The sequence below is a fragment of the Cnephaeus nilssonii genome, assembly GCF_951640355.1.
Source record: "Cnephaeus nilssonii genome assembly, chromosome: 12".
Lineage (NCBI taxonomy): Eukaryota > Metazoa > Chordata > Mammalia > Chiroptera > Vespertilionidae > Cnephaeus > Cnephaeus nilssonii.
Genome location: NC_137083.1, coordinates 28999335 through 29121230, shown reverse-complemented (window position 1 = coordinate 29121230; position 121896 = coordinate 28999335). Strand labels below are relative to the sequence as shown.

General features: G+C 40.4%; 2 protein-coding genes across 2 annotated transcripts; both read left to right on the top strand.

The window, feature by feature from the left end:
• The first annotated feature begins 1438 nt into the window (after positions 1-1438).
• Positions 1439-37561, top strand: GTPBP10 (GTP binding protein 10). The gene is made up of 10 exons (XM_079786177.1): positions 1439-1564; positions 4265-4458; positions 8904-8995; positions 9472-9616; positions 23984-24057; positions 24674-24726; positions 29177-29284; positions 30444-30521; positions 33055-33178; positions 35394-37561. Exons 1-10 carry the CDS (start codon positions 1532-1534, stop codon positions 35654-35656), a joined length of 1164 nt encoding a protein of 387 aa, XP_079642303.1. The 5' UTR covers positions 1439-1531; the 3' UTR covers positions 35657-37561.
• A 405-nt stretch (positions 37562-37966) lies between these two features.
• Positions 37967-49135, top strand: CLDN12 (claudin 12). The gene is made up of 3 exons (XM_079785897.1): positions 37967-38061; positions 39788-39877; positions 45711-49135. Exon 3 carries the CDS (start codon positions 45744-45746, stop codon positions 46476-46478), a length of 735 nt encoding a protein of 244 aa, XP_079642023.1. The 5' UTR covers positions 37967-38061; positions 39788-39877; positions 45711-45743; the 3' UTR covers positions 46479-49135.
• Positions 49136-121896: the final 72761 nt, after the last annotated feature.

Sequence of the window (121896 nt, the reverse complement as noted above, 5' to 3'; positions counted from 1 at the left end):
ACATGGATATGATGGCTAGAACTACAGCAGTCATTCTGAGACCATAAGGGGTCTTGAATACAGTGATATGACCAAATTTGTTATTTAAGGAGGGAAACCATCTCTGGAGATCAGTATGGATAAAGGATTACAGTGAAAAAGAGCTTTGGGTTATATTATTTCCTTTGTATACGAAAGCTAGTGAAGCTTGATGACAATTAGGTTATAGAATCAATAAAATAATTAGGTTAGAATGAGTCTTATAGAAGCAAAATCAGCTGTGATATTCTATTATATTAGTGATACCAAGAAGCCTCCTCTGTTTCCACATATTTCCTACACTGAAGGATCTCCTACAATATAGCTTCACATTTTTTTAGTAGATATAAAAAATAAAAAAGTAAATGCTCTGAGAGAATTAACACACTGACTTAAAAATCATGCCAGCTAGTAAAATACAGGTATCAAATCCATGCCTGAGATTCTGTTTCAATGGGCACTATCAGAAGAAGGCAGGGAGGTACTTAGTACCTATAGTAAGAAGAAGTAATTATAAAGAAGAGAAGGGGGACGCATAAAAGGGAGGTTCTGAATACTAAAAAAGACACCTATTTCAACGTTTTGTCTTTGAGGTGGCTCTGGAAGAGGAAATGCAGAGGAAGCATTTTGTTAATAAGTACTAACTAATCCAATTTAATGATTACTGCTTGCTAATCTATAATGTTCATAACAAAAATTATAGTCCTTGCTAATGTCCTCAAAATAAAGTAGGGGCTGGGTAAGTTTTGATATGAGAGTGAAGAAAGAGGAAACTGAAGATGCCAAAGGAAGACCGCAGTAGGGGTTCCCTTGAGGGCCCTGGGAAATGAGTTTTTGGTGTGGAGGGGAAGATCCCGTCACTTCTAGGAAATTAATGGACACCAGAGAGAGGGGTGTGAAATTGATGACAGACTTTACCTTTGCTGTTTCTAACCTAGTCATGGACAAGCTGAACCAAAGCATGATAGACAAAAAGTGGGTACCTAATTGACAGGGTAAGAAGGCACAAAATCAATTTAGATGATCTACAAAGAAGAGAATCAGGTTTGACATTTTTCATATTCGTCTGTTGGCAGTTTAACATCATACAATATATATCTTTCATAAGGAAAAATATCTTTTTAAAAACATATATATTTTTTTAATTTTAGAGAGAGGAAGGGAGAGGGATAGAGAGACAGAAACATCAATGATGAGACTCATTGTTCTACATCCTGCACACCCCTACTGGGAATGGAGCCCATGGGCCGAGTCTCAACCACTGAGCCACACGGCCGGGCTCGACAACAGCTCCGCGCTGCTTTCCCACAAACCATAACACCGCCCACCTTTCCGCAGGGCGCACCACACCGCGCATGCGCCTATCCCTGTGCAGGTGCAGCTGACGGCGCATGCGGCTTTCCCGCGGAGCCTGCGGAGAAACACAGTCTGCGCCGGGCAATGACGTAGAAATGCTGCGCGGTGATTCAGCGCAGACACGTTCTGCGGGAGCGAGTGCTGGCGGGTCGCAGTGATGGTGCACTGCGGTTGCGCCTTGTTCAGGAAGGTGCGTGACAGGTGCCCCTCCGCCTGACGGCCCAGGGCCGGGTGCTTCTAGCCCCCCCTGGGGGCTCTGGCCGTCCTCTTCCAACCCCCTCTTTCTATTTGGGGGTCTCTCTCCTGCTTTTTTCTTCCGTCTTCTTCTCTCGGGGTGGCCTGGGAGCGGGGGTGTGTCTGCCCGGCTCGGTTAGGGCGGTTGTTTGGGGACAGGGTATGAGGTTCTTCTGGGGAATTGTGTGACGTGGGATGAAGAGCTGGGGCATATGCCTGCTTTTAGACATGCAATACCGTATACGTGGAGTGTAGGTTTGGCTTTTGGCTCAAATCGTGTATTTTCCTCTTAAGAAATAGTATTCGTAGTCCTAGGCCGTTTACATATACATTTTGTCTTCAGTGCATTGTTCTTAAGAGCTTTCTAAAGACGACTGTTCATCAGTGCTAGGTACATTCTTATCAGAGAGAAAGGGAGAGAGAGAAATGAAAATATGTAATAATAGGCTTGCCTTCTTGCAAGAAATTTAGGTCAGTTTTTGTGTAGTGTCGGTTTTAAAATCAAACTGTAAAAAATGTAAAGTTGCTTCAAATTTAAAAGCTTCCTTGAGAGCTTTACTGGTAATGTTTTTTGAAACTAGCCAGGATTGTAGTTTAGGCATTACCTTATTACTAACGATGAGATTGAGGCATTTCTTTTAAGTTTGGGTTCTAAGTCTCTGAATATGTTCAATCTAAAGCAGTAAAAATGCACAAACTACTGCATTTTGTTGTGGATCAGTTATTAACTTGTGTAACCTTACTGCCATGAAAAGTCACTTCCAATCAGTGTCGTTTGCAATTGGAATCTAATTCTTCACTTACAGGTGATGCATTTCTGATCTAGCCTCTCCAGAACCACAGCATAAGTTCACGTCCAGAGAAAAATGCTCTGGTTGGCCCTCAAGTTTATCTTTTATATATTTCTCCCACCTTATTCTCTTACAACACTTTGTTTTATGAATACATTTGCATACTTAAATGAGTCCCTGAACTTTGATTCTTTGCTATGACCCATGCACCGCAATCTCAGGTCTGAACTGCATCGGCATCACCAAGAGAGCTTTTGCTAGATGTCCTGGCTTGACGTAGCCTCCCCTCCCCTCCACCAGAGTATATCAGAAAGGTCAGCGGAGTATACGTATTTTGCAAAAGGTTTACAGATGTTTTCGATACTTGCAACTACTCTAGATGACTAAAGATGTGAAGATGATTAATTTAAGAAATTACTCTGTAAGGAATCTTGATAGTCTGAGAGTTAATACATAGGCTCTTTACCTGCAAGAAGGTCTTGATTTAGTCAGGGAAACAGAAGTAAATACTACATGCTGTATAAGATTTCAGAAAGTGTACTAATACCAATAGAGGTATAATCAAATGACTAAGAGGTGGGCAAAGTTGATAAGTGTTGATTAAAGGAATTAAGGAAGACATCAGCAAATGGCATTCAGGTGGGTTTACGGTAGAAAAGAACAAATGACAGAAGTAGAGAAGCATGAGCAGAGTGGCATGGAGATGTGACAGTATAACTAGTAGTACAGAGCAAAAGAGGAAGAACATAGGAGGGGTGAACGAATGGAAATGAACTGAAGGTAGGCTAAGAGTTTTGAATATAGTACTGAGCATTTTATTTTGTTTTTTAATATATTTTTATGGATTTTAATATATTTTTATTGAGAATCATTGATTGGCTGCCTCCTGCACACCCCACACTGGGGATTGAACCCACAACCCCGGCATGTGCCCTTGATCGGAATCAAACCTGGGACCCTTAGTCCACAGGCTGACGCTCTATTCACTGAGCAGAACTGCCTAGGGCAGTACTGAGAATTGTAGACTTTACTTCATAAACAGCAAAACATATACAGACACACAAAAACCCTTGAATAGTTTTTGGATAAGGGAGAAACATGCTTAGAGATCCATTTTTGGAAAAATAGCTTAGTAAGATGCAGGATGGGTTGAGGAAGGAATGACTAAACACTGATAGACCAGTTAGGAGGTAATGTAACGGTTAAGGTACTAGAGCAGTTTGTACCCGGAAGGAAAGAGCTAGGGCTTTAGGAAAAGAAGCAGGTATAATCAAAGATTCTCACATATAATCTCCATGAGTAGTAAACTATGTTTCCATTATTTGAAAACATTGGAGGAACAGACTTCACGTAAGGAAAAGTTTGGTTCTATCATAGTAACATGTATTTGAGATGACTTACCCTTTCAATACCCAGGAACAAGTTACATATTTGAGGGGTCTGTAATATAAGTTAAATACAGATCTTGTTCTCAGTTGCTCTAGACTATTAAGCTTACATCTTGGTGATGTCCAATAGACATAGAGAATGTTTCACCTAGGTAATAGTTACTGGTACAGGCTGAAATCACCCAGGGGAGACAGTCTAGTTTGAAAAGTGGACCAGTGTCAGAGACCTTGAGGATAGGTGGGACAACAGTTGATAATTGGGGGGGGGGGGGTGGTGGAATAAAGGTTTTAAGAGTTAAATGGGAAGAGGAGGTCAGACAGGAGATGAACTGAGAAAAGACTTTAAATTTTGCATCCAGGAAGCCCTTTTTTACTTTTTCAGGCATTTTAGTGGCAACAAAGAACTAGAAAGGAGTTCTTATTGGTAAGCACATTTGGTGTACAAATGTTCTCTTTCTCTCTCCTTCTCTTTTTAAGTATGGAAAATTCATTGATAACCTAAGACTCTTCGCCAAGGGAGGAAGTGGTGGAATGGGTTACCCTCGCTTAGGTGGAGAAGGTGGAAAAGGTGGTGACGTCTGGGTTGTAGCCACCAAAAGAATGACTTTAAAACAACTTAAAGACAAATATCCTCAGAAACGGTTTGTGGCTGGAGAAGGAGCAAACAGTCGGTGAGTATTTATTGAATGACTTTGATTTTATGAAAGTAATCCCTCCCAAAAGGAAAAAAAATTAAAAGATAAAGTTGTAATTAGTGATTTGAAGTAAATTATATCCGGTATTTGTAACTGAGCAAAAATCTTCATTTGTCTCAACTCTAGTAAAGATAAAAGATAGTTACTAAGAAATGTTTTGGAGCATTCAAACTTTTTTTATCCTTTTCTTCTCCCAATGTCTATTTATATTTGTTTGTACTTCCTCTGTAGAAACAGAAAGTGAATTTTCCCACTGTTTTCTTCTTTTAGGAAACCTTTCTCAAATCTCAACCAAGCTTCTCCATCCCATCACCACCAGTAGTTCCACCAGCATCTTACAGGCAGTGCTGAAAATTTAGAGCCCATTTCACTGATATCTCTTATGTTTTCCCTTTTGCTTCTGTTTTGTTCTTTCTGTGACAAAGCCTTTACTTTATTTTTCATTAGTGTTGTTATTTTCTGTGGAACATACAATGTTGACCTCAAAATATGAGAAGAATTTTTTCTTTTGTTATAAAGAAAATGAAGAAAAAAATTCTTAAAGCTTCCATTAAATTGCAGGCTATGATTCCTCAGGCCTATTTATTCTGTTATTCCATAGGAGGTATTGGTATAACAGCTAGATTTTATGTCTGTTTCTTTTTTTTCTTCCCACAGAAGTGTTTTGATATGTTTATTTGTCATAGTTCCCGATGATGAAATGTGACACTTACTTGGGGGCGGATATAAGTAAAGGATAGAGGCTGGGATACTAAACACCCTATACCAGACACTCCCTACAACAAAGACAACCTCAAATTTTCCTGCCCAAAATATGCAGCAGCACCCCCTGCTTGTAAATGAATCTTTGGGGAAATCCTTTAAATTTCTTTTGAGCATTTTGTCTTATGAGACCATTTTATAGGACAAATTTTGAGAGCCTTATCCTATCTAATAATAGACAAATATGCAAATTGACCATACCCCCGACACACCCACAAACCACGCCCACAAGCCACGCCCACCATCCCATCAGAGCGAGCATGCAAATTAACCCAAACCAAGATGGCTACAGCCACAGAGAGCAGGTTTCCTAGGTAACAGAGGAAGCCAAGCTTTCCGCCTGCCCTTGCCAGGCCTAAGCCTCCACTCAAGCTACAAAGTTTCAATTATAGAAGGTAAACAAACTCAAACAAATGGCAGCAGGATGGAGCTTGAGAGAGCAGGCCAGGGTTGCTGCCGGCAACAGGGGAAGCAAAGCTTTTCGCACACCCTGGCCCACCCTGGCCGGGCCCACCTGCTTAAGGCAACAAAGTTTCAATTATAACCCCAACACAAATGGCTACCGGCCTCAGAGGGAGCCCCAGGCTTGGCTCCGCTCCAGGCTACAAAGTTTCAATTGTAGAAGGAAAATAAATTCCAGATACCAGAGCCTCCCCTTGGGTTGCCAGGGGGCGTGGCCGGCCTGCAAACCACCACAGGCCCCTTGCCCAGGCTGCCCCACGCCCCAAGGGAACCCCACCCTGATCAGGGACACCCTTCAGGGCAAACCAGCTGGCCCCACCCCTGTACCAGGCCTCTATCCTATCTAATAAAAGAGTAATATGCAGATTGATCATCACTACAACACACAATATAGCTGCTCCCATGTGGTCAAAGATCCTGCCCCCATGTGGACACAAGATGGCCACCACAAGATGGCCAGCAGGAGAGGGCAGTTGGGAGGCACCCGGCCTGCAAGGGAGGGCAGTTGAGAGGGACCAAGCCTGCAAGGGAGGGCAGTTGGAGGTGATCAGCCCTGCAGGAGAGGGCAGTTAGGGGTGACCAGGCCGGCAGAGGAGGGAAGTTGGGGGCAAACAGGCTGGCAGCAGAGTGGTTAGGGGGTGATCAGGCTGGCAGGCAGAAGCGGTTAGGGGCAATCAGGAAGGAAGGCAGGCAAGCAGTTGGGAGCCAGCAGTCCTGGATTGTGAGAGGGACGTCCAACTGCCCGTTTAGGGATCCGACTGCCCACCGGGATCGGGCCTAAACGGGCAGTCGGACATCCCTCGAGGGGTCCCATATTGAAGAGGGTACAGGCTGGGCTGAGGGACAACCCCCCTCCGTGCACGAATTTCGTGCACCAGGCCTCTAGTATTTGTTAGAATTCAGTAATTAAAGTTTTGAATACAGAATGTTATTTTAAAGTGTTTAGATCAGTGGTATATGTAAAGATGGTATACAATGTTTAAATGTTAAGAGAGATTTAAATAGAACATATTTCTTACTGCATTGTGTGTGTTGAATTTTTAGAACAGAGAGGCTTAAATCTAAAGGATTAATAGGAACCAGCTGGGTGAAGGGGAGAACAAGGCATTGCAGAAAAGGTAACATGAACAAAGGCCCAGTGATAGAAGACAAGTAGCAGTATAAGACACTAAAAGCAGGCCAGTGTGGCTGGAATGCAGAAAACACAGAATGTAGAGGAAGACGAGACTGGAACGATAGGTCCAGGCCAGACTTTAATTCAGACAGTCATTATTTATGAAATATTGCAATATTCTCCAATTTGGTCTCCCGTCTCCAGTCTTAGTCATCACCTTCAGTCCATTCTTTATCCAGTTATTCCTAGAGTGCTTTTTCTAAAACATCATCTTGTTAATGTCACTTGCCTACTTAAAATCCTTCAATGTTCCCTGTCTAAGATAATCTTCAAACTTTCCAACAGAGCATATCTGTCTCTTCATGATCTGGACTACAGTGTCTTTAGTTCATAACACACTACCGTACTTGTACCAGTGTTATGCTAGAAATAACTGTTATTTCTCCAAACAGCTTGTTCCTTCCTAGTCCAGTATGTGTGTGTGTATACACACATATAAATATACATATATACATATATATTTGGTTGGCCAACAGATCCTTTCCTGCCTTGTCTGGCAAAGTCCTATTTCCCTTTCAAGTCTTGGTTTAAACACTACTTCCAAAATATAGATAACTGAGTAAGATTTTAATTTCATATATTTAATAACATGTCTACTAAAAATCAGACTACTTTTGTTCATCGTGAAATCATCTCCCAGTAAACTGGTTTATGCTTGCTCAACTATGAACATTATCAAATACTATTTCAACTATTTAAAAAACTATCCAATGTTATTCTGAAATTTAAGTGTCAGTGTTTTTAATAAGATATTTTAATAGAAAGTTCACCAATGGTACCGAATAAGAATGAAATTAAAGCTTGCCTCTACATTCTAAAAATTGCAACACACACATCCCAATAAGAGGAGTGTTCTATTTAAGTCTTTCTTTACTATATTTCTAATTCATCCATTACTGTCAACCCGATTCATTCATTCAACTAATGTTAATTGAGTATCCACTATGTACCAATCACTGTACTAGATGGATAGGATACAATGATGATCTAAACTAATATGTTCTCTCCCCTTCTGCAAGTTACTGTAGTGTAGTGGGAGAGCAGACATTAATCAAACACCTGAAAAATGAAAAATTATAACTGTGACAAGTCATATGAATGAGAGAGCCTACACATGTGTGTGGGTCTGGGAATTCTGACCTACTCAGGGAGTTCAGGAATAAAAAGGTTTTATAAAAGGTCACCTATAATTTCTGAAATAACTTGTATTAACCTTTTCTTGTCTTTTCTTAGACTTTTCTGTGTGTTTACACAAATGTAATCTTGTGTGTATGTAGATAGTTGGGGGGTACAAAAATGAGAGGACAATATTTTGCAACCTCCTCTTTTCACTTAACTTTTTTTCTGTGCTGTTTTTACTATGGCTCCAGAGTATTATAGTATTGGAAATAATATTATTTTGTCATTCATCTATTTAGGTAATTATTGATTTTTTTACTGTTATACTCAATGTAACACACATTCATGTATATATAATAGTTTACATGTTTGTTCAATTTTCTTTTAGGATAAATTCTCAGAAGTGAATTTACTAGTTAGAAGTTTGTACCAATTTATTCTCTCATGAGCAGCTAGATGAACCCCCTCTAATTAAAGTACTCTCAGTTGAGGTCAGTTTTTTAAAAGCTTTGTTATTCAATTGATTTTTCTTTTTCTAGTTTATTTGTGTATATTTCAGGTGTACAATATATTAATTTATTATGATTTGTAATAACTTTTGGTGGTTAGCTTGGTAACTTAAATTATTACTTAATATTATTTTTATTGGGATATGATAGTCTAAAATGCAAATAAATAATTAGGGATAATTTTATTTTTCCTTTATATTTGGCCATTTAACATCTACATCAGAAGAGTTGGTTGCCAGTCTTCTTTATAGGCCATTATATTCACTTGAAGCATAAGCCATTTAATTTTGTGGGTTTTCCTTATTTTATCTTAGCTTGCTTGCTTGCTTGCTTTATTTATTTATTTATTTATTTATTTATTTATTTATTTATTTATTTATTTATTTATTTTGTAGTGTTAGTGCACTGAAAGGCTCCAAAGGAAAAGATTGTGAAATTCCTGCACCTGTGGGTATTTCAGTAACTGATGAAAATGGTAAAATTATAGGTAAGTGTACTGTAGATTCTGAAGTTGTGTTTGGAAGTTGTGGGGAATAGCACCTCTTGAGTTTCAGAATTTTTTTTTTTAAACATTAACTGCTAATTTATGAAAGAACTTTTTAAAATATATGTAAAGGCTGTTCAAAATTAACTGCTAGATTTCAGATTATTTTAAAGATATAAGAGTATTTAACTTGTTTTTAAAACATAAATAAACTCTTTCAACTGCATACAAAAGTATTTTCCAGGGTCAGGCTTTTTTTTTTTTTTTTTTTTTAATTGATTTCAGAGAGGAAAGGGGAGGGGGAGAGAGATAGAATTGAACCACGACTTCCTAGTTCACAGGTCGATGCTCAACTAGTGAGTCACTCCGGCCAGGCCATGGTCAAGCTTTTAATAGAAATTTCTGAAAGAAAAATGTCATTAGTGGATTAGCTTCACTTACTAATCTTGGTTCTCAGTGTCTTTATCTCTCTTTTTAAGGAGAACTCAATAAAGAACAAGACAGAATTTTGGTAGCTGAAGGAGGACTTGGTGGTAAATTCCTTACAAATTTCTTACCATTGAAAGGCCAGAGACGAATAATTCACCTTGATCTAAAACTTATAGCTGATGTAGGTCTAGTGGGGTAAGTATCAGTCATATCTTTATTTTTATACTTCCAGAGAGATAGTTCATGAATAGGAAATAAACATAAATTGTAATTTGGGGCCAGCATATTTCTCTTTTATGGAATTTGTGCATTGTTGGTATACTTAGAGAATATGCTGTTAAATGTCGTTATTTTCACAATGTCATCAGAGTTTCATATTGACTATTCATATATCAAAGATCATAACAATTAAGTAGGCTAGTGAAATGTTAGACAGTGAATAAAGAAAAAGATCAATCAAAAGCAGTAGTATAAGAAAGCAAAACAATGTAACCAGATATTAAGGAATAAAATGAGAAATCTGAACAACCCACACTTTTTTTTTTTTTAAATATGTTTTATTGATTTTTTACAGAGAGGAAGGGAGAGGGATAGAGAGTTAGAAACATCAATGAGGGAGAAACATCGATCAGCTGCCTCCTGCACACCCCCTACGAATCGAACCTGGGACCCTTGAGTCTGCAGGCCTACGCTCTATCCACTGAGCCAAACCGGTTTCAGCAACCCACACTTTTAAAAGTATATAAAAAGAAGGGAAAATGATTAAGATATTCTTTTTTTAAAAAAATATTTTTATTGATTTCAGAGAGGAAGGGAGGGGGAAAGAGAGAGAGAAACAGTGATGAGAGTGAATCATTGATTGGCTTCCTCCTGCACACCCCTTACTGGGGATTGAACCCGAAACCCGGGCATATGCTCTTGACTGGAATTGAACCCAGGACCCTCCATTCCGAAGGCCGATGCTCTACCCACTGAGCCAAACCTTAACAAAGGTATTGATATATCATTAATCAGATGGCTCAAGGCCGGTACAGACAGTCTCAACCATCAGACTTACACACTATTGAGCACCAAGTTGGATCTTGCAATGACTGTTTTCCTCTCCTTTATGCTCTGCTTAGGATTTGTCCACTCTCAGTACTGTAGACAACCTTACAATGTTATCCTCTTCCACCAGCCTCCTGTGTTTTCATCAAACAATGCTGTTTAGCTTTGGGTTTGGAGTGCTTGCACTCAACCAACTGGAGAAAGCTTGATTGCAAGATAAAGAGTAGATAAAGGAAGGGAAAACTTTAGCTTTGCATTTCTTCTCTCTCTCTCTCTCTCTCTCTCTCTTCCTTTTCCTGGCCCCATTACAGCATTACACAGTGGTCGATACAAGGCCTAAGCAAAAGGTAGGAGAAACTGCTGCCAAGTTGAGTACCAAACTGCCATTCCATTCCTTGCCTTCCCATAGGTTCTTTCTAAGCTCTTTTCAGCTTCCTCTCCAGCCATCTCACTGCTTCTTTTTTTTTTTAATTTAATTTCTTTATTGATTAAGTTATCACATATTTGTCCTCATCCCCCCCATTCCCATCCCACACCCCTCCCCACGCATGCCCCTACCCCCCTGTTGTTCTTAACCACTGGTTAGGCTCATATGCATGCACACAAGTCCTTGGGTTGATCTCTCCCCTTTACCCGCACCCTCCCCTACCCTCCCTCTGAGGCCCGACAGTCTGATCCATGCCTCCTTGTTTCTGGGTCTGTTCTTGTTCATCAGTCTATGTTGTTCATTATTTCCTCTAGATGAGTGAGATCATGTGCTAATAGAAATACACTTATAAGAACCGAAAATGAGAAAAGCAGTAATGGTTATGCTGACAGGCAAATGAGTCAGTCTGTAGTGAGTTTCTTTCTGGGCCAACAGTTCTTTTGAGACCCAACTTCAATGTCAAACAGTTCCTTATGTGTACATGTCAGCACTGACATTTCAGTTCTGGATGGTGGACAAATGGTGGTAATGCAGGTCCGACTCTCTCTGGTTTGGTCCTGGGCAACCTGCAGTGATGCACAGCTGCTGACTGCTAGTATGGCAAGGCGACGTCAGTGTCTTCCATCTCTGGACTGTTTCTCTTCTGACTTCATGGCTGGAGTAGTCCTGTCTATTCCTCTCTGTTGCTGGAATCCACATGGTCTCGGAGTTGTTTTCTGAAAATATAAAAACATATTCTCGACCAAAAGTTAATAAAGGAATATTTCCTATAAATTTGACTTGGGATCCTATTTCATTTTTTGCCCAAATGATTTTCCTCTGGCTTGTTTTGACACCTGTGTGTTTTTCATGGGTGTCTTGCTTTTAGCCTTACAATTAATTTTCTAAAGTATTAATTTTCTAGATGTAATTTACTTACAGGTTATTTTTCCTTACATGATATTCTTCTACAATCCCCCCCCCCCTTTCTTGATTTAAATATTAGGAGGCTTTTGAAAATTTTATAATGTAGTCTTGATGGCTTTTAAATTTTAATTTTTTGCACTATAATATTACTGTTTTAGGTTCATTACATGGTGTGCAATTTTATCATGAGATGAACTACCAATAAAAATTTTAGTTAATACTTTAGGAACACCTTTTTGTCCAATACAATTAATTTTTCTAGCATATTCGCTTGTTTCAACTAGCCAATTTAAATTTGCCTGAAAACTTGACTACTATTTTACTGTCAAATTTAATACTCTAACAACAATCTTATTTTACCCTGTAAATATTAGTGGAAAGGATTATTTGCCTTCTTGAGTAGGTCCTGAGCATTCCTGGTGGTAGGCTGGATTTAGATATCATAAACCCACTTCCCCACACCATGGGTACAAGGCAACTCAAACAATTCTTGTTGGAGTGAGAGGGCAGCTGCTGTCGGCCAAGTCTCTGTCAGTCACCTGGGTCCTGATCTGAGCTGGGCATGGGAAGCACGAAGCAGCCATGGGGGCAGGAGACCTCCCTCAGAAGGGGCTAGGGTTCAGGCCCCTGAAATGTTGGGGGGGTGAGGTTCTGTTCCCCACCTCTGTTGACCCCCAAATTCTCTCCTGATGGCCCCTCTGCGACTGTGTCTGTCTTAGGTTGTTCCTCCCCTGAGGAATCTTACCCGTCTCTGGCTAACCAGCCATCTTCCGGGGCCAAGCAGGGTGATGTGAGGTTCAGTTTTGTCTCCTTGGTAGCCTATGCCCCCGTGGCCTCCATGCCCAGCACCTGCCTTGGGATCCCCTCGCCTGCTGGCGGGGCCCCAGCACTGATCACATATCTTGGGGAACCCGGGTTTCTTCTCCAGGGAGGGCTCAGTTTGCCCCACTGAGCGAGAGACAGATCCATGGCACCAGTCATCACGAGACTTCAACCTCGACATGAACAGACAGCTCATGCAACACCTGTGAGCAATTGAATTGTGAGAAGAGGGTCCCTCTTGGCCTAAAGGGTAAGAGGGACCAATATAGAATGCTCAGGTGCCTGCCCAGGAGGCCCTCTACACAATGAAAGGGATTAAATCCTTACATGTCCTTTTTAAATTGTTGCCAGACATTCAAAGAATCAGTTTGTAAGTTTGCTTGGGATAATTGTATATTATGCTGTTGTAATTCTGAAATATCAAGAGATGTGTTACGTTTGTCTCCAAGCACCAAACATGATTTTTTTTTTTTTTTTTATCCCCAAGGGTGCGAGGAACTATTATAAGTACTGGGGGTGATCCAAATCTGGGAAAAATTTTAATGACAGTGTAGAATAATATCATGTAAGGATATTCTTTGTTCTAGTCCATGGCAATTCCCTTTCAAACTGGCTGTCCATTTCTTTTTATATAGACAAGGTCTTAGTTACATTTTCTGCACCTCTACCAGGGGCAAGTAGTGATAGTAGTGACACCCTTTCTTTGGTGTCCACACAAGCCAGAAACCTCTCTTTAATTGTACACCCAAAGGGGCATTGTTTTGATTTTGTGTCATACCAAAGGGAAGCTGGGTGGAGACCCCTGTGTATTTATACTTTCTTGCCCCACCCATGGACCTCCTGGATGACCAAGGTGTTTGGTATTATTGGTAACTACATTAGTCAGGGGATCAGCCCACGTAAGGGGCCTTACCCATGAAGGGTCAGGAGCATAAGTCCAAAATACTTACCCTCTTGTCCCAGGTAAAATTACCTTACATCTGGTGATTGCTAGCGTGGCTAGAAAGGCGTTCTCAGGCATTCTTGGGTTTCTGGTTACCTCACAATTTCTTCCCTGAGGTTTGACGTTCTGATTGATATTTCTCTGTTTCTGGATCTATTTTTTTCCCCATCAGTTTATGTTGTTCATTATATTCCACAAATGAGTGAGATCATGTGATATTTATCTTTCTCTGCCTGGCTTATTTCACTAAGCATAATGTTCTCCATCTCCATCCATATTGTTGCAAATGGTAAGAACTCCTTCTTTTTTACCGCAGCATAGTATTCCATTGTGTAGATGTACCACAGTTTTTTAATCCACTCATCTGCTGATGGGCACTTAGGCTGTTTCCAAATCTTAGCTATGGTGAATTGTGCTGCTATGAACATAGGGGTGCATATATCCTTTCTGATTGATGTTTCCAGTTTCTTGGGATATATTCCTAGAAGTGGGATCACTGGGTCAAATGGGAGTTCTATTTTAAGTTTTTTAAGGAAACTCCATACTGTTCTCCACAGTGGCTGCACCAGTCTGCATTCCCACCAGCAATGCAAGAGGGTTCCTTTTTCTCCACATCCTCGCCTGCACTTGTCATTTGTTGATTTGTTGATGATAGCAATTCTGACAGGTGTGAGATGGTACCGCATTGTTGTTTTGATTTGCATCTCTCTAATGATTAGTGATTTAGAGCAGGTTTTCATGTCTCTTGGCCTTCCTTCTGTCTTCTTTCGAAAAGTGTCTATTTAGATCAGTTGCCCATTTTTTGATTGGGTTGTTTATCTTCTTTTTGTTAAGCTGCATGAGTTCCCTGTAAATGTTGGAGATTAAACCCTTATCGTTGACATCTTTGGCAAATATGTTCTCCCATGCAGTGGGCTTTCTTGTTGTTTTATTGATGGTTTCCATTGCTGTGCAAAAGCTTTTTATTTTGATGTAGTCCCATTTGTTTATTTTCTCTTTAGCTTCCATTGCCCTAGGAGCAGTATCAGCGAAGAAGTTCTTTTGGCATATGTCAGATTTTTCTGCCTGTAGATTCTTCTAGTATTTTTATGGTTTCCTGTCTTATGTTTAAGTCCTTGATCCATTTTGAGTTTATTTTTGTGTATGGTGTAAGTTGGTGGTCTAGTTTCATTTTTTTGCATGTATCTGTCCAATTTTCCCAATACCATTTATAGAAGAGACTGTCTTGACTCCATTGTATGTTCATGCCTCCTTTGTCAAATATTAATTGAGCATAGTGATTTGGATATATTTCTGGGTTCTCTGTTCTATTCCATTGATCTATATGTCTGTTCTTGTGCCAGTACCAGGCAGTTTTGAGAACAGTGGCTTTGTAATATAGCTTGAAATCTGGTATTGAGATCCCTCCTACTTTGTTCTTCTTTCTCAGGATTGCTGTAGTTATTCGGGATCTTTTTTTATTCCAGATGAATTTTTGGAAAGTTCGTTCTAGGTCTGTGAAGTATGCCGTTGGTGTTTTACTCACTGCTTCTTTACCAGACTCTTCACTGTGAGTCTCTCCTCTTCCCATGCCCATCAAGGTCTTACCAGCAGTGACTTGGAGTTCACAGAGTTCCTGTTGAAGTTGTAACAGGGAAAGATGTGATCCTGGCATTCAGTCTTGCCATTCACATGTAATTTTCCCCCCAATAAAACATAGTTTGAGGTTTATGAGTCATAGGCTCTGTAATACTATGTATTTTTCAAACATTACCAGTTTAATAGGGTTTTATGGATACGGCTGAGAATCCAGCCATTCACTTTCTCATTTGGTAGAAAAATGAGTTTCAAGTTCCATGAAGACACCTTTACAGACTAAGAAAAGCCCAGCAGGGCTGAGTAGTAAAAGTTGGGTGGGCGTGGGGGACTCAGGTGAGACTATTTGTATCAGAATCTCCAGTCTTCGGGAGGCTAACTAGCTACTCTTTATACTGTCTTTATACTGTCTGAGTTTTTGTTCACTCATCTTTAATAGTGAATGGGGAGTTCTCATCTGAAGATGTTGGTAAGATATTGCATTTGCAGTACAACACATGCTTTGGATTTATGAATGCTCTGTGAATGAATGGTAACTGTTAACATGATCATTATATTGCCACCTTATAAGAGGCCATTATAGTGAAATGCTAAGCTTTTCAGAAGTGGGCTTGGAATTATAGTAAATAATTAGCACATCATAATTCTTTTTTTTTTTCTTTCCAATTTTTTTATTAAGGTATTATATGTGTACATATCTTACCATTGCCCCCCCCCACCCCACTCCCATATATGCCCTCACCCCCCAGAGTTTTGCGTCCATTGGTTATGCTTATATGCATGCATACAAGTCCTTTGATTGATCTCTTATCTCCCCCATCTCTCCCTAACCTTCCCCCTGTAATTTGACAGTCTGTTTGATGCTTTACTGTCTCTGTATCTATCTTTTTGTTCAATTTTATAATGTTCTTTATTATCCATAAATGAGTGAGATCATGTGGTATTTTTCTTTCATTGATTGACTTATTTCACTTAACATAATGTTCTCCAATTCCATCCAGGTTGCTGCAAATGATGAGAATTCCTTCTTTTTTATGGCAGCATAGTATTCCATTGTGTAGATGTACCACAGTTTTCTGATCCAGTCATCTGCTGACGGGCACCTAGGCTGTTTCCAAATCTTAGCTATGGTGAATTGTGCTGCTATGAACATAGGGGTGCATATATCCTTTCTGATTGGTGTTTCTAGTTTCTTTGGATATATTCCCAGGAGTGGGATTACTGGGTCAAATGGGAGTTCCATTTTCAGTTTTTTGAGGAAACTCCATACTGTTCTCCACAGTGGCTGCACCAATCTGCATTCCCACCAGCAGTGCACGAGGGTTCCTTTTTCTCCGCATCCTCGCCAACACTTGTCGTTTGTTGATTTGTTGATGGTAGCCATTCTGACAGGTGTAAGATGGTACCGCATTGTTGTTTTGATTTGCATCTCTCGGATAATTAGTGACGTTGAGCATGTTTTCATGTGTCTCTTGGCCTTCCTTCTGTCTTCTTTTGAAAAGATTCTATTTAGGTCTGTTGCCCATTTTTTTATTGGATCATTTATCTTCCTTTTATTAAGATGCATAAGCTGCCTGTAGATGTTGGAGATTAAACCTTTATCAGTGATGCCATTTGCAAATATGTTCTCCCATGTAGTGGGCCTTCTTGTTGTTTTGTTGATGGTTTCTTTTGCTGTGCAAAAGCTTTTTATTTTTATGTAGTCCCATTTGTTAATTTTCTCTTTAGCTTCCACTGCCCTAGGAGCAGTGTCAGTGAAGAATTTCTTTTGGCATATGTCTGAGATTTTGCTGCCTGTGGATTGCTCTAGTATTTTTATGGTTTCCCGTCTTATGTTTAAGTCCTGTATCCATTTTGAGTTTATTTTTGTGTATGGCGTAAGTTGGTGATCAAGCTTCATTTTTTTGCATGTATCTGTCCAATTTTCCCAACACCATTTATTGAAGAGACTGTCTTTATTCCATTGTATGTTCATGCCTCCTTTGTCAAATATTAATTGAGCATAGTGGTTTGGGTCAATATCTGGATTCTCTATTCTGTTCCATTGATCTATATGTCTGTTCTTGCGCCAGTACCAGGCTGTTTTGAGAACAGTGGCTTTGTAATACAGCTTGAAATCTGGTATTGAGATCCCTCCTACTTTATTCTTCTTTCTCAGGATTGCTGTGGCTATTTGGGGTCTTTTTTTATTCCAGATGAATTTTTGGAGAGTTCTTTCAAGGTCTGTGAAATATGCCGTTGGTATTTTAATGGGGAGTGCATTGAATCTATAGATTGCTTTGGGTAGTATGGACATTTTAATGATGTTGATTCTACCAATACATGAACATGGTATGTTCTTCCATCTGTTTACGTCTTCCTCTATCTCTTTTTTCAGTGTCCTGTAGTTTTCCGTGTATAGGTCTTTTACCTCCTTAGTTAAGTTTATTCCTAGGTATCTTAATTTTTTTGGCGCGATGGTAAATGGGATTGCCTTTTTAGTCTCTCTGTCTGTAAGTTCACTATTGGTGTATAGAAAGGCCATAGATTTCTTGGCGTTAATTTTGTATCCTGCTACATTGCCGAATTCCTCTATTAAGTCTATTAGTTTTTTGACGGAGTCTTTTGGATTTTTTATGTACAATATCATGTCGTCTGCAAATAAAGACAGCTTTACTTGTTCTTTTCCAATTTGGATGCCTTTTATTTCTTCTTCTTGTCTAATTGCAGTGGCTAATACTTCCAGTACTATGTCAAACAGGAGTGGTGAGAGTGGGCATCCCTGTCTTGTTCCTGTTCTTAGGGGAAATGTTTTTAGTTTTTGTCCATTGAGTATGATGTTTGCTGTGGGTTTATCATATATAGCTTGTATTATGTTGAGGTATGAGCCTTTTATTCCCATCTTGTTGAGAGTTTTTATCAAGAAAGGGTGTTGGATTTTGTCAAATGCTTTTTCTGCATCAATTGATATGACTATGTGATTTTTATCTTTCAATTTGTTTATGTGATGTATCACGTTTATTGATTTGCGGATATTGTACCATCCTTGCATTCCTGGGATAAATCCTACTTGGTCATGGTGTATGATCTTTCTGATGTACTGCTGGAGCCGATTTGCTAGAATTTTGTTGAGGATTTTGGCATCTATGTTCATGAGGGATATTGGTCTGTAATTCTCTTTCATTGTGTTGTCTTTATCTGGTTTTGGTATTAGGGTGATGCTGGCTTCATAGAAGGAGCTTGGAAGTGTTCCTTCCACTTGAATTTTTTGGAATAGTCTGAGGAGGATAGGTTTTAGTTCTTCCTTGAATGTTTGGTAAAACTCTCCTGTGAAGCCATCAGGCCCCGGGCTTTTGTTTGCCGGAAGCTTTTTGATGACTGCTTCAATTTCGTCCATAGTTATTGGCCTATTGAGCTGTTTAGATTCTTCTTGATTGATTTTTGGAAGGTTATATTTTTCTAGGAATATGTCCATTTCCTCCAGGTTGTCCAGTTTGTTGGAATAGAGTTGTTCGTAGTATTTTGTAACAATCCTTTGTATCTCAGCAGGGTCTGTTGTTATTTCACCTCTTTCATTTCTGATTTTGTTTATTTGGGTCCTCTCTCTTTGCTTCTTGGTGAGCCTGGCTAGAGGTCCATCAATCTTGTTTATCCTTTCAAAGAACCAGCTCTTGGTTTTGTTGATCTTATGTATTGTTTCTTTGGTCTCTATGTCATTTATCTCCGCTCTGATCTTTGTTATTTCCTTCCTTCTGGTTACACTGGGCTTTTCTTGCTGCGCTTTTTCTAGCTCTTTGAGTTGTAGGGTTAAGTAATTTATTACCATTGTTTCTTGTTTTTTGCAATAGGCCTGTAGAGCTATGAACTTCCCTCTCAAGACTGCTTTCGCTGTGTCCCATAGATTTTGGATTGTTGTGTTTTCATTGTCATTTGTTGCCATGATGTTTTTTATTTCTTCCTTGATCTCTCTGGTGACCCAGTCCTTGTTTAATAGCATGCTGTTTAGTCTCCATGTGTTTGATTTCTTTGGATTGTATTTATTGTAGTTGATTTCCAGTTTTATGCCACTGTGATCTGAGAAGATGCTTGATATAATTTCTATCTTCTTGAATTTGAAGAGATTTTGCCTGTGACCCAGCATATGGTCTATCTTTGAAAATGACCCATGTGCACTTGAGAAGAATGTATATTCTGTGGCTTTGGGGTGAAATGTTCTGAAGATGTCAATTAATTCCATCTGGTCTAGTGAGTCATTTAAGATTGCTGTTTCTTTGCTGATTTTTTGTTTAGAGGATTTGTCCAGTGGTGATAGTGGGGTATTAAAGTCTCCTACTATGATTGTATTGCTATTAATCTCTCCCTTGATATCCTCCAGGAGTTTTTTTATGTATTTGGGTGCTCCTATATTGGGAGCGTATATGTTTACCAGAATTATTTCTTCTTGTTGGATTTCTCCCTTTAGTATTATGAAGTGGCCTTCCTTATCTCTTGTTATGGCATTTACTTTGAGGTCTATTTTGTCAGATATAAGTATTGCTACCCCTGCTTTTTTTTCATTTCCATTTGCCTGAAAGATATTTTTCCATCCCTTCACTTTCAATCTGTGTGAGTCTCTTGTTCTGAGGTGGGTCTCTTGTAGACAGCATATACATGGGTCGTGTTTTTTTATCCATTCAGCTACTCTATGTCTTTTGATTGGAGCATTTAGTCCGTTTACATTTAAAGTTATTACTGAAAGGTATTTGTTTGCAGTCATATCTATTTTTGTGTCTGTATTCCTTCTTACCTGTTTATTTCTTCTTTTTACAGTATTCCCTTTAGCAGTTCTTGCATTGCTGGTTTGGTGGTGATAAACTCCCTGAGGCTTTTTTTGTCTGCAAAGCTCCTGATTTCCCCTTCAATTTTGATTGATAGTCTTGCTGGATATAGTATTCTTGGATTCAGTCCTTTGCTTTGCAACACTTTGTATACCTCCTTCCATTCACTTCTAGCTTGTTGTGTTTCTGATGAGTAATCATTTGACAATCTGATGGGTGTTCCTTTGTAGGTAACTCTCTGTCTCTCTCTTGCCGCCTTTAGGATTCTCTCTTTATCATTTATATTTGCCATTGAAATTATGACATGTCTTGGTGTGGGTCTTTTGGGGTTGATCCTGCTTGGGACTCTCTTTACTTGTGTAACTTTTATCTTTCCCATATCCGGGAAGTTTTCTGTCATTATTTCTTCAAATAGATTTTCTAAACCCTGCTGCTCTTCTTGTCCTTCTGGCAGCCCTATTATACGCATGTTACTTCGTTTCATGTTGTCCCGAAGCTCCCTTAGGCTTTCCTCCTGCTTTTTAATTTTTTTCTCCAATTGCTGTTCTGCTTGAGCTTGTTTCTGTACCTGATCTTCTAACTCACTAATTCGGTCCTCTGCTTCTTGTAGTCTACTGTTGAAACTTTCCATGGTGTTTTTGATTGTAGCTATATCACTCTTCATTTCTTCCTGATTCTTGCATAAGTTGTTGATTTTCTCATCCATCCGTTGTATAAATTCAACGACCAGTACTCTGAACTCCTTTTCGGTCATGTTGCAAGCTTCAGTTTCACTAATTTCCATTCTTGGCGACTCCACATTTTCTTTCCTCTGTGAGATATTTCGTTTCCCCATTCTGGCTATTACCAGAAAGCTCAAGTTTCCGTTTGCGTGGACCTGGGCCGTGTGCTGTGGGGACTTCGCTCCACCCGAGTTTCACTGGAGTGCTCTGACACTAGGACGTGTGGCTGCCTTTGGTTGGTGGGAACCAGACTTGCCCAGGGTCAGTGTCCCCAGTGTTCTGTGTGGTCTCGTGTGCACACTTGGAATCAGGGGCCCTGTCTGCACCACACTGTTGGTATGCGCCGAAAATGAGATCCTTAGGATGTGCCAGGAGTCAGAGTTTCCCTGTGTCTGCACCAAGACTCGAGTGTCAAAGTCTCTGTTGCCTTGTGAGGTTTCTCGTTGAGAATCAGGGTCCCTGTGTGTGCACGCACCAACAATTGGGGTCGCTGGCTCTTAGTGTGAATGCGCTGTGAGTCAGGGATCCCAGGCAGCTGTGTCCGGCGTGCCAAATTCCCTGAAGTGGAGCTGCGTCCTGTGTGTGCTCTCTCTACTGAGCCAAACCGGCTAGAGCGCACATTCTTAAAATCCTGAAGGTGAGCTGACTCTGTGGTGCACTCTCCCAAAGTCCCGGAAGGGGGGCGGAGTCCGTCCTGCGCGCCAACTTCCCCGAAGGGAAGCCCTTTTGTGCACGCTCTAAGATTCCCAGAAGGGGGAGCTGTGACCCGCAAGCCAAATTCCCCGAAGGGGAGCCCTCTGTGCGCACTGACAGATTTCCCCGACCGGGAGCTGCTTCTGTCCCGTGCCGCGCCAAATTCCCTAGTGGGGAGCGCGTCCCTGCGCAAAGCTAGGGAGCTTGGGCCAGGGGCGGGTCTATCAGTTACTATGGCGCTCTCGGCGCGCCTGTGAGCACTCAGCAGCTTGGGGGAGGGCCGGGTCTATCAGTTACTATGGCGCTCGCGCGCCTGCTGTGAGTGGGGTAGGCTCTTTGACTCACGGAATTCTGCTGAGAAGTCTGGATTCTTGTTTGTTGGTCTGAAGCTGTGATAGCAGTTCTCTGTGCCCAGTGGCTGCAGGGTCCTGGTTTGTGTCAGAAGCCAGGATCCGCGTCTCAGGCAGCTCTGTTTCCCAAGATGGCGTGGTCTCCGCGTCCGCACCAGCCGCTGAGAAGTGTCCGCTTTGTGCGCGGGGCTGCGCCGTCTAGGACTGCCCAGTTAGGGAGCCCCTTGGAAGACGTGCAGAATCTAACTGACCCTAGCTCACACACACACACACACACCACACACGTCTACACTCTCCTCTATGGGTTCCTCACTCGCACTCTCTCCCTACCTTCCAGCCGGTCGCCATCTTTTTTTTCTCCACATCATAATTCTTAAGCACAATGCTTAACATTTTTCTAGTGCTTTTAAGTTAGATAGCTATTCTTAAAAAGTTACTACTGTGAATACCAGCATAAGCAGAAATCCTTTTAGCTAGTCTCAGCAGTGAAGTGAACCTTTGAAGAAAGGTGTATAACATACACTTGGACTGCTATTGTCAATGCTGACCTTTATATAGGTTGGATTTCAGCCTCTAAAATTTTCATTCTTTACTTTTTAAGAAAAATCTCAACTGTCTGTTCTTCAACCATTAACATCCTTTTTCTTCTCATATTTTGATCTTTTGGAAATACAGTAGATGCTTACATCTTTACTATTATGAAAATAGGATATTGGAAAAAATAAGCAAGTCCAACTAGATGATCATGGATAAAAGGCTGCAATTTACTTTTCAAATAGTTACAAGAGACTGGGTTTGACAGGATATAAGAAAATACTGTATTTCTAAGGGAAGCAAGTCATTAAGAAATCTCACATACTTTGATTCTAAATTTATTATGGAAGTATCTTTTTTTTTATAAGTATATTTTATTGATTTTTTACAGAGAGGAAGTGAGAGGAATAGAGTCAGAAACATCGATGAGAGAGAAACACTGATCAGCTGCCTCCTGCACACCCCCCACTGGGGATGTGCCCGCAATCAAGGTACATGCCCTTGACCAGAATCGAACCTGGGACCCTTCAGTCCGCAGGCTGACGCTCCATCCACTGAGCCAAACCAGCTAGGGCATTATGGAAATATTTTTAATGAAAAAATTGTTAAAAGAGATCTATTAAGAGCTTTTAAATTTTTATAGAATTTGAAATTAATATTTGCAAAATATTACACTGTTATTCCAAATGAAAGTTTGGCAGAGTTTTGAAAGAAGAATTTTCTCAAATTTGAATGACAACTCTGTGAAGGTAGGGATCACATTTGTCTCATTGATTGCTATTTTTTTGGTGCCTATGATATTGCTTGATACAAGTCAATGTTCAATAAATATTTGTTGGATAATTTTTTTATTCAGATATAATTGACATATAATATATCAGTTTCAGGTGATATATACATAGTGATTCAATATTTGTATATTATAACATGTATATTATAAGTCTAGTTAACATCTATCACCACATCTAGTTATGAATTTTTTTCCTATGATGAGAAAGTTTAACATTTACTCTTATGAACCTTTAAATATATAATACAGTATTATTATATAGTAGTATTTACTATAGTCATCATACTATGTATTATATGGTCCATGACTTATATATGTTATAACTAGAAATTTGTATCTTTTGACCCCCTTCACCCATTTTTCCTAACCCTACATCCCCACCTTCAGCAACCACTAATATGTTCTATCTATGAATTTGATTTTTTGTTTATTTAGATTCTATGTATAAATGAGATCATATAGTATTTGTTGTTCATGGTCTGAGTTATTTCACTTAGCACAATGCCCCAAGCTCCATCTGTGTTGTCAAAAGTGGCAATATTTCCTCCTTTTTACAGTTGAATAATAACTCTCTCTAAAAAAAGTCAGTTTAAATAAAAGGGTTTTTTAGACCATTTATAAGTAGTATTTTATCAGCAGTTGCTAGAGATTGTAGATTACAGGTATTTTTATTAGTTTTTTGTTGTTGTCCTATGCTTTACTAGTTTTATTTACATAATTTGAATTATTTATTCACAATACTAAAACATTTTCAGTGTCCAGCATGAATTTATCTTTACCTGTTTCATAAGTATATTTTGTTCCTCAAGTGTTTCAAGATTATTTTAAAGTAAACTCTCTTTTTTTAATCCCAGAAACATTCAAGAAATTAGCTTTTTAAATGTTAAGAATTCAGAGATAAACAATCTTAATAGTATGATATTTGTTGCAATGTATAAATTCATTTTCTCATTTCAGATTCCCAAATGCTGGAAAATCCTCTTTGCTAAGTAACATTTCTCATGCAAAACCTGCAGTTGCAGATTATGCATGTAAGTATAATTTGTTTTGTATTTTAATGTGTATTGGTGAATTTTTAAAAACTAATCTTTCTCGTAGTATGAATAAAATGACAACTCATGAGGGTAGCCTTATGAGTTTGAAATCTCTTGGCAGAATATATGCATTTCCCATTATTCTTTGAAACTTCTGCTGCCCTCAGCAGTACCTAGTACTTGTTACTTACTTTGTTGCATTTACTTTTCTGTTGCATAATTATTTATTTATTTGGTTTAGTTATGATTTTAAGAGGCTAGTGCAGAATTGGTGAGGCTTGAAGATAACTAAATGTGAAAGGACTAGACCAGACATAGTGATAGAAGTCTAAATTCTGGCCCACCCACCATGCTTCTTCAAGTGCAACAGAGGAACTTTGAGGCCCACTAATTAGATTGGACTGTGCATATTATAAACATCTGTGTTTGTTCTATTCCAAGTTCATTGTACATAGCAAAGATAATGTACGTTCTATATCAACAAATGAGAACTAACCTGAATTAACTTGTTCACAGAAAAGAAATATATTTTACTTTATACATAATGCTAAGACAGTTTTAAGAGTATCGCCCTTTATTTTTGGCTTTATTTATTATTGCTTTTTTCTTTTAGTTACAACATTACAACCTGAACTTGGAAAAATCATGTATAAAGATTTCAAACAGGTGGGTATTTTTAAAGTAAGACACTTGTAAAAAAATTAAAATAAAGTAACAGACTTGGTTGGAAGTGAAAGTACTTGCTTTTGGTACTTGGACTTTATATTTTACTTGTTTCTGTGGTGCTCAGGGGAGAGGGACAGTTGCAAGATTTTGTTTTTAATAAGTGAGACTGTGATCAAGTCAATAATGAGTACTATCAGTAAAATATTGTATAAGAATGTAGCTTTTTAAAATAGGTATTATTTTTTATATTTTTTAAAAATTTACTGGGGTGACATTGGTTAATAGTTATATAGGTTTCAAGTGTACAATTCTATGCTACATCTGTATATTACATCACATGCCCACCACCTAAACTTGACTCATCTTCCATCACCACATATATGATCCCCTTTAACCTTTACTACCCCTCAACCCCCCTTCCTTCTGGTAACCAGCTTACTTAGTCTGTATCTATGAGTTTTTGTGTGTGTATTTTTCTTGTTTGTTCATTTGTTACTTTCAGTGTTATGTCCCATATATGATTTCACTTATATGTGGATTGCACTCATGTGAAAATGTAACTTCTTATTCTTTGGAAGTTTAAGTCCAGTTTGTCATAACATCATATCTTCTTTATTTTCTTTCTTTTTTTATATCCTCACCCAGGAATACGTTATTTTTTATTTTAGAGAGAGAAGAAGGGAGAGGGAGAAAGAGAGAGAGAAACATCATTGTGAGAAAGAAACATCGATTGGTTGCCTCCCATACCCCGACTGGATGACACTACGACACACCAACCAACTGAGCCACGTTGGCTAGGGCCTCTTCTTTATTTTCTTCCTTTTTAAAAAAATATACTTTTATTTATTTCAGAGAGGAAGGGAGAGGAAGAGATAGTAACATCAGTGATGAGAGAGAATCATTGATTGCTGCATGCCTCCTGCACACCCCCTACTGGGGATCAAGTCCACAACCCAGGCATGTACCTAACTGGGGATCGAACCGTGACCTCCTGGTTCATAAATTGACGCTCAACCACTGAGCCATGCCGGCTGGGCTTCTTTATTTTCTTAATCTCTGTGCTCATTGCAAGTCCATATTTACTTCCATGTTTGATTATTAAGTTTCATTAACTAAAAACATTTTTTAAAGTTCATGGAAATGGTTTTATTTCAACTTTCTCTTTAGAAAATTTTTAGTTGAATGCGATTTTGGCCTTTTCTAACTATTAAAAATTATTTTTCTTTAATAAGGAAGAACTGTAGATCTTTTTCGTAATTAGACTAAAACAAAAATATGTAATGTACGATCAGCAATCGTGTTCCTTGGTATTTGCCCAAATGAGTTGAAAACTTATGTCCAAACAAAAACCTGCACACACGTTTGTAGCGGCTTTTTTGATAATTGCCAAAATTTGGAATCAATCAAAGTTGCCCTTTAGTAGATGAATGGGTAAATGTTGGCAAATCCAGAAAATGGAATATTATTCAGCACTAAACAGAAATGTGCTACAAGCTATGAAAAGACACAAAGGAATCTTTTTTTAAATGTTACTGGCACTTTATTTTTATTTATTTATTATTATTTTTTATTGATTTCAGAGAGAAGAAGGGAGAGGGAAAGAGAGCTAGAAACATCAATGATGAGAGAGAATCATTGATTGGCTGCCTCTTGCACGCCCCCTACTGGGGATCAAACCTGGAACCCTTCGCTTTATCCACTGAGCCAAACCAGCTAGGGCGACACAAAGGAATCTTAAATGCATATTACTAAGTGGAAGAAGCCAGTCTGAAAAGGTTGCATACTGTATGACTCCAATTATATGAGATTTTGGAAAAAGGCACAAAAACTATGTAGATAAGAAAAAAAAATCAGTGGTGGCTAAGAATTAGGGGGAATGGAAGGAAGGGAGGAATAAGCAGAGCACAGTGGATGTTGAGGGCAGTAAAACTATTCTGTATGATACTATAATGGTGGATATGTGTCATACATTTGTCAAAACTCATAGAAAGTGCAAAACCAAGAGTGAATCCTAATGGACTTTTGGTGATGATGTATCAGTGTTTCATATAATCCATTGACATAATCCAAAAGAAATAAGATTTATATTGATTTAACAGTGGTACAACAGTAAAAAATTAATAAAATTTTAACAGTTATATAGAATATTAAATACTAAGCAATTATAAATACAAGGTAATATGAATATAGCAAACAATACTTAGAGAAAAAGAGAGCATTGTTTGTAATTTTTAAGGGTAATTACTAGAGAACCTTCAAACAAAATTTCAGGACATGAGACCTCTGCAGTGTACACTGCTTTGTCACATACTGTGAAATCTTTATTCACAGAAGTGTGTGTAGAGCAGTGTTTCCCGTACCTTATTGCTATTCAGAATGATTTGGGTAGTTTAAGAATAACAATGATAAATGAAGCCTGCACTCTGGAGATTTGAAACCAGATCTCTTAGGTGTGGGGTCTGCGCATCTGTAATTTATAAAACTGATTATGATGTGCAGTGAGGTTTGAAAACCACAGATGTAGGATAATGGCTAATAATGCTTAAAGGAAAATAAGGATGCTATATCCTTTACTTTTTAGGGGTGGTCAATAGTCCTCCTGATAGATTATGAATAGGAAAGGAACATTAACTACATGTAGAATTTAAAACTTAAAACTGCAGAACTGTTTTAAGTAAATGCTAGCTGAATTAATATCTTTGAGCACTTTTAAGAATTTAGAAAGTTGAAATTCTATGGAAACTTCACATTAAACAATGTAATTTATGGAATTCTAACTAGAATTTTGTGATTAATAACTGTTAAATTAATCCCTAAAGTTCCAGATTGTTAGATTAATAATTAAAAATGGGACTCTACGTGCCCCTGGGTCCGGGGGAAGCTAGATCCCGGTTCCGGGTGAGGCCGTGGGCCCCTGGATCCGGGTGAGCCTGGCCCCGGGTCCGGGTGAGGCCATGGGCCCCCGGATCCGGGTGAGCCTGGCCCCGGGTCCGGGTGAGGCCGTGGGCCCCCAGATCCGGGTGAGCCTGGCCCCGGGTCCGGGTGAGGCCGTGGGCCCCTGGGTCCGGGTGAGCCTGGCCCCGGGTCCGGGTGAGGCCGTGGGCCCCTGGATCCGGGTGAGCCTGGGTCCCGGGTCCGGGTGAGGCCGTGGGCCCCTGGATCCGGGTGAGCCTGGCCCCGGGTCCGGGTGAGGCCGTGGGCCCCTGGATCCGGGTGAGCCTGGCCCCGGGTCCGGGTGAGGCCGTGGGCCCCTGGATCCGGGTGAGCCTGGCCCCGGGTCCGGGTGAGGCCGTGGGCCCCTGGATCCGGGTGAGCCTGGGTCCCGGGTCCGGGTGAGGCTGTGGGCCCCTGGATCCGGGTGAGCCTGGGTCCCGGGTCCGGGTGAGGCCGTGGGCCCCTGGATCCGGGTGAGCCTGGCCCCGGGTCCGGGTGAGGCCGTGGGCCCCTGGATCCGGGTGAGGCCACGCGACCCTGGGTCCGGGGGAAGCTGGAGCCCGGGTCCGGGCGAGGCCGTGTGCCCCTGGATCCGGGTGAGGCTGGATCTCGGGCCCAGGAGAGGCCACGCGCCCCTGGGTCCGGGTGAGGCCATGCGCCCCTGGGTCCGGGTGAAGCTGAATCCTGGGTCTGGGCGAGGCCGTGTGCCCCTGGATCCGGGTGAGGCTGGGTCCCGGGTCCGGGTGAGGCCATGGGCCCCTGGATCCGGGTGAAGCCGTGCCCCTGGGTCCGGCCGAGACCAAACCAGAGGGAGTCGGACCTGCATTACCACCATTTGTCCACCATCCAGAGCTGAGGGGTCAGTGCCGACATGTACTCATAAGGAACTGGTGGACATTGATATTGGGTCTCAAAAGAACTGTTGGTCCAGAAAGAAACTCACTACAGACTGACTCATTTGCCTGTCAGCATAACTATTATTGCTCGTCGCACATTCAATTCTTATGAGTATATCTCTAGTGACACATGATTTCGCTCATCTAGGGGAAATGATGAACAACATAGACTGATGAACAAGAACAGAACCAGAAACAAGGAGGCATCGATCGGACTATCGGGCCTCAGAGGGAGGATAGGGGAGGGTGGGGGGAGGGGGGAGAGATCAACCATAGGTCTTGTGTGCATGCATATGAGCCTAACCAATGCTTAAGTTCAACAGAGGGTTGGGGCATCCATGGGGAGGGGTGTGGGATGGGAATGGGGGGATGAGGACAAATATGTGACACCTTAATCAATAAAGAAATTTAAAAAAAAATGGGACTCTAATTTCTGATAAGAAAGGATTTTGATTCTTAATACATTTTGTTGTAAAGGTATTTTGGCTTTATAAAGATGCAGTGGTAATCACAAGTCAGGACCTGTTGATACTCAAATACCATGAAAATTTTTTTATGTAATTCTACTTACGGTTTTCATGTATTTTTCTTTTTTATCAAACCATTTAACTTTGTATTAGATATTGGTAGCTGATCTTCCTGGTTTAATAGAAGGAGCACATGTGAACAAAGGAATGGGCCACAAATTCCTCAAGCATGTAGAAAGAACTAAACAACTGCTTTTTGTTGTAAGTCATATGTATATCAATGAAATATTCAACTGAATATGAAAATCAATGAATGTAGTTTTCTTAGAAATTTATAATAAAGTGGTAGCATATGTGATTCCACTAAGTGTTTAAATGGGGGTCAAATACCATAATCTTTGTTTATAATATGGGGGTGGAAATGGCATTATTTACTATATCAGATGTAAGTTTGGCCATACTTGTCAAGGTTTAATTCCTTAAGATTTTCACCATAGCACTGTATTATATAGTGTCTTTTTCCTATTTTATTGGTGGTGTTAGATTATACATAGCTGACCCTCGAACATCATGGGTTTGACCTGTGCAAGTCCACTTAGATGCAGATTTTTTTCTATAAATACCTGTACTGTTTTTGATCCATAGCGTTGGGAGTCCACCAATGTTGAGAGCTGACTGTATGCATTAATCTATGCCATTTTATATACGGGACTTGAGCTTACACAGGTTTTGGTATCTGTGTATGGGTCCTGGAACTAATCCCCCGAGGGTACCCAGGAACTATAGTCAAGTTTTGGGGGAGGCAAAAATTATACACTTATTTTTTGACTGTGCAGGGTGGAATAGGTGTTGGTGTCCCTAACCCCCAAGGTGTTCAAGGGTCAGCTATTTATGACACTGTTCATATTAATGTAAATTGTCTTATCTATACTAGTTTTTCATTGTATTAATGGTTGTGATTTTATCAGAATAATTATAGTTATCTTGACACTTCACTTTCTCTTATTTTGTTTTTTGTTTTGTTTTTTTGTTAATCCTCACCTGAGGATATTTTTTTCATTGACTTTTTTTAGAGAGAGTGGAAGGGATGGGGGAGGAAAGAGAGAGAGAGAGAGGAGAAACATTGATGTGAAAGAGACACATCAATTGGTTACCTCCCAAGGCACCCCAACCAAGGCTGAGATTGAACTTGCAGCCGAGGTACCTTGACCAGGACTCAAACTGGAGATCCTTTGGTGTGCAGGCCGGTGCTCTAACCACTGAGCAGTGTTGGCCAGGGCTCTCTTATTTTGAATTACTAAATTACCAGTAGAGTATAGATTGAGAAATTTTTTTTAGCTTGAGAGAATAAAACATTTCAAAACAGAAATATGTAGCTAATCTTATGTTAAAGGCTGTCTCTTTCCCTGTTTTATTTTAGGTTGATGTTTCTGGATTTCAACTTTCTTCTCGAACTCCATACAGAACTGCCTTTGAAACTGTATTACTGCTTACAAAAGTAGGTTTCCTTTTGCTCTTTTACTGCATTCTGCATCTGGTCTAATATATAGGTACATAAGACTGTATGAAATGACAATAATTTTAATAAAATATTTTCCACCTTTACTGTTTGAAGCTTTGATGATAAAGAATTATCTAAACTTGCTGTCTCCAGTTCTTCAGTATTAACCTGCTCCTCAAACTATTGCAACCAATAAAACCTTCTTTATTGCATACTTCTCAAACCTTATCTTGCTTGAACTTTTACTCTTACTTCTTAGACTATTTCTCAGTCTACTTTTTATGCTCTTTCCTGCTTATTTTTTAAAAATATATTTTTATTGATTTCAGAGAGGAAGGAAGAGAGAGAGGGAGATAGAAACATCAGTGATGAGAGAGAATCATTGACTGGTTGCCTCCTGCACACCCCACATGGGTTCGAGCCTACAACCCAGGCATATCCCCTGAACTGTGACCTCCTGGTTCATAGATTGACGCTCAACCACTAAGCCACCCTGGCTGGGCCTTTTATTCTTTAATTAGCATTCATTTAAGAAAATATACTGATGACTGTCAAATCTGTATCTGATCCCCAGATCTTTTGGTTAAGCTTTAGACAGGCCTCTTGGACATCTTTTTTTTTTTTAAAGTATATTTTACTGATTTTTTACAGAGAGGGATAGAGAGTTAGAAACATCGATGAGGGAGAAACATCAATCAGCTGCCTCCTTGCCCTAACCGGTTTGGCTCAGTAGATAGAGCATTGGCCTGCGGACTCAAGGGTCCCAGGTTCGATTCCAGTCAAGGGCATGTACCTTGGTTGTGGGCACCTACCCAGTAGGGAGTGTGCAGGAGGCAGCTGATTGATGTTTCTCTCTCATCGATGTTTCTAACTCTCTATCCCTCTCCCTTCCTCTCTGTAAAAAATCAATAAAATACATTAAAAAAAAAATTCATCTGCCTCCTGCACACCCCCTACTGGGGATGTGCCCGCAACCAAGGTACATACCCTTGACCGGAATCGAACCCGGGACCCTTGAGTCTGCAGGCCGATGCTCTATCTACTGAGCCAAACCGGCTAGGGCTCTTGGACATCTTTGATTGCATATCCCATTAACTTCTCAAACTTAATATGTATAAAACTGACCCCTTTTTCCCTTTTAATTCTCCCGCCTCCTCCAGAACTTTACTGAGTATGTAAGCAGGAAACCTGGATGGTGGTCTTAATTCTATCTTTCTCACCACCTGTATCAAGCCCTGTCAGTTTTACCAGTATATCCTAAATTATGCTGAAGTCATCTGCTTGTTTTCATCCACACTGTTTTACTCATCAACCCCTCTCATTAGAATGTTGTAAGTCCCTCCTATCTGGTCTCTTTGCTTCCAGTCTCATTTCCCTGTAATCCATTTTTTTATGAGGCAGCTCGAGTGAGCTTTGTACAAGAACCAATCTGATGTTTGTTCTCTGCTTAAAATACTTCAATGGTGCCCCATTGCTATTAGGTTAAAATCTAACCTGACTGTGGTGTATGAGGTCTGGTAAGGTTGGACTCCTTACTTAGCAGTCTATTTTTCTCTGCCTGCCCCTCTTCCATTCTATATCCAGCCCTATGATTTCTCTCTAACACTATGTGATGTTTCTTATCTCCAGGACTTTGTATATTCTATTAATGTTAACTCCCTTTTTAACATTTTGAGGAACTGCTAAACTTTTCTAGAGTGGCTGCACCATTGCACCATTTTACAATTCTACTTGCAATGTATGAGGTTTCCACTTTTCCCACATTAATATCTACGCTTAGATATTAATTGTTATTGTCTATCTTTTTATTTTAGCCACCCTAGTAGGAATGAAGTGGTATTTCATTATGGTTTTGATTTATATTTTTCTAGTGATTGATGATGTTGATCGTCTTTTCATGTGCTTATTAGCCATTTGATGTCTTTGGAGAAATGCCTATTCAGATTCTTTGTGCATTTTTTAATTGGGTTATTTGTCTTTTTATTGCTCAGTTTTAAGAGTTCATTATATTTTTGATTCAAGTCCCTTAACAGATACACAATTTGCAAATGTTTTCTCCTGTTCTACCAGTTGCCTTTTCACTTTCTTTATGGTATGTTTTGAAATACAGAATTTTAAATTTAAATTAAGTCACATTTGTCTATTTTTTCTTTTCCTTATGCTTCTTGGTGTCATAGCTAAAAAACTATTGCCTAATTCCTGATCATGAAGATTTTATTCTATTCAATTCTAAATGTTATGTGTGTGCTTAGTAGAATTCCAGATATTTGCATTTGGCTCAAGACACAAATCACAGCTATCTCTAGGATATTACATAAGCCAAAATATATTGACACATGACCTAACTATTAAACATTTTCTGAGTTTCCTTTGTTAATTAATTTTGTGGTGGTTGGGATTTATTGCGTTTCAGAGATGTGACTGGGCTCTAGATTACCTAGGCCTACAAGGTAAAGAAAGATATTAACAAATAGGTAACCTATATAGATATTTTAACAAAATTACTTGGTCTTTCTTTTTTGATTTAAAGGAGTTGGAGTTGTACAATGAGGAACTTCAAGCAAAACCTGCACTCCTGGCAGTAAATAAAATGGACTTGCCAGATGCCCAAAATAAATTCCATGAACTGATGAACCAACTCCAGAATCCTAAAGGTAAACTGATTCATTCATTTAATGACAGTGTAATGAATACCTGATTTGCACCAAGTGATACAATCAGTGGAAAAGAAAACTGACAGTTACTACTCTTAAAAAAAGTATGTTTGATGACAGAACCCATACCGTATGAAACATTTACATAACATTATAATGTAATACCAAGTTTCAGAATGTGTGATGTTCTGAATGAAAGGAGACAAAGAAGTAAAAGATCATTTGAGCTGAAGAGGTTAGGCTTCATGAAGAAGTAAAACTTAAACGGGGTCCTTACTAAGTTATTTGGATCAGAAGAGGAAAAAGTCAGCATCTTCCTGTAAATCTTTCACCTTAACATACTTCACAGGTTCTAGAACTCTATTCCCCTAGTACACAGTAAATTTAAAACAGCTAATAGTTCTAAAGACGTACTTTATGTGTCTTTGCAATGTCAGCTCTATGGGTCTTCAAAGGAGAACTTGAGTACATGTCTATGTACAGAAAAATAGATGCTGTTACTCCAAAAGGATTTATTTGTTTGAAATTTCTTTCTAAATGGATCACTTTGTATAAAGGAACTTAAAGGGTTTCTCCAGTTCGGCTGGTGTTGCTCAGTGGTTGAGTGTCAACCTATAAACCAGGAAATCGTGGTGGGATTCCAGGTCAGGGCACATGCCTGGATTGTGTACTCGATCCCCAGTAGGGGGCATGCAGGAGGCAGCCGATCGATGATTCTCATCATTGATGCTTCTATTTTTCTCTCCCTCTCCTTCTTCACTCTGAAATCAATAAAAACAATTTAAAAAATAAATAAAAATACACAGGGACTCTCCACTGTCTTTAATATTGAACTTTGCAGAACTCTCTACAGTGATGATACTTTCGTTTTATTGCATCTAGAAGAGAACTTCTTCATGGACAAGGAAATGTAGGGAGGATAGCAAGTGGCTAACATGTTTTTAAATAGTACTAATTTCTCTGTTTTTATCCCTGGGGAAAAAATTGGGGAAAATAAATTATTAGGAATAGCAGACAACACCAGCAGGTTCTTTTACTGCTCAAAAATATTTCCCTGGTGCAACTTACATATTGAAGCTGTCCTTGAGTTATTTTTGGGATATACATATTCCCTGGAATTAGTAAATAGTCTTTATTCCTTAATGTCATTTGCTTTATGAGATCATTAGATCTGTTTGCTAGATGGTCTTGAAGAAGGCATTTTCAGAGGAGGTACCAGAAGAGACGGTAACTCAAGAGTTTGTGGCTGTTTTGGACCATCAAAAACACATTTCTGAGTTTTACTCTCTGGACTTCTTTTTAAAATATATATATTTTATTGATTTTTTATAGAGAGGAAGGGAGAAGGATAGAGAGTTAGAAACATCGATGAGAGAGAAACATCGATCAGCTGCCTCCTGCACACCCCCTACTGGGGATGTGCCTGCAACCAAGGTACATGCCCTTGACCGGAATCGAACCTGGGACCCTTCAGTCCACAGCCCGACAGTCTATCCACTGAGCCAAACCGGTTAGGGCTCTCTGGACTTCTTGAGGGCAAATGAATCTCAGAAACCAAACTCCCTGTTGGCTTGTCCATTCTCTTTCAGTCCAGCCTTTGCAGTTCATGTCAGTATTGACCCATCCCATTGTATGCCACCCCTCTTCCCATTGCCTTGGTGGTCTGGGAGAGGAAAAAGTAATAGGACATCTCTCAGCCACTGTGGAGTGATAGAGTAGACTCATCTGAAATGCTCTCCCCTTGAATTACCCCCACACCTTTCTCAATTTTAATATGGCTCCTCATACCAGTGCCTATACTTTAGGGCAGTTAAAGGCCATCCATGTACGGAGGCAAGCTAGAGTATCCCAAATCATAAATGATGTTGTTTTTATAGAAAGGTTCTTTCAGAGAATCTATGTAGCCTCACTTTAGCAAACACCCCCTCCCCCAAAGCGACTTGCTTCTGTAAGTAAATCATCTTCTGTGATTCTTTTATTTATACTTAATTTGGTTTAAAATACCTTCATCCAACAAATATCTACCATGTGTCAAGAACCTTACCATTGTCACTAGTAAAAACCAAGGTTTCTGAGAGCGTATTAGAAGAGAAGGAAAAAGGAATTAAAAATGCTGTTTTTGGTTTCTTGGTTCACAAATCAAACCTTTAACGTAGTTCTGACTTACTTCAAAGACAATGAAAACCAGCATAGTTTTGTGTTTTTTTTGTTTCAGATTTTCTGCATTTGTTTGAAAATAAGATGATTCCAGAGAGGACAATGGAGTTCGAACATATCATCCCCATCTCTGCAATTACGGGAGAAGGAATTGACGAATTAAAGAACTGCATAAGGAAATCTTTGGATGAACATGCAGACCGGGAAAATGACGCATTTCATAAGAAACAGTTGCTTAATTTACAGATTTCTAATACAGTATCTCATAGTGAGCCACTATCAAGGAATGCTGTTACTAGTTTCAGAATGGATACAATTTAAATCCATGAAATTGTGTTCATTTGAAAACTTTTCCACAGAGTATTATGTATTCCACAGTTATTACTAACCTTCATATATACACCATCATTTGAGAACCATATCTTTTTAACTTGTTTATAGTTAAATGTACCAATAGTTTTTAAAAAGTGAAAGCTGAAAATGACAGTTTACAATTTTATAGCCAATCTACCTACTATAATAAAAACCTCTGATATTTCTGTACTTACGATGTCTAGTGAGATCATTTTTAAAAAATATATGAAAGGATTTCTCAAATATTATTAAAGTGAGCAACTAGGTATTGTTTGTTTTGAGTCTATCGTGTACCTGGTTCAATTATGAAGAGTTCTTATTTTAAGAAAATCTAAAAACCCTAAATTTGAACATAATGTTCAGTGATAACAAAGATCACTGATAATATTTAACAGACAGCAGCAAATAGATTTCAGCTTTTGAAAACTTTTCCTTTTTATTTACTTTAAACTTATTTATTTATTTATTTTATTGATCTCAGAAAGACGGAGAGAGAATCATAAATTGGCTGCCTCCTGCACACCATCCACTGGGGATCAAACTTGCAAACTGGGCATGTGCCCTGACTGGGAATTGAACTGGTGACCTCTTGGTCCCTGGTCAGTTCTCAACCACTGAGCCATGCACTGGGCTTAAACTTATTTTTATTGTTGAGGGTATTACAAATGTCTCCCATTTTATACCTCCACCCAGCTTCTGTCCCACCCCAGGCCTTCACTGCACTATTGGCTGTGTCCAGGGGCTGTGCATATATGCATATAAGTTCTTCCCACTGCCCCTACCCCGCTTCCCTTGTCAATCCATTTCATGCTTACATGTCTCTGGACTTATTTTGTTCATCAGTTTATTTTATTCATTAGATTCCATATATAAGTGAGATCATGTGCTATTTGTCTTTCTCTGACTTGCTTACTTCACTTACCATAATAATTTCCAGGTCCATTCATGCTGTCTCAAAGGGTAAGAGTTTTTTTACAGCTGCATAATATTCCATTGTGTAAATGTACTGTAGCTTTTTTATCCACTCATCTATAGCACTTCGGCTATTTCCAGATCATAGCTATTATAAATAACACTACTATGAATATAGGTGTGCACATATTCTTTCTGATTGGTGTTTCATGATTTTTAGGATATATTCCCAGGAGTGGGATTGCTGGGTCAAATGGCAGTTCCATATTTAATTTTTTTTAGGAAATTTTATACTGTTTTCCACAGTGGCTGTACCAGTCTGCATTATCACCAGCAGTGTACTAGGATTCCTTTTTCTCCACATCCTCGCCAGCACTTACTGTTTGAACATTTTCTTTTTTAAGTATAAGAGTATTTTTTCTTACTTTGGAGCCGATTGGTATATGACTCATTTTTTTATGGCCTAGTCTTTTTCATTGCCTACTTTCACATTTTAGTAAAGAGAAAATAAAATAGGAAGTGCAAACTTTAAACAATTTATCAATCATAAATGTATTCTTCAGATTTTAACTTCTGAGTTTCAAAAAATATTTATAAATAGGACACTTTTCTTAATGAGTTTTATTGTAAAATATACATGTTCGCGGTAAAATATAAAATGTAACCAGTGCAGCCTGGCTGGCGTGGCTCAGTGGTTGAGTGTTGACCACTATGATAGCCAATAAATTGAAATCCTGTATTAGTGAATAGAATATAAAGGATTCAAAAGTCTTACTAGTATATAAGACTAATTAGATTTAAAAAATGATGAAGGGTCATGATGCCTACTACTTTCAAATGATCACACACACAGTAAATGGAAATAAGGTAAATGTGGCAAATGTTGATAATTGTTGAATATAGAAGGTAAGTGTATGAGTGTTCGTTGTACTATTTAAATTCTCTGTACCTTTGAACATTTTCAAAATAAATTATACAGTTTGAGCTCTTTTCCACTTCGTGCCTTGGTAAATACTTGGAGGGGAAAAACGTATTAAAGATGTTTTGCTAACAAACCTTACAGATAAATCACATTTAGTCGGAAATATTGACGTGGGTATCCAACTCAAAACTACCTTTAGTGTGTGTTTTTTTCCATTTAAGTTTTTTATTTAAAAGAAATTTTTTTTAAGACTTATAACCCAAATCTGGAGGGAACTGAAGGTGCAAGAGGAATAGGGTAGATGCGAGAAAGGGCGGGGGAGGTGGCCTCAGGATGTCGCTGCGGCCGGCGCCTCAGTGGATTCTGGGAATTGTAGTCTCCCAGGGCACTCCTGGTAAGGGCTTCGGGAGAACCTGAGCAGGCTCCCAGAAGCCTCCGGGGCGCTCGCCGGGAACGCACTTCCTGGGACGCTGCGAGGGAGATTCTTTGCGAGGCTCTTCGGTGTGGGCGAGTGAGATGCCTTGGATGTGAGACACAGGTAGGTGTGAAGAAGGGTCCGATTCCTGGGTCTTTTGCATATGTGGTTGAGGATTTTGTGTAAAGTTGGGAGTAACTTAGGGAATCAGGGACATTGAAAAATGTTGACCACATTTGTGGGCATGAAAATTGAGCGAGGAGAGGTATTTGATAAAGCTTTCAGCATGTATTTCGTACCCGGGAGTATGGGGAGGTCGGGGTGTCTTGCGGGAGCAGGCGGTGCTCCGAGCGTCGGCACGGTGCTATTTTTGCCTCCCCAGCTGCTGATGGTTGTGTAATGATGACCTGCTCGCGGCGCGAGCCCACTCGCGGTTGCGGGGATGGGCTTGTGCCGAGAGCGGTTCCGTCGTCGCTGCTGCGGTCTCCCCATTGGCTCTAGGAAGCTTTTTTTCTTGGCTTCTCTTTCTGCCAGCTCCGGTGCTCCTCGGGGCGCAGCTCGGAGGGAGCGAAAGGTGGCGGGCCCTAAGTTCTGTCCCAGCCCAGGCGTGGTGACCGCCCTTAACATAATTGCTCAGGGATCCCAGCGTGTGCTTTTTATTGTAAAATTATCTCCCTTGACGTCGGAGTGAGCAATTATTCTTGCTACCAACTCAAGAAACATACATTTAGAAAATAAAAATAATTTGATTGAAATCCCTTCTGTGCAGACTGCGTGGGACAACATTCTATGTAATGATCACAATCGGGCTAGTGATAAACTCTTACTTAATTCGGGAAGTTACCGGGCGTTTACAAGTTTTCATCCTTACCCTACCTATTGAGATAAATAGTATTTGAAAAAGAAATTGCTGATGCTTAAGAAAGATACATGGAAACATTTCAATGGCAGGTTGAGCCGTTGGTGGAACTGTAAACCCAAAAAAAGTGTTCTAATTGCAGATTTTAGGAAGCACAGTGCAGATCAGCTTTGCCTAGTTTTGTCATCAGTAGCCATTAAAAAGGCATAAAAGAGCCCTGACTGGTTTGGCTCAGTGGATAGAGCGTCAGCCTGCGGACTGAAGGGTCCCAGGTTTGATTCCAGTCAAGGGCATGTACCTTGGTTGCGGGCACATCCCTCGTGGGGGGTTTGCAGGAGGCAGCTGATCGATGTTTCTAAATCTCTATCCTTCTCCCTTCCTCTCTGTAAAAAAAAATCGATAAAATATATATTTTTAAAAAGGCATAAAAGAAACATAGCTTATTTTTTATTTTTATTGATATCAGAGGGGGAGAGAGATGGAAACATCAATGAAGAGAGGATAATATTGATTGGCTGCCTCCTGCGCACTCCCCAATCTCTTAACCCAGGCCTGTGCCCTGGCTGGGAATGACCTGGTTCAGAAGTTGATGCTCAACCCTGAGCCATGCAGGTCGGGCATAATGAATTTCATATACTTTCCAGACAACTAACTGCACAGTATTTCCTCAGCCCTCTTTATTCTTTCACCATAGTTATGAAAATGATCTCTAAAAATTTATCAAATGTTGATAGTTGATTGCCATGACAGTAAAGTGATTTTCACCCTTATTTCTCCTGTCTTCACAGAATTAATTTTTCTTCTGTATGTTACATATGTGTGAGTTTAAGAATAAACTGCCTTTAAAAAAAACTTACTGCCCACCTTTTTTGATACAACATTTCATTGGTTTTAGATGATTGCTAATTGTTTTTCCTAATTCCATGGGAATCCAATTGAGTTTTTAAAAGATATTGTATTAATTTGGGGCATTTTTTCCTATTTCTTTAGGCCAAGATCATTTCTACTCTTTGTTCAGATGTGCATATATTTCTTCTAAATTGATTAAAATTGTTTTAGAACTATCAAGTACCTCAAAGAGTAAGTACATTCTTTGATTACATTTCTCTTCTTTTTGCTACCATATATCAGATGACATTTTTCTCTTGTTCAACAAAATATAGGATAGACCTCTCTTGTGAGTGCAATGATTGATAAACTACAAGTTTCTAAGAAAACCCAAATTAGTAGAAAGGACTACAACTGTTACCATCAAGAATTAATGTAGCCCTAACCGGTCTGGCTCAGTGGATAAAGCGTCGGCCTGCGGACTGAAGGGTCCCAGGTTCGATTCCAGTCAAGGGCATTTACCTTGGTTGCGGGGATATCGATGTTTCTGACTCACTATCCCTCTCCCTTCCTCTCTGTAAAAAAAAAATCAATAAAATATATATTTTTTTAAAAAGAATTAATGTAGCTGCTGTTACGTGTTCTCATATAGCTATTCCTTAGACTTGTCCCTGAGAAAATATTAATATGTAGTAATGGGTCTGAATTTCTAGAGCTCTTAGCTATCTTTGGTAACTTTTTATTGTGTACCAAATTTTATTCATCTTCGCTGAAAGTCATTGTGGAACAGATAGTCGAATAACAAATATGAAGTGGTTGTTTTGAAACAATCCTTATTTGATTTGGTCAGTACTCCAAAGAGAATGCTCTGTCATTATTGTTATATGGCTACAATAATCTGTGGATGTTTGCTGATAGTTTGGAAGGAAAGTATGTTCCTAGCTAAATAAAGTAAGTAATCATTGCAAACTTAAATTGCTGACCATATTCTTTTTTACAAAGGGCTTTACTCTTCATGATCTTGCAACTACCTTGGGGGACATTTTACCTCAGATGAGTATTTGAGGTTCAAAGGACATAGATATCTTGTCCAGTTTGTAGACAATGGGAGCTTTTGATTGGTATTTGGGTCTTTGATCCCTTAGGCTACAATGCCAAGCTGCCTCTCAGATGGAAACAACAAGCCCGAGTGTGTGTGTGTGTGTGTGTGTGTGTGTATATGTGTGTGTGTGTGTGTGTGTGTGTGTGTGTGTGTATGTTTCCATATCCATCCTAGCTCAAGGCTGTCTCCCAGCTAGTGTTCATGCGTGAGTCTCAGATTTGTTAAAGTGTGTTCTTAGCTTTACATATTTTCCACAATCCCTAATTAGGGCTTTTCATATGGCAAAAAGAGGTTTATTTCCCCCCATTGCTATTTTAAAAAGAAAATATTAAATACAAATATAATAAATTATTTAGCTTTGATAAGTAAACATTAATTTGATATATTAACCACTCTTAATGAAGAGGGGTATATCCAATGTGTAACATACCTATTAAGTTGAAAACATAAACAACACACACAGTCATCATTCACTGACTCCCAAACCACTGTATAACTTAATCAGTGTTGCCAAGCTTAGATATTTATAGGAGCATAGTTTGTATGTAAATACCTGGGAATGGTCTCCTTTTTCTTGAGAAGTTTCTAGGGGAAGAAAATGAACTTTTGTTTTTAAAAAAATGAGAGAGACTTTACCAATAAAGAGTGGAAAGCAGAGACATGTCTAGAAGCAGCTTGTAGGCTTCAGAACACAGGATATGAATGAGTGGGGTTGTTGTTAATAGAGCAAATTCATAATTTCTCTCTGCATCCTGACCATACTCAGATGGACCTTTCATTTGTTTGTTTGTTCATTCATGTAACAATAATTGAGTGCTTTCTATGAGCCAGTGTTGGACACAGTGAATAAAACAGAAGGCTCTCTGTCCTCCTGGAATTCACAGTCTGTTGGGAAAGATAAATACTGAACAAGGAATTAATAAGCACAGTTGCTTATTAAAGAAAATGCACAAAGGTGCTTCCAGAGCATCTGACCAGGGGCATGGGGAAGATTAAAGATAAGGGAGGGAGGCCAGGAAACTAAGCAAAGAATAGGATGAGATTAAGGAAGCTCTAGGAGACAGAATAGCATGAGGAAAGGACCTTAGCCAAATTAAAAAGTGGAAAATTTGAGAAGTGAAAAGAAAAGCAGTATAGCTATATAGACGATAAAAAGATAGTGTGTAAGGTGGGAGAGTGACACTGAAGGAGATTGAGAATTTGGCAGGAACCAGATGGTGGGATTTGAAAACTTAAAAATTTTATTCTGAGTGAAACAGGAAGTAACTGAATGGTAGGAAATGTAGTGAAATGATCTGATTTGCATTTGAAAAAAATTATTCTTGATTCAAAATTAGTTGGTGCACAGCACAAAAGTGGGGGTCTTTTTACCCTCAGTACAAAGAAATCTTCACCCGAGAGTCAGCATTATCTTTCCATTTTAAATCACTAAACACATTCCTTCTCCCAACTATCTCTGTAAAGTGTTACTTCATCCCTCTAGTGGGGTATACATCAAATCATATGTATGTGGAGTTAAGAATGGCATAAAAGGTAAAGTGGCCAAAGAACGGTACAAAGAGCAAGGACAGTAATTCCAGCACTGAGGTTGAAATTCAGCTAAAGAATTGAGCTTAATGGTATTTTCCCTCTGCAAAATGCTGTATCCTTGTTGGCTTTGTACATAGGACTTTTAGGTAATCTCTATGATCTTAGCTAAGAATGCTTCAGCAAAAGCAAGTTCAGGGGACTGGTATATCACTTGTATTGATTTGATGCAGAATACATTTGAACACACTTTATACTGAAATAAATACTGACGCACCTCTCTTCATTAGTGTCATTTGATAGTCTGTACACTAAGAAATACAGGAATTTATTTATTAATCATAAACTCGTTCTTCCTGACCTTGTTTCTCATTCCATTTGCATTGTAGGAACCAGTGGTACAGGGCAATATGGAGGAATCTCAGTTAACATTGATACTCCAAGTATCTGAACCCTACCTCTGAAAGCAAGGAATTATGATTGGGTTAGGACTCTGACTAGGTCAGTGGTTGGCAAACTCATTAGTTAACAGAGCCAAATATCAACAGTACAACAATTGAAATTTCTTTTGAGAGCCAAATTTTTTAAACTTCTTCTAATGCCACTTCTTCAAAATAGACTCGCCCAGGCCGTGGTATTTTGTGGAAGAGCCACACTCAAGGGGCCAAAGAGCCGCATGTGGCTCGCGAGCCGCGGTTTGCCGACCACTGGACTAGGTTATCTGAAGGAGTTCTAAAGCTTTGAAAGAAACAGAGGGATCCTTTTTCTTACGACTTCACAACTTTGATCAAATCATCATTGTCTTTCATTGCTCAGTCTTTTCCCAACCCTAGATAATACATTTTTATAAACATGTACCTTATTGGTTCACTTTACTTAATACCTAACAATAATCGCTTGGTATGTAGTAATCATGCAACTGATTCACTATCAGTATTTTGAGTTCTTATAAAACAGCATATTCTTTCCCTCAAGTCTGTTAACACCTTGGGGCAATGTCCAGATCTTAGTGGCCGCAGTGTTCTTCCAGGGCTAACACTGCTTTGCATATGCTAGATACTCCGTAAATACCCGTTCAGTGAATGATTGCTTTGCAATGGCTACTTCCTTGTTCAATTCTGCATTATTGATAGCCTACCTTTGTGGGTACTATGGTCTTGGAACAGGGCCCAGTACTCTTTTCTTTAAATATTCCTCGAATGATTTGTGCCAGGCACTATGCAAGCTGCTTACAGTGTGTCGGGGAGACCTGTGAATGAGCAAAAACCAACAGGAAGCTGAATTCTGGAGCTTGACATTAGTGTTATCGAATGGGAAAGAAAGATTTTGTCCATCTGGTGTTGGCAGATCTAAACATTTGACACCAAGAATTGTAGTGGAGAAATACTGGCTGTTTTATTGTGAATGGTGCCACCCAGGAGAATGGGAATTTAATGCCAAAAAGTTCGAACTCCCCAATAGCGTGTAGGTTACAGATTATATAGGGCAAAATCACAAGGCACCCTGGGTTAACATTGGTCGGCAAACTCATTAGTCAACATGGGCAAACCATGGCTCCCGAGGGTTAGGAGGTTCGGGATTGTGCTGGGAGCTGATTGGTTGGAAGTGAGCTAAGGGTAATAAACCACTTTGTGAGGTCTTGAGGACAGGTTTGTACTGGTGTCCTTTTATCTGGTTCTTAGGAAAGTAGCCAGGAGGGTCGTTCCATCTTAGGACGCAGGAGGAGCTGCAATATAACTTAGGTCAAGATGTTATCTTTAGCCTGCTGGAGGTCCGGGCCCTGTGAAAAGGCTAGGTCTCTGAGGGCTGAATAAATATATATATGAGAGAGATGGTTTCTAGAGGTAGGATTTACACCTAAATTTACTCAAAGACATAATGACCCCTGATTTCATTAGTCTAGTCACCTTTTCCTGTATAAATATTCTCAAACCTGCACCAGAGTTTCCATTGCTGGACCAAGGTGGTTGTTTGCTAAATTTAGTCAAGACAGTTTTCCCCCCAAGTTTGCATGAAAAAACTAAGGACTATTAATTCCTTTGTTTTGATTCATCCATAGCATTTTCTTAAACAATTGCTACTTCCGGTAATATTGACCAAAAGCAACATGATAAACAAGTAGTAAACTAATATTAATGGAGAAACTTGGAACTAATTATGTTTAACTTGAGGACTTTAAAAAATGGTCACTAGTGCTTAAGCTCTGACTTACATTGTATACTTCTATGTGTGTATAGGTATGTGTACACACCTATATTTTCTGCTACTAAAATTATTCCTAGATTGCATGATTAGATTAAATATACATTGTTTTCTACAAAGCATTGGGCTTTCCATTTGAACACATTTAGTCAAGTCTTAACCCAGTTTCATAGCATTTTGGTCATGCTCTTCTTTCTGACCCCTGAACTTCTGAAATGTTACTTCATCATCTCAGCAAATCATATTTGACTCAAAAGGATGATGGATTCTCTAAACCTGTACTGTATACAGAAGTAAGAATATTCTCAACCTTTTTGCTTTGCCATGATCTGACTAAAAGAAGTAAATGTGCTGCCTTATTAAAGTCGTCTGTTCTGTTGCCTGTTAGGGGACATGGTAGAAGGCAGAGAGAACATATTTGAGTGGTGTTTGGAGAGTGAGTTTCAAACTTTTCAACTGCTCTGGTATGCCAGGCATTGAGCTGGTCACCGAGAAGTAATTAACGTTTGCCTCACACTTAGAATGTGCCAGACGTGTTTTTAAGCTCTTGACATTATATTAACTCATTAAATACTTAGAACAATTCTGTGGGATAGGCTCTGTTATTCACATTTTACAGATGAGAAAAAATGAGGCACAGAGAAGTTTGTAGCTGACCCCAGGTCACTCGGCTAGTAAGTGTGGAGGTGGGGATGAGAACCCAAGCAGTCCGCCTCCTCATCTGCCCCCAACCACTCCGCTGTCCTGTAGTGCTTCTTTCCCTACACCTTTGACTTTTATGACCCACCTTCACCTCTGCTGTGTGCTGGACTCATTTCACATTTGCCTGAGCATTTGCGACTGAATCTGTGGTATTTGTAGGTGATGGTTGCTGAGTGCCTGACCCTATATATTTGAGTGCCTGGCGCATGAAAATACTTAAAATGTGTATGTTGAATGATTATTGACAACCAAGAGAATTTCAGATGTGATGTTAAGAGAATTTGAAATTAATTTGGTTGTTCCTGTGATTCGCTATGAAGAAAGTACTCATGTCTGAAGACTTTAGTTGCTACATGACCCAGTGGGTGTGTGCACCTATGCTCTGAGGTCTCACGCACAGGTATTTCTAAACATGTTTCGTACATGTAGAGGCTACAGGGACAGAATTCCCTCTTCTCAGTGACATCATTAGTTATGTTGCCAATCAGCCCCACCTTTTCTCCTCTGCTCTTGTTGTCCCCTCATGATTTGTCCTCTGTGTGTCACCCCTAGTCTGACCGGCAGTACTGCGCCAGCCGGCCTGCCATGGGCTGTCGGGACGTCCATGCAGCCACAGTGCTCTCCTTCCTGTGTGGCATCGCCTCGGTAGCAGGCCTCTTTGCGGGGACTCTGCTTCCCAACTGGAGGAAATTGCGACTGATCACATTCAACAGAAATGAGAAGAACCTGACGGTTTACACAGGCCTGTGGGTGAAGTGTGCCCGATACGACGGGAGCAGTGACTGCCTGATGTACGACACTACCTGGTACTCATCAGTTGACCAGCTGGACCTGCGGGTCCTCCAGTTTGCCCTGCCCCTCAGCATCCTGATCGCAATGGGTGCTCTGCTGCTCTGCCTGATTGGAATGTGTAACACGGCTTTCAGGTCCTCGGTGCCCAACATCAAACTGGCCAAGTGTCTGGTCAATAGTGCAGGCTGCCACCTGGTGGCCGGGCTGCTGTTTTTCCTGGCAGGTACTGTGAGCCTCTCCCCATCCATCTGGGTCTTCTTTTACAACACCCATCTGAACAGGAAGTTCGAGCCAGTCTTTACATTTGACTATGCAGTGTATGTCACAATCGCTAGTGCTGGGGGTCTGTTTATGACTTCCCTTCTACTGTTTATTTGGTATTGTGCATGCAAATCTTTGCCTTCTCCTTTCTGGCAACCACTGTACTCCCATCCTCCCAGTATGCACACTTACTCACAGCCCTATTCAGCACGCTCCCGCCTCTCTGCCATTGAAATCGACATTCCAGTAGTTTCACACAACACCTAATGGAGAGATAGTTGTTAAAGAAAACTTTTAGCCTCACATTTCCCTTGTACAAGGAGCTGTTTGGACCAATATACATTTTCCTTTGTTTCTGACCAGTCTATGAAACCAAATTTGTATGTCCTAGTAGAATGAAGTGCTGCTAGTTTTATGAAAAGTACACTATTTTAAATGTGAATCGTTCTTTTATCTTGCTCCTTATCTAGGAGGATTTTTAAACTCTATATTGATATCTGATCAGTAATTCATGGAAAGGACCCATGTCTCAATTGAGGTGATTTAGAGCAACATGGCAGTGTAAAAAATGATGGCTAAGAGAAGCTGTTGTATGTGATCTTTACAAATATTTCAGAATGTGTCTTGTCCTGTTTCTATAATACCTTAAGCCAGTAAAAAAAAAAAAAAAAGGCAATTTCAAATATAAGAAATTTCTTCAGGTAATGGTAATTAAGATCTTTACAGTAGTCAGACTACCAGCTCAAGGCTGTGACTTTCCTTAGTTCTCTCTTGGGGCTAATTGCATTGGATAGAGTTCGGTATTTTGAAGATTACTTTCTTTTGTGAGTTCCTTACCTTCTACCTCATGCCAATGTTTAAAAAATATATATATTTTAAGTGATATCAGAGAAAATAAGCCAAACATTTTAAGTATCTATTAGTATGGACAACATTTAACAATTTTAAGAGTTAATGATTCTATAAATTATATTCTTGAAGTTAAAATGTGCCATGAGATGGAGTGGTGCTTCCTTTGAGGCAGAAAACCCTTGTTTTACAGGTATCACCCACCAGGTGGTACTCATGCCCATAAATAATCTCTTAGTGACTAAGAGGAAGAAAATACAGAGGCCCAAGTGGTTTGTTCTCTTTTAGGCAGTGGCAGGGTACAAGCATCTGCTCTTCAGTGACAAACGTCAGAGATTCACTGTCATGACTACCTTTTGAGTGATGGGTGAAGTAAAGTATAGCTTCACCATGCCCACATTCACTCTTGAATCAGTTCCTGCCCTCATCACCGAGTACTCCCTTGAACATATGTCTTTGCCCAACTCTTTAGTAGGTGCTCTAGAGCAGCAGTTGCCAACTTTCGGACCTCACGGACAACCAGTGGTCCGCGGACCATCGGTTGGCAACCGCTGCTCTGGAGGATACATGAAAAGTAGGAGACCTTGTCCCATTCACTAAGAAATTTTGATGGAGAAGGTCAAACTAGTATCTGACAATTAGGGAACAGTCTGACTTCATTGATAGCTCGTCTTAACTCCTCAATCATTGATCCAGGAATATGTTGCAACCAGAGACATGGCTTTCTGCTTGACAAGCTTATTGTGTAGTGCCAGCAATATTCTGGAACCTAGAAATTCAATTCATTGGATCCCTTAGAGCACCTCCCTTAGCCTAGACACTGTAATAACACTATGTAAGATTCATGAGAACGGGCAAAAGCAGTAGAGAAATTAAATGTTTACTTTTCACCTCTGAAAGTGTGGTGGTGATGTATTAGAGAAGAGGGAGTATTTAAAATCTCTTTGAATGGGCTAACATTTAGATGAAACCATGTTAACAGTGGGACGAATGCTTAGAAATTCAGGGATATTGGGTCTTGACCCTTGTGAATTTGAGCTGCTTAATTGGTGTAATTTACTACACATCAGTACTGTGTTCATAAGGATTTTGTTCTATTAACCATTAACCATTACTGGACTGTTTTAACATTCCACAAACAGCTAGTTGCATGGTAAACAGATTTGTATGCCTCTTTGCAAACCTGTGTATGATTCTGGTACTTCTGTGGATGTGAGTGGTACTTTTTCCCCCCTAATTCCAACACTAGTTTCTGTATATATAGCAGTAAATCCAGGTCTGTAATTTCTAAATGCCACCAGGAGAAAGCATGGGTTTTTAGTTACAGCTCCTGATTTCCTCCAGTTCTATTCCTTTTAACTCTTCTGAGATTGAGCTAAGTCTTGATCATTCGAAGACAATGGCAGGTAGAATTTTGAGATTAATATTAATTTCCCCCTTTGCTAATTAATTTCAGTCCCCTCACTAACTTTCTCCAGAAGTGTCAAGAATTCCACCATCCCCCTGTTCTTTGTATAAACAATGTTAAAGAAAAGTAGACTCAGCCAGTTTTTAGTCCAGGGGATCATAAATATAAACAAGAGGAAACCTTTTCCTACGAGAATCATTTGGATTCTTTTCATAATTTGTAGCCTTAAATCAGTATTTATTGTAGATTCACTAGACAAAAGAAACAGCTGTTTCCCTTTTTGTCTTTAATATTTCAGATTTGCTCTCAGTAGCTATTCTTCAAAGCCATCAAAGGAAAGCAAGTATTTACGATTCTCTTTTGTAATTTTGAGCACTCATCAGGCCATCATTATGAGGGGGGATCTTTTTTGTTGTTAAAAGCTATTAATGTTAAGGGCCTTTTACAGCAGCCAGCTTGAAAAGCAACCTTAAATGTGGTATGATGCACCAGATTTGGTTTATCCAGCCATGAGTGGAAAGAACCCTAAGTTTACTTTACTTGTAAATATTCACTGTAATAGACAATTTGTTTGCTGTAAGCTGCAATGTAAAACCTCGATAAAACTGTACTGTACTTCTTGATGTTATTAAAAGATGTATTTTTACAAATTTCTGTTTCTAGCCTCATTTTCCTCAATGCTTTAAGGTAAAATATTTTGAGAAATGTTTTTTCAAATATATGCAAATTTAAAAAGACAGCCCCATTTAAAGCTGTGTGGAATAGGAAAACTGGATTTATTATTTTAGAAGCATCAAGACCCTTTATCCATTTTTAAGAGTAGTCCTAGGAGTTTACTGGATTGTTTAACATTCCATGAAAAAAGCAGATTTGCCTCATCAATGGGGTTACCTAATGGACTGTGATTTTAGAGACCGGGAGTTAGCAAATGGTTAAATAGAAGGACCTTTCCTTACTCTGCGGAACTTGAGGTCACCAGAAGAACTGGTCCTGACAGGTAAATCACCTTAAATTTTCTGAAACCTGGAATGGCTTTTAGTGTTTTGGATTACAGTCTCCTGGGATAGTTCTCACATGTACTCCTCACTGAGCCCACGGGGCCTTAGATGGAGAGCCATTTGTTGCACTGGAAACCAAAGCTGCTTCAGGCTGGGCGTCCTGGCTGATGATGCTAACACACCACAATGCAGTCTGCCCCTCAGCTGGGCAGACTCACTGAGGGTGACTCAATGCTGGAGAATCCTTTTGTGCTGATTCACCAACCAGTAGTGAGAATTATAGATTACTTGCAACCACTATCCAAGACCAGTTTTTAAAAATACACCCTTGGAGAGAAGACTGCTTCTAGTCCTGGCTAGGAAAGTACAAGATGAGCCCAACACATCATGTTCTTCCAGAAAGTGAGGAAATGCTTGAGGAATGATGGGGCCTCATCAAGTTACAGAGGATCCAGTCTGAAAAGGTCCTCACTGGCCAAATCTGGGAAATCGGAGCATCAAAATAAATAATAGTGGCCCAGCCGACATGGCTCAGTGGTTGAGCGCCGACCTATGAACCAGGAGATCGTGGTTCGATTCCTCGGTCAGGCCACATGCCAGGATTGGGGGCTCAATCCCCAGTTGGGGGTGTGCAGGAGGCAGCCGATCAATGATTCCCTCTCATTATTGATGTTACTATCTCTCCCTTTCCCTTCCTCTCTGAAATCAATAAAAATATATTTAAAAAAAATAAAAAAATAGTAATGGGGTATAACCCATTGAATAAAGCAAAAATGCACTTGTACATGCTGCTACAAGTAAGTAGAGAGGAAAGAAAAGCTGTGTATTGCAGTAAAATACTGCCTCGGCCCAGGAAGGATCTGTGTCCGTGCATAGCGTGCAGAGCCCTTTAATCCTCTCTGCACGAAGTTGGAACTTGGAAAGAAAAAGCACAAAACTATAGCTGCCCCAATATTCATATCCAATTAATAGGGAATTTGGGCTTGTTTGTTGTATTTTGCTTGGAAATACGCCATTTTAGACTGCCCTGTAAACAAATTATTCAGCAAATTTTGGGAGAGAAAGTGAGACAGTGAATGAGGAAAGGAGAGAGTTTTTGTCTGAAAAAACTCCATATTTTGTCTGGAAAAAACACAGTGTGACTAAGTCCTGTTAGCAGGAGGCTAGTAATCATGATTTTGAAAGGTCTTTGTTCACTAAAATCCTCTGTAGAATAACAGAGTATTTGTTCAAGACAGAGTTTTGCTTTATAGGAATAGATAGCAGCTTTTCATTAAGAGAAAAGGCATTATCGATAACTTTAACTGCATTATATCTAGTGGCTTCACTCCCAAGATTCACACCCATCAGTAAGATGATTCCGTTATATTTTAACATAATTTTTCCTCTACCCCCATGTCGCTTTTCTTGCCTTCACCCTCAAGGTAATCCTGTCTGGAAGGTCCGGTGGGGATTTTAGCACCAGGAGACTCCGGCAGGGAGTGGGAAGGCCCAGGTCTGGGGTGAGCAGGAAGCCCACCTCGCCCCTTACTGGCCATGTGAGGGAGGGCTTCGGCTCAACTGGTCCCATGTGTTTCCACCCTGCTCACCTGCTCCTGGCCACAGGAGCCAGGCGGTACTGGCCAATTGTGCCCCTCTTTCCAACTCCCTGTTCAGTGACATCAGTAGCTTGAAATTGGCCCTCGTGGAAGTATTTATGCCACAGAAATTGGCAAATGCTACAAGTTAGAATCTGTTTCTTTCTCTCCTTTCTTTCTGTCCCTTTCCTTTTCCCCTTCCTCCCTTTAGTTTGGAGAGCTGTTGGTTAAACATTTACCACCACGCACTATTGCTCAGGTAAGATTAATTTGCTGATGTCCTAAGAGTTCGATTAAAACACATAAATAAGGCACTTTAGAAGCCCAGAAGAATTTATTTCTCTAGGCGGGACTTGTTTACCTATGTGACTTTCTCCTTCAGCTCACAACATGTAAACTCCCTTTAGCAGTTTCACAAAAACACGAACCATTTTTCTGCCTGTGGGATTTTTTATTGGTTGTTCCTCTGTCCACATACTAGCAGCTCTTTCCCTCAGGTCCCGTGGGCCTTCTGGAGCACAGTCTCTAAAGTAGTATCCAACAATATTCCCCAAAACACAACTAATTTCCTAATGCCCTCTGTGTTTCATTGTTCTGCGTAGCATTTATCATTGTCAGTGACCATAAAATTTTGCTCATTTGTTTAAATGGTCTATGTTCATTAAAATGTAAGCAGCATAAGGGCAGGTATTTTTGTCTGATATGCTCACTGCTGCATGTCCAGTGTTGGAATAGTGCTTGGCATATCGTAGAGACCCATAAATGTTTGTTAAATAAGTGATTAAATTTGCTGAGCTTCAGGTTAGTTGGTGAGGAAATTAGGAATCATATTGAGTGCTGAGAGCGGTGATAAAGGGACTCTGTCTCCAGTATTGCTCCATCTCCCTCCCTACCACCAGTCCATCCTGTAGACAAGCAACAGAATGAACCTAATAAAGTGCAAATATGGCCTAGTTTCTCTCCTACTTAAAGTAATTCAGCAACCACATCCCAGAACAGACTCTAAGCTCTTTAAGTCTGAATGGAAGGTATTGTGCAGTAGTACACACAGGAGCACATCAAAGAATGTACAGCCAGGAAAAGCAAACTGCTTGGCCTAGCACGGTGACGCAAGAGTCATCTAGAAGGAAGTTTTTCTCACTGTGCCTATAGCTGATAAGATTTGTAGCAATTATTGACACTAACAATATCTCACAAGTCGAATGTAACAAAGAATACAAATTTAATAATAGGAAATATCCCTTTTCAAGGACCACTAGATTGGTCACATTCCTTATTCAAAAAATGTCTACTTCCTTTATGATAGAGTGACATGATGAATGTAATACCTAGCCTTTTAGATGCCCTCAGTGATCCTTGTCTACTGGTATTCATACCCTGGGTGGTTCCATCCTGTGAGCAAGGCTGCCCTATGTTACCAGTGAGATTTTGCAGAAATGGTAGTGTGTGACTTCTGAGGTTATTGGTCGTAAAAGACATTGTAGCTTCTGCCTTTCTCTCTTGGATCACGTGCTTTGGGGGAAGCTAGCTGCCATGTTGTGAAGACAGGCCCAGCACCATGGTTATCACAGGAGGAATGGAGGCCTCCTGCCAGCAGCCAGTATCAGTTTGCCAGCCATGTACATGGGGAAGACATGTGGGAAGCAGATTTCCTCAGCCCCATTCAGTCCTTCTGATGACTGCAGCCTGAGTGAGGGACCCCAATCAGAATCACCAGCTAAGCTGTCCCAACTTCCTGACCCACACAAACTGTAGAAATAATGCTTATTGCTGTTTTAAGGTGCCAGTTTTAGGGTGATTTGTTATATAGCAATAGATGACTAATATATAGAGCTAAAGCAAATGCAGGGGATCAATTTTGAGGAATATTTGTTTTTATGCTATCAAGAGGTGTGAGCTTTCGTTGCTCCATATCATCAAAAAAACTCCATAATATCAGATTCCCTTGGAAAGTGCTGAATATTTATTGCCAATGTCTGATAAAACAGCCTAATCTGAAGCATGTACGTTGGGGGTGGGAGGTGAGAAAGATCTGAGCTTAGATTAGGAGCAGAGTTCTCTCTATTTTGGTTAGGTTGTGAGTGACTTCCGATGTGATCAGAGAAATAAACTGAAGAATAAACATACATGTGATAGAAGTTAAATACCCTTACAGTCAAACAAATCTCATATTCATCATAGTTATGTTATATGGTTACCAGGAATAAATAAACCATAACTATAAAAAACACATCCTTTATTTTTATCCATCTGATTATTTCTGGGGTCAGTCCTGCGGGAAGAAAATAAAACTGATGTTTCCTAGGCAGGAGAGGAAATAGTTGATTCCAAGACTCATTAGGCAGTCAAGTTGGCAAAGCAATGCCTCCCTCTACTAAAAAAACGTTTGGGACAGGGAAGCTGAATCATGTTGACATTTCACTACAGTGAAGGTAATAAGATTCTTTTGCTAACACTTGGGCTGAAAAGGGGCCAAACGAGGTGGTTTAAGCTCCCGGAGGGGAGAGGCGTAAGGACACTGAGCTCCTTGGTCGGGGCACAAAGGAGATTCATAGAAGAAAATGTGACCCACGTGGACATGGCACAGCAATGGGCAGCACCAGCTTCTCCCCCTCTGTCCAGGCTGCCTCTCTCCGCCCAGCCTGTCCAGCTTGTCAGGTGCTAAGGTGGAGAAAGCCGTGGATGCTGAGGGAGCGTAGGGAGAGACCAGTACGCTTTCCCAGGGAGAACCACGATGCCTGTGGAACTAAGCTAGCTTTGGCAGGGAGCAGAGCAGTAAAGGAGAAGGTCCCAACACCTCGTGGTAAAAGAAGTGTCCGTAGTTCAGCTCAAGTCAAGTGAAATCCTGTGTCCTTAGAAGTGATACCATGAAGGAATGATGGGCAAAAATTCACTTTATTCAGAGAACTAAAGTATATGTCAAGGAAGTAAGGGACTCAAACTTTGAAGATGCCAAAAGAGAAAAATAGCAAAGAAAAAAATCACCTTATTTACTTAAAAATCCTGTTATTGTCAGTCACATATCAAAAGACTGGCAGCCTCTTTTTCTGGGTTTGTATATTTGTTTTTGTTTCTACAGATGCCTGAGTTTTTTGTTAGAAGCAAAGTCACTCAGACTGCCAAGGGAATTAGCAATGCTTCCACAGGGGCACAGGCTGGAATCATACCGTGGACAGACAGGAAGCCCCCCCTCCGCCCCCTTCTCCCTCTTCCCCCTGGATCTGTGCCTGTTGATGGAATTGTGACGTCAGGGCAGGACTGGCTTCATGGGCATGCGACCTGCGCAGTCACACAAGGCCCTGTGCCCAGAAGGCTCCTGCTCTTGGTTTAACATTCAGTGGTCACTCTCTGGAAGTTCTTACTGTTTGAACAAAGGGGCCTGTATTTTCACTTTGTTCTGGACTCCACAAACTATGTAGCTGCATACGGGCCCTCGGGGGAAGGCAGTATGCCAGCTGGAGGCACGCAGTTGTGATTCTATCCAAGTTGCCTCTTACTTGCTATGCAGTGGGAAAAGTACTTCCATTTCCATCTGCTGCAAGGACAGTGCCATCTACCCCCAGAGTCATTATTGTGAGAATTAGATGTTTTTGTGAAGAAAGGCAGATAGAGCACCTAATCCAGCAAGCCTGGCTTCACTATGCTTATTATTCATAAGTCCAGATATCAGATTCCCAATTATATTACTGCTGGTCATAAAAGTAAGTATCTTTAGAATAACAAATCTCTGTTTTTGCTTTACATCTTACAGACAGCTATGGATTTATGTCGAGACTGCTGTCACTTTTGCCAAGATCCTCATGACTTAGTATTTCTGTTGGAGCTGTTAGGACACACTAAGGAAATTAGCAACCCTCGTAAGTATTAGCTACTTCATGTAGAGTAGCTCTGCTCTCCCTGATTCCAGAAACAAAGAGGTCAGTGTGAGTTTCCCTGATTCTTCAAGGTCATAGGAATATAACTAGAATATAGGGTGGCCTTTCTGATGACCCGGGACAAAGGATTTCTTCACTGTTACCACTATCAAAGCAGCCAAGCCTTTTTCTGGTTGGAGTGGATATAAATTTGAAACTTAGGAGGTGACCAAACAAATAGCCATGTGTTTTAAGCCAGCCTCAAGATAGCTACAATAAGGGAAACATCCTTCCTTGTTCATTACTTTGAAAGGAAGGGTGATATTAAAGTACCGATGGACTAAACCCAAACCAGGGAGAGGACAGGGAGCTAAGATAGGTCCTGACATTATAGAGGACTGAGATGATGTACCTCAAACCAACACGTATAGATCGTGTCTAAATACGGCCGAGTGTCACTATTCACAGTAGTTATGTTCTATTAGGTCACTGTGAGCCCTGGATTAGTGAATACCGAACCTCTTGAAACCTCTGCTGACATTTCCATCAATTGATCAATACATAGCCTTGTTTTATGTGTTTTCCTGTTTAATATACCTTAATATGTATATATGTATATGTGTGTGTGTGTGTGTGTGTGTGTGTGTATATATATATATATATATATATATCCTACCTAATAATAGACAAATATGCAAATTGACCATACCTCCGCTACACCCAAGCCATGCCCACCAGCCAATCGGGGCGAGTATGCAAATAAAACGAACCAAGATGGCTACAGCCACCGAGAACAAGGTTTCCCAGGCAACAGAGGGAAACAAGCTTTCCGCCTGCCCTTGACAGGCCTAAGCCTCCACTCAAGCTACAAAGTTTCAACTATAGAAGGTAAACAAATTCAAACAGAATGGCAGCAGCCACGGAGCTGGAGAGACCAGGCCAGGGCTGCCTGCGGTAACGGAGAAAGCAAAGCTTTCCTCACACCCTGGCCGGGCTCAGGCCTCTGCTTAAGGCTACAAAGTTTCAATTATAGAAGGTGAATTAACTCAAACAGAAATGGCTGCCAGTGGAGCATGCAGGAGGCTTGGCTCCGCTCCAGGCTACAAAGTTTCAATTGTAGAAGGAAAATAAATTCCAGATACCAGTGCCAGGGGGCGTGGCTGGCCTGCAAACCACCACAGGCCCCTTGCTCAGGCTGCCCCATGCCCCAAGGGAACCCCCACCCTTATCTGGGACACCCTTCAGGGCAAACCAGCTGGCCCCCACTCCTGCACCAGGCCTCTATCCTATCTAATAAAAGAGTAATATGCAGATTGACCACCACTCCAACATACAATATGTCTGCCCCCATGTGGTCAAAGATCCTGCCCCCATGTGAACACAAGATGGCCACCACAAGATGGCCAGCAGGGGAGGGCAGTTGGGAGGCACCCAGCCTGCAAGGGAGGGAAGTTGGAGGCGATCAACCCTGCAGGGGAGGGCAGATAGGGGTGACCTGGCCGGCAGAGGAGGGAAGTTGGGGGCAAACAGGCTGGCAGGGGAGCAATTAGGCATCAATCAGGCTGGCAGGCAGAAGCAGTTAGGGGCAATCAGGAAGGCAGGCAGTCAAGCAGTTGGGAGCCAGCAGTCCTGGATTGTGAGAGGGATAACCGACTGCCCATTTAGGCCCGATCCCACTGGGATCGGGCCTAAATGGGCAGTCGGATATCCCTCGAGGGGTCCCAGATTGGAGAGGGTACAGGCTGGGCTGAGGGACACCCCCCCCTCCGTGCACGAATTTCGTGCACTGGGCTTCTAGTATATATATAAATTGATATTAAACTCATGGCCAACAGCACTCATGGCTGAACAAACTTGTCTAACACATGTGTTTTCTAAATAAGGCACACCAAAGCTTTCTTGCATTTAACACTGTTCAGCACTTTAGCACGTTGCTTTAAGGTCCTTTTAAGCAACAAAATCACCAACAAAAAGCCAAAGATGTGAAAAGCGTGGCGTTACATTGATCACGAAAAGGACACTGTTGACAGTAGGAGAGCTGAAACAAGAAGGCTTGGCATGGCCTTGTTTGACCTCAGCTGGGAACATGCACGATGATCCCTTCCAATTTTTGCTGTTCTGAACAAGCACACAAATAACCATGAAAGCCCATGACGATTGACTGTGGGGTAACACATAAAATTTTAGTGAGTAGGTGAATTTACAATAACGGAATCCACCAATAATGAGTCAATTGTATATGGAAGTTGAGAGCTAGCAATCCCCTTGAAGAGAAAACAAATCCAGAGGGTTGGTTAAGAGATGCATACCGATGTGAGATCCGGCCATCTCTCTCATCTCCTTTTGGAAGAGGAAGCAGCAGGGAGTGCAATGGATGTGGAGTCAGGAGAGCTTAGGTGTTCCGGGTCTTGTCTTACCAGCTGGGCAACTTTGGGTAGGCATCTGAAACTCCCCATTCCTGTTTCTCAGTTCCTTCCTCTGTATGTTGAGACTAACATCCTCCGTGCAATGGATTTTTCTTTAAGTTCTGTTTACTATCACCTAATGTTGGGGCAGAGAATGAAGAAGGTGAAGCAGGTGGCATATTGTGTATCAGAAGTTTCCTTTGTAGGTGGTTTGTCTCCCCAGAAAAATCAAAAGCCAAGTCCAGGCAAAGGTTTGGATTTGGATTAAGTATGTTTCCAAGCAAAATGCATTACAAATCCAAGGAAACTAAGTATAACTATGAGCATTTTCTGAATAAATTGGCTTTCCTTAATAAGATAAAGCAATTGAGCCAATATTTTTAAGATCTAGTGCCCTTCAACTAGGATTTTAGAGGGGAATATGGAAATGAGAATTAACACTTAATTCATGATGTAACAGCCTTGAGTGATGGGCCCAGTGAAAACTTGGCTCACTCATGAACAGGACTTGGGACAGGTGGAGGAGACGCTACAGAAGTCCCAAGCCCTGGGTGATGGTTGCACAACATTAGGAATGTACTCAATGACACAGAACCATACACTTAACATGGTTAAGATGGTAAATGTTATGTATATTTTACTACAATTGTAAAAACTGAGAAGAAGAAAAAAAGCAAGTGCTGGGCTGGACTTGGCTGGGCTGGAGTTTGCTGATTTCTGCCCTATTTGGTCATCATGGATGCATTCCACGTAGGAGACTCCTAGTATGTAAGAGTGAAGGGTCTTTGTTTTCATAGTTCTCTAGCAAAATGATTAAAAAAAAAATTGAAGAAAGAAAAGAACCCAGGCTGTGGCCAGTTTAGAGCTACTGCACTGTTCTTCCATCGTGTTAGGGTAAAGGTGCAGGAAATATGGAATATGCCATGGGCCTGGAAGAGGCATTTCTGTTTTGTCAGTTATAGCCCTGTCCACCCGAAGGAGACACAGAGCTATGCGTGGGTTCTCCTCTAAGGCAAAGGGGAGGAAGGACAGGGGACTGGACACTGATGTCATTTTTAGCTTTAGGATATTTGTCCACAAGCTCCACAGGTAGATTTACTCCCTCTTTTTGAAGTGCCTATGGTTAGAGATATATTTACTTTAGTTGAACCTATAGATTAGGCTAGAAAAAATTGATGAGGGTGTTAGTATTTTTTATATCAATGCAAAAAAAGTAATTCTTCAGGAGAAGTTCAAGTAAGTATATAAATCTGCTTTGGTATGCATGTACCATGAACAGAAGGCATTAGGAATTGACAAGTATCCTTGGCTACATATACATACAAATATCACTTTAATATAATCCCTTTCAAGTGAAAGGTATTTAAAAAGCAGCTTCATCTTCAGGTTTGATATTCCATATTCTGTTTTGCCAAGATGAGGTCTTCTCAGTCCTTTATATTATGATGATTTTATTTTATACTTGATATGAAACTAAATTCATGAGCAGCTATTTCTAAAAGTTATCACCCAATACTATTGATTTGCTTTTGTTTAATTTGCATCTCCTGCTTCTTTTTTTCATGAAGAATTTCTTCTTTTAAGACCAAACATTTCTTTAGCCCCATGTCTACATATCATTCTTATATTTAGAACTCCTTAATCCAAACTAAATGGATACTATTTGCCTTAGTAATTAGTTTATGAGTATAGAAATAAGTACATTATATGTTTTTAAAATATATGTGTGCCTCTATTTTTTAGGTCAACATAAAGTATGCAGCTTAGCATAAGAGCACTAGGAAATACCTGTGTCAATATGCTAAGTTGAACGTTGTCTAAGGTGTTAGGTTTCCCAATGTAATTACACTTCTCAGTAGTAAGATCACATTGAGTTGTGTCTTCTAGCTTAAAGGGTGATAGAGTGGACATGCAGAGCCCAGGCTAAGAGCCATCTCATTCTCCTCTGCTGTCACCGCATCCCATTTTTTAACTAGGCAAAAGCTGACGAATCTTTAAAACCACTCAGCAATAAGTGCTTGAAGGGTCACTGCATGCAGAGGTGTTTCACACTTGACATTCTACTCCTAAAGATTGGAAACTGTTAAATTCCTCAAACTTAATCTTCAGCAGTAAAATTTGAGGTGTTATAAGTGCTAGAGGTGAGATTCTTTGATACCTGAGTTTCTCCTGGGAACTCCTATATCATATATGGCTTACCTAATTTCAGTGAATTTTAGGCTAACGCCTTGTAAAAGCATGTAAAAACTCACTGAGATGTCTTTATGAAAAATACTGTTTTAATTTATCTTTATTGTTGAAAGTATTACAAATATGCTCCCTTTCCCTCCATTGTCTGTGTCCATGAGTTATGCATATAAGTTTTTTGGTTAATCTCTTCCCACCTCACCCCGCCTTCCTTCTGAGATTGTTTTTTTAGAGATAATTTGAAGATCACTTTGTGAAATGGTCTTTTGTAAAATACTTTGTGATTTAGAAAATAGTTCTTGTTTCAGCATTGCCCTGGGTGGCATGTATAAGCACCAATTATTCTAAAATAACAGACTATATATATATTAAATGGAAAAATTCTCTACAGTCTTCTAGTTCAATTGATCTGCTGGCTATAGCTTTATTTGTGCGGAACAATTATGACATCTAGTGGTTACTCTAAGTAATTCCAAGGAATAGTTTTGCATGCTATGTTTCTGTCTTAAGTTCATTTAAATAGGAGAACTTGACATTCAAACAATACTGTAACAAATATCTCTTTACATAATTAGATGGGATAAAGACAAAGTGGTGGAATTTCTGAGTGGAAGGATATGTATATAAAATGTTGATAATGCCAATTCACTCTTTGAAGAAGGTTGCACCAATTTCCACTTCCTCTGTGATTGAGAGCAATCCTTCACATCATCCCAACAATGAATATTACCAAACACATTCCTTTTTGTTTTAATTTTCACTTCTTTATGAATGGGGAAATTAATATTCTATGGATTTTTTTCTTTTGTTTTTTTTCTTTTGTATATTTAGCCACTTGTATTTTTTAATGTTTTATTTATTTACTAGAGGCCTGGTGCATGGATTTGTGCACCAGTGGGGTCCCTCAGCCTGGCCTGCAGGGATTGGGCCGAAACTGGCTCTCTGATATCCCCCGAGGGGTTCCCGGATTGCGAGAGGATGCAGGCCAGGCCGAGGGACCCCACGGGTGCACTATCGAGGCTGAGGAGGGACCACCTGAGGGCTCTAAGGCATGTCTGGCCCATCTCACCCAGTCCTGATCGGCCAGACCCCAGCAGTGAGCTAACCTACAGGTCAGAGCGTCTGCCCCCTGGTGGTCAGTGCACATCATAGCGACTGGTCAAAAGGTCGAACAAACAGTTGGACACTTAGCATATTAGGCTTTTATTATATAGGATATTGTTGACACTATTACAGATGTTCCTATCCCCTCGCCTCTTTACCCACCTCCACCCAGTTCCCCCTTCCCCCTCTGGCCATCACCACACTGTTGTCTGTGCCTGTGGGCTATACATATATGTTCTTTGGCTAATCTCTTCACCTTCTTTCATCCAGTCCTCCCCACCCCTGTCCCCTCTGACAGCTGTCAGTCTGTTCCATATATCCACGCCTCTGGTTATATTTTGTTCATCAGTTTATTTTGTTCATTAGATTCCACATATAAGTGAGATTATATGGTATTTGTCTTTCTCTGATTTACCCACTTCTATTTCTTTATCAGTGAGCCAACCCACATCTTTATTCCATTTTGCAAAATTTACTGGTTTTGAGCATTTTTTTGTTGGAGGTTTTTATATAATAAGGAAATTAGTCATTTTTACATCCTTTCCATTGAAAATATTTCTCCTAGTTTGTCATTTGTTTATACTTTGTGATTGTTTTCTGCTTTGTAACATTTTTAATTTTTCTGAAGTCAAGAATATCAGTTTTTCCTTTATAATTTTAGTCTTTATGTCATATTTAAAATGGGATATTGGTGAGATAAGCGAAACTTTACTTTTATCTCAATACAATTCTGTATTATTTGAACATATTACTATGAGCATGTATTACTTATGTTCCAAAAATTATTTTAAAGGATTATTTAATAACATGGGAAGATATTTAGTATCTGTAGTAAACAGAAAGAGCAAGTTATAAAACAATAAGAAAAATATGATCCCACTTTAGAAAAATAAAAGAATATCTATGCAAAGAAAAAAGACTGGATGGATATACTACACCAAACTGTTAACAATGATCTTAGAGCTTAAGGATTTGGGTAACTTTTATTGTTTTCTTTTGTATTGATCTCTATTTTCTAAACCCTCTAAAAATGGACATATATTACTTTTGTGGTTATACAAAGTCAAAAAAATTATATCAGAGTGGATTAATTCCTGTGTATAAATCTTTGTAAGAAACTTTACCTCTAATTTCCTGTAGCTTATGTTTTACTTCTTTCTCACCCATTCCAATGACTTACTTCATTCTTAAAAAGTTGGATTCATCAGGCATGTCTCATAAAAGGAGATGATATATTTCATTAATATCTTTAAAGGAAGAGATTTGTGGTTTGTGGGGCCAGAAGATAATTCATTTAAAAAATCTTATATGAAGGCTATTTCTTCCACCACATTTCAAGCTAGGCAAGACCTCTTTAATCACTGGATTTCTCCTCCATACTTGGCTGACCTCATCTATACTTTATGTGGAATAAGTAGCCAATACTCCTGATGTTCTTTGAATTCTTTTTATTTATAAATTGTCCTCACCCTTGTTCTAGGAAGGATTTAAAGTAGTTAATAAAAATACATAAATTTTAAAAATAACCAAAATGTAACCAGATAAAGTAAATGTAAAATAAGTGAGTGAAGAAACCAGGACAAAGAAAATATAAGCAAAGGAGAGAGAAAATGAAATCATAAGACAAAATCTGTCCCTTAAGGGCCAGCACTCTTCTTGAGGGTCATACCATCCTCCTCAGCCGCCCAGAGAGACCAGAGCTGGAGAGGGTCAAATCGTGTTGAGACTGAGGCCAGAGGGAAATTACTCCACTGCATGAGGTTTATGTGCGACAATAACAGCATTTTCTGAGGCTTCCTATGGGTCAGGGACAAGGCTCTTTACAGCATGTTTTATTTACACTTCCCCGTAACCCCATTGCTAATGGGGAATATTTCTTTTTTATGTTTTTCTTGACTCCCTAGGAGGGAAACATTTGGGAGTCACTCTTTGGGCTTCTCAAGTCTGCCCCTTACAGAATTTCTTCTTCCTTAGGAGAAGGAAGGAGCCCTTGCGCTCCCTCGCCAGGGAGGTCTGTTCCCCACCCAGAGGCCCTCTGCCCCTCCATGCACAAAGCTTGCTTTGGAGAGCTCAGCCTCTTACGTATGCACTTCCTCAATTCAGCTGTATCAGTAAGAAACCCAACACTGTCCACAATCCCTCATCTAAAACTCTTGAGGCCCTGTGGGTTTCTAAATTCAGAGATTTTCAGATTTTAGAAAGGTTATATTGTTCATTTACAGGTTCTGGGACAACTCCCCATCATCAAACATATTATTTCTGCAATAAAAGGTATGATACACTGAGTGGGATACATTACGAGTATATCACACCAATTCAGATCAGATTTTACTGTCAAATGAGTTCAGATGATGTTGGATTTTAATGCCAAAGGAGCGACAAACCACTTTTGGGTTTTAGAACTCTTTGGCTTTTGCATTGTAAATGTCTGACTTCTGTGTCTACTTTCCCCTTGGTTCCTGGCTTGGAGAATGGAGAAAGGCAGAGGTAGATGTACCTTCAAGATAATAAAGCTTACGCTGCAGGGCCCCTCCCATAGCCTTGTCACTTATTTTATACTCTTAATTTTATATTCTTTGTTTTAAAGTGACTCCTCAAAAAGATAAGCATCAGGCCCCACAAAGCCTAGGTCCACCCCTGGAGAGAGGTTTGATTGCCTTCCCTAAAACCCCACTAGCCTAACGGTAGTACCATTATCATCCCCATTTTTCTAAGAGACTGAGGCAGAGTGCTTCAATACTTTGGCATTCAGGTTTAAGTAGTGAATTCTAGATTCAAATCCAGACAGTAGAACTACTGAATTTGTGCTTTTAATCACTGCCCTTCTACATCTGTGGATAAAAATAAAATAATTGGTATTTTCTTTCCAGTTAAAGTAAATCCAAGAGAATGGCCCTTATCCCAGCAAAAAATAACTTTAGGCCTCTTAATTTTGATAAAACATTTCAGTCTAATGAGAAAAGAATGAATTTCTTCAAATAAAGACCAATAGCATCTCAGGAAAAGTACTAACATCACACCTCTGTACACTTTCTTCTAAAGAGAATCCTCGGGATTAAGTCCTGTTTGCACATTATCATGTTCCTGATGTCAAGCCTTCAATATTAGGCAGAATCTCTGTTGCTTTTCCTCCAAAAGTGATTGTCTTTGACTTCCCAATGTCGTAGCTGTGCTTGGCTTTTCATGTAATTCAATCTGAAAATCAGTGAGAGCTGTGTACACAGAATCCTCTAACATTTCTGGAACGCTAAGCAGTCTCACGTATCACCTCATGTACTCTGCACAACAAACCTGTGAGAAAGGAAAACAGGCAACACCCACCTTTTGCAAATGAAGAAACAGGACAGGAGAAAGGAAATTCTCCAAGGTCACCAAGTAAAGAGTATCCAGTGCACTCTGGTCACACATGTTCCATCTTGTTTCATGCATAACTTCATCTGTTGCTAAATTGTTGGTGAAGTTTCCCAAGAACAACAAAACCATTTACACATTCAGACGGATCCTTGTTTTATGCTCAGATTCTCCCTCCACTTGGCATAAGAGAACAATAAGGAAAATTATTTTTAAATTTAAGTTCTTTATTGTTTAATGTATTACATAAGTCTCCTTTTCCCCCCATTGACCTCTCCCTGGCCACCCCCAACCCCCAGCACATGCCCTCACTGCCCGCCCCCAACTGTGTCCATTGGTTATGCTCATATACATGCATACAAATCCTTTGGTTGATCTCTTACCCATTCACCCTCCCCTCATTCCCCCCCCCCCCCCCCCGCTTTCCCTCATAGGTTGGACAGTCTATTCGATGCTTCTATGACTCTGGTTCTGTTTTTGATAATCAGTTTATGTTGTTCATTATATTCCACAAATGAGTGAGATCATGTGATATTTATATTTCTCTTACTGGCTTATTTCGCTTAGCATACAATGCAGTCCCATTGTAACTTGTACTGCTATGAACATAGAGGTGCAAATTTTCTTTCTGATTGGTGTTTCTATTTTCTTGGGATATATTCCTAGAAGTAGGATTACTAAGTCAAATGGAAGTTCCATTTTTAATTTTTTTAGGAAACGCCATACTGTTCTCCACAGTGGCTGCACCAGTCTGCATTCCCACCAGCAGTGCATGAGGGTTCCTTTTTCTCCACATCCTCACCAGCACTTGTCATTTGTTCATTTGTTGATGATAGCCATTCTGACAGGTGTAAGATGGTACCTCATTGTTGTTTTGATTTGCATCTCTCGGATGATTAGTGACTTTGAGCATGTTTTCATATGTCTCTTGAGTATGTCCTCTTTCGAAAGGTGTCTATTTAGGTCCTTTGCCCATTTTTTGATTGGATTGTTTTATCTTTTTTTTGTTAAGTTGTATGAGTTCCCTATAAATTTTGGAGATTAAACCCTTATCGGAGATAACATTGGCAAATACGTTCTCCCATGAAGTGGGCTTTCTTATTGTTGTGTTGATGGTTTCTTTTGCTATGTAGAAGCTTTTTATTTTGATGTAATCCCATTTGTTTATTTTCTAATAAGGAAAATTTTTGTTCTATTCCTCACAATTACAATAGCATTTTTTAAACATATTTTATTGATTTTTTACAGAGAGGAAGGGAGAGGGATAGAGAGTTAGAAACATCGATGAGAGAGAAACATTGACCAGCTGCCTCCTGCACACCTCCTACTGGGGATATGCCTGCAACCAAGGTACATGCCCTTGACTGGAATCGAACCTGGGACCTCTCAGTCCGCAGGCCGACGCTCTATCCATTGAGCCAAACCAGTCAGGGCTACAATAGCATTTTAAAGCAGCAGTAGCCAATGGGTTGTCTGTGGACCACTGGTGGTTCGTGAGGTCCGAAAGTTGGTGACCGCTGGTTTAAGGAAACCTTTGGAGCAGCGGTCACTAACTGGTGGTCCGTGGACCACTGGTGGTCCATGAGGTCCAAAAGGTTGGCAACAGCTGTTTTAGAACATTTCATTATGAAATATAAAGTTATAGAGAACAATGATAATCCCTTGAAGAGCATGATAATGATATTTACCACCCAGCTACAATATACCTTAATATTTTGCTATATGTTTGCTTTATTTACTTATTTTTAATATATTTTACTGATTTCATAGAGAAAGAGAGAGGGAGAGAGAGATAGAAACATCAATGATGAGAAAGAATAATTGATCAGCTGCCTCCTGCACACCCCTCACTGGGAATCAAGCCTGAAACCTGGGCATATACCCTGACAGGAAGTCAAACCATAACCTCCTGGTTCATAGGTCAGTGCTTAACCACTGAGCTATACTGGCTGGGCCATATATTTGCTTTAGATTTTTAAATAATAAAGTTCCAGTGAGTGTTTCTCCTATCCCATTACTTTCTTGTACTACTCAGAGGTAACCATCAAACTAAATTTTATGTTGGTATATTAATCAATAAATATTTATCCAGTACCTTTACATAAATAAAAAGATTATTTTGTATTTATATAAAAAGATACATTTATCATTGCTATAAATATCTTCTATCTTACATCTTCAATTTGTTTTTTACACACCATGGGTTGTTTGTTTTTTACTTTGATATTGAAAGCTAATAGGTTTATGCCTTTGGTTGTTTTTTTGTTTTGTTAATCCTCACTTGAGGATATTTCTTCCATTGATGTTTTTAGAGAGAGTGGAAGGGAGAGAAGGTATGGGGCAGGGGGAGAAGGATAGAGAGAAACATCGTTGTTAGAGAGACATCAGTTGATTGCCTCCTGCATATGGGGATCGAGCCTGCAACCCAGGCGTGTGCCCTTGACCAGGAATCTAACTTGGGCAGATGCTCTAACCACTTAGCAACACCAGCCAGGCTAGTTGTTTTATTTATTTGTTTATTTTGTTTGTTTTCAGAGATGAAGGGAGAGAGAGAAATAGAGGGAGAGAGACATCGATGTGAGAGAGAAACATCAATTGGTTGCCTCCCCTCAACACCCCAACCGAGGATTGAACCTAAAACCTGGGGGTATGTACCCTGACTGGGAATCAAACTGGTGACCTTTCCGTGCATGGGTTAATACTCAACCAACTGAGCCACACTGGCCATGGCTATGCCTTTAGTTTTTTGGTGATATTGTGGAGGAGTCTTTGTTGCCATTACATTTTCTAATTGGTTACGACTGGTATATGAGCACACTATTGATCTGGAATCAAGGAAGCTTTCTGAACATTTACTAGTTCTCATAGCTAGTAGAGTCTCTTAAGTTTTCCACATGGGCAATCATCTGAAAATAAGAGCAGGCAAGCATTTTTAGAATGATCATACTTCTCAGTGTAGCCTGCACTTTCAGAATAAGAAGCTCCCAGGATATCTCATTTCTAAAATAAAATCACTGTCCAGTATCTACAAGCATGTATGTTCCAACGCAGAGACTCAGGAAGTGCCTCCTGTTCCTCATCCTGAATGTTTTTCAAGAGCTGTAGTTATAACCCTCTTCTTTTCTTGCTCTGTCACCAAAGACTTTATTCCCTGAGGATTGCTTGGTGTGACTTCTTCAAATGGAGCAGCACAAGGCCAAAGAACTGGAAGCACAAGGGTTACTTTTGTGTCAAGAAGAGCGTATTGCCCCTCTTAAGGACATCTGTGATTTTATAGAGCAGTAGAATTTCTGGAGGAATTGTCTTTAGATTTAGGAGGTTGCTAATCAGATTATTTTTCCCTGTAAATAGATTTAAATAAATCTATCCCATATCTCTGTATTTGTCAATTAAACAAGTTGAAGAAGAGCTATGAATTCAACATCATCTGTTCCCATTGAGAAGAAAAGAGTCACATAATGAAAATCAAGGTCCAAGACCCATTATCTTTGGGGCCATTTATTCTGACCACCTATCAGTACTGGGCAAAAAAAGGCTAGTAGTCTTAATAAAGCAAGAGTCTCCTGGAAAAGCATAGTCTGGTTTCCATGGGAACTGGGAGCTAAAGCTTTAACTGCATGTTGTTATTTTCCACTGACACTGTTAAGGGGCATTTTTCCAAAACTCTGCTCAATAGAAGACATTATCGAATAAACTCTATGCCTCAATTAATTTTATTTTTGGATGCAAACAATAAGAACTAACTTAAGCAAAAAAGTTACTGGAAATGTTCTAGGTATCTCAGAGTCAAAGGAAATGTTGAACAATTAGGCCTCAGGAAGGAAAGGATGAAGGCAGCTCTGGAAGTCTGGGTAGTCTCCGCAGAGAACTGCCACTTGTCAGCTCTACACAGATCCTTGTCTGTGTCACTCCACTCGAGATCAAGAGAGAGACTGATTTGCCTGACTCATGCCTAGCGGCCCCTCGGTGCTATGTGTGCCGATTGGCCAAAGGGGGCGGCAGGGAGGGCACCTTCATTTCCATGCCCTTCCAAGACTATGTGCTGGAGGAAGGGACGTCCTCAAAGGAAATTGGGGTTTTCTTGTCCAAGAAAGGAGGTGAATTGCTGTAAGGAGGACACAACAGATACTCATTTCACTCCTCCTCAGCATGATTTTTATCAAATCTTCATACAACAGTCTCCTTGCAGAACCTCATGCAGTAGCACCAGAGGGTCTAGGACCCAGAAGGAGATGACTCCTCTGAAAGGGGGTCCGGGAATGCTGGGAGGGGAGCCTCCCTCAAGTCCACTGGGGACGTCAGGCTGCCAGCATGGACCTGAGTCCTCTGGGAGAAAGTAGCCTTATCACACACACACACACACACACACACACACACACACGAATAATGGGACTGCCCCCTTTAAAACTTAGAAGAGTGTGCAGTGGGCCCTTATGGGTAGGCTGGCCTAGAAGGTTTTCAGGAAAGCAAAAAGCTCCCCTGACGAACCAGGACTTTTATTTTTAACTTTAGACTATTGTTAGAGCAGTGTGCTTCCCCACGAGACTACTATGACACCTTGGCTTGACTACGCAGCTGAAGTTTCTTCTCCCATCATCCTTGTCTTGCTTCTGCTGCTGATCCCATTGCTTTTGCCTGTAAACCATGTAAATGTGCATATTCCAGAGTGGACCGCCTGAGTTCAAATCTTGATTCTTTCACCTATTTTCTATGTCTTTATCCTGGCTAACATGGGACTTCTGCTGCTTTACCATTTACAGCTCTCTAATCTTCTCTCTTCGTCAGATTTACTAAGATACTTAATCATAGAATTACCCCTATTTCCTGATAGCATCTAATCCGGATAAAAGTCCTGCTTCCTTAAGTCCTCCCCCAAATCACCTAACATGAAGCTAGTTCTTCATAAGTCCTAATGCCTTCTTATTGAGATACCCACATTTCCCCATGCTGCAAATTCTCCCTCTATCATCCTATCTAATAAAAGAGTAATATGCAAATTGACTGTCACTCCAAGACAGAAGATGGCTTCCCCCATGTGGTCAAAGATGGCTGCCCCCACATGGACATAAGATGGCCACCACAAGATGGCTGGCAGGGGAGGGCAGTTGTGGGCAGTTAGGGGTGACCAGGCCAACAGAGGAAGGCAGTTGGGGGTGACCAGGTCGGCAGAAGAGGGCAGTTGGGGCAGACAAGGCCAGCAAGGGAGAGCAGTTGGGGGGGGGGGTACCCAGGCCTGCAGGGGAGGGCAGTTGTGGGGGACCAGGTTTGCAGGGGAGGGCAGTTGTGGGCAATCAGGCCAGCAGGGAGGGCAGTTAGGGGTGAGCGGGCCAGCAGAGGAGGGCAGTTGGGGGAGACCAGGCCAGCAGGAGAGGGCAGTTGGGGGGGACCAGGCCTGCAGAGGAGGGCAGTTGCGGGGGGGGGGGGGGAAACCAGGCCAGCATAGGAGGGCAGTTGAGGGGGGGCGGGCAGGCCTGAAGGGGAGTGCAGTTGGGGGGGGACCAGGCATACAGGGGAGGACAGTTGGGGCAGGGACCCAGGCCCTCAGGGGAGGGCAGTTGGGGGGGACCAGGCCTACAGGGGAGGGCAGTTAGAGGCAATCGGGCCAGCCGGGGAGCAGTTAGGTGTCGATCAGGCTGGCAGGGGAGTGGTTAGGGGGTGATCAGGCTGGCAGGCAGAAGTGGTTAGGGGCAATCAGGCAGAGGCAGGTGAGCAGTTTGGAGCCAGCAGTCCTGGATTGTGAGAGGGATGTCCCAGATTGGAGAGTGTGCAAGCTGGGCTGAGGGACAATCCCCCCGCCCCCACGCCGTGCACGAATTTCGTGCACCGGGCCTCTAGTGAGTCATAGCCCAATTTGTTCAGCAAAAGGTATTCCTGGTCGTCTTTAGCTGGAGGGTCTTGACACAATCATGGGTTTTAAAATTTGAGTGATCTGGTTTGGCATCCTGGCTCCACTACTTACCACTGTATGGCCTGACAGGTATCTAAACCTCTCTATGCCTCAGTTTCCTCATTTGTAAAATGAAGATAATTAACAGCACCTTTTCATCAAACTATTAAGAGTATTACCATGTAAAGAGCTTTGCACAGTGTCTGACCCATAATAAGTTACCAATAAATATTTGCTATTATTATTGGCTAAGTAATATATAGCTTTCTTTATCTAATAGGCATACTAACTCTAAGATTTGCATTTGATTTTGCCTTTAAAGATTAGTGGAAATATCCTTGATTTTTTCCATAGTTCTTGCCAAATCACATAAACTTGAGTTCCAGTGTATGTGTGTGAGAATGTACATGCACTCATTTGATGTGAGGATGAGAAGAGGACCTAGCATTTACTGAACATTACCTACCAGACACTTTGCTGGAGTTATTTTCTCTAATGAACATAAATTAAAGAGATTTTTCTGAAAAAATTTTCGAGACTAGATGCAAAATTTTCCTGCAGAACTGCAAATAATTTTGTCGGGAAAAGGGGCCATTCAGCCCTCTGGAGGAATTTGATCCTAATTTAAGTCTGAAGCAAGGATTTAGATTTAATTTTCCTGTTAGAGGTTGGGATATTCTCTGCCAAAGACATGACCTTCAATTTTTTCCCCTAAGAAATGTCTTTTAGAGCCTGCAAAACAAATTCAACTCACAGGAGAATGTAAATTGAGTTAGGTTGTGAAATCACATATGCTACTTAGTGGCTCCATAGAAGTTTGACAGCAGAGTTTAGATTGCAACAAGCTTCAAGATACCCGAGAAGACCTTTCATTTCAGGGTCTGGAATGATTAAATGATTAAAACTGCTCTTTAATAATTAAATGTGCCATCTGTATAAGGCAGAGTGTGACCTTTCACCCTGGGTCTCTCAGGCTGTTCTAGAATTTCTGCAGTTGGCACATATGGTATCAGAAATCCATTGCTATTCTTCCTTTGAAATATTAGAGGAGCATACTTAAAGCAGCTGTTTTTGTGCTGCCAGATTTCATTGAAATGTGGGTTTTAAAAGCCTTTGGCTGTCATTTTGAGTTAGCTTACCTTAATCAAAAAATTCACCATAATGTAATTCAACTGATGCCTGAAACTCAATATAGTGGAACATTTGCTGAACAATGCACTTAACAACAATAACCAACCAGAATGTACATTTTCCATTGAAATGGCCTTTTCATCTTTTATGTGCCCTCAAAAATGTCTAAAAGATTATGAACATTGCTTTTTCTCTAACAACAAAATAGCAAAATATCTTTATCATATGCTCTTTCCCCAGGTTGGGCACATAAAAGGGAATATGAATTTGGACAGCTATATGTTCTACTTCTGTAGCACTACTGAAAAATTGATGCAACCCAGTCATTAAGCCAACTGTGGTAGCTAGACAGCAAAGATGAGAACATGTGCATGTTTGTCTTAAAGGTTATATCAAATAACTTCCATAGCTCAGAGATCGACAGGTACAATGGTTCATACAAAGGAATATCCATCATCATAAACGTAATTTCTCTGTGTGTTTGAGGGAAGGGAGCATTGACCTTAACAATGCTTACTAATTAATCTGTAGTGTCCTGGAGACTTTTCATCTGCTGTGTTCAGTAGGCTGTTTAGTTATTGTAGTTCAGCTGTCTGACTATATTGAATGCTTATGTTGACTTTACTGCCTCTTTTAAAGATAAACTCAATTCTCCACTTCCATTCAGAAGTGCAAACTTTTAAAGTCAGAAGCAAAGATAAGTGAGTCTTATTCTTAACATAATACTGCAAATTTTATTTTAAAAAGCTAAACCAAAAAGGTTATGTGATTAAGAAAAAAACAAACAACAACAACAAAAGAACCTTATAGACAGACAGTAATATGGTGACTACCAGAGAAAAAGGGAGGTGGGGATAGGTAGGAGATGAAAACGGGGGGTAAATGGTGATGGAAGGAAACTTGACTTGGGGTAGTGAACACACAATATAATATACAGGTGACGTATTATAAAATTCTACCCCTGAAACCTATATAATTTTATTAACTAATGTCACCCCAATAAATTCCATAATTATAAAAAAAAAATTTTTTAAGCTAAACCATGGGGGAAACACTCTTAGAATCTATTATTTGACTTTAATTCTCATGTAAACTTATAACTGGTAATCTGGAAAAATTATCCTGTTTGTTTTATTGATTTCTTCATTGTATTCAGGAGCAGATGGAATTCACTGGGCATTAAGACATAGCATAAAATAGGGTACATTTGTCCATTTCCCCCCAGCAAGATTTTAAGCAATGGGGACAGATAACAAGTATTCATTTATCTATTTAAAAAATATTTATTTATGATTTCCTCCTATAATGGATACTGGAATACTTACCACCATGAATGAGACATGTAAGAACTCAATCTTGGATTAATATAGGGAGCCAAATACATAAAATAGATATCCATAGTACAAGATAATTTTACATATATATATATATATATATATATATATATATATATATATATACACACTAGTATATATACTAGAGGCCTGGTGCATGAATTCATGCACGGGTGGGGTCTAGCCAGCCTGCCCCGATTGAGGCTGATCGGGCCTGATCGGGGCCAGCAGTGGGGAGTGACTGTGGGAGGTTAGCCAGTCGGCCCGCCCCCATCGGGCTGGTTGGCCGGCCGCAGTGCACATCATAGTGACGGGTCGTTCCGGTCGCTTGGCTTTTATATATATAGATACACACACATACACACACACACACACACACACACACACACACACACACACACACACACATATATATATATATATATATATACATATATATATATATATATATATATATACATATATATGCATAGACACAAAAATGTATAAATCAAGGAGAGGGAATTCAATTAATGAAGGAAAGGTATATTGGTTATTTACCAGCTAACCCTCCAAATTCATTCTCTACCCTTCTCTGGCCTACTCTGACCTCCATGGATTGCATTACTTGAATTACTTTACCCCGCTGGCTTTGGGAGGATGGGTATTAAGAGAAGAAAGAGGTCAGAATATTTATTCCCCCTACTCCCTCAGCCAAATTATTTTTCCTCTACCTTATGACCGCAGCTGCAATCTGGCAGTCCCTCTCCAGTTCTCTGAATTTCAGCCTCTCTGCTCCTGCTTTTCCCTTTCAGTTCCAGGGCTGGAAATAGCCTCCCTTTGTTATTAGTCCCTGGGTGCCTCACCACCCTTTGTTCCTGTTACTCCTGCCCACACCTCTGTATTTAGTCCCTTCATTGAATTCTCTTCAATTAACCCTCCTGCTGGGCCCTAGACTGACACAGAGAAGGATACAGAAGGTCAAGAAAGGTAATTCGGAGCTTTCTTTACCTTCAAATGTTCAACATATACGTATACGTGGATAGATCTGAGCAAAGCTATTATCCAGACTAAAAACATGTTTTTGTTGCCTCCAACAGATGGCATTAGCAGTCATGTCAATCATTTAGGGCTTTGCATTGTTCTTTTCTTGAGTCTGTTAGCTGTTGTGAACTAGTAGTCACCCTTACCCTGGGTTTCTCAGTTTCAGTTACCCATATGTCTAAGAAAAATGTGGTATCTATAGGGTTCAGTACGATCCAGTTTCAGGCACGCAAGGGGATTTTGGAATGTGCCCTCTGCAGATAAGGGGGGACTATTGTATTGTGAATTATACTAAAAAAACATATTTGGTCTTCATGTCCGTTTCTGAGAGCTTTAAGTTTTCAATGTGACTTATTTGGAGATAGGGCCTTTGATGGGGTAATTTAGGTTAAGGAGATCATATGGATAGAACCCTAATCCAATAAGACTGGTGTCCTTATGGGAAGAGGAAGAGACACCAGGAGTATGCACCACAGAGGAAAGGCAGGTCATGTAAGGACATGATGGGAAGGGGGCTGTCTATAAACAAGGGAAGGGGCCTCAGGAGAAACCAACCCGGCTGGCACCTCAACTTGGACTTCTGGCCTCCAGAACTGTGAGAAGTAAAAGTCTGTTGTTTAAGTCACCAGTCTGTGGTATGATGATATTATGCAGACACATGCACGAACCAATGGACAATAATCCACAAGAGAGTAGGACACATGACTGACACAATGGAAGAGAATGTTTGTGTGTGTGGCTAAAGAATAATAATAAATATCAAATGTTGCCGAAACTGGTTTGGCTTAGTGGATAGAGCATCGGCCTGCGGACTCAAGGGTCCCAGGTTCGATTCCGGTCAAGGGCATGTACCTTGGTTGCGGGCACATCCCCAGTAGGGGTTGTGCAAGAGGCAGCTGATCAATGTTTCTCTCTCATCGATGTTTCTAACTCTCTATCCCTCTCTCTTCCTCTCTGTAAAAAAATCAATAAAATATATTTTTAAAAAATAAAATAAATAAATAAATAAATAAATATCAAATGCCTGTTAGCATTAGGAGAGAGCTAGGAGTTTCTTCCAAAACTTAAAATGAGGAATGACTCTGAGGCTTCTCTCTTAGGTGACTGATGGGTATTGGTGTAATGAATCAAATTAGAAATACAGGAGGAGAAACAAATTTGATGGGAAATATGAGTCTGACTTTGGGCATATTGAATTTAAGGTGTCTAAAGAATATTCAAGTAGACATTTCTAGAAAGAACTTGAAATATAAGCCCAGAACTAAGGTGACAAATGGTTTTTGGGTATAGATTTAATTAAAAATATTTATTGAGCACCTACTACATGCCAGGTACTTTTCTAATGCTTGCATTATATCAGTAAACAAAAGAGACAAAAATCCCTACTTTGTGGAGCTTATATCCTAGTGGACATGAGAGAGTAAAAAAGCAATAACATAACAAGTAAATTATATGGTCATTTAGAAGTTAATACAATGCCCAGGAACAATAAAGTAAACTAAGGGGATTGGAAGTGCTGAAATGAGGGGGTATGGGTTGCCATATTCTCTGCGATGGTTCAGGGTAAGCCTCATTAAGAATATACCATTTAAGCAAAGATTTGAAGGAGCTGAGGAAGTTAACCAAGGGGCTATCTGAAGGAAGCGTGTTCCAAGCGAAGAAACAGTCGCTGTGAAGGCCCGAGGTCATAGCATTCCTGGTGTATTTGAGAAGCAGCAAAGATGCCAGCATAGCTGCAGCCTAATCACACAAGAGGGGAGTAATTGTAGGTGCTGCCAGACAGGCAAGGTGGGGAAGTGTCAGCCCACATAGGTGTCAGATTTTTATAAGGAGCTTGGCCATGATTCTGAGTGAGATGGAAGGTTCCGGATAGAAGTGTTACCTGGTGTGTCCTTTAAAGGAATTACTAGGTAGGCCAAGAGAGTAGGGCAGGACAAAGGTGGGGGCAGAGAGACCAGTTAGGAGGCTCTGACAGTAACAAAAGAGGAGGTAGAGGTTGGCTTATCTGAAGATAGAGATGATTTGCTAATGAATTGGATGAGGAGTTTCAGAGCATAAAAGGAGTCAAGGATAGCGTCAAGGTTGTGGGACCAGAAAAAACTAGGATAGGAAAATGGTTGGAAGGAAAGTTCATAAGTTTTGAACATGTAGAGATGAGATGTTTGTTTGCCATCGTTTTAAGAAGTTGAGTAGACATTTTGATATATTTAACTGGAGTTTAGCAGAGAGGTCGAAGCTGGAGATATAAATTGAGGATTCTGAAGCACATGCTTGATATTTAAAGCCATGTCATTGGATGAGATTACTAAGTGAATAAATGTAGCTAGAAAAGAACACCAAGGCCCTAACCGGTTTGGCTCAGTGGATAGAGCATCGGCCTGCGGACTGAAGGGTCCCAGGTTCGATTCCGGTCAAGGGCATGTACCTTGGTTGCGGGCACATCCCCAGTGGAGGGCGTGCAGGAGGCAGCTGATCGATGTTTCTAACTCTCTATCCCTCTCCCTTCCTCTCTGTAAAAAAAATAAATAAAAAATATATTAAAAAAAGAATACCAAGGATTCAGTCTTGACCACTCCAATATTAACAGGTCTTAGAGAAAAGTAGTATCCAAAAAAGGCATTCAAGAGAGCGTGTTGAACCAGAAGCCAAGAGAAAAAGGATATTGAGGAAGATGGTGTGATCAGCAGTGTCAAATGTTGGTAATAAGTCAAGGAAAATGAGGGCCAATAGTTGATCATTGGATTTAGTACATAAAACTCATTAGTGTCCTTGGCAAGAAAGTTTTTGGTGGAGTGGGGGTAGGGGAGTGTGATTAGAGAGGGTTTAAAAGAAAATTGGATGAGAGTTTAAGTCAATTAATATAGACTACTCTTGCAAAATTTTCTTCCAAGGGGAAAACAAGATGATATCTAGTTAAGGAAATGGGGTTAGGACAAGGTGTGTATGTGTTTTTAAAGACGGGACCAATAACAGCATGTTGATATACTATTGAGAATGATCCAATAGAGACTTTTAAACAAATGATGCAGAAGAGGAATAAGAGGAGAGTTGCTGGAACAATGCTGTCGGAGGGATGAGGAAGGTGAGATCTAGTGTCCTTGGATCAGGTTTGACTTTAAGTGGGATCATGAATAATTCCTCGTAACAGACAGGAAAGCAGAGAATGTGAGTGCAGATGCCAGGATAAGTGTGGAGGTGGGGTCTAAGTCAGTGTCCTTCTGACTGGTTCCATTTTTTTTTTTTTTTATTTTTTTTTTGTGGTAGTAAACAAGGCCATCAGCTAAGAGTGGTTTGAAAGGCCGGCGTGTAAGTGACAATTGTTATGTCCAAAGTGTGTGAGATTGCTGTTTCCACATCAGCCAGAGTGAGGCACCAAGAGACTGAGGTCAGTCCAAGGGTTTTCAGGTTTCATGGTTGGTAACTTCACTTTCCCAACCCTGTGCCTGAGGTGGGATGTTGCAATTATCTGAACAGATTTGTGACTGGTGAGGTATACATTGGGACTAGGGGAGGAATCAGTAGTCACAGCAGAGTGTTAAAGAACAAAATTCAACCCCCCAAATTTGAAGATCTAATTGGCTTTATTAAGCAATTCATGAATCAGGCAGCAATCTCATCTAGCAACCAGAAGGGCAGTCTGAGGGGTTGAAAATGGAAAGTTTTTATAGGAATGAGGATGAGGTAAGGGAGCCACTAGCAAAATAAAATAAAGGATTATTTTTAGACATCTTGGCGACAGAGTGGGGGTGGGGGGAGGGGGGAACAGCAAAGGTTTTTATCATGCAGATTGCCTCTACTTTCTATGGGGGATGGAAAGGGCCATGTGACAGATTACCTCATTGGTGTTGACCAGAAAATTTCAGACTGGTGATTAAGCTTATATTTCTAGGAGAGGTTGAAACAGCAATTAGGTTAGGTATTAAATCTAGGTTAGGTATCATGGGCTTTAGCACAAGTGATGTCATTTGGGCCTATGGTTTTCTTTTTAAAAACTGTGATGCTCTGAGGGAAGGAGTGTTCTGATCTCTTCTACTACTCTGCTCCAGAAATTAAGGGTCTTCTTTAACAGACAACAATCTCAATCTACTGTGTGTTTTTTTGTGTGTTTTTTTTAAAGTATATTTTTATTGTTTTCAGAGAGAAAGGGAGAGGGAGAGAGAGATAGAAACATCAATGATGAGAGAGAATCATTGATCGGCTGCCTCCTGCATGCTCCACACTAAGGATCGAGCCCACAACCTGGGCATGCCCTGACTGGGAATTGAACTGTGACCTTCTGGTTCATAGGTCGATGCTCAACCACTGAGTCATGCCAGCCTGGTGCAATCTACTGTTCTTAATTTGGAAAAAACATTAAAAAAAACTTTCCCTTTGTCTTTTATTAATTTGGATATATAATTTTTATTTTGTGTATGTGTATATGTGTAATAAACACATACATACATGTATGGAAATTGCATATAGATAGAGCAAGAGAGCAAGCTTGATTTATGAACAAAGGAGCTTTATACATGTTTTTTGTAGACTTTCACAATCCCCTTCTTCATTGCAGATATTCAGATCAACTCTAGGAAGGAGCACAGGGACCTTACTTAAGAACAATAGACACAAATCTGTTACCACAATTTTTTCTTCCTATGAGGAGTCTTGATATGTTGTTGTCAAGGAATGCTCGAGATGAAAAATATAACTCACACTGCCTTCAGTGCAAATGGGGGAATTATAGACTCAGACAGTAGAACAATTTGACTCCAGGGACTGTCTAATCCAGTGGCCAGATAGATCAGCAGGAACCTGTTTCTTCTGAAATGACTCAGTTCTCATGGTGGCCATTCCCTTATGAGGTAGAGTCCTCTGAGAAGCAGATGCCAAGACAGGATTAGACAGTGTGATGATTTGGTTCTCCATGTGTTAATGTCAACTCAGGCCCTGTGTCCAAAGTCCTCAAAATGTCAGCTATTCCTCTTTTCCCAGAGTTCAGTCACCCTAGTAAATTGTTATAGGTCCCTTTGGGGAAGGACTTGGTGAATCATTATAATTTATTTTTGAGACAGTGTTGTGGAGTCCCTTCTAAAATATGGCTACCTCTTCAGTCAATGTGTTCTGGATCTGAAAATTGGCTCAAGTTTGGGAACGTGGAAGGGATCATGACTTTTTATTGGGGCTATTGCCCTCAGCCTCCTGCCCTCCATTGTTGCCCTTTTCTTGTGAATGCTAAACAGCACCTTGCTGACTGCCCCTCTCTTTTGCTCTACTAACCATCCCCACTCCCCACTAGGAATCAAGTTATTATGGCAACTGTGGCCTTCTGGCTTCTTGCATTCAAGCACCACAGTTGACCATAATTACTTTGGAGGCTCTATCATTCTGATTGGATGTATGGAGACCAGATCCATGACTGCTTCTATTGTCAGTCCTGGCCTGCATCAGAGAGAGCCATCACTGAACTTCTTAGTGACACTGGTGTGCTTCTTACCAACCCTTTCCTGATGGCCTTTGTGGATGGTGTTTTCTCTGGACTCTGTCCTAGAACATAATCATCTGGTGGTTTTTTTGGCCTCATGTAATACACCTACGTCAGTAGGCCTAATTCTCTAGCCTTTGTACTCCATCCTATTCTTCCTGCCTGGGCAACTCAGGAATTTCTACTTTCCTCAGTGTTTGGTCATCACTTTCTTCAGACTTCGAAGAGCCACCCTAACAGTGAGTTTGCCCCCATCCTTGAGGGCTTGCCAGGACATTAAATCCCATGTCCTACAAAAGTACCCCCAAGTCAATGAACTCTTGCTTATCCAGTTTAACATTCTAGAACCTTGTTCAAGCACCCTCACAATTCAGTATCAATGGTATTTGTTGGCAGAAGCCAATACAAGCTGATTATACTTTGGAATATAATTTATTCCCTCTCTTATTAGGCCCAGCATATCTCCAGCTGAATTCTACTGGGATTTAACTGTTATTGGTCTACAAGCCTGCAGAAGAGGCAGGGGGCACCTGTTCAGAGACCCTTGCTTTCTAGCACACAGGGAGGCCACTTCTCCAAGCTCTGAGTTTTCAGAGGGAACTGCAGAGTCAGCCTTACATCCCTAGGAACCCCCAATGTGCTGATCAAAAGGGCACCAATGTCAGTAAGAAGTTCAGTATCTTTTTTTTTTTTAATACTCGCCCAAGGATATTTTTCTATTGATTTTTATTTATTTATTTACTTTTTTGTTTGTTTTCATATTTGTATTGATTTCAGAGAGGAAGGAAGAGAGAAAGAGAGATAGAAACATCAATGATGAGAGAGAATCATTGATCGGCTGCCTCCTGCATGCCCCCTACTGGGGATCGAACCTGGAACCTGGGCATGTGCCCTTGACTTGAATCAAACCTGGGACCCTTCAGTCCTGGGACTCTATCCACTGAGCCAAACTGGCTAGGGCTCCATGGATTTTTTAGAGAGAGTGGAAGAGAAAGGGAAAGACAGAGAGAAATATTGATGTGAGAGAAACACATTGATTGGTTGCCTCCTGCATGAGCCTCAACCAGGGCCAGGCCAGGGAGGAGACAGCAACCGAGGTACATGCCCTTGACTGGAATTGAACCCAGGACCCTTCGGTCCACAGGCCAACACTCTATCCACTGAGCTAACCCGGCTAGGACAGCAGTATCTCTTCTTTACAGGCTGAAACTGACAGTAGAGGATGGGCTCATTAATATCTATGGTGATAATGAGGTTCCCAAAGTAATAAGGGCCAGGTGGTGGCACTTAAATACAGAAACCATGTTTCAGGGTCCCCAGTTTCCTAACCAGAGCTCTGGCCTCAGCATAAGACCTGCCTGAATAGTCATGTAAATGTCTCTGGAGTTCTCTAACTATCAGGCCCTCAATCAGCTGCTTAGCTTTGTCCACTCTTCCATTACAAGGGACCAAGGGCTACCAAAGAGGCCCTCTGGATTTCACCCTTACTCTTTGACTGCTAGTCACTGGCCCTTGGTTTCTCATTACCTCTGCAGGGCATCAATACAGCTCTATACCCAACCAATGCTGTTGTTTTTGTAGGCACTGCTTCCCCGTTCTTTCAAAGGATTGAATTATTATACCTACCAGGGCAAACTTATCTCCACTAGTTCATTTCCTAAGTGGAAAACACTTCACCACCAGTGAAATTTTTAGCAGTTCAGCTGTCATCTCTTTTCAGGGACTATCCATACTCCACATATTGCTCAAGATGGCATCTTCTTTATCCATTGAATAATAAGTGAATCAGTCTCAAAGCTTTATCTTACCTCTTGTTTTCTCAGAACATTTCTAGTAGCATTTGTATTCGTTTTTGTCCTTTAAGAGTCAGCTGCCAAGCCTGGCTGGCATGGCTCAGTGGTTGAGCATTGACCTATGAACCAGGAGATCACGATTTGATTCCTGGTCAGGGCACATGCCCGGGTTGCACGCTCGATCCCCACAGGCAGCCGAACAGTGATTCTCTCTCATCATTGATGTTTCATATCTCTCTCCCTCTCCTTTCCTCTCTGCAATCAATAAAAACATTTAAAAGCAAACAAAAGAGTCGGCTGCTAAGATGGGATTAGGAGTGCCAGAGGGAGAGAGAGTCTACACAGGTCCCTTCATTGCCAGCTTCAGAGCAGTTGGGAGTGGTGAGAAGCACCTCTCAGGGTTGGCCCATCCATTTCTCCTCCAGTTGGCCCATTGTCCTTGCTCTGCTCATGTCTGTCTAACTGCCTACCACATCCCCTCAAGGATCTTGGCTCTGAATTCTTTCAGGGAAAGGGGGTGTTGGTGTCTCTTACCTGCTTCCATGCTGAGGAGGGATGAAGGTTTCTCTCAGAGCCAAGAGATCCTTGCTCTCTGTCAGAGGGACGATGAGGCCTGAAAGGAGGTGGGATTGTAACCTGGTGGAGACAAACTGTGTTATAATATTTAGTACTAGAGGCCCAGTGCATGATTTAATCATGCACCTGGTGCACCAGCGGGCTGTCCGCCGGTGCCCCAGGCCTTCCGAAAGCCTCCGGCGCTGCGGAGGCTTTTGAAAGGCCTTGCACCAGAGCAGACAGGCGGCCAGGTCCCCCGCTTTGGCCTTTGATCGCGGGGGACCTGTCCGGCTGTCCGCCGGCGACCCAGGCCTTCCGAAAGCCTCCGGCGCTGCGGAGGCTTTCGAAAGGCCTTGCGCCGGAGCAGAGAGCCGGCCAGGTCCCCCGCTTTGGCCTTTGATCGCGGGGTCCTGTCTGGCTGGCTGTCCGCCGGTGCCCCAGGCCTTCCGAAAGCCTCCGGCGCTGCGGAGGCTTTCGAAAGGCCTTGCACCGGAGCAGACAGGCGGCCAGGTCCCCCGCTTTGGCCTTTGATCGCGGGGGACCTGTCCGGCTGTCCGCCGGCGACTCAGGCCTTCCGAAAGCCTCCGCAGACAGGCGGCCAGGTCCCCCGCTTTGGCCTTTGATCGCGGGGGACCTGTCCGGCTGTCCGCTGGTGCCCCAGGCCTTCTGAAAGCCTCCGGCAGCCATGGTACAGACGCTGAGCTCGCGGCGCCACTGGCGCCGCGAGCTCAGCGTCCTGCTGGCCCAATCAGCTACCCGGGCCACCCTGAGTCCCGCCCCCTGCGCCTCCTGCTGGCCCAATCGTGGGCGTAGCGGAGTGATGGTAATTTACATATTACCATTTTATTATGTAGGATTATTGAGCAAAAATTAGAACAGCAAGAATGGTCTGGTGGAAGGAAAAAACATTTCAGTTCTAATAATATTTTTAACACATTCATTGGCTATTTGGATTTGCTTTTCTATAGGTGAACTCTTCACATCTCTTTTCCATTGTCCATTTTTTTGGTCCTTTTCTTGGCGGTTTATAAGAACACTTTTCATATTATAGCTAATAGCCCTCCATCTCAGCTCTGCATTGCAAACAGGGACGGAAAAAGCAGTCTGGAACTCTTCACATTCTTCCCCTTCTCCATCTTTATTAGCAGTACAGAGTCCATAGTCCTCGGGGTATAGTCTAAATCAATATGCCGGGAGTGTCATGGGACAACTGCATTGTTTGTTCATTTTTAAAAAACAAAACAAGGTAGGCCCTGGTCAAGGACAAGTTGTCCCACCCACCCCTATCCCCATCTCCATCCCCATCCCTACATTGGGGCAATATTGTTCTAATTTTTAGTCATTCTGGAATCATCTGCACCATTTTGCCTTATCCTTTAAATCATGTACTACTGTTTATAGTTCTGAAACTTTATATGTTGCCAGTATTTCATTATAACTACTACTTATATGTTTCTGATACACTTAAAAAATAAATTCATGGCTATGAAAATTAAAAAGAAAACATCCTTCTGCATACCACTTAAAATACACCAAACTTTGGGAAACTGGTGTGAGCATGCCATCGGGCCACAGAGAAGTCAAGGACAAGATCAAGGATATACAGAGTTTCAGGACCTCTCCCCTTAATGGCACAACTGGAGGATAGGTTCATTTACCTCTGGGGAAAACAGCGCAGAAAGGTGCAAAGCTTTACACATAATTGAGTGCTTAAAATTAGAATCCAGGCGTTTTTCCAAAAACAGCAGGATAGCAATGATCCATCAAGCCCGGATGGTCAGGACTCTAGTTAGCCCGAGCCCCGTGCATACTGGGATTACATTATGAACATTCTGTGTTCTGGCCAGAACATTAGGAGTGCTAAGGTTCTGTGAAATATGCGGGGGGTCCAGGGTTTAGAAGGAGCTGCCTCAGGACCCCGGGCTGTGACAGACCACAGTCCCTGAGCGGGGTCTGCCAGTCCAATCTGGAACCAGTTGCCGGCCCCGGTCCCAGTGGCTGGAAACGGTGGAACCCAGGCCTGAGGAGCCATGTGCTGGCTGCGGGCCTGGGCCCAAATTCTCCTGCCAGTTTTCCTCTCTCTCCTTCTCATCCAACTTCTTATCAGCTTCTCAGAGAAGGGTTTTTCTCAAATCTCCAGACACAGGGGCAAGCAGAGACCAAAATCTGCGGAGAATGAAGGTGAGCCACCCCAAACCCCCCAGCGCCACCCGCCCTCTCTCCTCTTGATCCCTGGTGCCAACTGGCAGGATATTTTCATCTCGAAAATTACCGTTTGGTGCTGGAGAGAAAACACATCCAAAAACTCCTGACGTTTTGGGTGAAATCCAGTTAAATTGCTCTCGAATTAATTTGTCTTATATGAAATGAAAAAAAGTGGATTAAAATAGTTTTAAATTTGGAAGAGCAGGCCCCTCCCCTCACTTTCCGCATGACCTACATAGCCCATAAACTTTGTGCTGTGCATACGCTGTTGGTTTTTGTTCTAATCGGACTTCACTCAGTGGCCATCTCTAGTCTTCCTAAGTGTCTTAAGGTCTTCGTTAATAAGTTGCTTACTTTGGGTCTTAAGAAATAATTGCTTTGGTTTGGAGACCTCCCTTGGCTCTCCGCTCCAACTGAAGACATTTTGCAACATTCAAAACCATGCTCAGTAGAATTCCTGAGCTCGGAAGTACAGATTTTAGAATCCTAAATTGGAATTGTATAGCTAGAATGAGGACAAAATTTGAATTACTCGGAGAATGCCCTGCAAAGCCAAGATTGCCATTTTTATGGAGACTGTAAGACGGAATAATTACTGCTGTCTGGCTTCCAGAGACTAAAAGAATGTTAAGATCTGTTAGCGAATCAGTCTTCCTTAGAGAAAACAAACCCAGAGCTCTCAGCTTTGAGAGGAGGGGAGTGGGGAGAGACTGAATTAAAGGCCCTGGCTTGTTTCCTCTGGTTTCGTCTTCCCCATAGATTTTTCTCTCCGTCATCCCCATACACACTCCAAGAGGAACAGTGTTCTAGTACCATCCTGCCCCGTTCTCCCACGCACAGTGCCTGCAAACGGGCCACACATGGAAAAATCTTTTTTTTGTTGTTCCCTAGGAAATTGGAGTCATACTAGAATTAATCAAAAGACCTTCAAAATGCTTGAAGAAGAACAAAAAGGGAATAAACAAAACACATCAAGAATCATAGAGAACACAGTCAGTTCTAGGGCTGACTAACCCCAGTCAGTGTTGCTGAGGAAACAGCTTCCTTTTATGAGGGAAAGCCTGGTTCAGCCTGTCCCAGGCCTCCCGGGGGTTGGCTTCCCAGCCTGGGGCAGTTTGTGCTTGCATATAGCTTTGCCACCTAACAAGGATATGGTTTCTTAGACATGATTCCTTCACTTCCCCAACTGAGGAAGGGATTCTGACCCCTCACGGAGATCCCACCTCCATCCCCGGTAGGACTCTGAGTGAGGAATAGGCCTTTTACCCAGGCAAGCACAGGACTTTGGGGATGATCCCACATCAAGTGAGACCTCCCCAAAACAGGCCTTTTAACCCTGATGTCCATTTATAGTTGAGAGCTTAGTAAGCAATATCCCAAGAAGGTACAGTTTGCTCTTGGAACTTTGGGCTAAGAATTTTCTTCCCCAATATCTAATGAATAAATGAAAAAAGTACTAACATAAAGAGAAATTCTTTCAGGAGCAACCAGACAACAAATGGGCATAGTCTAAAAGACAAGTGGCAACCAAGAAAAAAAATTGAACTTTCTAGATCAGGATAGAACAGCACAGTGTGGCCAATCAAATTTGGATGGTACCATTTCCTATTCTTTCAAGTAACAGGAGAAAATTAGAGTTAGGGTTTAAATGGCACTAATGGGAAAACTTTCTAGATATATGGAAAAAATGAAAAAATACTGTGGTGTGGATCAATATGCTATAAAACAGGCATGACTAAATGAAATGCACTTTTATATAATGTTGAGCAATAAATAGGCTTTGTATTTACAGTTTTGTACTTAATATTTTTTTCTTGTAGGATGTGCATTAAAGAAAAATTGTAAATTGTGCATACAAGATAGAAAAGTAAGTTACCTTTCAATGAGGAAATTGTCTTAGGAATGTTATAAAGTCACATAATTTAGAGCCGCAGTCTAAAAGATATGGTAAATTTTGTTTTACATGATTTCTATAATATGAATAGCAGTTATTAAGATGTATTTCTGGTTTCAAATCCTTCTCCAAGGATCTAGAAATAAACAAGAAATAATTTAGTACAAACATGTACTTCCTTCTAGATGCTTCAAAAACAAAGTGTTTTTTGCATGAAAAAAGTAGTGTACTGCCTTCTGGAAGAATTTTTTCTATATCAAGGAAAAGATAAGCCTTTTGAGATACAGTGAAAATTCCCTTGCTACTCTATTCCTTAGACTAGAAAGGATGACGGACGCACTGTTCCTTAACCACAATGTAGCTAACGTCCCCTTTACTGATGCTCAGATGTCTGACACCATTATTCTTCACCTCAGACTTGGAAGAAATCAGAAATGCCATGAGGTAAATGGTGTTACAGAGAACTTGGCAGCAACCCTCTCAAAACCGTTCTACTCTAACAAGTATTTGGCGAACTGAAAATTAACACCAGAGACACACAAAATCACTCATTAGAAAAGGCACCCTCTGGTAATTGCTGTCCGTCATGGTGATCTGGATGGACCAACCTGTGCCCCTACTTATCCTCATATAAGCAATTCCTCTGCTTTATGAGGCCTTGGGCTCAGGGCTCTTGGACTTCTCCACCCAATTCCAGCCACAATTGGATGTGCTTGCCATACTTGGCGATGGCCCACACACACTGGGTCCTGCCGCGTCCTGATCTCCTCAGCTCTGTGCATTAGGTTTTCACGTCCATGGCCATCCCCGGAGTCTGCGTAGCCTGCAATGGCTCTTGCATTCTCATTACCTTACACTGCACATATTTTTTTGCCTCAAAAAGGCAAGACCTTCCTCTAGCTCTTTCATCTCCTATTTTTCCTTCAGCTTATGGCCCCCTCCTATGGACTTCCTTCTTCCTGTGAATCCTCCTGACTATTCACTTAATGGACACCTTTGTCTTTGTTCTTTTCATGTTTGAAAAGGGATTTTCAAACATGAAAACAGTATAATAGAGCTTTATACCCCCCTCAAGACCCATCTTAGCAGATCTTATTTTATGTGTGCCCTCTCCTCCAAAATGGATTATTCTGAAGCAGATAATGATATGGATACCATAACATTTTATTTGCAAGTCAATCTCTCTTTTTGTATGGAAAAATAATACATAGTTAAATAATAATACAAGAATATAAGAATAAACTCTATTTCCCATATTCACCACTATAAACCTACTTTTGCCCCACCTTGAGTATATATAGTATACCAACTCCTTTTTATTCCCCCAAATATTCCAGTTTGAATGATAAATTATATGATTATCCTTCTTAACTATAAGGGAATCTTCCTCAGATTCTATTAGAAACATTTTCTTGTAATTTAACAGTATGTGACTAGCCTTCCTAGAGTTAGAAAACATTCTTACCAAAAACAAATCCACTAAAAGCAACTAAGTTACAGTACTACCCCCAGCACACAACTCATAAACTCAGCATATGAAAGGCAGTATATTTTTGTTGTTATCTTCCATTAGAAATAAAATCTAAGAAACTTTGTGAACTTTAAGCTTTTGTCATTGTTCAGAATCATTATGTGTCACTTGGAATGATAGATTTCAATTATGATGTCACAATGATGAGACATGTCATGTCATCTTTTTTTTTTTTTTGGCTAATGACAGTTAAAAGACTGAGCTTTAAAATGGACTTACAAAATGAATTAGAGTAGATTATAAGTTTTCTCCATAATTGCATCTTGATATGAATTATTGGTTGCGACAGAAAGGAATGAAGTTACAGCAAGCCAAGTGGGTTTTTGACTCTCCCATAGCACAGTTCATAGGAAATGAATATTACTCACATGTTTGTAAAATACACTTATAAATGTCATACCTCAAACCCCATGAGGAAGGCCACTGTGATATTTATTATTCTGGGAAGTGTGTGTGTGTGTGTGTGTGTGTGTGTGTGTGTGTGTAAGGAAGAGTGGATAGGGTCATGGATTCAAATCTGGATCTGTCACTGACCATGCGGAGGACCTCTCAGGAATCTGTCAGCTAAAAGAAAATGCAGCGGACTAGTTTCATGGGTTATTCTCCAAGGCAACACCTTCATTGCTCTTGGCATAACCATCCTTCTGGAGCCTGATATTCCTGGAGAAGTTTAAGGCCATCTGTCGGGTTTCTCATTTTTCTTCTGAACCAGTTCAGTGTCTTTTCTTTTACACGCAGTTCTCCCCTTGGGAAATCGATTCACAGTCCCAAGGCTACTCCCCGAGTCTTTACCTCCATGCATATACCATGCTCGGGAGCACACTCACAAACGCAGGACCTTTCTCCTTTCCTTGTTGCCTCAATGATAAATTCGGTCTATTTCTCTGCACTGGCTCCTTACTTATCAGTTCAGACGAAATGGAAAAAACATACACAAAACCGAAACTTTTTCTTTCTTTCTAGCAGTTAAAGTCCTTCTGCTGCCTGTGCTTCCTTATCCCCAGGATTTAATGACTAGCAACTGATTTAGAGCTCACCAAAGACTCTCCATAACCAAATGCACTGACCTTTCAACTTAGTCCCTCCTTCTGGAAACTTCTCCTTTCTTGGTGACCTGGATTTTACATATTACCTGCTCTGCCTGTTTCCTCCCCTCTCCGCTTCCTTCACCTGCTCCTCTTCCTCATCATTCCTCACACTCCATAGCAGTGTTTTAATACCATGTTCTCCCCCTTGTGCTGTCTCACCTACTGCCATGACCTCTGCTAGTACCTGCACATAAAGAAATCCCCAATTCATATTCTTAGACCTAATATCCCCTGGACCTTAGGATGACACAGTTCTTTTTTCTTTTCTTCTTCTTCTTCTTCTTTTTTTTTAATATATTGTTATTGCTTTCAGAGAGGAGGGAAGAGGGCGAGAGAGATAGAAACATGAATGATGAGAGAGAATCATTGATCAGCTGCCTCCTGCATGCCCCCTACTAAGTATGAGTCCACAACCCTGGGCATGTGCCTTGACTGGGAATTGAACCTCAACCTCCTGGTTCATAGGTCGACACTCAATGACTGAGCCACACCAGCTGGACGTGATAAAGTTCTCGATTAACATTTCTTCATCATCTCAAATTCAAATTTTCTAAAATGAAATTTCTAATTTTTCTTCCCCAAAGAAGCTCATTTTATTTACTTCTTTGTTTTTGGTAGCATTTGCTCAGACATAATATTCTAAGTCCTTGGCTCCTTTTACTTTTTCTCTCCTTGCAGTTCACAAAGTCCTATCAGTCCTTCCATTTTTGTCTTTCAACTGGAACAATCTTGGATGTCCTAGGCTTCTATCCCTCCAGGCCCTCCTGATGCTTTATTCATTATCATAAAGTAGCACTTTCATTGTGTCACCTGTTAGCTCAGAACAATTCAGCTGACTCCTTATCATTAAAATATAGACTCCATAGTCAGGCAATCCAACCCCCTCACAATCAGAGAAATTTACCTTCCAAATAATTGCACAAAGGTCCACCACACCAGATTTCAGCCCTGCCACGTGGATACCTGTGCTCTCATTCTGCTGTGGCTTGTGTGTCTAAGGCCTACTCTTTCTTGTACTGATTTCACCTAATCCTCAAGACTCAGACCAAAATCTGCCTATTCCCTGAAAAAAATCTAAACTAGTCATACCAACTAGAAGTGAATACTTTCTCTTATAAACTTCTACTACATTTATATCTGTTCCACCCCCCCCCCCCCTTTTTGTTGTTGTTTTGTTAATCCTCACTCGAGGATATTTTTCCATTGAAAAATTTTTAGAAAGAATGGAAGGGAGAGGGAGAGACAGAGAGAAACATTGATGTGTGAGAGACACATCAGTTGGTTGCCTCCTGCATGCACCCCAACCAGGGCCAGGGAACCTGCAACCAAAGTACGTGCCCTTGACCGGAATTGAACCCGGAACCCTTCAGTCCACAGGCCGGTGCTCTATCCATTGAGCCAAACTGGCTAGGGCTGTTCCACTCCTTTTGAAATTATAATGTCCTTTTACTTAGAGATTTGTTTTTTTGTAGAGTGTACATCCTGTACCTGCCAAACAAAGCAAAAGCAGCACTCTCTATATCTGTGTAACCTCTGCTGTGTCTGGCATTTGCCCATAAATAATGAGTGAATGCTCACTTGATCCTTTCAATGTCCACTACTCTAAAATCCCCCTTTGCACAATAACACCTATGTACTATTTTTTGCAGTATATTAAACCATCAGTTTATACATTATTTTCAAACCACTAAACATTATTATGTATCTCCCCCTTTTTTCTGCATTTTTAAATTTTAATGATATTTGCTTATAAAAATATCAATCTTGATGTCTCTTTAAGCTTATTAACAGAGTTCTACCTTAAAAGAAATACTCTAGTTCCCCCATGGAACATCTTAACTATTGTTCTCAAGTGTTTTAGCTGACTGCTGAGGTGCCACTCTCTGAAGAATCTGAGGTCAGCATGACTTTATATTGATTTGGACAGTCTTCCTAAACTACAAGAGAAAAATCCATGCAATTTGTCTTACATTATGAATTACCAATTTAGGGATGTTGAATATATTATACTGTTCCTCTGGGTAATGTGAAGTTTGATTCTTTGAAGACTTTTTAGATTTAGTTAAGGTATTAGTCAAATCTTTTTTGTGGTAAGTGACAGAACCCAACTCAAATAAATTTAATAAAAGGGGGAATTTTTGACTCACACAATTGGGAAGCCCAGGAGTGGCCTTGGCTTCATACACAGCTGAATCCTAAAGGAGGGTGTTTCCACTTCCTTTCTTTCTTTTCTTCTCCCAGTTCTGCCTCCCTCTGTGGATTGAACTATTTTCTTCTGTGGCAAATGGACATTCTTCACAAAGCTGGAGAGGAGGCCTCTCCCAGCAGGTCCCTCCCAATGTCTGTATACAACTCCAGAGAAGGTTCTGACTGGCCCAATTTGGGTCTTATATCCAGCCCACCAACGGTCACTGGGCCCGCAGGATGGGCCACCCTGAGTGCCACCACTTGTGTCTGACGATTCGACAGTAGAAAGTGGTGGGCAAAGCTGTCCGACCGCTGCAGAGCCACGTGGAGTTGGGGGAAGAGGTCCACAAAGGGAAGAGGGTGTAGTTGCTAAAAGAAGAAAGATGGCCACACGAGCTGGGCAGACAGAGTAAAAAATAAACGACCTTAGTCTACTCTGTTTTATCTGTTGACCTTTCAGGACACGTACATTTTATTGTCCCCACCCCTACATGAAAGAAAAAAAAAAAAGGCCCCTGCAAAATAATGCAACTAGCCTTCAACTAAAATTGTACCTACCCAAAGTCATTGTCAGTTATTGCCCCTCCTCCCCCCGCCCCGCCCCGCCCCCCACTTCAGCTGTAAGATTGGGAACTCGGAGAGAGGGAGAGAGGGGCAGAATGTGCAGCCGTTCTGGGCAGGTTCCCTGGCCAAGCAGTGAGTCACCGGTCTGGCTGCCCAGGCTTACGCAGGGAAGGAGCTCTCCTTTCCATCGATTGCTGAGCCCCCATCGGAGAGAGGCACCGGGAAGAAGGTCTCTTCCGAGGACTGCGCTGCTTTAGCAGCTCACCTGTTGCGAACCTGGTTACTGGGGCCTGGGAATTAGCACAGGCTCCTCTCTGATAGGTTCAGGATTTTTTTAAATTTTTTTTGGGCAATTCATCTCCCTTAAAACCCTGCTAGATGGAAAACAAAACGGAGCAACCTGCTAGATGGCATGGGCTCCCAGAAACTCTAAGAACTAAGAACCAAAGCAGGAAATCTCTAGTTCTTTCCAGCCTCTGTTGGTTCCACTAGGCCTTGACTTTGCAGTTCCTGTCTTTATACAACAGGCAAAAGGAAAGGACCCATTCAGCCTAACTGGCTTCAACCTCAGACTGGCCTAAATGGCTTTATTTGACCTTTGGTCTTGGTTTGTATGAAACAAAAAACTGGCCTGTGAATACCTCCTGCTCTCAGGCTGTGTCCAAAGGGTAGTTCTTTTCATTGAGGTGCTGGTCTCAGGATGTGCAGCCAGAGTGACTGGGAGGGTCTGGAATCTCTTATAGGATTGGTTACCAGCATAGAACCACACCAACTAGGTTACAACTGCAGGTTCCTGATTTACTAGGCATGTGATCTTATGTAAGTCATTTGACTGCTCTGTGTCTTACTGTCCTCAAATATAAAGTGGACATAATGGTATAATGGTACCCAGCTCACAGGGTTGTCATGAGGATGAGGTAATACATAAAAGGGACTTAGAATGGTGCCTGTCATCCGGTAAGCCCTATGTAAGTAACAGCCATTTTTACTACTTGTCCTCGTTTTTTTTTTTTTTTTTTTTTTTTTTTACTTATCCAGGTTCTAGACTTATCTCCCACAATGGTTTCCACCTTTGTACCTTGCTTTTGCTTACTTCAACAAGGGACTTAGAAGTCAGTTTTCCTATTTCCACATGATTATCTGACCACCTGTGAGCAGAAAGAGGGAGGGGGATGAGGCAGCCACCACCAGGCAGGCCCACATGTAACAGAGGAATGAGTGGGTGCTGCCAACAAGGGGAATGGGAAAGAGTGTCGGAGAGAGAGAAACAAATCCTATCTACTGGAGTCATTGTTACTACTTCATGAAGCAATGGCTCAGGTTTGATTCCCTAAACAAGAGCCTGAGAAAAGGATTCAGGTACATGTCATTTCTTCAGCAACTGCTCTTCAGCAACCATTGATGAAAGAGAAAAGGATTCAGGGCAGGTAAGGGACAAGAACCAAGCTAAGATGTGGCCTCAGCTAAAGTCTACCCTTGGCCTGAACCACAGGCAACCCTGGGGTAAAAAAGAATCACGTAGCAGAGTTATCCCTGCCTTTAGGCAAAGATGCCCACTGTTTGGGACCCTACATATGAGTCAGTTATGGCGGGGTGAAGGGGGAAGTTACCTCAAGGGAAAGGTAATCCTATCCACTGAGGACAACCCAAGAAGAAGGTCAGCTTAGGCCACTTGCAGCCAACACTCATTGCAGCTGGGATTGGGTAAATGGGCCTGGTATGGAGGATCTGGGCAGACTACCAACAGCATGAATAATCCTATCTAATAATAGAGTAACATGTAAATTACCATCACTCCGCTACGCCCACAATTGGGCGGCGGGAGGCTGGGGGGTGGGACTCGGGGTGGCCTATCCGGCCATTGAGAGGCACGGATCCGCTGCCACTGAGGGGGGCTACCCTGCTGTTGAGAGGCGCAGGGGGCGGGACTCCCGCCCCCTGTGCCTCTCAACGGCCAGATCCGCGGCCGCTGAGGGGGCTTGCCGCGGACACCCAGCTGTGCCTCTCAACGGCAGGGTAGCCAGGTGTCCGCGGCAGCCCCCCTCAGCGGCTGCGGACCATCAAAAGCATGGGAGCTGGGTGCCTGTCTGCTCCGGCACCAGGCCTTTCAGAAGCCTCCGCCAGAGGCTTCTGAAAGGCCTGGTGCACCAGCGGACAGGCACCCAGCTCTACCACGAAAAGCGAAAGCGTGTAGGGGACCCTACGCGTGCATGATTCAATCATGCACTGGGCCTCTAGTCTTATATAATAAACGGGTAATATGCAAATCGACCGAACAGCAGAGTGACTGGAATGCCTGCAGCCTCTCACCCTGGCCGGCCCTGCCCCTGAGCGCCCGCCCCCCCATTGGGGGCGGGGCCGGCCAGCAAACCGCCTGTGGCTCCTTGCCCCAGCCAGCCCGCCCCCGATGGCCCCCATCGGGGGCAGTCTGGCTGGACCCCACCAGTGCACCGGGCCTCTAGTAATAAAATAATGATGATGATGGCTGTTACTTATTGAATATTTATTGAACTAGTACTAAATCTTACTGGAATTGGGATTATTATACTTGAACACTGCTTTTATTTTTTTTCTTTCCAAATACAGTGTTTTTGGTGCAGTGGAGAAAACATTTGCAAAACGTTTTGTTTTACATATATGGGGTGTCAGTTAAGTTCGGTATTTTGGTTAAGCTGTAAAGGTAAGTTGTCGCTATTTGAATTTTTATGTACTTATAAAAATTGACCTGCAAGTACTAGTGATTTGTTACACTTGAAGGATTAGAAATTATCTTATTTGCTTTATTGAAGTAACAGCAAGTCTCTTCATTAGTGTTTCCCCTAAGACTGGATGATACTAGTTCTTTCCAGACTGTTAGTTCAACTAGGTCAACATTCATTCTGATTGGTGGGTGGGTCCCTTACCATACCAGTTGTTAAATACTTTAAAGTTCATCTCTACTCTGGTGTACAATAACCATAACCAGAGAAAGGAGGACTGTATTCTTAGGTTGTTTCAGGAACTCCAGGAGTTTCTTATAAGCTAGTACTAGGGTGAGGACATACTGAGTCCCATAGCATAACTATAACTTATATTTCCTCAGGGAATGTATTTTGTACTGAGAATTGCCATTCAGAACAGTGACTCCCTAGGACTGAACAAATCTCAATCATCAAAGAATCTTCAAATTACATCTATCATGTTATATTTTTGGTTTGGTATATGGTAGCTATCAAAGCAGGGAAATGTATTAGAACCTTTAAAGAATTTTTCCAAAAGAGTTAAAACAAAAGGCTTTCCAGGGGAACCCTGACTATATAAGGAAACCCTTCCAGAGCAACCAGTTGTCTATGTCTTTTTCTTAATTGAAGTGAAAAAATATAAATTTTGCCCTCAAGTGCCTATTTTCTTTAGGTATTATTAGGTCTGTTTAAATCGTAATTGTTTGCAGCAAAGAGCTTATAAACAAGTAAAACTTCATACATTTAGTATGAGTGGGAACCTTCATCTCCTATTTCATGTTCTGCCCTTCTAGTTTCACATAGCATGGGGTGTGGTGGGGGGGATAGTTTACAAATGCTGGAAATCCGTTTCCCAGTGAGCATTTGTTGTCTCTTTGATAAGGAACTGCTGAAATTCAAACAACAAAGCATCCCCAGCTATCTCTATAAAAACCTGAAGGAGAAGGTAGCCAATGGCCTAATAGTTCACCAATTTGAAGATAATGTTACCTCCTCTTAGTAACCCAGATTATTTTTAAATGTTAGGGACTGCTGTGTTAATGGTAATTTGATTGGAATATGTGATATATGTTATTGTATTTTCAGTAAGGGCTGAATTTGTACTTAATCAAACTGCGTGAAATAGAAAGGATGAAAATATGAGAAATTATTAATCTTCTGTTAACTTAAAATATATTTCTTTTTGTACATTTCAGTTGACATGTTTGGATTCCTGATGCTTCTGCTCATTGCAATATTAATTATAATATTCATTTGGTATTGCTGCATCTTTCACTATTACCTGCAGGCGTATGTTCATTTCATCCTTAGTAAGAATTCACTTGGGGATAATATCATTTAAGGAAATACTGAGCTAGTTATCAGAAATGTTTTACCTTATTAATGTAATAAAAGTAATATATCCAGATGATAAGGAAAAAAGTATAGAATCTTATAAAATAAAACATTTAAATTTCTGACCCTCTCCTCTACCTCTGATACCTCCTCCCCAGAAGTAATTTTTTAGTATGATTTTATTTGAGGTTCTTCTTTTGCTCACCTCTATATATTTGAACAATATGGTTACAACCCCTCTTCATGATTTATTAACTTTAGATGTTTTCTATTGACTCCTCATCATGAAAGCTGAGAAACCTATCTTGCATTTTCTGTATTTGTTTTTGTTTTTTGTTATTAGTGGATGTTATCATTTTATTTTTGAATTTTAATTATTAGCTCTTAAGATTACTAATCTTTCTTCTGTTGGTTATCTTTTTAACTTTGAGTAATATAATCTCTGTTTTTATACTTCTACCATTACTTAAGATAAGGAAATTTGGAACCCTATATGTCCTATTTATCCTTTCCTCCTCTATCATATAAACTCTATAAACTCTCACTCATTTGATCTTTTCAAGTGTATATTTACATTTTATTCTGTAACTTATTTATAGTTAAAATTTTTATAGTTTGAATCTAAAATTTTTAAATGAATAAAGATAAGAGAACATATTATGATTGTATAAATATTATTTATAAAGAACCAAAATGGAAATAGGAAATGTATTTCTGTCACTATCCCAGATTGCTTGAAAGAGAAGTACCTCGTGTCAAGGTCAGATAGATTCTCTTTGCTTCCTCTCCATTTCTCTTATGGGTATAATTTGCCACATTACTCATAGGCACTATTCAAAAAAAGTGATGACCTATATAAGATACATTTCAGCTTGTTTCATGTTTACATTGTGACTTTCCTATACAGCCTTTGCATTTTCTAGAGTTTTCCATCACCTTCATTATTTCTTGTCAGGAATGACACATGTGTCTTTATCCCATCACTGTGATTACTCATCTTACTATTTGGTAAATATTTATTTTCTTCTTAAGACATTCTTCTAAAAGTCCTGACTTCCTAATTTATAAAACTTAGTTTATTTTCAGTGCTGTACTGAGTTAGATGAAAATTTTTGACATCATCCTCTTTATAAGATTGATTTTTTTTTCCTTTTACTGGAGTACATCCTCAAGTAATTTTTTCAAAAGGAGTTCACAGAAACATGGAAAGTATTTCCATAGTCCATGCATGTCAAGAGATTTGTTTTTCTCCATTATCCTTCAGCCCAGCATGGTATTATTTTCTTTCTTCTGATTGTACACCTTTTCCAGGAAGGACCCATAGATAAGACAGATGCATGCAAATAGGCCCACCTGTAAGTAAAGTGTACCTCCCTCCTTCCACTCTCTCTAAAAAAAAAATCAATGGAAAAAATATCCTCAAGTGAGGATTAATAACAACAACAAAAACACACACCCACCAAATGAACAAGATAGGGATTGGCCAAATATTTTACTTGCTTACTTAAGACCTCTATTTTATATAAAATTTTATATTTTTTTCTGGCTTTGAGCCTTATATCCTTTTTTTATTAACATACAAAAATAAAAGATGGGGTAAGTTGAAAGATAACTTCTATTCTTTACCTCTAGAATATAAATATATTCAGAAGGAAGAACCTATAGAATATATTACATGTATGGTAAGAGGCTGTGGCAAACATTTTATTTTTTACTTTTATATATTTTTCTCCCAAATCCTGGTGTCTTATATAGGTTATCACTTTTTTTTGGTATAGTGCCTATGAGTAATGTGGCAAATTATACCCATAAGAGAATGGGGTCCTGAGCACATATCCATCACTGAGACTTCTTTTATCTGCAGTTTAAAAGGAAGCCTTACAGTGCAATATGCAGACAATGTATTATAGAATTGTACACTTGAAACCTACATAATTTAGGAACCAATGTTACCCCAATACGTTTAATAGAAAGCAAGAAAGAAAACCAGGGGAAGTGGGGGGTGGGGGGGGGGGAGAGAAGAGTAAATGCCTAAAAAAAAAAGTGTAAATCCTGAAATCTTTTTGCAAATATGGCCAAACAATTGTACTCAGTTCTAGTTTCACCCACCATCTCTTCATCTTCAGTTTCTTCTAGAGATTTTCTAGACCTAGTTAATTCAATGAGCACTGTATTCTGTTAGAGGAAGTTGTCCTACTAAGGGATTTTTTTTTCATTTCATGATCCAAAGATCCTGGTTGGGTTCCAGAAACACCCATGTTTCATTTAAAAAATACCCTTGAGTGACTAATGGAGCATCAAAATATTGATTGCTACATTTGATCTAATATTATTATTACTCAGCAGATATGATTGAAAAGTTAAAGCACTTTTAAAAGTTTCAAATGTTAGCCCGGCCAGCATGGCTCAGTGGCTGAGCATTGACATATGAACCAGATGGTCACAGTTCGATTCCACAGGCTTTATCCCCAGTGTGGAGTGTGCAGGAGGAAGCCAATCAATGATTCTTTCTCATCACTAATGTTTTTTGGGTGGTTTTTTTGTTGTTAATCCTGTCCAGAGAATATTTTTCCATTGATTTTTAGGGAAAGTGAAAGAGAGATGGAAAGACAAACATCAATGTGAGAGAAACACATTGATTGGTTGCCTCCTGCATGAGTCCTGACCAAGGATTGGCCAAATATTGACCAAGGGCTCGGGCACGGGAGGTAGCCTCCAGCCAAGGTACGTATCCTTGACTGGAATCGAACCCGGGACCCTTTGGTCCACTGAGCCAAACCAGCTAAGCCATCACTTATGTTTCTATCTCTCTTTTCCTCTCTCTTCCTCTCTGCAATCAAGAAAATTATATTTTAAAATATTTTTTAAAAATTTCAAGTGTTAGAGAATATAAATGTTTACCTGTTCATCTACTCAGTTCCTCCTTAACTCTCATCTGTTTTAGCAAATGTTTATTGCGAGTGTATTAGGCCGTAGGCAGTGTTGTCACTGTGGATATAATTGTAAACAAGAAAGACCAAATTCTTATCTTCATGGAGTTTACATCCTACTAAGGGGACATAGATAAGAAATAAGCAATTATTCATTCTATTATTAACTTATTGACATTTTTAATGATAGTCTATTTATTTTAATTGCGTTGTTCATACTCAAACATTTCAATTCTGCTGGTGGATAAATAAAAGGAGAACTTTAGTAAAGGATTGCTAATTTAAAAATTGCATAAGTTTAGTCTTCTAATGAAATAAAATAATTCCAATTATAGCCTTAAGTTTTCAGAAAATAAACCTAATTCTAAATTTACTATCATTTTTAACAGTGCTATTAGGAGACCCCAGGGTTTCGATTTTCAACAGGGATATAATGGCAAGTATTTTAATTTATTTGATGTGATGCCCAGACTCCTGGTAACTCACAGCTGCAAGTCTTTCCCTCACATATTCCAGGATCAACATTAAAGTATGAGTAGAAAACACAACAGCTGATTTCATTGTTCTCATTTCTAACACACATTCTTGTAACTTCAATAGTCTAGGATGGGTAAAACCACAATATTGATAGAGAAGAGTTAAAATTTCCAACCCAAACTGAATAGTAATAGCCTTCCCAGTTCCCCCAACTCCCACTCCACAAAAGCACCTCAACAGAAGGTGACCTTTGCCTTAAGGAATCCTTGTAGGCTTCTCCCAAATTAATTCATTTCATCTTACCTTAGTTGGCTGATCTTCTATCCACCCTTCTCAACTTGATTCTTTACTCTTTCCCTTAGTTATAAGGCACCCAGGGCCCCAATCTTGGCTTTCTTCTGCTCATCACTCACAGCTCCTGGCAGTCCCTTCCACTCCCCTGCCCAGGCCTGGACCCTGGAGCCCCAACTGAAGTCAGAACCAGAGCCCCCCTTTTCACCTGGGTAATTGGGCCACAAAAAAATTTAGATCAGAATATGACTGAGAAAAGGATACTGCAAGGTCTTTTATAATTACCATTAAAAATAACTTTGGAGGAACATCCAGATTATTGTGCTGCTCTGGGCCTCTGGGACAGAATAGTAAATCTGAATAAGAAGCAGCAGCAACCTCACAGGGGCAAGGATGAGATGTCCAGCACAGACACTCCATTGCCAACTTTTAGGTCTTTTTGTGTAGAAATTGTTTTGGTGGTAACGGTGCTGAACTGTGTCAAAAGCTACTTGAGGAAGGGGCTGAAGTGCTTCCTGGGGTGGAAATCAAAGCCGAGGACTGCAGAGAATGCAGTTGCATGGCCATTCTTCTCCCTCCATGTTAAACTCCACAGCAGACTGGGCTGGAGAAATGTTCTCAGAAGAGCACGAGGCTGAGTAATTACTTCGTTTAGGTAGAAACAATTATAAACAACCATGTATCCACTGATTGAGAACAATTAGTTATACTAGCCTCATTATAGGGAATAAAATGTAATACAATTCCCAAGCCAGGATGATTTTCTGCCCAAGAGAACAATCTCCAAGTTCAAGGGGGAATGGATAGAGAGAGATTTCTAAGTGTCCTTTGTACTTACAAATTGGAAGGTTAGCCCAGCTGATATGGCTCAGTGGTTGAGTGTCGACCTATGAACCAGCGGGTCAGGGTTTGATTCCTAGTCAGAACACATACCCAGATTGCCAGCTTGATCTCCAGTTGGGGGGTGTGCAGGAGGCAGCTGATGAATGATTCTCTTTCATCATTGATGTCTCTATCTCTCCCTCTCCCTTCCTCTATGAAATAAATAAAAATATATTTTAAAAATTTGGGAAGTAACCTATCTGATGAGTGTTTATTCACTTTTGACTTGTGGAATAGAAAACTATGGAATCTTAAAAATGTTGTACACAGTGTGTTATTTGACCATAATGCTCCTCACTCACAGTGTTAGCTCCCAGGAGTGGAGGTAACATCACCCCTCTTAGTTCTTGGTACTTGGGCCAAACTTCTCTAGAATTGAATTTAGAAGATGAATTACTGGTTAGGGAGCCGTTGGGCATCCCCAGGTTTTCTCCCACTGGAAACTAGTCTTGTGCCACCACAAAAGATTTGACCTTTCCTCCTTGTCAAATTTATACCCAGGTTGGTAAATAACCTTAAGTCACTTGAGCTCCAAATAGTAAAACAGCAGTAACATTAAAATCTCAGAATAGAAGTCATATCATTGATACATATTTTGTGTTTAGCCTTTTAAAATATTAGGTGAGTCATCGTTAACTTTTCTTAGAAAGACTTGGAAAAGATAAATTGATTTTCTCTTTTTATACCAGATGAAGCATAGATAACTGAAAAGATAAATCTTCCAGAGAGAGAAGAAGAAAGTTTCTATAATGGTAAGGTTTCAAATGATATTGCATGAGTTTTCTACATGCCCTTCCCTTCCTCCTATTAAGCAAATTTTTAGAAATATAATCATAATGATTAAGAAAGTAAGTGGAAATCAAATCTGTAAAATGTGAACAGGTTTTCAATGCCTGAAAACATGTAATAGAAGGCAGCAGAAAATGGAGATATAACAGCTCCTCAGCCAGGCTGCCTTTGCTTTTTATTTTTTAATTTTTATTTTATTTATTAACTTTACATTTAAATCTTTATTGTTGGAAATATTACATATGTCCACTTTTACCCCCAATTGACCTCTCCCAGTCTACCCCCACCCCCTGTCCCAGGCCTTCACCACACATGTCTGTGTCCATGGGTTATGCATATATGCATACAAGTTCTTTGGTTGATCTCTTCCCACCCATCCTCCCCTGCCTCCACTCTGACATTCGACAGTCTGTTCCATGCTTCTATGTCTCTGGATCTATTTTGTTTGTCAGTTTATTTTGTTCATTAGATTCCACATATAAGTGAGATCATGTGATATTTGACTCTCTCTGACTGGCTTATTTCGCTTTGCATAATAATCTCCACGTCCATTCATGCTCTCTCAAAAGATAAGAGATCCTTCTTTTTTACAGCTGTGTAGTATTCTGTGGTGTAAGTGTAGCACAGCTTTCTTATCTATTCACCTACTGGGCTGTTTCCAGATCTTAGCTATTGTAAATAGTGCTGCTATGAACATAGGGTTGCACATAATTTTTCTGATTGGTGTTTCAGAATTCTTAGGATATATTCCCAAAAGTGGGATCACTGGGTCAAAAGGCAGTTCAATTTTTAATTTTTGAGGAGTCTCCATACTATTTTCCACAGGGGCTACACCAGTCTGCATTCCCACCAGCAGTGTACTAGGGTTCCCTTTTTTTCATATCCTCGCCAGCACTTGTTGCTTGTTGATTCTTGATGGTTGCCATTCTGGTAGGTGTGAGGTGGTACCTCATTGTCATTTTATTTTATTTATTTTTTAATTTTTTTATTGAGGTATTATATGTGGGTACCTCATTGTCATTTTAATTTGTATCTGTCTGATGATTAGTGACACTGAACATTTTTTTTTAATATGTCTCTGGGCCGTCTATATGTCCTCTCTGGAGAAGTGTCTATTCAGGTCTTTGCCCACTTTTCAGTTGTCTTCCTTTTGTTGAGTTGTAGTTCTTTATGTATTTTGGAAATTAACCCCTTATCAGATGTATTGCTGGCGATTATGTTCTCCCATACTGTGGGTTCCCTTTTCATTTTGTAGATGGTTTCTTTTGCTGTGCAGAAGCTTTTTTAAGGTCATATTAATGTAAAACTACCATCAAATTCTTGGGAGAAGAAGCTTTTTTTTTGTCAAGTTGTTTATAATAAACTAGAGGCCAGGTGCATGAAATTCGTGCACAGAGGGGAGGGTTGTCCCTCAGCCCAGCCTGCACACTCTCCAATCTGGGACCCCTTGGGGGATGTCTGACTGCCAGTTTAGGCCTGATCCCACAGGCAGTTGGACATCCCTCTCACAATCTGGGACTGCTGGCTCCTAACCGCTCGCCTGCCTACCTGATTGACACCTAACTGCTCCCCTGCCAGCCTGATCACCCCCAACTGCCCTCTCCTGCCAGCTCGATCGCCCCCAACTGCCCTTCCCTGCCGGCCTGATTGCCCCCAACTGCTCTTCCCTGCCGGCCCAATTGCCCCCAACTGCCCTTCCCTGCCGGCCTGATGGCCCCCATCTGCCCTCCCCTGTGGGCCTGGTTCCCCCCAACTGCACTCCCCTGAAGGCCTGGTCTCCCCCAACTGCCCTCCCTGCCGGCCTGATCACCCACAACTTCCCTCCCCTGCTGGCCATCTTGTGGTGACCATCTTGTGGTGGCCATATTGTGACGGCCATCCTGTGATGATGTTGCATGATGCCACCTAGGCTTTTATTATATAGGATAGGATTAAGTAGTCAATATAAAAAGACAAAAGTTGATTATAATGCAGAAATAACATTTTTCTATAAGATAGATAGTAAAGATTTCTGACAAATGGGTGTCTAAATGAAATATAACCACATAAATGAGACCCTGTGCATAATAATAAAATAAGAATAAGAATAATGAAGACAGTAGCATTTCTTAAGGGACTTCTCCTAAAATGTGACAAGTGCTTTTTTAGAGGGTGGGGGAGTTTGTGGTCAGGTTTAAAAGTTGCCTCTGGAATTTTCTAGATGTGAAGTCTAAGGTAAATTGCTTAACATCTGTGAGTTTTGATTACCTCATACATATAGGAATAATAATAACTACTTTGCAAGGAAGCTTAGAAATAATGTAAGAAAAGCTCCTGGAATATAATCTATAATCAGGAAATGGTAGCTCCTGGGCAGAAGGAGCCAGATAAGATAACCACCATGAAGTAGAAGGAGTCCAATCCCTGAACCAGCAAGATCCTGGGGTCTAATCTCTACCCACCACTTTTTAGCTGCTTAATACTAAGCAAGTTATTTAAATACTGTCTCACTATGTAAAAGGGAAAAACACTAAAAGAGTTATATGAGAATTTAAATACTGTATGTAAAACACTTTTAAAAAAAATCAATTTATTTTGTTTTTTCATTTTTAAATATTTTTTTATTGTTGATAGTATTATAGATATCTCCCATTTACACCCTCCCTCCCCGCCACCTTCCTCCCCTCCTCCCAGGCCCTACCCATCCCCCAGGTCTTCACTATCCTATTGCCCATGTCCAGGGGCTATGTATATAAGTTATTTGGTTTATCTCTTCTTGCTCCCCTCGCCCCCCATATATCCCCCCCCCCCCCCCCGCAACTCCACATCAAGGTGTGTCAGTCTGTTCCATGCTTCCCTGCTTCGGGTCTTATTTTGTTGGTATCAATTTATTTTGTTCATTAGATTCCACAAATAAGTGAGATCATGTGATATTTGTCTTTCTCAGTTTGGCTTATTTCACTTAGCATAATATTGTCCAGGTCCATCCATGCTGTCCCAAAGGGCAAGACACGTTTTTTAGTGCCTAGTGCATAGTTAGTGCTTAATAAATGATTCTGTTATTGCCTATGATAAACCTATTATGTCACCATAGGTCGTAGGCACTGTGGGAACATCAAGAGAAACTGTACCCTGTGCCTTTAAGACACATAAAATCTTTCTAGGAAGATAGGGCCTTGAGGTCGTATAAATTTAGGTAGTACAAAATATACTATAGTAAGTTCCACAATACAGGGCCCCAGGTACCTGAAAGTTGAGTTCAAGTCTAGAGAACTCATATTTATAGGGATCAAGTGAGACTTCATGGAGGCAGTCATAGCACATCTGCAGAGTTTAAAGAGTGGACAGGATATCAAGAAGCAGAGATTGGAGCTGCCTGAGGGAATTTTGGGGAGAGGAAACAGAATGAGCAACAAAACCCACAAAGGTGGAAAAGCACAGATTATACTTATTGGGCACTTATGTGCCTGGCACTGTTCTAAGGGCTTTACACGTATTAATTCATTCAGTTCTCACACCAATACCATGAAATACATCTTAGTATTAGCCCTACTGTATAGATAAGGAAACAGGGCCCTTCTACTGCCTATAAGTGAAATGGAAAGTGATGCTACTTCGTCTGAGCTCAAGGCAGCTTGGTAAGTGGCGCTCATCCCTCAGCCTTCAGCCGGATGGCACACTCAGGACCCCTCAGCCTACACCAGTGTGTTCAGCAGTCCTGTTTAATGTCACAAAGCTAGGGAATCTGGCTCCAGAGTCTGAGCTTTTAATCAAGACACTCTGTGATGAGAAAGGCACCTGGTCCTTATTTGTGGAGGACTTTGAAATCCACACTTAGGAATTCGAGCTTTATTTTAAAGTTACTGGGAGACATTGACTTTATTCTGAAGGAATGTAGAGCACTTTTTGGCAGAGATGGGAAATAACATAATCACATTTGTAAGGAAACAGTCCTTGATGGTGTCATTAGAGGGGACATGGAGATGGGAGGGCTGGATAGCTCAGAGAGGGGAGATTCGAGCAGGAAGATATTGAGAAGAAGAGTGCCAGGCATTAAAGTGGGAGCAAATGAAAGCCCAAATGAGTGCCGTGGCACTGAACAAATGAGGAGGGGACAGGCTTGAATGACAGTTCAGATTAGAATTGGCAAACCCTGGTGATCATTTAGAAATAGAGAGTGAAAAAGAGGAGCTGAAGGAGATCCCAAGGTTTCCAGCTTGAGTAATGGGAAGATAATGATGCTGATAATATGAAGGGATACAGGAGGAAGGACAAGGACATTTTGGTGACTAGGATCGAGTTCTCCTATTAAATTTGTGGTAGTAGCAAGACAGACATGTAGAAACTCCATCCAAGAGTTGGGATGGGGCTCTGGAGCTGGGGGAATCTGAGCGGAAGACGTAAATGAGGAAAGAACATGAAGCCATGGGTATGGGTGAGAGTGATTGTGGAGTGTGTTGAGAAAAGAACAGAAAGGCAAGAATGGATCCTTCAGCATGACCTTAACCTCGGGTGTGGAAAGGAGTTATGGTGTCTCCCAGAAGAAGGAGGAGTGACTCACAGACTTAGAGTGGGCTAGGATACAGCAGTGCTGAGAGGTGGGGTAAGGGTGGTGAGGAGCATCAAGTGCATGGCACAGGCAAACCTTGCTCACACATGTAGGCTATTTTAATGCTTTTAAACTATTAGGATGTTTCAGGATACTAAGGAGCACTTTGCTAAATAGTAGGTACCATGGTAGCTGACAATAGATTGTAGCTTTCCAGAGTGTCTTGAATTGCAGGAAGCATATTATTCCTGTGAAAAGAGTCATGCACAATAAAGGTTTTATCTTGCAGGACAGAGGTTGCCTAGAGCAGTGGTGGGCAAACCACGGATCGCGAGCCACATGCGGCTCTTTGGCCCCTTGAGTGTGGCTTGCCATTAGAATCACGTCTTCAAAATAGACTCGCCCAGGCCAAAAACCGACTTCTGCGCATGGGCCACGAAGTTTCAATCGCACTGTACGTGCGCGCCCACACGTGGTATTTTGTGGAAGAGCCACACTCAATGGGCCAAAGAGCAGCATGTGGCTCGCGAGCCTTGGTTTGCCGACCACTGGCCTAGAGCATCATGAAGAGAAGGAATCTGAGCAATGCCCAGGCTCAGTGGGAAAGAGCACTGGGATCTATTAGCAGTATCTACCCTCTGAGGGGAATACTGAGTCTAATTGGTCTTTCCTTCATTTGGATGCTTCAAAGTTTTATGATTATCAAGACCTAATCTATTATACACATTAATTATAAAAGGGGAGGGGGAGACAAATGTCTCCTCATGATTTCAAGCTAGTTTTCCAGTGCCAGGACTTATACAACATAGCTGAATGTTGGACTCTCTAAGAGTGAATAAATGCAAACAACAACAACAACAACAAAAAAAGATAAGTAATGAAGAATCACCACATATCTTCAACTCAGCCCTTTCCTAAGACAGGCATAAGCGTGTGTGTGCATGTGTGTGCGTGCGCATGCATGTGCACATGCATGTTCAGTTGTTTGGGATTTTAAGTAAATATTCTAATGGGAGTATAGTGGGAATATGTGAAGGAAATTGAAAGTAATTGCTTTTTACCGAAAGAGGAAAAAAGTTATTTGAATTTCTCCAGTCAAGCACTTTGATTATAGAAAGCCACAGGTAGGGAACATAAAACGGAATGCTGAATTGAATTATTCACTGAGGAGAATTCGTGGTAACCACATTAATAAAATTTTAGATGAGACTCTCTACTGTTCTATGTAAATAACTGTTGCAAAATCTTTCATTTCATAAGTACTCATTATTATAGACACTTACTGTTCTTCGTCTTGAAAAAATTGTGCACAAACACTTTTGGAAAATACCATTATAATTTAAATACCTATTGGAATTAATTTTAAAATAATTTTGCTTTGCAGAATTCTACAGCTGTAGTTATTTGTACATCTTCTAACATACTCAATGTGTTGTAAGAATTCATACCAACCTTTCATCTCTGTGTCAGAATATAAACCCTTCCAGGGCAAGGGTGATACTTCATCACTGTGCCATTGACACCTCTGCATAGTGCCTAGCTTCTCGCTAGTCTCCCCTGACTTTTATTCTTGTTCACTGACATTGTCAAGAGTCAGCTTTCGTTACCCCTCTGATGAAAATGTAAGACATGGTGCCTGCATCAAAAACATAAAATCCAGTTTCGGAGAGAAGAGCCACCAAAAATAGATAATGAACTAATAACAAAGAATGGGTCTCAGTAATTACTATTTTAAAACCTTGAAAATGGAATGCATTTTCAATCCACTTTCTGCCACAGATAAATTATCAGGGATATACAGGCAAGGACTTTCACTCTTTGGGCTCAAGAGATGGGACAACATATAGGAACTCTACTATTACTATTTCCTGATCACACTTAGTAGCTCTCTTCTCTGTGTCTTTATTCTCGCTGTTTTCTTTCTGATAAGGGCCTCTTGTACCAATTCCTGATACTCATTTGCCAAAACCCTAATATTTTTTCAAATCTCATCTTAAACACTACATTCAAACAAATGTTCCTGGTCTTGCTTAAGCAAATATGATCTCCTCCTTTATATTTCCTGCTCACTTTTCTTTCCCCTCTCCCCATTACCTAAACTTACATAATGGTACTTATCTTAAGGCAGAAATTTTATTTTATTTTGAGAGTGCAGAATGTCAGCATTATCACTTACTCTTTGTGACATCTTGGGAGCATTATTAACCTCCCTATGTCTCAGTTTCCTCATCTTTAAAGTAGGGATAAAAATAGTTGCTTGTAGAAATGAATTCAGACAAAAAAAGCTAAGAACCAGATGATATCACTCATATGTGAGCTATAAGACTGAAACTCATAGGCATAGACAACAGTATGGTGGTTACCAAAGGGAAGGGGATGGGGGTGGGAAGGAAAGGGGCCAAATATTTGGTGACAGAAGATGATTTAACTTTGGGTGGTGGAGACACCATGCAATATACAGATCGTGGATCATAGAAATGTACACTTGAAACCTATATGATCCTATTAACCAGTGTCACCCCCCCAAAATTTATTTTTTAAAATATAGTTGCTTATTTACATGGTTGTGGTGATACAATAAGATAACATATAAAGTACTTATAATAGTGTCTAGCACGTAATAAACACAGTAAATAATATCTGTTATGGAAGCATCTATGGTTTCTGGCATGTAGTAGCTATATATGTTGACTTGAATAATAATGATAAGATGGAATAAATGTTGAGTTCATTTTGGTCTGATTCCTATAAGAAGAAAGGGAGTTTGAAAAAGATAGATTAGGGTAAGATGGATTTGACTGAATAAGCATTTATTGGATTTTTGCCTTGTGCCAGCATTGGGCATACAAGGTGAACAAGACAGATAATATTGGGGGGGGGGGAAAGGAGGTATTTGGTCAAAGGACACAAATTTCTAATGAAAAGATGAATATGTTCTGAGGGACTAATGTACAGCACAATGAATATAGCTAATAACACTGTATTATATACTTGAAGTTGCTAAGAGAGTAGATCTGAAATGTTCTTACAACAAAAAAAGAAATGGTAATTACGTGATGCGATAGAGTTGTTCACTAATGCTATGGTGGTGATCATTTTACAATGATCAAATCAACACATTGTATACCTTAAATTTACATAATGTTATATAGTCAATTATATATTAATAGAGCTGGAAAAAAAGACAGTGTAGATATTAAAAAAAGTGAAGAGCAAAGGAAACGAATTAAAAATTGTGACACTGTTGAAAAGAAAAGAAGGAACTGAAATTGGGGGAAATAAAGGTGAGGAGTCTACTTGAGATAAATAGGAAAGGCCTACTTGAGGAAGTGGGGCTTAAACAAAAACCGAAATGTGATAAGCAGTCAGCCAGGGGCAGAGTTGGGGTGAAGGAACACACCAGGTGGAGGTCCTGAGGTGAGATGAAGTTTGGGGTGTTGGAGAAACTCGAATTCAGTGTGGCTGAAGTGAGCAAGGGGTTTGAGCTGAGGACAGAGGCTGGGCTTGCATTATGTAGGGATGTATAGGCCACTAGAAGGAGTGTGGGTTGCACTAGACTTGACTGAGACCATGTGATTTTCAGCTCTGCTTAAGTCTATGTAACTTGTAGAGAAATATTTGTGAGGAGGCATTGAGATGCAAGAGCAAAGCCCTGGGGTTATGTCTAAGAATGGTGTCAGAGGAGACAAGAAGTAGCCTGTGAAGTGGAGGAATTGGTTTGGAAATATGAGAAACTATTCTCTTTTGGAGGCTCCCCCTTCTACACAACAGCTGCTGCCTTACTGTAATGGACTTTGAAAGGACTTTTCTCATAGCAGAGGAAAAGTCGAGCCGACGTGGTGACCTTTGGAATAGGTGGTTTCTTTTCTGCCAAGTTGAACCTCTTCTGTGAATATGTTTGCAGAGTGAGCTGCCTGACCTTATTGCAGGGTGGGTCAATGCTATCCTTCATGAACATTCAATTCTTTTCATGTCAGCAGAAGGAAATAAATCATTTATGTTAGCTTGGGTAATTGAAGCTTTTCATTTCCAATTTACCCTGGTGGGTGTGTGACTAATGTGAGTTGATAATCATTATTACCCACATTTAGCTTTTCAAGGGATGGACCATGAGTTGGAAAACATTGCATTTCTATAAAAATTGGTGTAATGGCCTTGAACTTAAGCTTTCTAGTCTAAATGTGAAACCTGAGAGTTAACATTGTATTACATTTCCAGTAATGACTGTGTCCTTTTTCTTTCAGGCTTGCTTCAGGATTTTAATCATCCTTACAGCCTCTTTGAGAATGATTGAACTTCCAAATTCCCTTAAGTTAAAAATTTAAATTCTATTGAACATTTTTGTAGAGTATTTTATTACTTTTACATTATGACTTGTGTGATAATTTAAGATCCTAAGGGTTGAAAAAGCTCTTGAAACAAGATTTTATGGTTGGTTTCAAACTTTTTTTAAACTTTTGAATAATCTCCTTCCTAGCTAGTTTTACAATCATAATATTCTTCCCTTTGAACATAAAGTGGTATAAATATAGAATGTTCAAGCATCTGACATATACATTTATATATGGCATAAAGAATTGAAGATTACATCCCATGATCTCTCTGACTTGGCTATTTTTTTCATCAGGGTTACCAGGCAATAAATAAATACTCTAATTCTTATTTTGTTTACATTCATCATTATAAAAATTGCTCCACTATTGAAAATCTGCCCAACAATAGTAAGTTTGGGGTAATGATTGGTATCATTAGAATCGCTGTTGATGAAGTCTTGAGTGGATCAAAGTTTACCCCCCAAGATATCAAGGCTGGAATTACTTGAGTTAGGAAAAAAACAAATTTGTCTTAAGTTGAGGTAACTGCAAGTCCAGCAAGACAGAGCTTGCACTGGATCAAAGGTTGTTTTCTGTTCTAGAAGGAAACTTGCATTAAGAACTGAAACAACAATAGAGAAATAAGTAATATCGTTTGTTCCACCCAAATCCAAGAAGTTCCTGTTCTTTCCCCCATAAAGTATAAGGTCAACTAGTCAACTGAAGCTCTTTCCTGTCTGTCTCATTTCTTCCCTCTTTAGCTCATTTTCTGAAGCTCATTCCCCACCCCCAGTCCCAGCTTTTTTGAAGCATCATTGGCAAATAAAATTGTATGCCATCATGTGCAGTATACATAATGATGTTTCAGTCAACAATGGACCACATATACAATGGCAATCCCACAAGATTATAATGGAGCTGAAAAATTGGTACTGCCTGGTGATGTAGCTGTTAATGTTGTTAGAACACTATGCTATTGTTAAATAAATTTAGGTGGCCTAAGAGTGCAGTGTTTATAAAGTTTATACTACTGTACAGTGATGTCCTAGGCCTTCATATTCACTCATTGACTCACCCAGAGCAACTTCCTGTCCTGCAAGCTTCCATTCATGGTAAGTGCCCTATACAGGTATATCTTCTTTACCTTATATACCATATTTTACTGTATCTTCTATGTTTAGATATGTTTAGATATACAAATACTTATATTGTGTTACACTTGCCTACAGTATTCAGGAGCAATAGGCCATACCATATAGCCTAGATGTGTTCTAGGTTATAGCATCTAGGTTTGCATAAGTGCACTCCATGATGTTCACACAGTGACAACATTGCCTAACAACACATTTGACAGAATACATCCCCATCATTAAGCAATGAGTGACTGTACACTTCAAGTTTACAACGTGATAATTTGCTATACATATACATGGTGAAATGTTTCCCACAATCAGATTAATATTTATCACCTCACATGGTTACCTTTGTGTGTTTGTGTAGTGAGAATACTAAGACTGCTCTCTTAGCAAACTTCAAAATATACTATTATTGTAGTCACCGTGCTGTACATTATAGTATATCCCCAAAATGTATTCATCTTATCGCTGAAGGCTTGGATCCTTTGATCAGCACTGCCCCACTTTCCCTAACCCCCAGCCTCTGGTAACCACCTTCCTACTTTCTGTTTATATGGGTTTGGCTTCGTTTGTTTGTTTTTTAGATTCCACTTATAAGTGAGATAATATAGTATTTGTCTTTGTTTACCTGGCTTATTTCCCTTAGCAGAATATACTCCAGGTTTATCCATGTTGTCACAAATGGCAGGATTTCTTCTATTTCATGTCTGAATAATATATATAAACTAGAGGCCCAGTGCACAAATTTGTGCATGGGTGGGGTCCGGCAGCCGAGCCCCTGTTGGGGGTGGTGGGGAGCAAGACCGGGGTCAGGGCTGGCCGGGGGGAGTTATTAGTGTCCAAGATCTTTGCAGGGTGTATACATGTTGCTGTAGGCTTTCGGATGAGTTGAAGCTTCAAAGGCGCTTTAATGTCAGGGACACTTACAGCTTCTGTTTCTAAGCCTCTCCCTAGACAGGTAATGCGGTTTAGTTCCCTGCTGACAAACCCTCTAAAGAGAGGCCGTGGTGTGATGTGGTTGCCCTGTCTGGTAGTAAGCAGTGGAGGGAGAATGCTGGAAGATGGTGGTTGTGCTGGGCACCTCTCCTGGACACCTGACTGACGGTCCAGACCATGAGCAGTTTTCCTCCTGATCATTTGTCATTCAGGTTCCTTTTCTATGAAGGCTGGAGAGCATTTACTTACTTAGAATCACTGAAGGTCACACTTCAGTGATGGGGTGGGGGGGCCAATCTGGGATGGGGCCGGCATGGGGGAGGGGCTGCGGGCAGTTGGCTGGCCGGCCCTGCCCCCAATCAGGCTGTTTGGCCACCGCAGTGCCCGTCATAGCCACTGGTCCTTCTGGTGGTTCTGCTCATTCTGCTGTTCAGTCACTTGGCTTTTACACACACACACACACACACACACACACACACACACACACACTTTAGGGTGAAAAATGAATCTCACTGTAGAAGGAGTGTATCTTATAGCACTCTCCCTTTATGGATTTTTTTGCAATACTGTTCTCAGTAGCTTTCTTGGGGATTATGCATATGATCTGAACCCAATTAGCCTCATCCTTCAGTTGGAAAATACAGTGGTAGCATTGAGATAGAGTGAACAGATAGATGGGGCCTAGGAAATTCAAGTTTTATTAAACTTGCCAGAGATTAGATCTTTTTCTCATAATTCTAGGTAAAGGTGAAGTGCTTATATGTAGAAAAATTAGGAAGAATAACCAGAAGGAGGATTTGTTTGACTATAAGATTACCATTGCCGGATTTAAATACGTCTAATTTTTTATGAGAGAAAATTATATCTCAAAAGCATGCTAACTTTTAGAATGTTAAAAATGAATTCATTTTTGTTACTTATTTGTATATCACCATTTTCACAAATCTTTCAAAATCTCATTAATTGATATCTTTGGGGGAGTTTTATTTTTTTCTTCTTTCACCATAAAAACTTCCAATTTAGCTTCTTAGTTCAAAATAATTAAGTAAAGACTGTGTTATCTTCTGAAGAATACCATGTCACCTCCTATAAATTATGAAAAAAAATCATCCTTTAATTATACAACCTGAGTATGTCTCTCGATTTATAATTATCTGAAAATGGGCTTCTAGAAATTAAACTTCAAAGAAAAAAGTAAAATATTAAGCAATATTTTATTTATTTTATTGTAATTACAATATATATTTTCTAACTAATTTATTATTGTACTTGATAAATTCATTTCAGAATCTACCATAGTTCTATAATTATAAAGATAATTTACTGACTGGTTTTTATCTTTTTTTCCTCAATCACTTATTTTATACAATCAGATTGAATCATCACTGATATATCATAATTCTAAAATGCACAATACTATATGTAAAGAACTAGTGATTTTGGAGTGTTTGATATTAAATGAAATTATGAATAACCTTGTTTTCTGTGCTCTGACTTTTTCCCTGTCCTCACCTATCAGAGAATCTAAAATTTAAGTGCAACTCAGCTGGTTGACTTTGAAGAATAACAATTTGAGATGAGAGTAAGTTGATAGGGTAGTAATAAAGTCTGGTGATAGCTTTCCCAGGAGATATCTTATGCAAAAAATGATGGAGGGCTGCCCATCACTGCACACAGAATGCTGCCATTCTCCACTCTAATAGGAAAGCATTTATCTTCTGCACCTGCTCCAGGATTTGAATGGCTGTCATGTATTCCAACAAAAGGGAGGAAAAACTGTCACTGTGATTTTAAAAATATGCATTGGCATAAGAAAAAGGGAAATATTTTGAGCACTTAGAATCTATTGTTCTTGCTCAATTATGCCTAGTTTCTACAGTGAATAATTTAAGTTATGTTTAATATTATTAGGACTTTCCTATTGAGTTCATCAGTATGACTTCATCATTATAGAAAGCTCTTTGAATTATTAACGAGAGCCTGTGTGCATGCCTCATGAGTAAAAGGTTATGCATTTATGATTACCGAAGTGGCTGTGCCACGTAGCAGAATGCAACACCTAGATAAAATGTAAACGCAGTTTTTACAAGTATGTCGGTAAGACAAAATTTAAGGTTAATAAAGTTAAAACTTATTCCTAAAATTTTACTACATAAAATAAATGTTGAAATAGAATAAAGTGCATATTTTGAAATTCATTATTGGAAAAACAAAAGGTTGCCTAGGAGTCCAGACCCTTTATTTTTTATTTTATTTTTGAAGTTATTCTTGTTTAATTGTCAGGCTTTTTATTTTGATTAGAATTGCTTTTAATTGAATTTGTTCAGGGGACATTGGTTAATAAAATTATATATATATATATATATATATATATATATATATATATATATATATATATATATTTCTGGGGTACAGTTATAGAATACATAATCTGTATGAAGCCAGAGGCTTTAAATGTTTTAAAAAGTATTGAAATGCTATTGTTTTTCCACAACATGCATATTACTGTTGCTGCTTTATTGGGTAAAATTATGAAGGAAGCCTGTCAAATCTCTGCATTTATGTTTCCCAGCAGGTATTTCCTTCCATGGCATTTTACTGCTGGGTTTTCTTATGCTGCTGCCTTTCAATTTTAACTTGCTTGAAAAATATTCAAGAGATTTTAAGATTGTATATATACTCATGTACACACATAGTATGTATACATATGTAAATATTAGCAAAGATTAATCTGACTCATCTTTTAACAAACACTAAAATTAAGAACCCAAATTAATTTTCTCCCTTAAATAGTATTCACTATTAGAAATTATTGACTTTATTTCAGTGCTGCTGCTATTGCTTAAAATATCTTTGGACCTCATCCTTTGAAATGTCCTTAAAAATCTGCAAACACTTAAAATACATCTTTGGTGGCAGCAGGTTATCATTCTTTGAGGATGGTTGAGAAATGGGAGCCAAGGATTGTTTGAGAAGCAGCAGAAAGGCATTTAGGGCCGTATCCGATGAACAGGTAACTGATTGTTTCAGATAATTCATTTTTGGTCAGAGTCAGGATTAGGCTATAAAGAATTTTTGTGTGCAGGGAAGAGGAAAAATGAAAAAGCAGGGAGGCAAAGGAGGGGCCAAAATGACTATAATAGCAATTTAAAAAGAAAACTGCACACTGATTTTAGAAGTTATGGAAAAGCTTTGAATGCTCCATGACTATTCTGAAAGAATGCAATCATTTAGAAGTACTAGCCACCCATGAAGCTCTGAGGTTTTGCATGATTTTCATTTCTACTTCTGAGCTCATTGTGTCCATATTAGGATTTGAAGTGATATAAATTAAAACTGAATCCGATTAATTCTTTCTAGGCTCTTCCACCCACGTAGCATCCGTCTGGCCAAAAAATCTTACAAGGTGTGCCAGATAATAATGTGGATTTTTTTTCAATAGATGGAGTTACACATATGTTGATATATATGTGATTTGATATGTATGCTATTTTGTTGTATTGACAGCAAGCTTCAAAACTTCATATGTCAAATTTGCTGAAAGTGTTAACATCATAGATATTTTTTGATATTTTATTGATTTTTTTTTACAGAGAGGAAGGGAGAGGGATAGAGAGTTAGAAACATCAATGAGAGAGAAACATAGATCAGCTGCCTCCTGCACACCCTCTACTGGGGATGTGCCCACAACCAAGGTACATGCCCTTGACTGGAATCGGACCTGGGACCTTTCAGTCTGCAGGCTGACGCTCTATCCACTGAGCCAAACAGGTTAGGGCATCATAGATATTTTTACGCTTAAAAATGTCAAATTTCATGCCAAAAAAAGAGCATTTGCGGGAAGTTTTAATTCATTACTTTATTTTGAAGAAAAAGTTATCGTATACTTCGGGAAGCTTATGGTGAACATGCTCCATCTCAAGATACTTGTGAACTCTGGTTTAAACATTTTATATTTTAGAGAAAAGAAAACTAAGATTTAGAAACAACATGCAAAAAGCCACAAAAATAGTAAATATTTCAGAGGAGACTTCAGCTAGCTTTTCTTTCCTGAAAAGTCTATGTGCTTTCCTGTGTTTTTCAGGCTTGTGAAATAACAGGTCTATCTTTAATAAAGGTTATGTTTTAAAAAATCAGCCTTATTTATGGTCATCCCTTATACATTCATATCATAATTCATGGTGATTCACAGATTCCTTCACAGGTGAAGAATATTTAGCTCTAGCCCGTTTGGCTCAGTGAATAGAGCATCGGCTCACCGGGTTCTATTCCTGTCAAGGGCACGTACCTTGGTTGCAGGGCTATAAGGGGTCAATGGGAGAAAAAAGAGGACATATGTAATACTTTCAACAATAAAGATTTAAAAAATAAAAATGATTTAAAAAAAATAGAGTGTCATTTTTAGGAACACAAATTTTAAAAGTTGCCCTAGGCCAAGCTATTAAAAGATTTGTCAGGGGAAAAAAGATTTTCAGGCATTTCAAATATCAAAGCTGCTATGTGCCCAGCGTTGCTATAATGTGAGAAATAATTGGTAAGAAGCTTAAGTAAGTGCCAAGTAGCAGAATCTAGGCTGGAACTCCCACATTCTTCTTCTCATATTGATCACTGTGTAAAAGGAGAGATGGTCTATGCCAGGCAATCTCACCTCACTCATTTTTCTTTGGGCCATTATACCTTCATGTGAAGGTATTTTGTAACTTGGTGATTTTTCTCACTACTCTGACTTTACAGCTTTGAAATCTCAGCTTCGACGAGATATAATGGAACTGTCTTTTGCACCAGGAGGTCACAGGGACTATTCTATTCCCTCTTTTGCTTTCTGTAGTGTTGCTGCTACTACCTGTTAATTTACATCCGGTGTTTCAAAGCCATTTTCTCTTGGTCTGGGTTTGCTATGATGTTTAAGAATTGCCTGACCTTTCAATTACTTACTTTAAATACTTTCAAAGAAAAAAGAGAAGAAGGGATTCTTGCATCAAATGGAGTTTTAAGTTAAATGTTTTCTAAAACCTTTTCATACTCTTGAGAATCCCTGAGAAGTAAACGTTTTTCCCTAGTGGAATTTCTCCTATTTTCAAAAACAACTCTTAATGTTTCCAATTTGCTGATGGAAAAGAAAGGTTTTTTTTTTGTCTAACTCTGTCTAAAACCAGCCTCATGTGTAGGCAACGAAGCAGTGACTGTCAAGGCTCCCTGGATGTTCCCACTAGCCCAGCACTCATGTTTGAAATGCCTGCGTAAGTCAGCTAACCACCATCTGACATAGAATTTTCTTTGGTCAATAAAAGATGGACCAGTGCGTTCTCCAAATATTTTTCCAGGCTCAAATTTCTATATATCAATATGATATGAATTAGGAAATTTGTAAAGGCTATTATACTTTCTTCCATATAAATCAAATATTTGGTTACGCCCTATAATATATAAGATACCATGCTTTGTTTGTTTGTTAATCCTCACTGGAGGATATTTTTCCATTGATATTTTTTTTTAGAGAGAGTGGAGGGGAGGAGGAGAGACAGAGAGAAAAATATTGATGCAAGAGAGATACGTTGATTGGGTGCCTCCCGCACATGTCCCAACCAGGGCCAGGGACCAAGCCTGCAATCAAGGTATGTGCCCTTGACCAGAACCAAACCTGAGACCTGTCAGTCCGAGGGCCAGTGCTCTATCCACTGAGCTAAACCAGCTAGGGCGGTACTATGCTTTTATTTCATGCAAAAATTAAAATGTTATAGCCAGAAAATCAAGCCAATACAAATGTAAGCATCACCTTAGAAACCCTGACAAAGAAAGCAAGTGATAGAGATAGTAGTGGGAAGGGTTGGGAGTAAATCCTACAATTTGTGGTCTAAATTAAATTATACATTAGTTTCCCATCTCTATAATGGTAGTACACTGAATGTTTTTAACTGTTAATAAAAGGAACCTGTTTATAAAGGACTGAGAATTTTATTATGGCAGAGCAAATATAAATGTGATTTGGGCGTCATAAAACTAATAATAATCACACTTAGTGTTTTTTAAAAAGTGTACAAACTCTTTTTAGTCATAATGGTTCTAACATTATAGCTATCACTGTCAGAGACCAGCTTTTCTCCTAACAGAGTGTATTCCTTTTGGAAATAATGATAGAGAAAGACAGCCTGTGTTCATTCCCCTGCCCCATCTCTTCTCCTCTGTCTTTCCCATGATGCCCTCTACCTACAGGCACAATTCCACCTTAGTGTCTGTCTAATTTTAAGTTCTTCAGACTATCTGCGTGCTTTTCAGAATTAACTCATCCTACCAGACCTGACTCCCCGGGCTCCTTCCTCATGCATCTTGCTGACTGTGGTATGCCTTGGATGCGTAAGTTCTTTCTCCTCTCCCCTTCCCTCTGGTTGGCTTGTCCATGGATACAGCACCTGCCTCAGTTGCCCTGTCTGCCTTCTCACCTTCCTTACTCTCCTTGTAGGACCAGCCAAGTCCTGCCAGGCCATCCCGTAAAGTAAGCCGTCGATATCTTAGAGCTGAGCATGAGACATAATTTTCCAATAATGTGCTGGTCTTCTAGCTTAAGCACCCATTTCTCTTTTCAGCTGAAGTTCTGATGTTTTCTTGGGATCCCCCTTTCTCCCATTTTAGCCCAAGGAGACTGGCTGAACTTCTGTTCTAAGTGCTAGGGAATGAGGTTTGGGACCCAAGATAAGCTACCCCCACAGCGACTGATTCAGAGGTGGGAATATGACCTAAAATGACCCGAGCAGAGGAAAATGTCAGATTCCCCTGGAAGTGGCAGGATAGTTGCTCCCTCTTCTTTAGTTAAATTTAAACCCGAAGGGTTGTAACTGAAGCAAGTTTGATACTAACATTTGCAGGTCACAGAGCAAGGAAACAAATAGAGACCTATGTTCTAAGCAGAGAACATATGCCTAAACATGTGAAAATTATGAAATCAAACACTTGGTTAAATACAAGTTGTTATTTTCCCTATCTGGACAAATCTACTTTCATAATGACTTGGAAGTTCGGGTTCTCAGACTTAGATTTCCGCTTTGGAACATGGCAGGGTGAAAATCTCACGCATGCCTTGGCCCATCTCCTCTCCTCACTCCTGCCTCAATCTGCACCAAAAGAGGACTCCTGAGCCATGTGCAAACACCCTAGCCTGTTCGTCTGAATCCATACACAGCCTGCGCAAACAGCTACCACTTGGTCCCAAAGGTATACAAACTGGCAGTTTAGTTCTCCCTCAGGTAGATGGGCTCAAGGAGGAGGCCCATCCAGGGCTGAGAACTAACTCAGAGATTTTGGGCAGGGAATTCTCAGGTTCATGGCCCCATCCTTCTGTGATCTAGAAGGACGTTAAGACGGTTCCAGGGGAATCTGCCTTGGGCTCCAGAGGTGCTTTGCCCTCTGGGGAGGGACAGGGCTGGAGGGGAGCCAGAGAAGAGCTGCGTGGAGTGCAGGGTCCAGGGGAGGGGCCCTTTAGCCCGGATCTAAGGGTGGTATGGCGCTGCAGGCAACCACCAGGGTAGGAGCTGCCATAGAAAACATCTAGCACACCAGAAAAGGGCTAGCCAAACCAAAAGATGGCGAGAACTGGGTTATGGTTACATCATGTGAGTCTCCACATAAGCCACACCTAAAGCCAACCCTGTCCAGTTTAATGAGCTAATTCATTTGGTTTTGGCGCAAGCCAATTTGGGGTGAGGTTTCTGTCACTTGACAACTGAAAGAATCATGTGTGATAGACTTGGTGGTGGTGTGTGAATGACTCATGTCTGGACTGCTCTGCTTCCTAAAACTGTGGGATTAACCTTGATCTAGCCAATCTCTGCAAATGAGTCTGTCTCCCATCCCCTACACCCTGGTGGGGAGGCAGTTCTATGGCCAATGTTAAGTCGCTTCCTCATCAGCCCTGTTCTGCCTCACACCTATTCCTCCTAGTTTACAAGGGGAAGGAGCTATCAACTGCCCAACAATAATACGGTCATTAAATTTTTGCTAAAATAACACCCAACAGTTGAGCCAATTGAAAATATGCTACAATGTGATAAATTACAAAGGCTACAGTCTTCAAAACATCAATTCCTCATCATCAGCTTCTTCAGTTTGGAGTGCAGTCCAAACATGTGTGAAGGAAATGAATGCTGCTATTTTTTAAAACTGGTTCTTCTGTTTATTGACAGGTTGTATCTATAACTTAAGAAGATGTACATTTGTGTACAAACGTTGTGTTTCCTATTTCCCTCTCCGATGGTCTGTCTGATTTTTGTACCAGTTAATAAAAGTTCAGCTCAGAATTCTGGGCCCCTAGCAGAGACTCTAAACCAGAAGTTACCTTCTTGAGGTCATATGAAACACTGTGTGAGAATGAATATAGAGAAGGAAGGAAGGAAGGAAGGAAGGAAGGAAGGAAGGAAGGAAGGAAGGAAGGAAGGAAGGAAGGAAGGAAGGGAGGGAGGAAGGAAAGAAGGGAGGGAGGGAGGAAGGAAAGAAGGAAGGAAGGAAGGAAGGAAGGAAGGAAGGAAGGAAGGAAGGAAGGAAGGAAGGAAGGAAGGGAAAAGTAAAATATAATACTTCATCAATTTCAATTGATGTGTCATGATGTTCCCTGTGAAATCATGCCCTAATGAAATGTGTCACTTTTTTTAATAAAAAGAAAAATATTGAGGATGAGAAGTCATACATGTGTGTTTTTTAAAATAAATATAACATAAACTTGTTAGGGTGTTAGTCCAACCACAACTCATCCCCAGTTCTCTAAGAAACAACTTCCCTGCTCCTGTGGATACAGGGTATGTCTGTTCTGTTTATACAACATGCCTCACCACCATCCCTTTCATCTTTGGCCACAAAGAGGAAGGGGGTGTGAGCAGGGATAAAGCTGATGAACAAAGTAACAGAGATGAGACACCAAGAGGGATCAGAGGGAGACTTGCCGATACAAAGCAAGAGTGATGGCCGAGAGTCTTGACGGCTTTCCAGTTCCTCGGTCCGCTCTCACCTGAGGGCCGCCTTCAGTTCCTTCCCTGTTGGTTCTGAGAGACACCCCCCTCCCCCCACAGCTTTCCAGTAACATCTGTCTTGGACCCCTCTTCAGGCTAGCCCCTGTAGTTTTTTGCTATTTTAAATGGATATTCTCAATAAGTATATGCTTTTTGAAAGTGTGTCTTTTAACTTGCATACAGTCATGATTTCCAGCTCATTAAACTTGGAAGAAAAGCTTCAGAGAGATTTTGTTTTGGTCTGAGCAAATCCTGAAATCCAGTGATTCCTGTCACTTGAGCAAGAGTTTGCTCTTCTGCTTCACAAAAAGTTCTATTTGAAGCAGTCATTTTTATTGTGGCTAGTATGAGTGGTACAACTTGCAGTGTTCTTGGGATTTTAAAATAAAGATCTCTCCCCTGAATTTCTTAGCAATAATTAGCTGTCTAATCAATTGTTAATATCCGCAGTGACTCAAATCATCAGCAGAACTTGAAAATATTGAACTTGACCTTCTGGTTTTAATGGTTTCTATGTACTCTGTATGTGAGTGATTCTAGTGCGTGTTGAAGCTGTCCTTGAATAAAAAGAGAAGAAACATTCTCTACCTGCCAGTTTTCTTCTAACCTTGATTAATGCCCCATACCTTCTTTAAAAAAACAACAACAAAGATTCTATTTTAAAAAACCTTCCTATCATTTAAACATTTGTATTCGTTTTCTAGGGCTGTCATAACAAAGTAGCACAGACTGATGGCTTAACAACAAAAATTTATTTTCTCACCATCCTGAAAGCCAGTAGTCTGAAATCAAGGTGTCAATCGCGTTGGTTTCTTCTGAGGCCGTTCTCCTTGGCTTGTAGATGGCTGTGCTCTTCCTGTGTCTTCACACGGATTTTTCTCTGTGCTCATCTGTGTCCAAATTTCCTCTCCTTTTTTGTTTTTGTGTTTTTTTCAGTTGTTTTGTTAATCCTCACCCAAGAATATTTTTTTCCATTGATTTTTGTTAGAGAGAGTGAAAGGGAGGGAGGGAAGAGAGAGAGAGAGAGAGAGAGAGAGAGAGAGAGAGAGAGAGCGAGAGAGATAGATATGGGAGAGAAGCATATTGATTGTTTGCCTCCTACACACACCCCAACTGAGGCCAGGGACCAGACCTGCATCCCAGGTACATGCCCTTGACCAGGAATCAACCTGAGACCCTTGGGTCTGTGAGCCAACATTCTAACCACTGAGCCACACTGTCCAGGATGAAATTTCCTCTTTTAAAGACACCAGTCATAATGGGTTAGGACCACTCTAATGACATCATTTAACCTTAATTACTTCTTTAAAGACCCTATTTCCAAATACAGTCACATTCTGAGGTAGTTGAGGGTTAGGACTTCAACATACTAATTTTTCTTTGGCAGGGGGGAAGGGGCGGGGAGCGGGGGGGCGCGAGACAATTCAGTCCATAACAACATTTAACCAATATATTTTTACTACCTAAGATGCGCTGCTTTAAAGATTGGGGACGCCTGGCTGGCGTGGCTCAGTGGTTGAGTGACCTATGAACCAGGAGGTGATGGTTTGATTCCCAGTCAGGCCACATACACAGGTTGTGGGCTCAATTCCTACTGGTGGGTGCGCAAGAGGCAGCCAATTGATGATTCTCTCTCATCATTGATGTTTCTCTCTCACTCTCTCTCTCTTCCTCTCTGAAATTAATAAAAAAATATTTTTTAGATTGGGGACAAAAATGAAAAAGAACAGTCCTCCCACCCACCTTTCTAAAGGTCCAAGTCTTTTTTTATTTTTATTTATTTTTATTTTTTTAAATTTCTTTATTGATTAAGGTATCACATATTTGTCCTCGTCCCCCCATTCCCATCCCAAACCCCTCCCCATGCATGCCCCCACCCCTCCGTTGTCCATGACCACTGGTTAGGCTTACAAACATGCATACAAGTCCTTTGGTCGATCTCTCCCTCTTACCCCCACCCTCC

Coding starts and splice junctions, on each gene's coding strand:
- CLDN12 (XM_079785897.1), top strand. CDS start 45,744: ATGGGCTGTCGGGACGTCCATGCAGCCACAGTGCTCTCCTTCCTGTGT.
- GTPBP10 (XM_079786177.1), top strand. CDS start 1,532: ATGGTGCACTGCGGTTGCGCCTTGTTCAGGAAG. Junction 24,058..24,673: donor TGCAGTTGCAGATTATGCAT/GTAAGTATAATT, acceptor TTTTTCTTTTAG/TTACAACATTACAACCTGAA. Junction 30,522..33,054: donor CTGTATTACTGCTTACAAAA/GTAGGTTTCCTT, acceptor TTTGATTTAAAG/GAGTTGGAGTTGTACAATGA.